This window comes from Callithrix jacchus, chromosome 14 (genome assembly GCF_049354715.1).
Source record: "Callithrix jacchus isolate 240 chromosome 14, calJac240_pri, whole genome shotgun sequence".
Lineage (NCBI taxonomy): Eukaryota > Metazoa > Chordata > Mammalia > Primates > Cebidae > Callithrix > Callithrix jacchus.
Genome location: NC_133515.1, coordinates 104,158,338 through 104,280,233, shown reverse-complemented (window position 1 = coordinate 104,280,233; position 121,896 = coordinate 104,158,338). Strand labels below are relative to the sequence as shown.

Sequence of the window (121,896 nt, the reverse complement as noted above, 5' to 3'; positions counted from 1 at the left end):
CGGCGGGGCTGCGGCGGCCGCAGCTGGACGGCGGCGTGGTCCCAAGTGCGGAGCCCTTTCCCGGCTCAGCGGTCCACGCATCCGGGTCGCGACAGCGCAGTCGTGCGGCTGGAGACGCGCCGCAGAAGCCCCCAGGGACCCGGCCCGCGCGAGTAGTGGACTGGGGACCCTGCGCGGCCCTTCCGCGCCCTTCCGCCCGGCGCCCTCACCTGCTCCCCGGTCCGGGGCCGCCGGCTGGAGCGAGGCGAGAGGCGGGCGGCCCGTATGCAAATGTCCGGCGGGGCGGGAGCCGCCTCCCGCGCCCAGGATAAAAGGCGGGGCGGGACGCGGGGCGGCAAAGCCGCTGCCTCTCGGGAGCTGGCGGTTCGCTCTGGACCCGCACCCGCCGCCCGCAGCCCCGACCGCTCCGCCCGCGCCCCGCCGGCTCCCGGTAAGGACGCGCAGTGGAATGGGGACCCGAGGCGGGAGCGGGGTGGGGACACAGGCACCAGGCCAGGCGACCGCCGTCCTTCGGTCCCGCTGCGCCCCTGCCCGAGCTTTCCCACTGGGAACGTGGGCAGCGGGCACCTCCCCGCGCTCCCCCGCGTCCGAGCAGGTGCATCTCCGCAGGTGCTGCGCGGGACCCGTTCGTCCCCGGGCCGTGGGCGGTCAAGGCGGAAAGGAGCTGCATTGGGTCTGCGCCGGGTTAGGAGAGAATAAAATACCCTCGGATTGGAGTGGCACCGAGAGTCCGAAAGGAGGAGATGCCACGAGGGTTCCCTGGCTCCTCAGAGCGTATCCTGCTTTCCCCCAGCTATCCCGAGACGCGGCGGGGAGGTAGCGGGAAGCGGGGACCCGGTCGAGGGGTAAGGTGCGGGTGTGGACACCTGTGAAGGAGCAGCGCGAATCGAATCCACCGAAGAGGCCGCAGAGGCGGCCGCGAAACCACTGGCCAGGCCAGGCAAGGGACCCAGCTCTGCTGAGCGGGCACCTCGCCCGCCAAAAGTGGAAAAAAAGGCTTCAGTAGCTCCTTTCACCCTCTATAATTTTTTTTCCTTACTTAAAAAAAAAAAAAATCACAAGAATGCTTCTGAAGTCTATTTTTAAAGCTAATACCAATCACAGGGTTAGTCAGTTAAGACCTGGGGTTGGACCTGGTAGCCTGTTGTGAAAATCCCTCATCCCACGCCTTTTCCCACCCAACCTGCATCCCAGAAAATGCAGTGTGGAAAGAAGACAAAAATTACCCCCAGAAGGTGTCCGTCCTCCCGTTTCGTGGTGCCTGACGGGTTGTTCACCGAGGTTGGGAGACAGAAAGGAACCTCTCCCTCCTCTGCTCCTGGAAACCAGCCAGAACCACCGCAGGGGCCAAGGAGCTTTGGCGTTTCAGGAACACCTGAGGGCTCCCAGGTGGAGATAAGCACTTTGCTTTTGCAAATGGATGTCCTGGGAGCTCTGAGATCCTGGAAAGGATGAATTCGAGGGCAGGGAGTGGTGAGGCAGGGATATCTGACACATCTCTCCTCCTGTTTCTGTTTGTGTATGTTTGTGCTGGTTCTGGGCAGTCACTGGATAAGAGAAGACTGGAAGCATGTCGGAGTTTTGGTTAATTTCTGCCCCTGGCGATAGGGAAAATTTGCAAGCTCTGGAGAGGATGAATACTGTAACCTCCAAGTCCCACCTGTCTTATAACACCAAATTCGCTATTCCTGACTTCAAGGTAAAATTCCTGGGGAGGAGGAAAAAAGGGATGGATTGGTCAGGGGGAGAGGGGAGAGGGAACCAGAGGTTGCTACTTGGGGAGGCCAAGGAGAAAGTAACAAGGCAAAGGCAGGGACTCTGAGGACAAGCTGAGATTTGAGGATGGACAGGGAGGTGATGGGCTCTGTGGGACATCATGCCATAGTCCAAAATTAATTATGGTACCTATGCAGATACAGCCACAGGAAGGAATGAACAGGGGACCAGGTTGTGGGTAGTGGTGTCTAATGCTTCAAAAAGTGGAAAGCATGTGAAATGCACACCCAGGTTCTCTCTATTCCTCTGGCTCCTCCTGGTTTGTCTGCAGCATCTCAGAAGACCAACCGTATGCTTTAGATATGCAGGCTTGGGGGACTTCAGCCCTGACTGTGCTCTTTACCTGGGGGCAGAGGAGGAAATCTAGGATCTCTTTGGTCCTGCAGGAAAGAAAGGGAGGGGATTTGGAGGCAGAAGGAGTTTGGGTTATGCCCAGGCATCTGAGGGCTCTTGGAGTGGAGGGCAAAGTTCAGATGAAACCAACGTTAAAGAAGAGTGAGACGCGCAATTCTTTTCATTTTCTTTTTGGAGACAGAATTCACTCTTATCGCCCAGGCTGGGGCGCAGTGGCACAATCTCAGCTCACTGCAACCTCTGCCTCCCGGGTTCAAGCAATTCTCCTGTCTCAGCCTCCTGAGTAGCTGGAATTACAGGCGTGCACCACCATGCCCGGCTATGTAATTCCAGGTGTGGAATTATTTTTGTATGATTAGTAAAGACAGAGTTTTGCCATGTTGGCCAGTCTGGTCTTGAACTCCGCACCTCAGGTGATCCACCCGCCTTGGCCTCCCAAAGTGCTGGGATTATTGACATGAGCCACCATGCCTGGCCGAAATGTGTAATTCTTTTTATTTTTTGAGACAGAGTTTTGCTTTTGTTGCCCAGGCTGGAGTGAAATGGCACAATCTCAGCTCACTGCTGCAACCTCTGCCTCCCAGGTTCAAGTGATTCACCTGCCTCAGCCTCCCAAGTAGCTGGGATTACAGGTGCCTGCCACCATGCCTGGCTAATTTCTGTATTTTTAGTAGAGACGTGCTTTCACTATGTTGCCCAGGCTGGTCTCGAACTCCTGATCTTGTGATCCACCCAACTTGGCCTTCCAAAGTCTTGGGATTACAGGCATGAGCCACTATGCCCAGCCACGCAATTCTTTTATTTCAAGAAGAGTGGAGTTTTCGTGGTGCTTCCTGAGGCTGTAGGTTTCCAGGGGGAAGACACTACAGCTTTCTCCCAGACCACATGGCACAGGTGCTGGTGAGATGGCACTGACTGCCCAGCATCTGCTCTTGTAGAAAACTGCCATATACTCCCCTTTCAAACCTGACTTTGCCCCTCTGCCAAAACGGCTACACCAACAGCTACCAGGGTTGTGATGCACCCCATTGCTAACATTTGTTAAGCAAGGTGCTGGAGCCTAGGTACTTTAAATGCATCACCTGGAAGCTTTTTTTTTTTTTTGAGACGGAGTTTTGCTCTTGTTACCCAGGCTGGAGTGCAATGGCGTGATCTCGGCTCACTGCAACCTCCGCCTCCTGGGTTCAGGCAATTCTGCCTCAGCCTCCTGAGTAGCTGGGATTACAGGCACACACCACCATGCCCAGCTAATTTTTTGTATTTTTAGTAGAGATGGGGTTTCAACATGTTGACCAAGATGGTCTTGATCTCTTGACCTCATGATCCACCCGCCTGGGCCTCCCAAAGTGCTGGGATTACAGGCATGAGCCACCGCGCCCGGCCTTACCACCTGGAAGCTTTACCTCTCCCGCTGACTCGGGACAGGCTGGGAGAGGCTAAGTGATTACCAGGGTTATCGGGCTGGTAAGTGGCAGCAGTGAGTTCTGAACCCATATCTTGCTGCCCTCCTAAGCCTGCCTTGTCCAGCAACACACACTGTACGGGTTAGTAAATTCTGCAGCCACTCATTGGTACTGGGAGGCACTGTGCTGGACTCTGGAAGGTAAAAAGATAAAAAAAGAAGACACAGCCCTTGCAGAAGTTGCTTAAAATTAATTGAAAAGAAGCAACTTCACTTGGTAGAGATACTCAGGATTCATCTTTTTTTTTTTTGAGACGAAGTTTTGCTCTGTCACCCAGGCTGGAATGCAGGGGTGCGATTTAGGCTCACTGCAATCTCCGCCTTCTGGGTTCAAGTGATTCTCATGCCTCAGCCTCCCAAGTAGCTGGGATTATGGGCGCATGCCACCACACCTGGCTAGTTTTTGTATTTTTAGTAGAGACGCAGTTTCAGCAGGCTGGTCTCAAACTCTCAGCCTCCCAAAGTGTTGGGATTATAGGTGTGAGCCATTGTACCCGGCCACCTGTTAGTTTTCTTAATTTTTTTTCCTTGAAACTCTGCCAAGTCTCAGAACCTAATTACTTTTTAACATCTAGTTGATGGTATCTCATGATAGCAACTCTTTCCTTTCTGATTCTGTGAAAAGACCTTCAAATACAATTGTGGACATTGTAGTAATTTCTACGCTAAGAAACAGATCATGGCCGGGCGCTGTGGCTTACACCTATAATCCCAGCAATTTGGGAGGCTGAAGCGGGCGGATCACTTGAGGTTGGGAGTTCGAGACCAGCCTGACCGACAAGGAGAAACTTTGTCTCTACTAAAAATACAAAAAATTGGGCCGGGCGCGGTGGCTCACGCCTATAATCCTAGCACTTTGGGAGGCCGAGGTGGGTGGCTCACCTGAGGTCAGGAGTTCAAGACCAGCCTGGCCATCATGGTGAAACCCCATCTTTTAAAAACAAACAAACAAAATAAATAAATAAATAAATATAAAAAATTAGCTGAGCATAGTGGTACTTGCCTGTAATCCCAGCTACTCAGGAGGCTGAGGCAGGAGAATTGCTTGAATCCAGGAGACAGAGGTTGCAGGGAGCAAAGATCGAGCCATTGCACTCCAGCCGAGGCAACAAGAGCAAAACTCTGTCTCAAAAAAAAGGACCTTGGTGCCTTCTTCCCCAGCAAGATCATACCCCCCCACGGCACCTCCATCCCCGCTTTGTTTCCCAGGCTGGAGTGCAGTGGTGCCATCTCAGTTTATCGCAACCTCCACCTCCTGAGTTTAAATGATTGTCCTGCCTCAGACTCCTGAGTAGCTGGAATTATGGGCACATGCCACCATGCCCAGCTAATTTTTGTATTTTTAGTAGAGATAGGGTTTTGCCATGTTGGCCAGGCTGGTCTGGAACTCCTGACCTCAGGTGATCCACACAACTCAGCCTCAAGATCATGGTTAATAACAGCAAAGAACAGAGCAAAAGACTGGTGGGACTGTCTTGGAGCAGAAAAGCTTTTAGGAATGAGAACTTCTTTAACTTGCTTTCTGGTATATCCCTTCCTTGGCTGTAATGACTAATAACATGACGGACTAGTAGGCTGCCATTCTAAGAGGAAAATGAGCTGAGGTCAGACGGTAGCATCATAGTCACTCCTTCCTATGGCAGAAATATGACAGTTTATCCTGTGGGTCAAAAATAAATGAATACACCCCCAAATCCACTGGTTTCTATTGAGTTCTTTCTATTTTCCAGTTTGGCCATTGACCAAGGGTGACTAGTTCAAGATGAAGTGACAAGAGTCCCTGCTCTGTTGTTGAGATGGCATCATGCTTTGCCAGAATCCTGTGAGCCTCTGACGTTTTTATGATCTGTCTAGGTGGGGACCTTGGATTCCCTGGTTGGCCTCTCTGATGAGTTGGGGAAACTCGACACCTTTGCTGAAAGGTAAAATATTCCTTATTTACTGCATACAAATGAGAACTTGACATGGTTGTCAGAGGACACAGTGTTCTTGCTTTGGCTGAACTGGAGTATGCACTTGTTGGGACCTGGTTCCAGAGGTCAGCAGGAAAGACTGATCAGTCCGCCTGCGGGTGCTGGGTCTGCAGGAGACCACCCGGTCCTCCCGGTGTTTTGTATGCTGGAGGCAGCGCTTGTGAAGGGGCTGCCCCCGACCTGAAGATCATGCACAGGTGCCGAGACACCTGCAAAACTCATTGGTGTAGTTTCCCACCAAGCCTTTTTAAGTTTGTTTATTTTTTAGTAATAAATGCTCATAGTAAAAAATATCAAGTACAAAAAGAGGCCTGATGCAGTGGCTCACACCTATAATCCTAGCTACTCTAGAGGTGAAGTCAGAAGACTCACTTGAGCCCAGGGGTTTAAGACCTGCCTGAACAATATAGAAAGACCCCATTTCTTTCTTTCTTTCTTTTTTTTTTTGAGACAGAGTCTCGCTCTGTCACCCAGGCTGGAGTGTGGTGGCCTGATCTTGGCTCACTGCAACTTCTGCCTCCTGGGTTCAAGTGATTCTCTTGCCTCAGCCTCCTGAGTTGCTGGAGCTACAGGCACTCGCCACCACATCCGGCTAAATTTTGTATTTTCAGTAAAGACAGAGTTTCACCAGGTTCTCCAGGCTGGTCTTGAACTCCTGACCTCAGGTGGTCCACCCGCCTCGACCTCCTAAAGAGCTGAGATTACAGGTGTGAGCCACCGTACTTAGCTGAGAGACCCCATTTCTAAGAAAAAAAAAAAAGTCCCTCTTTTAAGGCAATTCTACTGTAACTTTCTAGGTGAGCCTTCCAGAGATAGTCAATACATGCACAAATAACTATGTCTTAAAATTAAGATTCATTTATTGTTTTTTTGCAGACAGTGTCTGGCTCTGTTACGCAGGCTGGAGTGCAGCCTTCAACTCCTGGGCTCAAGCGATCCTCCCACCTCAGTCTCCCAATCAGCGGAGACTATAGGCACACAACACCATGCCCAGCTAATTTTTGTATTGTTTTGGTAAAGACAGGGTCTCACTATGTTTTCCAGGCTGGCAAACTCCTGGCCTCAAGCGATCCCCCTGCCTCGGCCTCCCAAAATGTTGGGATTACAGGTGCGAGCCACCACATTCAGCCTTAAAATTAATTGTGTATGAATGTAACGTGTTCTGCATCTAGCATGTAGTTTAATAACATATCTTAGAGACAGTTTTATATCAGCACATAACTGCATGTTCGTTCCTTTAAGGGCTGTGTTACTGTGAATAGATGTACCCTCATTTATTTCAATAGACTGGCAGATTGCTTGACTCCAGGAGTTCAAGAGCAGCCCGGGCAACATAACAAAACCCCATCTCTACAGAAATACAAACATTAGCTGGGCATGGTGGTATGTGCCTGTAGTGCCAGCTAAGCAGGAGGCTGAGGTGGGAGAATCACCTGAGCCTGGGAGTTTGAGGCTTCAGTGAGCTGAGATCATGCCATTGCATTCTAGCCTGGGTGAAAGTGACACCCTGTTTCAAAAAAAAAAAAGTATATGAGGATATTGTGGAGTCTTTTTTTTTTTTTTTTTTGAGACGGAGTTTTGCTCTTGTTACCCAGGCTGGAGTGCAATGGTGCAATCTCGGCTCACCACAATCTCCACCTCCTGGGTTCGATCAATTCTCCTGCCTCAGCCTCCTGAGTAGCTGGGATTACAGGCACGCGCCACCATGCCCAGCTAATTTCTTGTATTTTTAGTAGAGACAGGATTTCACCATGTTGACCAGGATGGTCTTGATCTCTTGACCTTGTGATCCACCCGCCTCGGCCTCCCAAAGTGCTGGGATTACAGGCGTGAGCCACTGCGCCCTGCCTGAGTCTTAAAATTATATATCTTTGTTTAAATTATTATAAATCAGGGCTGGGCATGGTGGCTCATACGTATAATCCCAGCACTTTGGGAAGTTGAGGCGGGCAGATCACGAGGTCAAGAGATCAAGACCATCCTGGCCAACATGGTGAAACCCTGTCTCTACTAAAAATACAAAAAAATGAGCTGAGTGTGGTGGCAGGCACCTGTAATCCCAGCTAGTCAGGAGGCTGAGGCACAAGAATCACTTGAACCCGGGAGGCGGAGATTGCAGTGAGCTGAGATTGCGCCACGGCACTCCAGCCTGGGACAGAGTGAGACTCCATCTCAAAAAAATAAATAAATAAATAAATAAAAGAAAAGAAAATAAATTATTACAAATCTGGTATATAATCATTGGAAAACATTTATTTATTTTTGTTTTTGTTTGAGATGGAGTCTCACTCTGTTACCCAGGCTGGAGTGCAATAGCACGATCTCGGCTGACTACAACTCTGCCTCCCAGGTTCAAGCAATTCTCCTGCCTCAGCCTCCAGAGTAGCTGGGATTACAGGTGCATGCCAACATGCCCAGCTAATTTTTGTACTTTTAGTAGAGACGGTGTTTCACCATGTTGGCCAGGCTGAACTCCTGCCCTCAAGTGATTCATTGGAAAACATTTTTAGATCATAGAATAACATGAAAAAGAAAATATAAATCACCCATAATTATGTCATCCATGATAAAATAACTATTATATTGTGTTTACAGTGCATACATCGAATTTTCTGAACACATAAATATGATTTCTGCATAATGTCATAGGAGTAAGATCAGTCTGGGCTTGGTGTCCTATGCTTGTAATTCCAGCACTTTGGGAGGCCAAGGCAGGAGGGGCTTCAGCCCAAGAGTCTGGGCAACACAGTGAGACGCTGTCTCTACAAAAAGTAAAACAATACTAGGTGGGTGTGGTGGTACATCTGTGATCCCAGCTACTCTGGAGGCTGAGGTGGGAGGATTGCTTGAGCCCAGGAGGTTGAGGCTGCACTGAACTGTGATTGTGCCATTGCCCTCTAGCCTGGGTGACAGATGGAGACCCTGGCTGTGGGGTATTATAAGAAAGCATTCCCCAAGGGCTGGGTGGTGGCCTCCTGGGCCGCAGTGCTGGGATTCAGTGCTCTGCCTGCTTCCTTCAAGGGGTTTAGGGGTTTCCTTTCTTTTCTTCTCCTAACACTTAAAATTTGTGAAACTCATGTTTTTAGGGCCTGTGGACTTGCTCTTTTCTTCTTAGTGGAATGGCCATATGGTTGCTACTGCCTTGTTTGATGAATTGTGTAGAAAATGCATAATTAGGAGTTGTAGTGAACATACTTTGAAGATTTCTTTTTTCTTTTTTTTTGAGATGGAGTCTCTGTTGCCCCAGCTGGAATACAGTGGCATGATCTTGGCTCACTGCAACCTCCACTTCCTGGGTTCAAGTGATTCTCCTGCCTCAGCCTTCCGAGTAGCTGGGATTACAGGCATGTGCCACCAGGCCTGGCTAATTTTTGTATTTTTAGTAGAGACAGGGTTTCACCATGTTGGCCAGGCTGCTCTCAAGTGATCTGCCAGCCTCAGCCTCCCAGAGTCTTGGGATTACAGGCATGAGCCAATGTGCCCAGACACTTTGAGGATTTCTAATCTGCAGATTAGTGCCATGGGCTAGAAATCCAGTTGTCTGTGTTCTGTTACTCTTTAACTTCTGATTACCTAAGAATAATAGGGTGCCTTTGTTAGTGACATTTTACTCTGTAGGGGGTGCTAGGCTGACTTTGGGGGTGCTAGGCTGACTTACAGGCAGTCCTAGTCACCAAGGAGTTTGCTGTTCAGTATTTTTTTTTTTTTTGAAACAAGATAATATATAGATGTAAACCATTTTTTTTTCTTGAGATAAGGTCTTGCTCTGTTGCCCAGGCTGGAGTGCAATAGCACCATCTAGACTCACTGCAACCTCCACCTCTCAGGCTCAAGTGATCCTCCTGCCTCAACCTCTCAAGTAGCTGGGACCACAGGTGTGCAACACCATGCACAGCTAATCTTTAAATTTTTTGTAGAGACAAGGTCTTACTACATCTCCCAGGCTGGTCTCGACCTCCTGGGCTCAAGCAGTCTTTCCGCCTTGGCCTCCCAAAGTGCTGGAATTACAAGCATGAGCCACCACACCTAGCCACCATTCACAGCCCTTGAGAAAGAAAAGTAACCTTTGGCTGTTTCATTCATAAAATGGGACGAAGGAAAGTAAAATTCATGCTAAGTCGAGTGTTCATCTCAGGGCCTGTGCTATGAAAAGTTACAGCCAGGAAAAAGTGACTTGATCTGGAAATGTCAGCTCCCTTCTTAGGCTTCCCCACACCACAGGGAGGTATGACTGGCCTCGTACAACTTACAGCCTAGCGGAGAAGACACGTTTTAATAGTCACACCACAGAATCAAATAATCCTGGGCCGGGCGCGGTGGCTCAAGCCTGTAATCCCGGCACTTTGGGAGGCCGAGGTGGGTGGATCACGAGGTTGAGAAATCGAGACCAACCTGGTCAACATGGTGAAACCCCGTCTCCACTAAAAATACAAAAAATTAGCTGGGCATGGTGGTGCATGCCTGTAATCCCAGCTACTCAGGAGGCTGAGGCAGGAGAATTGCCTGAACCCAGGAGGCGGAGGTTGTGGTGAGCCGAGATCGCACCATTGCACTCCAGCCTGGGTAACAAGAGCAAAATTCTGTCTCAAAAAAAAGTCACATCACAGAATCAAATAATCCTAAGCCTAAGAAAGGCCTGCAACAGATACCATCGAGAACAGCCCACTGCCCTAGGCTGGTGAATGTCTTAGGTTTCCCTGGACAGCAGTGACACACTACAGCAGGAGACTTGTCAGGTGCAGGAAGGTTGGCTCAGGACATGTGAATTGGGCCAGGTGAGGTGGTCATGCCCGTAATCCCAGCACTTTGGGAGGCTGAGATGGGTGGATTGCCTGAGCCCAGGAGTTTAAGACCAGCCTCGGCAACATGGTGAAGCCCCATCTCTACAAAAAATACAAAATTTAGCCGGGCTTGATGGTGCATACCTGTAGTCCCAGCACTTGGGACGTTGAGGTGGGAAGATTGCTTGAGCCCAGGAGGTCGAGGCTGCAGTGAGCCAAGATCACAAAACTGCACTTCAGCCTGGGCAACAGAGTGAGCCTGTCTCAAGAAGAAAAGAAAAAAAAGTGTGAATAGTTCCCTGCCTGCTGCAGAAATAATGGCAATTCTAGAGTTTTCTTTGCTACCAACTTTCTGCAAGTCTAGTGCAAGTCTTTTAACCTCTTATTCACTGAAACCCCTCTGGCTCTGAAATTCTGTGGTCCTGGATTATTATTGTTTCCACTGTAGCTTCTTTCTTTCTTTTCTTCCTTCCTTCCTTCCTTCCTTCCTTCCTTCCTTCCTTCCTTCCTTCCTTCCTTCCTTCCTTCCTTCCTTTCTTCCTTCCTTTCTTCTTTGTTTCTCTCTTCTCTCTTTCTCTCCTTCCTTCCTTCCTTCCTTCCTTCCCCCTCCCCCCCTCCCTCTCTCCCTCCCTCTCTCCCTCCCTCCCTCTCTCTGTTGCCCAGGCTGGAGTATAGTGGCACCATCTCTGCTTACTGCAACCTCTGCCTCCTGGGTTCAAGCAATTCTTCTGTCTCAGCCTTGCAAGTAGCTAAAATTACAGGCATCTGCCACCAAGCCCAGCTAATTTTTGTTTGTTTGTTTGTTTTTAAGTAGAGATGGGGTTTTGCCATGTTGGCTAGGTTGATCTTGAACTCCTGACCTCATGCGATCCACCAGCCTCGGCCTCCCAAAGTGCTGGGATTAGAGGTATGAGCCACCATGCCTGACCCCACTTTAGTTTCTTTTCGGCTGTTTGCTCTACTTCCCCAGTAAGTATTTTTAGTGTTTTGTTCTGTACTTGCTTGTTGCACAATTGCTTTTAATGGTAACGTAGCGTATGTTTAAGAAAGAGGCTGGGCCCAGTGGCTCACGCTCATAATCTCAGCACTTTGGGATGCCGAGGCAGGCAGATCACCTAAGGTTGGGAGTTCAAAACCAGCCTGACCAACATGGAGAAACCCCGTCTCTACTAAAAATACAAAATTAGCTGGGCGTGGAGGTGCATGCCTGTAATCCCAGCTACTCAGGAGGCTGAGGCAAGAGAATCACTTGAACCCAGGAGGCAGAGGTTGCGGTGAACCGAGATCGTGCCACTGTACTCCAGCCTGGGCAACAAGATCAAAACTGTCTCAAAAACAAACAAACAAAAAAGAAATGAAAATGTGTGAACAAGCAAGATTGTGGCTGTAATTGTGAAACAGATAGAACCTGTGCAAATTTAAGTGTTTTCTAAACAATAAGGATTGGGTGTGGCAAGAATGAAAAATCACTGTGCATTGTTTTAGTCTTCTTTGCGGGCATATATTCTTAAGAGCCTTCCTATAAGCGGAAGAAGGAAAATGGTGTGGTCTGAGCACATCACAATTCTTATGCTTAGCTTTTTTCTAGTCCAGGGGTCAGGATGTCCTGTCGTGGGAACTGGTACTAGAGCTTGGGGTAAAAGAATGGGATACACGTACTAATGCATCTGGAGAATGGCATCAGTTCTTTGAAATGTCCTCTCTGATTCTAGAGTGTTATTAGGTAAATAAATGCTAGCCGGATCTGTAACCTGGGTAGCGTAAACCTGTCAGCACTGCTTCTGCCCAGGAGAACAGAGAAGGCACAAGCGTTCTCAGGGTGTATTGTTTCCATATCCTTTTATTATTTATTTACTCAGGGCTCTAGAGTGTTTTTCCATGTAGCTAGAAGGCAGCTTTTGCTTACGAGAGCTTTTTTTAAAAAAATTCATTCCGTCATGCTGCCTTTGTTAATTTATTCTGTATTTGCCCTGTCATTCATGAACATTTGAGAAACCAAATGCTATTATCTTTAAAAAAAAAAAAAAAAAGTCTTTCTCCCCTGTTTTAAAAAAATGTTTGAGTCCTTCACAGCCTGTTTTGCGGTATTGATTGAAAGAGTGCATTTCCCAGGCATGGGGCCTCAGCGGGCCCTCCTGGGTGCTGTGGTGCTTGGTGACTGCCACTTGCCCCTGAGTGCTTCCCCTGTCTGTGGAATAGCTGCTGGCTTTTTCTTTACCCACATGGTTCCATGAAGCTGACCGAGGGTTGGCTGATCAAAGATTGCATATCTGAATGTGGATTCTGCTTAGTGATACATGTGAATCAGTTCTTGTAAGGGCATACTAAAGAGAAGCAAACTCGAATTTTAAAAAGCAAATAGGCTTTTCTTCTCTGTGAGTGCAAGAATATCAGATTGACGGGATCTGTGTGGCATTTCATGGGATTCAGTGAATAGACCGCTTATTAAAATGTGCATGTCTCTGTGTGCCATGTGCATAGTGAGTTGCTTTAAGCTGCTAGGCAGCCCTTCTGTGGGTGTCTCCTGGCCTCCCACTTTCCGTGGCGGTTGTTCCAAGCCTCTTCCACCCCTCCTCCAGCCCCTGCTGACCTCTCTTCCTGCTCCCCAGCAACCAGAGACTCTTCCCCACCTCCTCCCACACTCCCTGCCATCATGCCTGCAGATTTGCCCTCTCCTAACACAGCCGGTGCTCCCCTCCTTCATGGCACTTGCCACAGTGGATTTTGACATTTTCTTGTGGGATTATTTGGTAATGTTTTTCTTCTTATCTTTTGCTTACGATTAGATCCCTAGCGCCTATAACATCAGAGGCTCTTGGTGACTGACTGATGAGTGAGTGGAGGGAAGCATCCTGGGCTCTAAGAGCTGGGCAGCCCGTTAGAGATCTCATCTAACCCCTAGTGTTCCAAATGAGGAAACAGGCCCAGAGAGAAGCTCCTAGAAAGTCAAAGGTGGGTGGGGGTAGCAGAGGAGGGAATAGACTCCAGATCCACCAACTTGCCGTTAATGGTCTGCCTGTCAGAACATATCTGCTGGGGGGCACTCCATGCCCTGGGCTTTCCATGATGCTTCCAGCTCTGGGAGTCATCAGCAGAACTAACCAGAAAAGGGCTTTTTTTCCTCTTCCTTTCCACCCTCCTCTCAGATGGTACCATCAATCATCGTTACTTATGAAAACACTTAATAGTATTTATAAATCCAGACATTGAAAGATGGCTTGCTGAGCCAGGGTAAAATGGCAAGACCTCGTCTCTACAAATAATAAAAAATATTAGCAAGGCGTGGTCGGGTACATCTGTACTTCCCACTACTCAGGAGGCTGCGGTGGGAGGATACCCTGAGCCCAAGTGTTCGAGGCTGCAGTGAGCCGTGATCGAGCCACATCACTCCCGTCTGGGTGACAGAGTGAGACCCTGTTTGAAAACAAGAAATAGATTTATTTTTTTTTGGCTAGATAAAATATCAAAGTTAATTTAACCTGTTTTTACTTTTTAAAGTGGTGACTAGACCTTTTTTTGAGATGGAATCTTGCTGTGTCACCCAGGCTGGAGTGCAGTGGCAGGATCTCAGCAGACCGCAACCTCTGCCTCCTGGATTCAAACAATTCTCCTGCCTCAGCCTCCCAAGTAGCTGGGATTACAGGCATGCACCACCAGGCCCAACTAACTTTTGTATTTTTAGTAGAAATGAGGTTTCACCATGTTGACCAGGCTGGTCTCAAACTCCTGACCTCATGTAATCCGTCCTCCTCAGCCTCCCAAAGTGCTGGGATTACAGGTGTGAGCCACTGCACCTGGCCCTAGACATTTTTCAGTTACCCATGTGGCTTGAACTATATTTCTATTACACAATTTTGGGCTAGAGCTCTAGAGAATGATTCTCAAACTTGGACATGTGAACAAATCTCCTGGTAATCTTTTTTTTTTCTTTTTCTGAGAAAGGATTTTGTGCTGTCACCCATGCTGGAGTCAGTGGCATGATCACAGCTCACCGCAGCCTCAGACTCCTGGGTTCAAGCCATTCTCCTGCTTCAGCTTCCTGAGTGGTTGAGACTGCAGGAGTGCGCCCCTATGCCTGGCTAATTGTTTTTTCCTTTTTCTTTTGTAGAGATGGGTCTCCCAGTGTTGCCCAGGCTGATCTCAAACTCCTGGGCTCAAATGATCCCCCCAACCATGGCATCCCAAAGTGCTAGGATTATAGGCATGAGCCATGGTGCCAGGATCTCCTGGAGACCTTGAGAAAATGCAGATTCTGACTCAGTGGAGCTGGGATGGAGCCAGGATTCTGCATTGCTTGCAAGCTCCCCAGTGACTGGTGTTGCTGGCCTAAAGATCGTACTTTGCATACAAGTCTCAAACTCCCGATCTCAGGTGATCTACCTGCTCTGGCCTCCCAAAGTGCTGGGATTACAGCCCTGCCAAGAGAAACAACTTTTAAATACATTGATCAATTTTATAATTTTTCTGATTTCTAATAGTTTAACTTCTACATTTATCTTATTTTCCTTCCTGTTTATTTGGGTTTATTTTCTTGCTCTTTTCTATAAAACATGCTAAGTCACATGCTTGGTTCACTTATTATCTTTTTCGTTTAGTTCTGAATGCTAACAGCAGTGAGCCGAGATCACTCCACTGCACTCCAGCCTGGGCGACGGAGTAAGACTGTCTCAAAAGAAAAAAAAAAAGCAAAAAGAAGAAAACGAATTAGGTGCTATTTTGAACTTCGGAAATTTGAAATTTTCTTTATGACCTAATCTATTGCTTATTTTTCCAAGTGTTTCATGGGTATCTGAAATAGGAGTATTCTTTTGCTTTCATTGTACAGCATTGATATATGTCTTCTGCACTATCAATGAGTGGCACATTTGCTATTCCTAGTTTTTATACTTCATCTACTTTGCTGCCCTTACGGGATGCAGAAAGGTCTATGACTGTTTGTTTGTTTGTGTTTTGGAGACAGAGTCTCACCCTGTCACTCAGGCTGCAAGCGGTGGTGCAATCTTGGCCCACTGCAACCTTCACCTCCTGGGTTGAAGTGATTCTCCTGCTTCAGACTTCTGAGTAGCTGGGGCTACAGGCACATGCCACCAGGCCTGGCTAATTTTTTGCATTTTTAGTAGAGATGGGGTTTCGCCACATTGGCCAGACTGGTCTGGAATTCCTGACCTCAAGTGATCCTGCCTCGGCCTCCCAAAATGCTGAGATTACAGGCGTGAGCTGTGCGCCCGGCCATCGATGACAGTTCTAACTCCTCAAGGGCTGCCCTTGTTACTCTCTAGTGCTTCCGTGTGTAGTATATTGCCTTGAGTTCCACACTGCCTGATGGTTTGTCACATCTCTATTTTGGTAACTGACACCAATTGATAGATGAGAATATTGTTTGAAGAGTGAAATCATTTGTGTTAGATCCTGTAGCTGCCTAGTGTCGGGCCTTCACCTGGTCATCCTGACCCCCTGTCCTGCCCTGCCCTTGCTCTGTCATAGGTCCCTCACAGGTGGCAGTAGCTCTGCTTTGTGTCCCCCCCATGCCTCCCCCTCCAGCTAGCTTCCTTGATGTTCAGTTTAGGCCCAGCTGGGCTAGTCTCCATTATCTGCCAGGCTTCCCCCAGCTCCCAACAGCTCTTATCAAAGCAGAAGTCCAGCCAGCAGGGCAGGAAGGAATGTTGGCTGGCCACTTTAGGTACAACGTGCGGGAAGAAGGGCCGGCTGGAGGCAATGTTGTGAAATACCCAAATCGTTCTTTGGAGGTGACATTTAATGTAAGGCATTTCTATCTTGGACCCTGCCCCAGTCCTTCAGGGACCCGCGGCTCTGCTGTCCCCAGATCTCAGCACAGCCTTTTTTATTTAACACCATGTCGGTGCTCATCGCAAGCCCGGTAAGTGGCAGCCATTTGGACGTTCTCTACTGCCATGAGCTTCAGGGGCAACCTTCCATGGTCCCTTTTGGATGTTTTTTTACACTGGCTTCAGGTCCAAAGTTGGCATCCTTCTCAACAGACAGCTCCCATTCGTGCAGCCTTCTGCCTCGGGTTCTTTCCCATCTCAGTCAGAGGATCCAGCGACCCAAGCACCTGGTGCTCAGGCAGACGGTCTGGGCACCACCTCCCTGTCCAACCCTCCACAGGAGACACCAGTAAGGATGGAATCCCATGGGCTCCACCTCCGAAATCTGTCCTGTATCCACCTACTTCCCAGCATCCAAGCCACCTTCATTGCATTCCTCTGGTTTTGCAGCAGACTCAGTTGTCTCCCTGCTTCCCTTTCATTCACTCACCCCACAGCAGCCCTCTGAGTGATCTTTTAAAAGCACCACATTGGGATAACCTGAGGTTGGGAGTTTGAGACCAGCCTGACCAACATGGAGAAATCCTGTCTCTACTAAAAATACAAAAAATTAGCTGGGTGTGGTGGCGCGTGCCTGTAATCCAAGCTACTAGGGAGGCAGAGGCCCAAGAATCGTTTGAATCCTGGAGGCAGAGGTTGCAGCGAGTGGCGATCGTGCCAAGGTGCTAAAGCCTGAGCAACAAGAGTGAAACTGCGTCTCGAAACAAACTAACAAGATAAATAAAGCACCACATCACGAGGCTCTCCTGCATGAAGCCCTCCTCGGCTTTCCTGTGCCTTCGATGTAAAATTCGTACTTGCCCCCTTCGCTTCCAGACCCTAGCTGTTCAGGGCAGGGTACTGCTCTCCAGCCTCCCTGGCTCCATCCTGCCTTGGTCCTCTGCCTAGAAGGCCCCTACCTACCCCAGCCTGGCAGGGCAGGCTCCTTCTTGTTGTCCCGATCCCAGAAGACTGCCCACCCAGAAGATTTCTCCACACTGCCAGCCAGCCCTGTCCCTCGAGGTGAATTGGTTAAACCCAGGAGGCCGAGGTTCCAGTGAGCTGAGATGGCGCCACTGCGCTCCAGCAAAAAAGAAGTAGCGTGCCCAGAAGTGGAATCACTGGCGTAATGGATGTAGACATGTTGAAAGCTGTTTGTACATACTAACGTGTTTTCCAGTGAGGTTACAAGAAGTTTCCTTTTATCACACCCCTTCTATTAAGTGCCTTTAAGAAACTTCGCTCATGTACTTGGCAAGATGATGTGTGATTGTTTTAATGGGCATTTCTTGGACTTCCAGTGAGAGTCAACATATTTTTAAGAGCTTATCAGCCATTGTGCTCCTGTTTGTGTAATTGGCCTGTTTCCAGCCTTGGCTCCTGTGTCCCCTGGGCTGGGCTGCAGGTTGCACAACCCCAGGGGAAGCCCTTCGCACTGTGTGTGCGGTGCTGGAACTCTGCTCTGCCAGCACGGGACCTGCAATTGTTGGCTGGGTGCTCCGTGGATTGACTTTTTGGCAAAGTCTCTAGAACTTCAGTGTGTAATGTTTTTTTCTATCCCACATGCTTGGGGGCGGGGTCGCCCAGTGATTCCTAAAAGACTGTAGACCTCAGGGGACTTCGGCAACACTCCTCTGGGAGCTGAGTTCAGGTCCTCATTGCCTGTTCCTTCAAGGGCCAGACTTTTTTATGTTTTGAGATGCAGTCTCTGGAGTCTTACTCCATTGCCCAGTCTGGAGTGCAGTGGCACTATCTCAGCTCACTTCAGCCTCCTCCGTCTGATTTCAAGAGATTCTCCTGCTTCAGCTTCTCAAGTAGCTGGGATTATAGATGTGCACCACCATGCCTGGCTAATTTTTCTATTTTTAGTAGAGACGGCGTTTCTCCATGTTTGCCAGGCTGGTCTTGAACTCCCGACCTCAGGTGATCTGTCCGCCTCTGCCTCTCAAACTGCTGGGATTATAGGCATAAGCACTGCACCCAGCTGAGGCTGGCTTTTTGAAGAGGGTGGAGCATTACTATCTGGGCCGCATGTGGGTGAATGTAGCTCTATAGTGCCAGCTTGGCCAATGAGAATTCTGTTTGTTTTTTTTACGACCCCTACCCCCTCTTTTTTTTTTTTTTTGGGAGACGGAGTTTCACTCTTTCACTCTTGTTACCCAGGCTAGAGTGCAATGGCACAATCTCGGCCCACTACAACCTCTGCCTCCTGGGTTCAAGCAATTCTCCCACCTCAGCTTCCCAAGTAGCTGGGACTACAGGCATGCGCCACCAGAGAATTCTGTTCCCAGTGATATGAGTAACTGCTGGGTGGCTTCTACAAACTATATGTGGATGGGAGTCCCTCTAAAGACCTAAAGATCAGCTCATTATTTAAACTTCTGAGGAGCCAAGTTAGAATTTAAAGCATGGTGTGTCTGTGGCCAGAGTCCCCAGAGGGACTCTGGGGAGCCTCCTCGTAAGCCTCACTGGACCTTTGTTTTTGTGAAAAGAAAGTCACTTCGTTGCTGTGGAGTCACATTTTCCTTGTGACTTTGCTGCGGGGCATGTGGACTTCATTGTCTCTTGGTAGAGGAGGAAGCAGAGAGACAGAGGATGGGGTAAGGTACTCAGGGGCTCAGTCACCAGGGGAGACAGGAACAGGCTCGCCCTGGAAGCTTCTGGGCCTCCCCTCTCAGGTGTGTCGCCCCACTGTGTGGCTGCAGGAGTGAGGCTGGGCCTGGTAGCCCCTCTCATTGAGGCACCCTGGCAGTGACTGGGCACTGGTAGGCCTGGGGTTTGGGGTTATCCAGGGTGGGCATACTAACACCTGCTTTCACAGATAGAGACTGGCTTTAGGGGCAGGCTGGGGGGTCAGGACCAGCTGACTTTGTGGCCACCAGTGAAGTGACCTGGGGCAATCTTCTGGGCCTCTGTGCACTCCGTTCCTTCAGTGTTCCCTCAGTTCTAGGGGCCTTGGCTTTGTGTGTGGAGGATTCAATATAAATCCTTAGAGCTTTTGTGAGGATGGAGAGAAGCTCTCAGTTGCAAGGGATTATTATTTTTGCTTGAGAATCCTGGAAACTCATCCAACCCTGCCCTGTAACCTGGTTGCATTCCTCCCAGGCATCTGGGTAATTTCTTTCTTCCGTTTTTGAGATGGAGCCTCATTCTGTTGCTCAGGCTGGAGTACAGTGGCACGATCTTGGCTCTCTGCAACCTCTGCCTCCTGGGCTCAAGCGGTTCTCCTGCCTCAGCCTCCCAAGTAGCTAGGATTACAGGCACGTACCACCACGCCCAGCTAATTTTTGTATTTTTAGTAGAGACGGGGTTTCTCCATGTTGACCAGGATGGTCTCGATCTCCTGACCTCAGGTGATCTGCCCGCCTCGGCCTCCCAAAGTGCTGGGATTACAGGCATGAGCCACTGTGCTGGCTTTTCTGGGTAACTTCTGACAACCAAACGACTCTATCCTGTGTTTGCCAAAATTTTCCAGAAAATCCAGGGAGGTGGAAAGCCTTCTGTTTGTGTTTCATAGACCGGCCCTCAGGGTCCTCGGAACCTATATCCACTCCTCAGAGAGAGCTGAAGGTGGGAGGCCCAACAACCCTTCTTCCTACAAAGAAGGGAGTGGCCTATGTAGTTTGCCAGGCAGAAGCCCTGGAGAAACTGTGTCTGTTTTTTTTTTTTTTTTTTTTTTTGAGATAGTCTAGCTCTGTTACCAGGCTGGAGTACAGTGGCGCAATCTCGGCTCGCTGCAATCTCCAACTCCCTGGTTCAAGCGATTCACCTGCCTCAGCCTCCCTAGTAGCTGCGACTACAGGTGCACGCCACGATGCCCAGCTAATTTTTGTATCTTTAGTAGAGACGGGGTTTCACCATGTTGGCCAGGATGGTCTCGATCTCCTACCTTGTGATCTGCCCTCCTCGGCCTTCCAGAGTGCTGGGATTACAGGCATGAGCCACCGCTCCTAGCGAGACACTGTGTCTTAAGGCCACTTAAGCATCTCCTCTACTCAGGCCCTGCGATCTGTGGCTTCAAATATTCACCTCCGATTCCAGCCCTCCTTCTGGGGTGCAAGCTTCTAGTCACCTGCTGGCTGCCCCTCTCCCCACGCCCCTGGCCTGGAAGAGTCCTGGGGGCCTGCATGGCAGGAATGTCCTGGCTGTTGGTGCAGGAGAGAGGAGACAGATCTCATCCGCCTCCCTCCCTGTTGGGATCTAAGCTCTTCAGCCATCCTGTACCCCAGGACCATGCTACACCCCTGAACACCTTGGGTTTAGAACCAGCAGCGCTAAGAGGTGCCCCATAGTGTCTGTGGAGAGGAAGGGCATGCTCATTACAGACCTGCCAGAGGCAGACTTGTGAAGCTCCTGGGTGCCTCTTCTCGCCTGACCCCCACCACAGCTTGCCTGTGTCTGCAGGCTGCCTGCCCAGCACCCGGAAGCCTCCACTCCCTACCTGCCCTGCCTCACTCCTAGGCAATGCCCCCCCCCCTCCCACCCACCTTACCCAGTTTCTCCCCTTGGACTTCCCCAGATGCCCTTGTCTTATCCTTGATTTACTCATTGCTTTGTCTATTTGAATGACCATGACTGAGTTTTTGTTTTTGAAACAGGGTCTCATTCTGTTGCTCAGGCTGGAGTGCAGTGATGCAGTCATACCCTCCTGAGTTGCTGGGACTACAGGCACACCCACCCATGGCTAATTTTTGGTTTTTTTTTGGAGACGAAGTCTCGTTCTGTCACCAGGCTGGAGTGCAGTGGTATGATCTTGGCTCACTGCAACCTCCACCTTCTGGGTTCAAGGGATTCTCCTGCCTCAGCCTCCTGGGTAGCTGGGACTACAGGCACGTGCCACCATGCCCAGCTAATTTTTGTATTTTTAGTAGAGACGGGGTTTCACTATGTTGGCCAGGATTGTCTCCATCTCTTGACCTCATGATCCGCCCGCCTTGGCCTCCCAAGGTGCTGGGATTGCAGGTGTGAGCCACCACGTCTGGCCAATTTTTCTTTAGATACAGGGTCTCACTATATTGCTCAAGCTGATCTGGAACTCCTGGGCTCAAGTGATCCTCCTGTCTTGGCCTCCAAAGTTCTGAGATTACAGGTGTGAGCCACCACACCTGATCTCATTGTTTTTTAGAGACTTCTTGTGCTCCGTTATATCAGACGGGCCCCCTGTTGATGAACATTGAAATGGCTTCTGCCTTTTGTAATTGCAAACCATTCTGCCACAAAATATGGTCTTTGTAGCACATGAGCCAATATAGCAAAAGAACACATTTCTAGAAGTTCAGTGGCTCACATCTGTAATCCCAGCACTCTGGGAGGCCAAGGTGGAAGCATGGCTTGAGCCCAGGAGTTGGAAACTAGCTTAGGCACCATAGGGACACCCTGTCTGTACATATCATCATCATCATCATCATAAATTAGGCTGGGCGCAGTGGCCTACACCTGTAACCCCAGCACTTTGGGAGGCCGAGGCAGGTGGATCACTTGAGGTCAGGAGCTCAACACCAGCCTGCCCAATATGGTGAAACCCGTCTCTACTAAAAATACAAATATTAGCTGGGCATGGTGATGTGTGCCTGTAATCCAAGCTCCTCAGGAATCTAAGGCAGGAGAATAGCTGGAGCCCAGGAGGTGGAGGTTGCAGTGAGCCAAGATTGCACCACTGCACTTTACCTGAGAGACAGAGCACGATTCCATCTGAAAAAAAAAAAAAAAAAAAAAAAAAAAAAAAAAAAAATTAGCCAGCATGGTGTGCCTGTAGTGTAGTCTCAGCTACCTGGGAGGCTAAGGTGGGAGGATCCCTTGAGCACAGGAGTGTGAGGCTGCAGTGAGCCTGTAACAGCACTGTACTGCAGCCTGGGTGATACCTTAGCTCAAAAAAAAAGAATATAGCTTTTTCAGAATTTGTCTAGGAGATTTTCTAGTTTTCACCAGAACCAACCCTTGCCTCCACATGTTAAATACTCTAAAATCACTCTCTAGTAAGGCCGTAGCAGTCAATGCCACGTATCAACAGGGCATGGATGTTCTTGTTTCCCCAAGGACTGCCCGCGCTGTATTATGAGTTTCCTTAACACCCTGAACTAACCGGTGTAAATGATATTCCCGTGCAAGTGAGGTTGAGCTTTCTTTCTCACGCTTATGGGCTCTTTGTCGATGTTCTGTAAACACATAGATGAGCATTTGAGCAGGAATCCTCACCTTTAATGCTGCAGATGTTTAACTTGGGGAAATTCTAGTATGTGACACTTGAACTACATAAATGGGTCTCACTGTTACAATAATTGTCACCATGCTTGATTTTTAAGAATATGTGTCTATTACATATTTAAAATGTATTTTCTTTTCTTTCTTTCTTTCATTTTTTTTTGAGATCAAGTCTTGCTCTGTTGCCCAGGCTGGAGTGCAGTGGCGCTATCTCGGCTCACTGCAACCTCCGCTTCCCAGATTCAAGTGATCCTCCTGCCTCAGCCTCCGGAGTAGCTGGGATTACAAGTGGCTGCCACCATGCCTAGCTAATTTTTTTTTTTTTTTTTTTTTTTGTATTTTTAGTAGAGACAGGGTTTCACCATGGTGGTCAAGCTGGTCTCGAACTCCTAACCTTGTGATCCTCCCACCTTGGCCTCCCAAAGTGCTAGGATTACAGGCTTGAGCTACCACACCTGGCCTAAAATGTATTTTCGTCATTTATTACCAGGGTTTTTTTTTTTTTTTTTTTTTTCCCCTGAGACGAAGTTTCATTCTTGTTGCCCTGGCTGGAGTACAATGGCACAATCTCGGCTCATGGCAACTTCCACCTCCCGGTTTCAAGCGATTCTCCTGCCTTAGCTTCCCAAGCACCTGGGCGACTGCCACCACGCCTGGCTAGAGTTTTCGTATTTTTAGGCAAGACAGGATTTCACCATGTTGGCCAGGTTGGTCTTGAACTCCTGACCTCAGGTGATCCACCTCGCCCTCCCAAAGTGCAGGAATTTCAGGCGTGGGTTACCGCGCCCAGCCGACCATTTTTGAGTGTGCAGCTCAGTGGCATTAAGTGTGTTCACACTGCTGCACAGCCATGGCGACCCTCCACCCACAGGACTGTTTCCATCTTGCAGAACTGAAACTGTATTCATTAGACAATGACACCTCATTTCCTCCTCCCCCAGGCCCTGGCAACTACCTATCTACTTTCCATCTGTATGAATTCGACTATTTTCGGCACCACCTGTGAGTGAAATCATATAGTATTTGACCTTTTCTGCTGGCTTGTTTTACTTCACATAATGACTTCAATGTCTTATAGCATGTGTCAAAATTTCCTTCCTTTTTTTTTTTTTTTTTGTTTTTTTGTTTGAGGAGTCTTGCTCTGTAGCCCAGGCTGGAGTGCAGAGACACGGTCTCAGCTCACTACATCCTCCACCTCCTGGGTCCCTGTTCAAGCAGTTCTCTTACCTCAGCCTCCCAAGTAGCTGGGATTACAGGCACAGGCCACCATGTCCAGCTAATTTTTGTATTTTTTAGCAGAGACAGGGTTTCACCATGTTAGGCAGTTTGGTCTTGAACTCCTGAAATCATGATCCACCCGCCTCGGCCTCCCAAAGTGCTGGGATTACAGGTGTGAGCCACTGCACCTGGCCAGAATTTCCTTCCTTTTAAGGCTGAATAGTACTGCACTGTATGGACACACCACGTTCTATGTATCCACTCAGCCACTGATGGATGCTTGGGTTGCTCCCATCTTTTGGCTATATGTTTTTTGTTTTTGAGACAAAGTTTCATTCTGTTGCCCAGGCTGGAGTGCAGTGGCATGATCTTGGCAACCTCTATCTTCCGGGTTTAAGTGATTCTCCTGCCTCAGCCTCCCAAGTAGCTGGAACTACAGGCGTGCGCCACCATGCCCAGCTAATTTTTGTATTAGTAGAGATGGGGTTTCACCATGTTGGCCAGGCTGGTCTGCATCTCTGGACCTCTTAATCCACCCACCTCTTCCTCCCAAAGTGTTGGGATTACAGGTGTAAGCCACGGAGTGTGGCCTTAGCTATTGTTTTCTTTTTTTTTTTGAGATTAAGCCTCACTGTCACCAGGCTGGAGTGCAGTGGCACAATCTCGGCTCACTGCAACCTCTGCTTCCCAGGTCCAAGGGATTCTCCTGCCTCAGCCTCCTGAGTAGCTGGGATCACAGGTGTGTGCCACCATGCCAGGCTAATTTTTTGTATATTTAGTAGAGACAGGGTTTCACTGTGTTAGCTAGGATGGTCTCGATCTCCTGACCTTGTGATCCACCGACCTTGGCCTCCCAAAGTGCTGGAATTATAGGCGTGAGACCGTGCCCGGCCAGCCTTGGATATTGTTAATAATGCTGTTAAGTTTATTTATTTTTATTAGTTATTTATTATGATTTCCTATTTTATTTTCAGTTTCTTTTATTTCCTTTTTTTTCTTCTTTTTTTTTTTTGAGATAAGAGTCTCCCTCTGTCACTCATGCGGGAGTGCAGTGATCTCTGCTCACTGCAACCTCTGCCTCCCAGGTTCAAGTGATTGTCCTGCCTTGGCCTCCTAAGTAGCTGGGATTACAGGCACCTGCCAGCACGCCCAGCTAATTTTTGTATTTTTGGTAGAGACAGGGTTTCGCCATGTTGGCCAGGCTGGTCTGGAACTCCTGACCTCAAGTGATCTGCTGGTCCTGGCCTCCCAAAGTGCTGGGGTTTCAGGTGTGAGCTCTGAACCCAACAGTAGTTTCTTTTAGTTTCTATTTGCAAAACTGGTATGTTTTTAACGAATCCAAACACAGCATTACATAAATGTATGGAAACTGCAGGTCTCCATTCTTGTATCCATGAAGATGATAACTGGGTTAAGATTGGTGTCTTTTCTTTTAGAGTTCTTACTTAGGTATATGCTGCCATAACTTTTTAAGTGGGGTTATATGTTTTACATGCATAAATGTTTTATATTGACCCAATTTCAAATTTCCAGAAAATGTGAATGACAATGAAATAATTATCATACGCTTTGACCACATCTGCTTTCTCTCTGTTTCTGCCTCTTCTCTTTTTCTGAACTCTGACAGTAGGTTGCAGACATGATGTTCCTTTACCTCTAAAACCTTGAGGATGTATTTCCTAAAAACAAGGACATCCTCTTACATAACCTGAGGATGATGATCAGAATCAGGAATGAAATACTGTTCCTCGGTCTATGGATTTTACTCGGATGTCATTACTTGTCTCAATAGTGTGCTTTCTAAGCTGGGGACAGTGGCACATGACTGTAGTCTCAGCTATTCAGAAGGGTGAGGTGTGAGGATAACTTGAGACCAGGAGTTTCAGACCATTCTGGGCCACATAGCAAGACACAATCTCTTTAAAAAAAAGTATACTTTCTACCAAAATAAAATGTCATATTTTTTCAGAAAAAATAAAAATTGAGCTGGCTTCCTGTCTCCTGTAATGAATTGTCATGTCCCTTTAGCCTTATTTAAATTGGAACATTTATTTAGACTTTTTGACTTTTTCCTTTTTCTTTTTTTTAGACAAAGTTTCACTCTGTCACCCAGGCTGGAGTGCAGTGGCATGAATTCTGCTCACTGCAACCTCTGCTTCCTAGGCTTAAGCAATTCTCCTTCCTCAGTCTCCTGAGTAGCTGGAACTATAGGCACACCCCACCATGCCCAGCTTATTTCTGTATTTTTAGTAGAGACAGGTTTTTACCATGTTGGTCAGGGTGGTCTTGAGCTCCTGACCTCAGGTGATCCACCTGCGTTGGCTTCCCAAAGTGTTGGGATTAAAGGCATGAGTCACTGCGCCCAGCCTTTTTGGCTTTCATGGCTCTGAGTTTTTGAAGTGTATAATTCAGTTATTTTGTAAAATGCCCCTATATTTGAACTTGTGTACTGTTTCCTCGTGGCTAGACTGAGGCTCGAACCTGTGGCCAAATGCTGCAGAAGTGACGCTGTTCTCCTCAGTGCGTCTCAGGAGGAACATGGCATTGGTCTTTTCCATGTGTATGATGCTAACTGTGGTCACTTGACTAAGGCATTGTCTGCTTAAAAAAACGATTTTTTTTTAACAAGGTAAAAGATACATACAGTGAAAGGTACACATCTTAAGTGAACAGGCTGGTGAGTTTTGACAAATATCATTCATCAGTGATGATGATGGCAGCATTGTCCCATTGATGTCCCAATGATGTTGACCAGGATCAAACATCCCAATCAAGGTCTTTATATATTGTTTACAATTGCTTTTCTCATTAAAAGTATAGTTTGTCCATCTTTTATGGGTTAATATAAATTTTTCTCTGGTATTTTACATAAAGCTGTGTGAGCCACTGCGCCTAGCCTTTTCCTACAGAAATTGCTCTCTTAGAAACTTATTTTTTCTTTTTAAAAATTTCTTTACTTTTTAACAAAGTTCAGCACTTTGGGAGCCTGAGGCGGGTGGATCACCTAAGGTCAGAGTTTACTTTGGACTAGCATGGGAGAGCAAATCTCCATGGGCCTTGGAGTAGTGTAGGTTTATGATCAATTTCTGCTTCGACACTAGCTTACTGTGTAGGGTAACCTTTAGCTCCGTGTTAATTTTTTTCATCTCTAAAATGGGCATGTCACCTAGCTCAAAACATCGTCTCAAGAATACAGTCTTCAAAACACCTAAAATTTTACATATATCAATAAAATGAAAAGTTTTAAAAGAGGCTAGGTATGGTGGCTTATACCTGTAATCCCAGCACTTTGAGAGGCCGAGGCAGGAGAATCACTTGAGGCCAGGAGTTCAAGACCAGCTTGGGCAACATAGCAAGACCTGGGCCCTACAAAAAAAAAAAAAATTTGTTTTAAATGAACAAGCCAGTAAAAAACTGGGAAAATATATGAACGTGCTAGTCACAGAAGAGAATAGCCTTTTATAGAGTCAAACATGAGAAAGGACGTCTAGCCTCACTGACGATCAAAGAAATGCAAATCAAAGCAACAATGCGATATAATTTTTCAGATATCAGATTGGCAGAGAGTAAGAAGACTCATAATACCTACGTTGGCAAGGGTTTAGGGAAGCAGGCAGTCTCACACACTGGGGCGTGACATTGACTTTGTATATGTGCAGGGTAGTTTAGCCTTGCTTGTTAAAACTATAAATGTTCATACTCTTTATTCCAGAAGTTGCTTTCTTAGAAACTTAATTTTTCTTTTTATATTTATTTTTCTTTTTAAAAATTTATTAACAACCCGGGCGCGGTGGCTCACGCCTGTAATCCCAGCACTTTGGGAGGCCGAGATGGGTGGATCACGAGGTCAAGAAATCAAGACCATCCTGGTCAACACGGTGAAACCCCGTCTCTACTAAAAATACAAAAATTAGCTGGGCATGGTGGCGCATCCCAGCTACTCAGGAGGCTGAGGCAGGAGAATTGCCTGAACCCAGGAGGCGGAGGTTTCGGTGAGCCGAGATCGCGCCATTGCACTCCAGCCTGGGTAACGAGAGCAAAACTCCGCCTCAGAAAAAAAAAAAAAAAATTATTAACGAAGTTTAGCTTTCTGATTCAGGCAACTTATTTTTTATACATACCTGTACGAGCGGGCAAAAACGTATGTATTGTAATACCATATCAAAGTGGCAACCACTCAAATGTCCACTAGTAGAGAATTTGTTATGATACAGACATGAAATGTAATACTATGCAGAAAATGAAAGGAATGAGGAAGCATTCTTTTTATGTGAAAAGGTGTTCACAGGCCAGGTGCAGTGGCTCATGCCTGTAATCCTAGCACTTTGGGAGGCCAAGGCAGGTAGATTGCTTGCAGTCAGGGTTTTGAGACCAGGCTGGGAAACCCTGTCTCTATGCAAAATACAAAAATTAGTGGGGCATGGTGGTGGGTGCCTGTAGTCCAGCTACTCAGGAGGCTGAGGTGGGAGGATCGCTTGAACCTGGAAGGTGGAGGTTGCAGTGAGCCGAGATAGCACCACTGCACTCCAGCCTGGGCAACAGAGTGAGACTCTGTCTCAGAAACAAAAAACCAAGCAAAGCAAACGAAACTTCACAGAGGCTAGGACAAGGAGCACTAGACACTCATTAGCAACATGATGAGTGAGTTCTCTTTTCCGATCTGTTAGGACGAAGCAAGTAGGGGTTGCCAGAATTCATTGATTCATTCAACAGACATTGCTGAGCAGCTGCTGTGAGTCAGGCACTGTGGTAGGTGCTGGATTTATGTAAACAGATAACTACTCACAATATTATAGGGGATGCTGTGATAGGAGACAGCAACTTCCATATGTCGTGGTAAGGATAAAAGAGGGATCATTGGCAGCATTGAAACAGGAGCTCCGAAAGACCAGGGACTTTTTTTTCTCCATAACATTTTGGAACAGTGCTTGGCACATAATAGTTGTTTGATGTATGAAATTTGCTAAATGAATGAACAAATGAATCTGTGGAGTCAGAGTCCCAACAGAAGGTGTACTTGTCTTAGGATAATTTGAGGAGGGAGACAGAGTTATGTGTGGGCTGTAGGAGAATCACAGGGACCAGGCAGGATCCCAGGCTGGTGGAGAGGCATAGACACAACCCCTAGGCTGGCAGGGAGGAGAGGACTGAGGTCACTGGAACTGGGAGGGGACCAGACTCTCCCTCCCTCTGATTTCCTGCCAAATCTGCACAGGACAGATTTGGCAGGACAGAGAACCCCAAACAGTCCACCCAGGTTGCCTAGAGCATACCTCAAGATGTCTTTCGCAGACTCCCGATACCTTACAATGGTATTGGGCACCAAACTCCATGAAGAACCCTGTGAGATAAAGAGTATCATCCCCATTTTACAGCTGAAAACTAAAAAATTAAAAACATTTTATAGACGAAACAGAAGAGTTAGGTAACCTACCCAAAGTTATGGCCAGTAAGATGCTATTAACCACTGTGCTAAGAAATGCCATCATACTGTTGGAAATTGAAGTCCAGGATGGGCCACAGTGATGGTAAAGATAGCAGTGTGTCCTGGTGGCTGAGAGCCCCGCTTTAGGAGTCCACATACAGACTGGATTGTTGGAAGGGGTGGGGCAAATTACTTCTCTGGGCCTCAGTTTCTCCATCTGTACAAAGAGATAATACCCAACTTTTGGGAATTTTTGTGAGGATTAAATGAGACAACAATTATAGAATGTTTGATACTTCATCGACTCCATTAAATAATAAGTGATATCAAAAGAAGACCTTAACTCTGGCTGGCTCGGTGCAGTGGCTCAGGCCTGTAATCCCAGCACTTTGGGAGGTTGAGGCCTGAGGATCACTTGAGCCCAGGAGTTCAAGAGCAGCCTGGGCAATATAGTGAGACCTCATCTCTACAAAAAAAAATTTTTAAATAAAGTGGAGGATCGCTTGAGTCCAGGAGGTTGAAGCTTCAATGAGCCACAGTCATACCACTGTATTCCCATCCTACCTGGGTGACAGAGTGAGATCCTGCCTAAAAAAAAAAAGACCTGGCCAGATGCAGCCTGTAATCCCAGAACTTTGGGAGGCCAAGGTGGGTGGATCATGAGGTCAGGAGATTGAGACCATCCTGGATGACACAGTGAAACCTCATCTCTACTAAAAATACAAAAAATTAGCTGGGTGTGGTGCCATGCACCTGTAGTCCCAGCTACTCAGGAGGCTGAGGGAGGAGAATCACTTGAACCCAGGAGGCAGAGGTTGCAGTGAGCTGAGACTGCACCACTGTACACCAGCCTGGAGACAGAGGGAGACTTCATCTCAAAAAGAAAAAAAAAAAAAAAAAAGACTTTAACTCACATAAACCATGCAAATATTAAACCTTTGGAAATATGCCAGAATACAAAGTGTTTCCTCTTGGGTTGGGGAGTCTGGTTGTTCAATTTTTGTTCACTGCTTGTATTTTTCCATTTTTGATCAGGACCACATGACTTTGGGAGTCAGGAAAGCCAGGTGATACCTCTCTCTCTTCCTCGTTTGCTTTTATCAGGGCCTCCTGTGTCCCTGCCTCTGGGCTCTGGTCCGAGTGGCCAGTGTGTGCAGCAGTGGCAGACCTTGTACTCCATGTAGGATTCAGTGACTTGAGGCCACCCTTCCTGCAAACACCACCTCCCTCCTGAGGGTGGGGAGAATGTGGAGAGACAGCCTGAGGCAACGATTTGCATCCCCGTAACTTTCAGACTTTGATCCTAGCTTGACTTGTTTTCCAATTGGAGTTCTAATTGCTCAGCCTCCTGGAGCAGACTCTCCTTGCTATGAGATGATAGGTTGTGTCAATATTAATAATCGTCCTGCAAAATGAGTACCATCCACATTTTATAGGTAAGAGAACTGAGGCTCAAAGAAATTACATCGATTTGGCTAAAATTGGCACGGTGCAGTGACTCACACCTGTAATCCTAGCACGAGGCAGATGGATCACTTGAGGTCAGGAGTTTGAGACCAGCTTGGTTAGCATGGCGAAATCCTGTCTCTACTAAAGATATAAAAATTAGGCATGGTGGTGCACATCTGTAATCCCAGGTACGTGGGAGGCTGAGAAAAGAGAATCACTTGAATCCAGGAGGCAGAGGTTGCAGTGACTCGAGACTGCGCCACTACACTCCAGCCTGGGTGACAGAGCAAGACACTGTCTCCAAAAAAAACAAAAAAACGGCTAAAATTCTACATTTGGTAATTGGCAGAGCTGTGGCCAATTTGAGCCCTTTGCCTTCAAAGGCTGTTCTTTCTGAAGGTTTCGGTATGTTTTTCAGAGAAAAAAGTTTTAATTTTCTAATAATATAAACAATGCCAGATTACAATTGGAAAATATGTAAAGTAGGAGAAACACGTCCACGAAGCCATAGCCAGTGCCCCTGCTTCCTGTAGGATTGTGTGCTTAGTTTTTTCCAACATTATAGTACACGACTTGTTCCATAGTGTTAGTTCTGTGAAGCTTTATATTCAGCGGGTGCCTAACCATCCTCAGCGGATGCACCATCATTTACTTAAACAATTCCCTATTGTCAAGCCTTCCAGCTGCCTCTGGTTCTTTATTGTCAGCAGCGAGCTGCGAAGAACATGGTTTTATTCAGAAAGCTTTTCTGTCTGTCCTGTTTCCTTAAGATAGTTTCCCAGAAGTGGAATTACTGGTTCAAAGGCTATTAGCATTTTAGCCCTCTTCCTACATCTTGCCAAAGTATTCCCCCAAAGGGTGTCACCGTCTACTTTTCCTGCCAGCAGCTCGTGACAGTATTTTGAGGACAGCTTCCTATTCTAACTGGTTCTTTTTCTTCTCTCTGCAAAGCCTCATAAGGAGAATGGCTCAGAGTGTGGTGGAAGTCATGGAGGACTCGAAGGGGAAGGCACAGGAACACCTCCTGGCAAACGGAGGTAGGTGGGGCAGCCCTCTGATGTGGAGTGCGATCTCCTGGCTCTGTCCAAAACAGAGTCGCCTTGGTTGTGGCCACACAGTAATCACTGAGTTGACCCAGGCCTCAGTGGATGCTCTCGGTTGACACATTGGGCAGAGCTCTGCACTCACTTTTTTTTCTTTGACAGAGTCTTGCTCTGTCGCCCAGGCTGGAGTGCAGTGGCGCAATCTTAGCTCACTGCAACCTCTGCCTCCTGGGTTCAAGCCATTCTCCTGCCTCAGCCTCTCGAGTAGCTGGGACTGCAGCCGCACACTGTCCTGCCTGGCTCATTTTTTGTATTTTAGTAGAGACAGTGTCTCACTGTGTTTCCCAGGCTGGTCTCAAACTCCTGAGCTCAGGCAACGCGCCTGCCTCAGCCTCTCAAAGTGCTAGGATTACAGGCGTGAGCCACCGCACCTGGGCGGTAAAAATTATTATTTTCTGAGACATGGTCTTGCCCAGGCTGGAGTGCAGTGATATGATCATAGCTCACTGCACCCTCAACCTCCCAGGCTCAAGGGGTCCTCCCACCTCAGCCTCTCACTCACCACCACTCCTGGCTAATATTTTTTATTTTTTGTAGAGACAGCATCTTGCTATGTTACCCAGGCTGGTCTTGAACTCCTGGGCTCAAGGAATCCTCCTTCCTTGGCTTCCCAATGTGCTGGGATTCCAGGTGTGAGCCACTGTTCCTGGCTGGTGCACCACTTTAGCTCATCTGCATGGCTAGGTTTGGGAGCTGCGCCCCTTCATCAGTTACTGGCTCTGCAGTCCTGCCTCTACTGTAGCCTGCTGCTGAACTCCTCAGTGCGTTGGAGATGTACACGAGGTCCAGGGAGCTCAGCCGGGCTCCTACTGTTTGCCCTCCACCCTCTCCAGAGTCACCACTCTCCCACCTGGATAGTTCTGCCCTCCTCTCCTCACCTCCTCTGATTTACCCCTTTCCCCAAAGGAGGTGTAAAAAATGCCTTCCTGTACTGAGGAAGGCCTCCAGCCAGTCTTCAGCTGCCATCAGGTCAATAAGAACAGAAGCTGTACCCTGAAGGCTCCCTGCATGGAGTCACGCTGAGAATGTGGGCCTCCCCTGAGCTGATAGGACCAGCCTTTAGATTCCAATGATGTTTTGGCCCATTAACTGTGTGTGTACTATTTCAGTGCATTTAAAATGTGCAAGACAAAACCTTTGAGACTTTGGAAACTTTAGAATGAAATGTTGCCTGGGCGAGGTGGCTCTAGCACTTTAGGAGGCCAGGATGAGCAGATCACAAGATCAGGAGATTGAGACCATCCTGGCCAACATGGTGAAACCCCGTCTCTATTAAAAATACAAAAATTAACTGGGTGTGGTGGTGCATGCCTGTAGTCCCAGTTACTCAGGAGGCTGAGGCAGGAGAATTGCTTGAACCAGGGAGTCGGAGGTTGCAGTGAGCTGAGATCATGCCATTGTACTCCAGCCTGGTGAGAGTGTGAGACTCCATCTCAAAAAAAGAAAAAAAAAGGGAATGAAATGTTTGAATATCTGTAGAGATAATTATACTTAACGTGATTCTATGCATATATATATTGAAAATAAGAATATAGATAATACTGGGCCAGTGTGGTGGCTCATGCCTGTAATCCCAGCCCTTTGGGGAACTGAGGGGGATGGATCACCTGAGGTCAGAAGTTCAAGACCAGCCTGGCCAACATGGTGAAACCCCATCTCTACTAAAAACACAAAAGAAAATTAGCTGGGTGTAGTGGTGCACACCTGTAATTTCAGTTACTTGGGAGGCTGAGGCAGGAGAATTGCTTGAACTCAGGAGGCAGAGGTGGCAGGGAGCCGAGATTGCACCATTGTACTCCAGCCTTGGTGACAGAGTGACACTCTGTCTCAAACAAACAAAAAACAACAATAGATAATACCATATTTTGACTGTACCTTTTCCATGTTTAGAAATATTTAAGTATGCAAATACTGACCATGTGTCACAGTGCCGCAGGATTCAGCACATGCACATGCACTGCAGGTGTGCAGCCCAGGAGCAGTAGCTTCTGCCAGATAGCCTCGGTGTGTAGGAGGCCGGACCACCTAGGTTTTTGTAAGTGCCCTCTATGATGTTCACACAATGACAAAAGTCTCCTAATGACACATTTCTTAGAATGTATCCCTGTCATGAAGCAGGGCATGACTGTATATACTGCATATTTATAACAGCATTTATATCATTTGTTATAAATGATATATTCATATATCACTTGAAAATGATATCATTTCAAATATCATATATATTTGAAAAATATGAATATTAACATATATTCATATTTTTCCCTCCTGAAAACATGAGGAGACTTTTTTTTGTTTTCAAGATGGGGTTTCACTCTTGTTGCCCAGGCTGGAGTGCAATGGTGCGATCTCAGCTCACTGCAACCTCCACCTCCTGGGTACAAGAGAGTCTCCTGCCTCAGCCTCCCAAGTAGCTGGAATTACAGGCGTCCAGCACCACGCCCAGCTAATTTTTTGTATTTTTAGTAGAGACAGGGTTTCACCATGTTGTTCAGGCTGTTCTCAAACCCCTGACCTCAGGGGATCCACCCACCTCAGCCTCCCAGGGTGCTGGGATTACAGGTGTGAGCCACTGTGGCCGGCCGAGGAGACTTTTTATTTGGCTGTTTAAGTTGACAAATGGAAATGTTCCTACCCTCTTGGCTTTGTGTGTCTATGTGGTTTAATAACTCCACCTTATTATATTGCAGGCTTGAAAGAAAAAATGAAATGTTTAAAGAGTAGGTTATCCATTGTTTGCTGTGTCTGTGCTTGGTGTGACGCCTGCATGTCCCGGGGAGGTGGAATCTCGTCTGGCTGTAGGGGTACAGTGATCAGGTTACGACGATTTCTCAAGTAAGAACCTCGTAACTTGGTCAATATATCCACATGACACAGAGAGCCACCGTCTCATCCCCTCCCCTCTGTCCTGCTACCCCTGCCCCTCCTGAGCAGGCTGCATGCCACCTGGAAGCTGGGAATGCTTTGACTTTGCGGAGGTCCAGGTGAGCTCCCGTCTCTCTCTGTGTGTGGTCTGCTGCTCGTTTTGATGCCGATGCGTTGTCCCAACTGCCTGCTCTTTGAGGCTGTCTGTCTTGTGGACACTGGGAGCTTACATTCCAGGCGTCGGTTTGTGTGGCCTTGATTGGGGTTCAGACACACAAGGAGCCTCCCAGGGCGGTCCCGGTGCTCAAACAGGTCTTTCCTTGTGTGAATGGTAGAGGGAGCCATTTGCTTTGGATTTTCTCCAGCCCACTCAAACTGGTGGAATTAAAAATAGTAAATCATGAGGCCGGGCGCTGTGGCTCACGCCTGTAATCCTACCACTTTGGGAGGCCAAGGCAGGAGGATCACCTGAGGTCAGGAGTTTGAGACCATCCTGGCCAGCATGGTGAAACCCTGCCTCTTAAAAAAAAAAAAAAAAAAGGAAAATAGCAAATCATTCCAAATGCCTTCCCAAATGCAGTCTGTCTGTCACACTGAGATTTTTTGCTGATGCTAAGAAAAAATCTCCTTGTCAAGTTAACCAAATGGGTCTGATTTCCCAGGAGGCCATTTCTAGGGCCGGGACTGAAAGGCTGACTTCAGGTAGAGAGCTACTTTTCTACACGAACAACAGAGAAACTTAAGCTTACATGAAAATAGTGATCAAAATGCTTCTATTTTATGCAAAATTAATGTACCTTAAGTTAGGTGTAATTGTTATGCAGTATCCATCCCCAATCCTGATGGTGCTGGCAGTGGCCTCTCTTCTCAGGAAGAGAAGATTCAGCTTGGTTTATTGAATGGGCTTTATGACCTCTGTGCTTCCTGTGAGTCGGGTCTCAACTTCCCAAGACTACAGCTGGTAAAGCACATTCTGAAGCCTGGAGGCTGTAGAGGGGCTGAGGTGGGAGGATTGCCTGGGGTCAGGAGTTCAAGGCTGTAGTGCACTGTGGTCGTGCCTGTGAATAGCCACCCCACTCCAACCTGGACAACATAGCAAGACCTCGTCTCTTAAAAAAAATAATAAAGGCCAGGCATGGTGGCTCACACCTGTAATCCCAACACTTTGGGAGGCCGAGGCTGGCGGATCATAAGGTCAGGAGTTCAAGACCAGCCTGGCTAATGTGGTGAAATCCCATCTCTACTAAAAATACAAAATTAGCCAGGCATGGTGGTGCACACTTGTAATCCCAACTACTAAGGAGGCTGAGGCAGAAGAATCACTTAAACTCGGGAGGCAGAGGTTGCAGTGAGCCAAGATCACACCACCACACTCCAGCCTGGGCAACAAGAGTGAAACTCCATCTAAAAAAATAAGACAAAACAAAACAAAACAATAAAACAATACAGCATGCACTCTGAACCAGGCCAGAGAGACCTTTTAAACCGAGTTTGACTTGGGCTTTCCCAATATTACCCGAATGAGGAAATCTCTCTCTTCTGCAGGGCACCCGTGTGAGCGAGAGGCATGCACGGTTGCATTTTAATCCTGTCTCCTCCAGGGCTGTTTAGGGCACCACTGCCAGCAGCCGGTCAGACCTGGTCCACAAGTCACTTCTGGATTTTCCTTTCTCATCTGTAAATGGACTGAATGGCTTCACAGGCTCTTGGCTTCACCTGGGCACCTGTTGTTTCTGCTTGTCCCTTGCCTCTAGCTGAGCTGGGAGCAGGGAAGGACACAGACAGCTTCAATTGTAGCCAGGCTGGTAAACACACCTTGCGCGGCCTGGGCCCTGGAATGCCCCCAGAAGACAGAAACCCTCAAGGCTTGTCTGGCTGGCTGGGTGATGGGCGGCAGCCTGGGTGGTCACAGTCCCTCATACTGCTGCCTGCTGGGCAGGCCTCATTTTGGTTCTCAGACAAGATCACTATTGCTCAAGAGCTGTCAGCCTGTGGGCAGCATATTTCGATGTGGGGTGAGCCTACCTGGGTCATGGTTTGACCTCATGGGTCCTCAGCTCAGGTCCCCATCACCCCCTCTGAGGTCCAGGCTTGAGTGACTGCAGCCCAGGCAGGGGAGGCCAGGCCTGTGTGTTCCAAGCAGCAGAGACAGGCTGTGATCCTGTGAGTTCAGAAGGCCGGAGGGGCTGCGTTCACGCCTGTAATCCCAGCACTTCGGGTGTGTCAGCCTCATTCTGCCAAGGAGAGGTCTCAATCTGTCAACTAGAGACATTTAGTCAAAAGAGACTCCTATATTATTTCACAATAACTCTGGGTCACTTTGCTCAGAGAGGTTAAGGAGCTTAGCTTATCAGGTCGCACAGCCAGCAAAAATCAGAACTGGCATTTAAAAATGGGCCTTACTGGTTCGGAAGCCCTCGTTCCTACCACTGGCTCCCAAATACCTCTCAGCAAGTTTTCCTTGGCTTGTGGGAAATCAGAAAAATAAAGACAACCAGTATTTTTTTTCTTTTTCCAAAACTATATAAATCTTATTTTAAAAAGCAATATTTGGGCTGGGTACAGTGGCTCACGCCTATAATCCCAGCACTTTGGGAGGCCAAGGCGGGTGGGTCATGAGGTCAAGAGATTGAGACCATCCTGGTGAACATGGTGAAACCCCATCTCTACTAAAAATACAAAAATTAGCTGGGCATGGTGGCTCACGCCTGTAGTCCAGCACTTTGGGAGGCGGGCAGATCACCTGAGGTAAGCAGTTAGAGACTGCCTGGCCAACATGGTGAAATCCCGCCTCTGCTAAAAATACAAAAATTATCCAGGTGTGCTAATGTGTGCCTGTAATTCCAGCTACACAGGAGGCCAAGGCAGGAGAATCTCTTGAATCCAGGAGGCAGAGGTTGCAGTGAGCCGAGATCGTGCCACTGCACTCCAGTCTGGGCAACAGAACGAGATCCATCTCAAAAAAAAAAAAAAAGGAGGCCAGAGGGATGGCAGAGGACTGTCCTCAGACTCCATTCTTTTTAAAGGCAACGTGTGTGGACAGGGAAGGGCTTGGAGGCCTTGGGCAAGGTTCAGTGTACACAGCTGGGGCTGGTGTTCAGGACATGAGAATTGATGAGGAGGAGGCAGTCACAGTCATGCTCTCAGAGGCTTCTGGCGGCCCCAGCAGAGAGACATTGTCTCAGACTCCCCTGAGCATCTGTCTGTACCAAGCATGTGCTGGGCATGTGGAGGTGATACACAGCCTTTGCCTTCTGGAAGCCACAGCCTTGCTGGGGACAGACCCACAGTGCCACATGTGCCATGATGGAAACAGAGACTGCGCTGCAGGAAGAGGGATCAGTCTTGGAGGAGTTGCAGGGCAGAGGTGTTTCAGGTGGAAAGGGGGACCTCAGCCCTTGGGTCTGAATGCCATGAAGACCTTGGACTTGGTGCAAATGGCCAGAGACAAGAGCTTGATCTGAAATGTATGTTTTCCAAGCCATGGAGACAGTGCGAGCTGACACCACAGCCGTGGTTGCCAGGAGGAAGCTGTCAATGTTGTGAGCAAGTTTGTGGAGCACTTGCTCTTGCAGGGCACTGCAACAGGTTCTGGGGACACAGAGACCAGTTAGTCACAGCCTCTGCCCTCGGGGAGCCCGAGACAGCACAGGGAGAGGAATTCAGGCCAGCAGGGACAGGGGCAGTCGGGTTGCCTATGGAAAGGCTTGTCCTGCGTGCTGAAGGACAGGTACTCCTCTCCCTGAAAGAAGAGTAGGGAGCTGTGTGGGACTCACAGGGTGGCAGAGGGGGTGGGGTAGGAGGCGGAGGGAAGAGTTGGATGGGACAGCACACACGGCCCTGCTGTCTCCCATCCTGGGCTGCTGCTTGGTGCCTTGAGGCCGGTTCCTGGCTCATGGGATGGGTCTGGGCCCGTGGTGGGAGGTGAGCTTGCCTATGCCTGCGCAGTGGGGTCCCAGAGGTGAGTTTCACTGCCGTTCCTGCCACAGGAAGAGTCCCCCTCCATCCTCCTGGGTACCCTCTGACCACTCCCTTCTCTGATGGGCCTGACTCCTTGCTACAGGGTCATTCCCCACTGTGTGTGGCTATACCTAAGCCTTTACTAATACCCGACCGATGCCAGTGTCTGAGTCAGCCTGGGCAGCTTCCCTCACAGACATTCATTTTCTTATGGTTCTAGAGACTGGAAGTCCGAGATCAGACATGCTGGCTTCTCCTGAGGACTCTGCCTGGCTTATAGACGGCCACCTTCTTACTGTGTCGTCCCATGGCCTTTCCTGGTACATGCATGAGGAGAGAGCAAGGCCCCAACTCTGTCCCTTCTTTGTGTGTATGTGCGCACGCACACATGCAACATGGCTATTCACCTGGGTGTAGGTGGGCTGAGGCTGAAAAGGGCGTCAGCCTCTGCTGTCCCTTCTTATACAGGCTTGAACCCCCTGGATCAGGGCCCCACCCTTAGTGCCTCAGAGGTACTCTTGTCAACAGGCCAGGACTTGCCTCCAACACCAGCATCCTATCTCTGTGAAACAAAATTCTCCCAAGGACCTCGTCCAAGTCCCTGTGGTCTAGAAGGTGTCAGCGTGTGGTTCCTGGACAGGTTCCAGCTGCAGCATGGCTGTGCCCACTTAGTGGACCCAGCAGGGAAGGGAGCTGTGGCCCTGGCATGGGCCAAGCAGGGCGTTAGGTGCTTCGTGCATTGCCTCACTTCATCCTGGAGCTTCCACAGCTTGCTCTGTGCCCGCGTTTCCTCATCTGTAAAATGGAGATCATCACAGGGTTTTAATGGGGTTAAGAATAAATTAAATTGGATAATTCATGTGCCTTGGGCCAAGGTCAGTAGCAGTGAACGCCGGCTTCTCTGATGGTCATCGTTGTCCTGTTATCTGCTGGCCTTTCCTACCTCATGTGCTGGCATTTCTTCCCCAGCCCGGTTTCTTCCTCTGAGTCCCATTTCATTCCCATCTGCGTCTTGGGGACCTGTCCACCCACATGTCAAACTCAAGCCTGCCCCAGGCAGAACTTGCCTCCTCTCCTCGGTCCATCCCTCCAGCCTCCACGGCTGCCTGGCTTAGTGCACTTCCCTCCTCCAACCCAGCCACCCAACGGGAAAGCTGGAGTCACCTGGCCTGCGCTGTTGCCTTGCACCCTGTCCAGTGGGTCCTCCCCATCCTCCTCTCCCCTCCTCTCTCTGCCTCTTGGCATCACCCTCTCCCTCCCATGTTCCCGCTGGCTTCTCCCCTGGAGGCTTATTTGGTGACTTCCTGGGCATCACAGTCTGAGTTAGAGAGATCTCAGTCCACTCCCGTGCTAGGGGCTGAGTGGGAAGGATCTAGGGCTGTTCTTGGCACAGGGCGAAGTGCAGACATGACGCTTGGTGACTGGTCCTGGCCCTTTCTGTTCAGTGTCTGTCTACCCTCCCTATTCCCTGACTCAGTGCCCCAAGCATGGTGGGCTACCAGCCCTCCTCACCTGATACCCAATGCCCTCTGTCACTGGCCACACAGCCACCTCCTCTTCTCCTTAGTTCCTGTGTGAATACTGTGTCTGTGTCCCAGTGAAGGGACACAGTCCTCCCCGGAGGAGCCAGCGCTACCTCTTTGTCCTCCCTTAGCACTCCAGGTGCTTGTCCCCAGGTCCCCAGCTCTCTGCAGTATGTCTGCCTAGGGGGTCTCTCTGTGCACTGTGGCTCTTGGACCTTGGGCAGGGGGTGGCATCTGGTGTGTGTCTGCAGTAGGATGATGGGTATGGAGTGAGCATGACAGTCCCCTTTGGTGTACCAATACAGACCCGGAAGTGCAGGTGCACGGGGAGCCTGGTCTGGGATGTCTGCCATAGGAAGAGCCGTTTGCCGGGGGTGTGGGAATTCCAGGGGCCACTGCGGCACTGCAGCTTCCACGGAATTTTCTGCTCTCCCACAGACCCTGCGTATTAAAAGGTCAGGTCCTGGGGTGGCTGGCCAAGGTAGCTCTCTCTCTGTCTCTTTTTTTTTTTTTTTTGAGACGGAGTTTCACTCTTGTTACCCAGGCTGGAGTGCAATGGCGCGATCTCGGCTCACCGCAACCTCCGCCTCCTGGGTTCAGGCAATTCTCCTGCCTCAGCCTCCTGAGTAGCTGGGATTACAGGCATGTGCCACCATGCCCAGCTAATTTTTTGTATTTTTAGTAGAGATGAGATTTCACCATGTTGACCAGGATGGTCTCAATCTCTTGGCCTCATAATCTACCCACCTCGGTCTCCCAAAGTGCTGGGATTACAGGCGTGAGCCACCGCGCCCGGCTGTTCTCTTTTTTTTTTTTGAGACAGAGTCTCGCTCTGTGACCCAGGCTGGAGTACAGTGGTATGACCTTGGCTCACTGCAACCTCTGCCTTCTGGGTTCAAGCAATTCTTCTGCCTCAGCCTCCTGAGTAGCTGGAACTACAGGTGCACACCGCCACACTTGACTAATTTTTGTGTTTTTGGTAGAGACAGGGTTTCACCATGTTGGCCAGGCTGGTCTCAAACTCATGACCTTGTGATCTGCCCACCTGCGCCTCCTAAAGTGCTGGGATTACAGGTGTGAGCCACCACCACACTCGGCCACCAAGTAGCTCTCTTGAAGTGTGTGGAGAACTAATCTGAAGGGATCAGGCACTCCAAGGTGTGCACCCCGCGGTGTCTCAGGCAGGGAGATGGATTCCCTCCTAACTTGCCCAACGCCTAGGGATTGAGACAGCTGACGTTTATTCAGTGTTGCTTCTTTCTGATTTCAATTCTGGGGCCCTCTCTCCTCCACCCAACACCTGGTTAGAAGGAGCCAGAGACATCCTGAAGGCAGTGGGTTTTGAGGAAAGAAAAAAGGAAACCTGTTCACCAGAGGCTTTTATATAAATGACATACACTGAAGAACGCACCTTCCTGCCGGCTACTGCAAACCACAGTCACGAAGTCCAGTATTCTGCTCATGTGTAAAATGCCTTTTTTGAACTGGACAGCAAAGGTTGAAACTGTCTAGAGCTTGGGCTCAGGAGGCAGGAGACGCTTGTCTTGCTTCAGGGGCACCTGGGACACGTCACGGGCCGCACAGCGTTTCAGGGCTTGGCCCACTGCTCTCCAGCATGCCTTTGGGAACCTCAAAACAGCACAGTGACCCGGCAGAGAAGTGTGGTCCAGGCCACTGGAGAAGGTGAACACTTAGCTGGTGCCCTCTCAGAAGATCGGCCGACTTGGCTTCCTCCTCTCAGGAGGGCAACTCTCCCAAACAGCCTGTCTCTGGGGTACCCACTGCCAGAAGGAGAATCGGGCACAGAAGGGCAGCTGGCACAGTCCTCTCAGTTGCTGGTGTGTTTTTCAGTGGTTTAGGGCGGCAGTTCTGGCTGACAGCTCCCACGGACTCATAGCTCCCTGCTCCCATGGGCAAACGTTGGCTTTCCCAGAGGCCTGTGCCTGCCCACTGGCTTTGCCCTTGATGGCTGCCTTTGTGTCTGAGGTGATGCTTTTCTCGGGATTCTGAAGTCTCGATCGTGGCTGCAGAGCCCAGACTCATGTGTTAAAATGTGTTTGTATTCTTCCAGTTGACTTAACCACCTTTGTGACCCACTTTGAATGGGACATGGCCAAATATCCTGCCAAGCAGCCACTCGTGAGCGTGGTGGACACCATAGCCAAGGTGAGGAGGGGATGCTCCAGGGGACATCTTGACCGGTGAGTCAGGCGGGCAAGAGCGTGGGGTCTGAGCCTGGACAGGGTCCCCAACCACAGCCTCAGCCAGCCCTGACTGGGTCTCTGGGTTTCTGAGGTGTGGCCTCCTTCCATGCATTGGTCAGGTTTGGAGTTTCAGGGCAGCCCTAGACAGGAAGGAGTCAGTCCCCTGACCTCCCCTTGAGGGCCCAGCACCCAATCACTTGCTGCTCTACTTTTTTTTCCCCAAAGTTACTGATTTTGGCCAGGTACAGTGGCTCACGCCTGTAATCCCAGCACTTTGTGAGGCTGAGGCAGGTGGATCGTGAGGTCGGGAGTTCGAGACCAGCCTGTCCAATATGGTGAAACCCCTCTCTACTAATAAAACAAAAATTAGCCGGGCATGGTGGTGCATGCCTGTAGTCCCAGCTACTCAGGAGGCTGAGGCAGGAGAATTGCTTGAACCTGGGAGGCGGAGGTTGCAGTGAGCCAAGATTGTGCCATTGCACTCCAGCCTGGGTAACAGCTCAAAAACAAAACAACAGCAAACAACAATAACCACGAACAGTTACTGATGGCGACTGCTCGATGAGGGCAGCTCCCCTCCTCTCCTCCCAGCAACCAGACACCTCTACCTCCCAGGGGATTGTTCACCTGCAAAGCTATTTGCTTTAGGTGGAGAGTTCAGCACGGGAGCCCTCACCTCTTGAGACCTTGCACCAGCTACTTGCTGGGAGCTTCCCTAATTAGAGGCACTTGTGACAATGGAGAGGCAGGAAGTGTCCCAAGAGTCTGCTGTCCTGCCCAGCAATGGCCTCCATGCCACTTGATAAAATAAACCTCAAGTCCCAGGTGATGCTGTGGGCATCTGGAGCCTGGTGACTTCCCTGTATCATCACTGAGGGTGAGGGTGAGGGTGATGAGGACCGTGAGATGGAGGCTGATGGTTTCTGATGGCCTGGCCCTCCCTTCTGCCACAAAACACTGAGCCCCTAATATGTCCTTTCTCTAGTTGGCCCCCATGGCTGTGGGAGAGTCTTGGCCTGGGCTAAGAACAAAGGTGCCCTGTTCTGTGACTGTGGCCAAGGGTCAGAGTGGAGCTGGGCCTCTGGGACCAATCCTCTGGCAGCTCCTGCAGGTTTCCTGGAAAGTAGGGTGGAGCCAGAAAGCTTGGGAATCTGGGTGGCACTGCTTACGTCAAGGAGACGCAGGCCCCTCCTGGGATGATTGGGCAGTGATTGGGGAAGGCCCTTCAAGGAGGGGCTGCTCAGAGCACCTGTGCCAGGCTTGCCTTTCAGAGGGCACTGTGCACACCCACCAAGGAACTGGAAGCACGTGGTGGCTGGTGGGGCTGGCCCTTCCTTGCCCCGCCCCGTGCCAGTTTGGGATTCTCTGAATCCCAGGGATGACAGACCCTGGGGAAGGCCCCCAGAGCACATGGAGGGAGCAGAGGGGCTGTAGGGAGACCTAGCTTCTCCAGTCCAGGGCACCCCAAAAGCACCTTTGGCAGGCAGGAAGGAGGGTGCTGGTTTGGTGGCATTCTAGATGGCCAGAGACCTTGCTGGGCTCTCTTACTTTCTACCTCTTGCCTTGTGGTGGACACCGCTTTCCTCTGAGTGGAGAAGAGGAAGCTGAAGGGTCGAGTAAGCGCTCCAGGGCCAACCCATTAGGCCAGGCTCGGGATGCAGGTCTTGGCGACCAGAGCCTGCGGGCTGTGCTGTGTGCATGGAAGCCCTGGACTGGCCCCACTGCAGGGAAGCAGCTCCTGGCAGCAGCAGGGCCTGAGGCTCTGGAGTGTGGGCTCCCACAGTCCTTCCTACTCCAGAAACACAGTGTGACACCCCCGCCCCAGCCTTGTTCTGCCAATGAGAGGTCTCAATCTGCCAACTAGAGACATTTAGTCAAAGGAAACTCCTATGTATCTCACAATAATTCTGGGTCACTTTTCAGAGAGGTCTAGGAGCTTATATCAGGTCACACAGCAAGCAAAAGTCAGAACTGGCATTTAAATGTGAGTCTTGCTGGTTCGAAAGCCCTCGTTCCTACCACTGTTCTGCTGGCTCCCTATTACTGCTTGGCAAGTTTTTATTTGCTTGTGGTGAAATCAGAAAAGTAAAGACAAGAAGTTTTTTTTGCTTTTGTTTTTCAAAAAATATATAAATCATATTTGAAAAACCAGTACCAGTGGGTTGTACCTGTGTCAGTGTCCTGGTTATGACAGTGCGCTGCGATTGTGAGATGCAGAATAGCGTAGTTGTGTAGGGCAGCGTAGTATGGAAGTAGAGCTGTGCAGTGCAAAATGGCACTAATGTAGTGTAGTTGCATGATGCAGTATACTTGTCTCGTGCAGAATAGTTTAATACAGTCCTCCAGTTGTACAATACAGTTGCATGTAGTTGCACAGGGCAGAACAGTTGTATAGTGAGACGTCGTCACTGTGGGAAACTGCATGAAGGGGACTTAAGATCTCTGTGTACTATTTTTGTAACATCCTGTGAATCTATAATCGTTTCAAAATTAAACATTTAAAAAAATTATAAAACGATGAAATTATTTTCTTTTTTTTTCGAGATGGAGTTTCGCTCTTGTTACCCAGGCTGGAGTGCAATGGCGCGATCTCGGCTCACCGCAACCTCCGCCTCCTGGGTTCAGGCAATTCTTCTGCCTCAGCCTCCTGAGTAGCTGGGATTACAGGCACACGCCACCATGCCCAGCTAATTTTTGCATTTTTAGTAGAGACAGGGTTTCACCATGTTGACCAGGATGGTCTCAATCTCTTGACCTCATGATCCACCTGCCTCAGCCTCCCAAAGTGCTGGGATTACAGGTGTGAGCCACTGCGCCCGGCCTCAAAACGATGAATTTTATTAAAAAAATTAAACATGGCAAAATGTAAAGATAAAAGCATTTAGATGCCCAGGCTGGAGTGCAGCAGCATGATCTCAGCTCACTGCAGCCTCTGCCTCCTGGGTTCAAGCAATTCTCCCGCCTCAGCCTCCCGAGTAGCTGGGATTACAGGTGTCTGCCACCACGCCTGGCTAATTTTTGTATTTGTAGTACAGACGGTGTTTCACTGTGTTGGCTAGGCTGGTCTCAAACTCCTGACCTCAGGTGATCTGCCTGCCTCAACTTCCCAAAGTGCTGGGATTACAGGCATGAGCCACCGCGCCTGACCTATGATTTTAATTTAATCATTTAACCGTTTTAATTATCATATTTAATTATTTTATCTTTAAAATTATTTTATGGTTTTATCTTTAAAATTATAAAATCATCAGAGCTGTGATCATCACCCCCATTCCCTATATTCTCCCAAAAGGTAACCAGTGTTTAAAAGTTTAAAATGGATTCTCCCATGTATAAATGTGTGTATTTAGACTAAAGCTGTTGGCATTCTAGGGAGCACCTGTTTTCTTCATCTGCTGATTCTGGAGATTCTCCAGCAGCAGCTGTGTGCTGGCCTGGAGCATTTGTTGCTGGCCATGGTGTAAATGTTCCTGCTGTGGCTGGTTGCCCAAGCTGGTGGAGTGTCACGCGTGGGGCTGAGGGAGGGAATGGGAAGGAGCCTCGAACAGCTGGCTTTCAGCACCGGCACTATCCCCACTGTGGGACAGATGGGGAACGTGAGCCAGTTGGCCAGAAAGCAGGAGAGCGCAGCTTGAGCCCAGGCCTGTCTTATTTCTGCCCACCATACCTCCCTGCCCCTGCCAACCCATTCAAGGGAGATCAGCACAGTCAAGCTAGGAGACATGGGCATCTGTGAGGGCCAGGCCATGCCGGGTCCCCCGGAAGCAAGGAGGGGAGTCAGCCTGAGCTGGCCTCCAGCAGAGCCTGAGAGGGTGGGTGTGGGCGTGGGATGCCTGACCATTAAGGATGGGCTTGAAATCAGGAAAGGGTGGGCTCATTGAGTCATCCTAGTGAAGCCATCACGGCTTGGCGCCTGGGTGCCACATGGGGCCTCCCTGGAAGGGCCAAATGCTGGTAAACAGAAGCCATCCCAGCAAATGGGCATGGCAGTTGTTTTTCTTGAGCACACCATGAGCTGTTGTGGCCATCTCAGAAAGTTCAGCCAAGGCTAGAGGTCACTAGGAGCTTTTGCTTTCCCAAACAGCAACTGGCGCAGATCGAGACGGACCTGAAGTCTCGAACAGCAGCCTACAACACTCTGAAGACAAACCTGGAGAACCTGGAGAAGAAATCCATGTGCGTATCTGCCAGCCTCTACATGTGACTAGGGCGGGTCCTGGCGGGGACTTAGCGCTTGCCCGTCCTGTCACTGGGCCACCTGCGGAGGCTATGCCCATGTATGACAGTGAGGCAGACAGGTGAAGGTGCTTACCTCTGCAAGAGCTGCGTTCTGGGAGAGGAGGAATGGGCCAGGCGAAGGTGATCGCACCTCACTCATGTGCCCAGGGAAGAGTATGGGCGATGCTGCTCACCACCTGCATGCTTCCCTCTCCTGGCTCCTCCAGGGTGCCTGGGATGTTGCCCCCAGTCCTCCCCTGTGGAGGCTGCACAGAGGGCCCACTGGGGGTGACAGGGGACTGGGATGTCACAGCACAGCCCTTTGCAAAAGGCAGGGAGTTACTGGGCTCTGTGGCCCAGAGCAGAGCAGACTCAGGGACTCAAGTGCCTTCTCCACCCATCTGAAGGGCAACTGTGTGGGAGAGGGAGTGGGCTCAGCAGACAGAACAGTCACCAGGATGGTGGCAGTGCCACAGAAAAGTATAAGCTCAGTGACATGGTGGCAGGGACCGTTGGGAGGTAGTGAGTGTCCTGTTGGAGGTATGTAAGAGAAGCCAGGTAGCTAGGTGCAGTGGCTTTCGCCTGTAATCTCAGCAGTTTGGGAGGCTGAGGCGGGTGGATCACCTGAAGTAAAGAGTTTGAGACCAGCCTGGCCAAAATGGTGAAGCCCCATCTCTACTAAAAATACAAAAAGTAACTGGGTGTGGTGGAGGGCACCCATAATCCCAGCTATTTGGGAGGCTGAGGCATGAGAATCACTGGAACTCGGGAGACAGAGGTTGCAGTGAGCCAAGATCATCACTGCATTCCAGCCTGGGCAACAGAGTGAGATTCTCTCTCAAAAAAAAGACACACACACACACACACGCACGCACTCACACACGCAGGCACACACTGGGTGAGCTCCTCCTGGGGAGGCTGTTCCTGAACAGGGTGGGGGTGGCATGGAGGAGCAGCCCAGTCCCCCAGACTTTGGATCTGATGCTGTTGGCGGTTCTCTAAGGACCCTGGTCGATTGCAGAGTTTTTAATTTGATGCCTACACTTGGACCCTAACTCCAGAGGAGGGAAGTGGACAGGGAGCCCGAACCAGCTGCCCTCCCTCTGAGGCTCACCACTGTAAGCAAAGAGAATTCACCTGGGAGGTACCCCACTTCCACATTCCGCTTCTCAGGTCACTGGGCCAGCTGTCTTTTTGTGAAAAAAGAAAATGGTACATAGTGGAAAGAAAGTTAGAAACCACAGATGAAGGACTCACTTTAATAGAAGCCCTTGCTGTTGGATGCCTGGCTTCGTGTCAGAAGTGAGTGGGCATGAGCTCCAAAGGATGGGACAGAGACTGGTGCCAGGGCAGAGAGCCCTAAACGGGGATGGGTCATACGTCTGTCCTGGCTTGGAGCCTGCGGGCCATGGGGCTGTCACCCCATGGTGGGCTGTTTGGGACTTGAGCAGACATCTGGTCCAGCCTCTTCACTCAGCTGGTGAGGTTCCTTCATCCGCTGATCATTCATTGATTCACTGTGACTTTGATTGACTGAGCGCATATGCCAAGTATAGGAGGGCGGCATGCGAAGAAGGATGAAAGTCACTCCCTCCTCTGCGCTCTTTTCTTCTTTCGTTGTACATGTATCAAGTGTGCACCGTGCCCTCAGGCCGGATGCTAGACGCTAAAGATACAATGCAGAATACAATACAATTTCTGCACTTGCAGGGCTCACTGTTACTCATTCAACAAACACACGTGGAAAGTTGGGTTTATGTTTGGGGTTCAGAGGTCAGCCAGGGAGACGGGTGGGACAGTGTGAGGGTAGTGTGTTCGGTGCTAGCACGCTAGGAACCTCTGGGCTTTATCCATGGCCACGGAGCTGTTCAGTGATGTTCAGGCAGGGGACAGCAAAGAAGGCACGTGGGCTCCCGAGGAGGGTATTTACCGTTGCCTTTAAAGCTTTGGCAATGGCTCAACGCCAGAGAGCGATTTCCAGAGAAGCGCTGTGGCCGCATCACGGCCCCTGTGTGGACGCCCCATATGGCCTGGGTAGCTTGATCTTGGCCCATTTACTGATCCGATAGCTTTGATCCATGTGCTAATAATACCATGCTCTCCACTCAGCCCAGATCCACTGGGCATGTAAGAAGCTATTTCAGGTGAGTGTCTCCGGGCTGCTGGCCTGGGAGGCGTGTAATGTGACACAGAGCTCTATCGTGATGGTTCACACAGCTCTGAGAGCTGCCCATTGTGTTGACACTTGAGTAGCTTTAGCTGCCTGCCACCCGAGGCCCCCCTCCTGTAGCAGCTGTGGCAGGCACTGGGGCAGGGCAGGTCACTGAGGTGTTGGATTCAGCAGCCCCTGGGCGACGGGTGATAGCACCTAATGCCCTGCCAGCCTCCCTGTCCCTAGAGGGAAGGAGGCAGCAGCTGTGGGCCCAGCACAGAGTTTGGGGCACTGGGCACTGGGGTTGCGGGGAACAATCATTTCTGAGAATTGCTGTGTTCTCCTAGGCCCCAGCAACCCCAGGGCCCACAGCCCCTGAGAACTGCCTCTGGCCCCAGCACCTGGGTGTGGGTGTCTGTGGGGGTCACCATATCCCTTTCTGCTCACACCTTTCACGCCCTTTGTTCCACCTGCCTTTTAGGGGGAACCTCTTCACCCGGACACTGAGCGATATTGTGAACAAAGAGGACTTCGTGCTGGATTCTGAGTATCTCGTCACGCTTCTGGTCATTGTCCCCAAGTGAGTGCTGCTGGGAGAATGAGTGTCTCAGCCTGTGCTGGCGATCGCAGAAGGGAACTTACTGCCCCTGCCCAGTGGAGAGGAAGGTGGCCCGTTGGTGTCTCTGGTGATTCCCATTGTCCTGAGGCTGGAGAGGTCGCTTAGCTTGTCCAAGGTCACACGGAGCCCAGATTAGATGGTTATTAGTGAGCGCCAACTGTAACCACAGCTCTTCACAAAGGGACTTCTGTGGGTACCCTGGGGAGGCTGGGCAGGGATTCCCCATGGGCACAGCAGGGCCTCCGGAGATTAGGGCTCCCTCTGACCCCAGCCCTGCTCACCTTCAGGGCCTCAGGAAAAGGGGTGTGCAGCTTCCTGAGCACTTGGGACTCCCAAGAGCTTTTTCAGCCAAAAATCACAGAACCATTCTGTGTTCTTGCAGACCAAACTACTCACAATGGCAAAAAACCTACGAATCTCTCTCAGACATGGTGGTCCCTCGATCGACCAAGTAAGTGAGACCACAGCTTGGCCCCAGGTCCCCTGGGGGGCATGTGGGTGCTTCAGGGCAGCCAGCCACCAAACATGGCCCAAGGGTATGAGCCCCCGAGCCCTCCACACCTGGGCCCTCTCCTGTCCCTTGGCCTAGAATTCTGTTAGGGTCACACACATTGTCACATGCTAGAGTCCTTCCTCTTTCAAAACTCCACTTCCCTGCCTCTGCCCTGGGAAGGCTGCCCTGGCACCGCCTGGCCTAGCATCTTCTCTGTGCTGTTGCTCTCTGCTGCATTATGGCTGCATTCTCAGCTCAGCATCATTTCTTCCCTGGTGGAGGGGGAAGCCAGCCCTGGCCTGAGTGGCTGCCCAGTGAACAGCCACAGCGGGAGGTGGGAGGGAAAGCAGACTTAGCATGTGTCCTGCAGGGGCCAGAGCAGGAGTGGCCAGTGGGCCCTGTTAGAGTGACAGGAGAGCAGGTTACAAACTGTGTCCATCATGGGACACTGCCCGGCGAGGAAGGAAGGGTGCTGGGCTCTGGGCATCAGCAGGGAGGAAGCGGAGAGACAGCTGCAGAGGAGCAGAGGGTCTGAAATGGATATGACTCAGTACACACGGGTGTGAAGGGAATTGCAGGGATAGGCCATGGGGAGGAAGGCCACACTCAGGATGGTGGTGGCTCAGGATGGAGTGAGTGGCACATAGTGGGATAGGGGGACGTGAGCTTTCACCTGCTGGACCTTTGGTTTTTGGGTGGCTGATCCAAAGGAATGTGTTTTCCTTTTTTTGAGATGGAGTCTCGCTCTGTTGCCCAGGGTGGAGTGCAGTGGTGTGATCTCAGCTCACTGCAGTCTCCACCTCCCGGGTTTATTTTTATTTATTTATTTTTTTTGTTTCCATTATCAAATCGGTGGTATGGCAGCCTCCTGTGTTTAAGCAATTCTCCTACCTCGGCCTCCTGAGTAGCTGGGATTATAGGCATGCACTATCATGGTTGGCTAATTTTTGTATTTTTGGTAGAGATGGGGTTTTACCCTGTTGGTCAGGCTGGTCTCGAACTCCTGACCTCAGGTGGTCCGCCTGCCTCAGCCTCCCAAAGTATTGGGATTACAGATGTGAGCCACCGCACCCAGCCTGGTACTTGTTTTCCTCTATACCTTTTTGTATGGCTGAGATGGTTTGTAATTTGAAGAGATTTTAGAACATGCATCAGGCAGCCAGCCTGTTCATCTGATTTCCCACACACACAACTCCTGCTGTAAGGTCTCTGCCCTGGGGCCCCTGCTGGGGAGGGGCTCTCCCAGGGCTATGAGACGGCAATCGGGATCTAAATTGAAGGTTGCAAGGAACAGGATAGTCACAGCCCGAGGTCACAGGGAAGGTAGGGAAGAGGAGCAAGGCTCCGGAGCAGAGGAGCCAGCCCTGGAAGCTGGCAGAAGCAGTCACTGCTCTTAAATGCCAAGCACCGGGATCCTTGCCAGGACCGGCTGCCTTGGTCCATGGCCTGGCCTCCCAGACCAGAGCCTCAGGCCCTTCGTTGTCACAGGGCACCTGAGAGCCTGCACAGATAACTCTGGAAATACCTGGAGCCTGGGGGCAGCCCCTGTGGATGCGGCTCAGAGAAAGGAAGGGGGACCCCGTGAGATCCTGCCTGGGCCTGAGGGCTCCCACTTCCCATCTTCTGGCCAATAGAACTCAGAGAGCTTAGACCCCTGGCCCCAAGAATTCCCAAGTTGCTAGAGGCAGTGGCCCCAGTGGACCTATGTTGAGATGTGCTTGGGAAGCTGTGTCCCATTAGGACTTTGTGACATTGGAAGTGAAATGGACCTTGTAAGATGGTTTCCACCACCCTGTTTCACTATAACCACAGCACATCAGAGCCAGGGACACCCCGTGCCAGCTGCAGTGACAGAGCCCCAGGAGGGCTTGGTTGCTCAGGCATTTGATGAGTGGGAGCCAAAGCCCAGGCCTCTGCACCCCCTGGACCCCAAGGCCCTCTGAGGCCTTAGCCTGGAGGAGTGTGGAAGGGACAGGAAGGAGGGGCAGCCAGCCAGAGGTTACGAAATCACAGGGTGTGCCCTGGGTTTCCCAGCCGTCAGCTGATGCCAGGAGCCCCAAGTACAGGCCACCAGGCCTGGGGGCCCCTGAGCCCTGCTCCCACACAGGGCCAGGCGGAGTCCAGCCAGCAGATGCTTCTCTCCAACAGACTCATTACTGAGGACAAGGAGGGCGGCCTTTTCACTGTGACTCTGTTTCGAAAAGTGATTGAAGATTTCAAAAGCAAAGCCAGAGAAAACAAGTAAGGGTTCTCCAGATTTGCTCCATCTCCCGTTGCAGGGGTCGGGGGTTCTCTGCCCCTCTGGAAAGCGTCTGAGTGAAAGCCCATGGTTTGCTTGCTTTAAGGTTCACTGTTCGTGAATTTTACTATGATGAGAAAGAAATTAAAAGGGAAAGGGAGGAGATGGCCCGATTGCTGTCTGATAAGAAGCAACAGTATGTGAGTATGTGATTGAGTGGCCCCTCCCCCGCCAGTGGCCTGGGGATAGAAGAGTCCTTCCAAGTCTCCTGCTCTCCCTCTCACTGTCCCCAGTCCCCTGGGCTCACACTGTGGGGACCCACTATCTGTTCTCATGGGATGCCTGAGGGGGTCCTGGAGGGGAGGGGCAGTGCTCACACAAAGGATCCCAGGCGGTGGAGCTGGGGGTCCACCTGAGCCACATGTTCCACATACGTTCTCACCGTCCTGAGCACTGCCCTGCCAGGGAAGGGTTGCTGGCTCCACAGAATGGATGAGAAACTGAGGCTGAGAGGCAACTGGCTAGAGGACCTTGCCCAGCCTTCCTGGGACTGAGCAAGGCACGGGGGCTCCAAGCGGGTGCATCTGTGCGCAGGGTGGGCAGCGCCGGGCCTTGGAGATTGCAGTGCGAGGTTTCCAGGGCGCCGCTGGCCCCTGTATTTACTTCCCGTGTTCTTAGCACGGAGTGGGTGCTTATCTGGAGACTTCCGACCACAGCCACTGAGAAGCCCTTCATGTAGGAGGACAGCTTAGCTCTCCAGGGAGCAAAACCAGATGCTTGATTTGAAATGTGAGCAGGAGAGCCTTGGGAGGGTCACTCCAGGGCCCTGTGAGGAGGGCGCCTTCCACACTCAGGTCCTCCCGCTGCCGTGCTGGGCTAAGCCAGGCAACTTGGAAGAAGCCTGTCTGGGTGGGATGCTTTTGGGCCCCTTCTTTCCCATGCCCACCAGAGAGGTTTCTGTGGAGCACCTTCCAAGCTAGCCTCCAGAGACGGGCGGGAGGAAGGAGTAGAACATCCTTGAGGTCTTTGGGGGAAAGTTGCTGTGAGCGCAGCGCTGTGAGGACCTCCGTAGGAAGGAGCACTGGCCGTGGCAGGCTGGGAGTGCTCCGATGCCTGCATCACCAAGTGTGTGCTCCAGGCTCTTGGGGACTTGGCCTGCCAGCGACCTTCTCGCGCAGGGACTGCAGATAAGCAGCCACCCCTCATGAGTGAGCCCAGCCATGGAGCCCCCATAGTGGGGTTCTTGGACCTCCCCTTAGGAAGGAGACAACAGCTGATAATATAAAAGTTCATATAGGGATTTTTCACTCCTGTCCCAGAAATAGAAGCACAGGATGCTCACACGTGTGTGCGTGCGTGTATGTGTGTGCATGTGTGTGCCTGTGCGCGTGCATGTGTGTGGACATGTGTGTGCATAGCAAGTGAGACACGCCTCAGAACCAGAGGCTCTGGGCTGTGGCTGAGCCTGTGGGGAGGGTGTCCCTTCTTGAGGATGAGGGGCCAAGCTGGAGCTGGGGACCTTTGGGTGCTCCTGTTCTCAGAGCAGGGCCCACAGACCCAGATACCAGGCAGGAGAGATTTTCCCCAGTCAAAGCTGAGCTCCACAGTGTTTTCTTCCTTAGCCTCAGCTCACCTGAAACCCTCATAACCTGGGCGTGCCCGGGCCGTTCTCTCTAGTTGGGCTTTTTCCCAGTTCACTTCAGACCTGGCCCCACCCCCCTGCACAGTTTATCTGGATGGGGGCTAGACCATGGCAGCCTCCACAATGGGAGGCCCTGCTGGGTGGGGGACAGGTGGCGAAGTAGGGCCTTTGGCACCCTCCTGGGCACTGGCCCAGGCCTGCCAGACCCCTGGGGAACAGGGTGACACAGCCTGCCACCTGCCACGTGGGGCTCAGGTTGCCAGCTGGCGTAATTTTCCATGGCCTAGCCTTCACCCACACTGCCCTGGGGGCCCTGCCAGGGTCTCTGTGGGTGGGAGGTGGAGGCACTCTCAGCTTGGGTCAGCCCCACTGGCCTCCTAAGAATCTGGCCCCCTCTGGCCTATCTGGAAGTTCATGACCAAGAGTCTGGCATCCTTTTTGTCACTTGTTAACCAGAGGGACAGTGCAGGCCCTGGGTTTGAGTGTATTTTGAGAGCAGAGTGGGATTTCCCAGTGTTTCCCACCTGTTTGCAGAGACAGAATGGGAATGGGTGAGTGTCTTAACTGCACGCCCAACTCATCTCCTACACTCTACGCACCGAGGGGTCCCCCAAATGTCAGGAGGGCATCTGTGGTGGGTATGGTGGAGACTCCTTGACAGAGTACAGACAGCGTTTCCACTGACGCCTCCTAGCGCCATCCTGGTCAGCCGGCAGTGGGGGTCCTGGTCGAGCCCAAGCACAGGGACTGACCCCTCTGCCAGAGATTGGCTCCCTGCTTGGAATCCAGAACTGAAAGACGTTAACGCTGCCCCTCCCTCCGCCTTTGCCACTCCGGGAGCCCGGTGGGCACCTGCCACATCTCTAGTCCAGCCCAGAGCGAGTCCCGAGGGTGGGCCTGAATTCCTGAGCTTGTTCTCGTGTGCCTTTCAGGTGATGAGAATGATTTATTTGTTTGTGATGAATGTTTTGCTGAAAGATTAATAAATCATTTCTGTGCCTTTAGCAAACTTCCTGTGTTGCTCTTAAAAAGGGATCATCCACCTTCCCGGACCACAAGGTTAAGGTAACCCCGCTAGGTAACCCCGATAGGCCCGCTGCGGGGCAGAGCGACAGAGAGAGAGAGAGTGAGGGCGAGGGTGAGGTAAGCAACGCCCCGGGAAGCCGGGGGTCCCTGGCTTGCGCCTCCTCGCCAGCTCAGGCACCTTCTGAGAAAATGAATCTTTGCATTTTCTGTTCTCTCACATGGCTTTCGAGGTCTTAAATTTGAGGAGCCCAGAATCATGCCTTCCTCCTAATCCGCCAGCAGTGAAGGGTGCTTGTCTGCCAGGGCGCCTCTCCCTGGGCCCCTGGCTGGAGGTGGCTGGAGCTGGGACGGGCAGGACCTGGTGGTGGTTGGCCGCTCAGCTCTCCTCCCTCGGCTGCCCTGGCTGGACCCACCCCTGACTTTGTGGGCACTTGCAGTGTCAGGCAGGGGCTCAGAGCTCTTGCTCCTAGACTCTGAGCTCCCGGGAGGACCTGCCACACCAGCATCAGTGGCCGCTGATGTAGCCACATGACGTGGGGCTGTGAGGTGCCCCTGGAGTCAGCTGCTGTGGATGGTCCCAGGATCCTGGGGCCAGAGCCTTCAGGAAGGTGGGCTCCCTGGCTGTGCAGTGTCAGGCGGAGCCCCTGGCCGCCTGCTGAACATCCTGAGGTCAGGGGCTGCCCAGCTTCCTGTGCTGTGGTCTGTGGTGTCCCCGTGCATGTGCCGGTGGCTGGCTCGCTGAGCTTCCCCGGCTCCAGGCGCCCTGGACCTCATGGTCCTGAGCCTGACCCAGGGCTGGTCCGCCTGACTCTGCTTCTGCCTGCTCCTGGGCACTTCTTCTCCACCCGGGGGCGCTCTGTCAAAACCCAAGTTCTTTGTTGACTGCGTTGGGCGGGGCGGCCAGGAGGGCTCACCTGTCTCTACCGTCTCTGCAGGGCCCCCTGCTGCGCTGGCTCAAGGTGAACTTCAGCGAAGCCTTCATTGCCTGGATCCACATCAAGGCCCTGAGAGTGTTCGTGGAGTCCGTGCTCAGGTGCGTGGCAGCGATGCCCTGGAAGGCATGTCCTGAGGGTGGGCAGGGCCTGGGGGAGCTATCGGGGCACCCCAGCTCCTGCCTTCTCTCCACCCTCCCACCCTCTTCTTTCTGTGCCCGTGGCTTTTGGCAGCATGCTAAATTCCAAGTCAAATATACCCTCCCCTCAGCCCTGCGTCCCCTGCTGTCTGGTCCCTCCATTGCTGCCACACTGGGGGCGAGTGTCATCCGGGTTCTCCCTGGCTGCCCCACTGGCATGCCCTTGTGGACCCTCTGGCTGGCTTCTGTCCCCACCCTCGTGATGCCTGCAGGGGCCCAGTGGCTCTGGAAGGGGTTTTCGGGCTGCCTCTGTCCTCAGCCTGGAAAGCCCACCCGTCAAAGCAGCCCAGAGAGAAAACCAAACCAACAACAACAAAGCTAATGTTACCTAATATATTGAAAGTTTCACTTTTGTTGGCCAGGCTACAGCGCAATGGCACGATCTCAGCTCACGGCAACCTCCACCTTTCAGGTTCAAGTGATTCTCCTGCCTCAGCCTCCCTAGCAGATGTGATTACAGGCATGTGCCACCACGCCCGGCTAATTTTGTATTTTTAGTAGAGATGGGGTTTCTCCATGTTGGTCAGGCTGGTCTCGAACTCCTCACCTCAGGTGATCCCCCTCCCCCCCGCCCCCTTCGGCCTCCCAAAGTGCTGGGATTACAGGCATGAGCCACTGTGCTTGGCCTATTTTTTTAAATATTAGGCAGGCTGGGTGCAGTGGCTCACCCATATAATCCCAGTACTTTGGGAGGCCAAGGTCAGAAGTTCAAGACCAGCCTGGCCAGCATGGTGAACCCCGTAAATTAGCTGGTCTGGTGGTACAGGCCTGTAGTACTGGCTACTTGGGAGGCTGAGGTGGGAGGATCACTTGAGCTTAGGAGGCAGAGTTTGCAGTGAGCCAAGATCGCACCACTGCACTCCAGCCTGGGCAACGAGAGTGAAACTCCAGCTCAAAAAACAAAAAAAATTACTTCCCTGTGGGCAATCTGGCAACTCTAGGTAAGCAGAGGGAATAAAAACTCCTATAATCTTACCACCAGGAGAGAACACTGCTGAAGTGCAAGTCGGTGTCCCTCTAGGTGTAGGGTTTGTTGGTTTTTATGTACAGATGCACATAATTCTTACAGATTTTTATGACAGTGGAATCAGCCAGGAAATGCCTTTGCAGCCCGCTTTCTTGCCGTGTGACTGCCTCCCCTGTTACGGAGTGTTGCGCATCGCCTGCTGCTCTGACCTGCAGCCTCCTGGGCTCCTCCGGCCCCCAGGACCCTCTGTCTGACCTCCCGGACCCCTTCCTCGCCTGCACCGAAGAGCTCCTCACCCTTCCCTGCTGTCCCCTACTCTCCCTCGTTTTCCTGCCCATGTTTCCTGGTCTCCAGGTCCTGCCATTCATCTGCCATAGGCCTTACCTGGGTATCCGTCTCATCTCCCCTCCTGCACAGCTTCCTTTGCTTCCCTGTTTTCTGCCAGTGGCCTCCTCTTCTTTCCCCTCATCAGACCCCAAACTTCAGGGTCAGTTTGGAGTCCCCTGCCGCTGCACCCGACAGGCCTGGTCCACTCCGCCTCTCTTCCACTGGTCCAGCCTCACCAGCCTGGCTGTTGCCATAAGCCTCCTGTTAGTTCTTGGCATGGGGCGGGCATTAAGGAGAATGAGGGGGACCAGCAGCCACTCCTATGGTCTTATTTTTTTGAGAAGGACTCTTGCTCTGTCCTCCAGGCTGGAGTGCAGTGGCACAATCTCGGCTCACTGCAACCTCCGCTTCCCGGGTTCAAGCAATTCTCCTGCCTCAGCCTTCCCTAGTAGCTGGGATTATAGGTGCGCACCACCACACCTGGCTAATTTTTCCATTTTTAGTAGTGACAGCGTTTCACCATGGTGGCCAGGCTGGTCTCAAACTCAGGTGATCCAGCCTGCCTTGGCCCCACAAAGTGCTGGGATAACAGGGGTGAGCCACCATGCTTGGCATGGGGCTCTGTTCTGGGCAGAACGGAGAAGGCATTATTAGCAGCAAGGGTGCCAGAGATGGGACAGGGCTGGGAGGGTCAGAAGAGCCCAGAGGCTGAGGAAGGGTCAGGGGCTAGAGAGCATGTCTGTTAGGGACCTAGGAGCACAACAGAGGCAGGCCTCTCCCTCAAGCCAGGCTGCTGAGGGAGGAGCGCTTTAAAAGGACAGTCCTCCTTCTGGGTGACAGATAACCTCCAGGGCAATTTGGTAATGACACTGGTGGAACCACGAGGTTGCAAGACAACAAAGCAGGGCAGGAAAGGGGAGCATCTGCATCCAGGCAGCAGAGTGAGGGCTAGAACTCCATCCCTTAGAATGCCGGGGCTTGGGGCCTGGGACTGGCTACTATCTGCCCTCTGGGAAAGCATTCTGGTCATCCCCCAGGGAAGGTGGAATTATTTGGTGAAGCCAAGGATGTTGTGCTTGTTTACAGCACTGGGAGTTGGGTCAGGGAGTGCAGGAGGGAAGGCGACAGGGTAAGGGGCTCTCCACTAAGTGCTGTAGCCTCTCTGCTCATTTCCCCTGGGTGACACCAGAGCTCTGAGGACCAGAGACGCACTAAAGAAATGAGGGTGACCAACTGGGCCGTTCCCCTTGCTTGTTATCTACCCAGGTGCCACAGTCCTCCCTGGTAACACCTCCAGCCTCTGTGGCACTTGGCTCTTGGGAGGTAAAGGTGGTACCACCAGGTCGGTCTTGTGCCTGGTGGGTGAGAGTGGATGTGTGTGTGCTTCCCAGCAGCCTCTTTGTGCATTCAGGCTTCCCTCACCTTTCTGAGGCCCAACGGGAAAGCCCAGGATTTCAAAACTCATGTTACCAAATGAGGATCAGGAAGGTTGGGAACCAGGGGATAATTTACGGACACTGAAAATAAAAGCTTATGGCTGGGTGCGGTGGTTCACGCCTGTAATCCCAGCACTTTGAGTGGCTGAGGTGGGTGGATCACTTAAGATCAGGAGTTTGAGATCAGCCTGACATGGAGAAACCCCACCTCTACTAAAAATACAAAAATTAGCCCGGTGTGGTGGTGGCAGGTGCTGTAATCCCAGCTACTCGGGAGGCTGAGGCAGAATTGGTTGAACCCCAGACGCAGAGGCTGCAGTGAGCCGAGATCACGTCATTGCACTAGGTCTTTCGCTTAAGTTTGACTTTACGAAGCTGTGTTGGTTGAAGCTTTTCAGCCTTGGAATGTACGTCGTCTCGTCAGATTCCTTCTATGCGCGTTTGCATTTGTAGTAGTAACTGACACATGTTGTCTATCTGGAAAGGTATGGGCTACCAGTGAACTTCCAGGCAGTGCTCCTGCAGCCACAAAAGAAGTCATCCGCCAAACGTTTACGGGAGGTTCTAAACTCTGTCTTCCGACACCTGGATGAAGTAGCTGCTACAAGTATACTGGATGTAGGTATCTAGAAATGGTGGCTTTTTTTTTTTTTTTGAGACAGAGTTTGGCTTTTGTGGCCCAGGCTGGAGTGCAGTAGCGTGATCTTGATTCACTGCAACCTCTGCCTCCCAGGTTCAAGTGATTCTTCTGCCTCAGCCTCCTGAGTAGCTAGGATTATAGGCATGCACCACCATGCCTGGCTAAGTTTTTGTATTTTTAGTAGAGACAGGGTTTCACCATGTTGGTCAGGCTGGTCTCGAACTCCTGATCTCATGATCTGCCCGCCTTGGCCTCCCAAAGTGCTGGGACTACAGGCGTGAGCCACCATGCCTGGCCTGAAACAGCATTTCTGTATTAAGGTCAGTGTCTTATTGTAGAAAGGGAGATACTTTCAAAACACTGGTATCTGGCCAGGCACAGTTGCTCATGCCTGTAATTCCAGCACTTCACTTTCGGAGGCCAAGGTGGGTGGATCACCTGAGGTCGGGCGTTCAAGATCAGCCTGACCAACATGGAGAAACTGTCTCTACTAAGAATACAAAATTAGCCAGGTGTGCTGGCACATGCCTGTAATCCCAGCTACTCGGGAGGCCGAGGCAGGAGAATCGCTTGAACCTGGGAGGCAGAGGTTGCAGTGAGCTGAGGTAGCCCCACTGCACTCTAGCCTGGGTAATGAGTGAAACTTTGTCTCAAGCCCCTACCCCCTGCCTGCAAAAAAACTGGTATCTGCCCATAGTCCCAGCACTTTGGGAGGCAGGAGGATCACTTGAGGTCAACGGTTTGGGACCAGCCTAGCCAACATGGTGAGACCCTATCTCTACTAAAAAAAATTAGTAGTATCATATGCCTGTAATCCAAGCTACTTGGAGTCTGAGGTAGGAAAACTGCTTGAACCCAGGAGATGTAGGTTGCAGTGAGCTGAGATCATGCCACGGCATTCCAACCTGGAGAGACTCTGTCTCAAGGGAAAAAAACGGTAGTTGCCAGCCTGTTACGAACATCTACATGTCATACACCCCTTGCACAGCAAGGGCTGGGCTGGAGCGGGTGGGCCACAGCTATGCAGAGCAGAATACAGTCAGTGCCTGGAGAACTTCCTCAAAAATCAAACGGTAAGACAGGAAACTAGTTTATGCACCTAGAACACTGCCATGTCTTCTTTTCTAGGCATCTGTGGAGATCCCGGGACTGCAACTCAGTAATCAAGACTATTTTCCTTATGTCTACTTCCATATCGACCTTAGTCTTCTTGACTAGAAAGGCCAGCTGGCACCTGTCTCATGTTCGTGCAGACTGTTACAGCCACCTCTTTCCTTTAGCCAGAGAATGCCTCACATGTCTTATAGAACTAAGATTTTTTTCAGAGAAATTGCTCACAAAAGTTAGTGACAGTTGTATTTATTTTTTTTTTAAGTTACAATAAAATGCTCTCAAGTCCTTTGAATGTTCTAACAAATTCAAAATTTCATTTTTCTGAATGTTTTACATAAATGATATACCTATAAATTGGTAACCTGCTGCTGTATTTCACGTCTTAATGGCTATTTTAAGGTTCATAACAACATAGAAAGCCTTGAACTGTATAACCAGCTAGATTCCCTAGTAATGATAATCACTAGAGATGGCCCAAAGACAGAACAGTGGGCAGGAAATTGCAGTTCTCACTGGGCCCAGGTTCCACGCTGTGGTAGGCATCGATGGCACCATCTGAACCAAAGGTCTTGTTTTTTGTTTAAAAAAGTTGATGGGGAGGAAAGACATCAGTGTATCACTTCAAAATAGTAATTTACTGCTAACCATCTCTTAATTTAGCCTATGGATACTAATTTCATACATTTATTGGCATTGTCCAAAATATTTTATTCTTTAATGGAAAAAGCCATTAATAATCAAATGAAGGAATCACATTAAAAAACCTACACATAAGAAACAGCCTCCAAGAACATTCAAGCAGCAGTCAGAGAGAGGAAAAATGTTTCGACAGCCGAGTACTCTTCAAAATATTGTGTGACAGAATACGATACAATTCACCGGCTATAACAATTCATAGAATTTTTCAATGTTTTCTTGGGATGCAAAAGTTCACTGTTGCAGTGTTTTCAAATGACCAATCAAGTACTACTTCTTGGTTTAAAAGGCCACTGGTAGAGTCATCTGATTGTAGAGAATGTTCCTTCACTGCTGGAAAAAAACCGCTGGCTCCCAAGAAAAGAAAATGGTCTGAAGCCTCTGCTGAGGCTCTCACAACTCATCTTTCCCTAAGTCATCGAGCTCCACATCACTGAGGTCAATGTCATCCTCCACGGGAAGCTGGGAGACAGAAATCCATGGTTAGATCTGCAGAAGGGGACACCCTGGAAGGCCAACATCTCATTTTACAGAAGAGCAACTCTCTAGACCTACTCCTCTTACAAACCAGGTTCTCCTCCGGCTGGCTCCTGCCTTGACCTTCGTACCTATGATTATGTGGATAGAAAAGCTAAGAACTTGGATAAAACATTGCAACAGCATCACTCACCACTTTAACACTGAAAGCCATTGAACTTGTACTTTTGAGGAGGGTGGGACACAACAGTACAGAAATAAGTGCTAGTTTCAAAGCTATAATTTTGCATTTTTCTAAGATAAAGTAAATGAATTCCAGGTTAAATGGTTGCTTTGAGGGTAATAACCGGGAAAGCAACCTTACTGCTGAAATGTATCTTGGCTGTCTGTCAAGAATATCAAATGCCATGCAGCACTTAAACTTGTGATAAGGAAGATGAAGGGTCCTCAGAGAAGAACCTCTTAAAAGGCCCACGGGTACACCAAAGGGGAGGTCTGATGGAAAGGACTTGACTCCAGGTGCAGAGATGCACAGGCTCGAGAGTAAACCAGGGCTGCTGCCCGCACAGCCTCTCTCCCACGCACTCACCTCGCCATCCCTGCCATCCCAAGGCTCTTTCTCAACGATGCTAGGGAAAGCCCCGCCTCCTACAGGTGCCGTGGAGCCACGCCCAAAAGAGAGCTCCCTTAGGGAAAAATAACCAGAATACACACACATTTACAATGGACTGCTGGTGCAGAACAAACATTTAAAAATAACAGCCTGCCTACTCTGTTTATGTAGAGGCATTTCTTGCCTCTTGCACAGCTTGAGAACAACATCTTTTGAATCATGGACAACATTACAGCCAGATTAAACATCCCGACTAAGCCCTCTGCATCAGATAAAGTCAGTTGCTACCAACAAGTTTTTAAAAACAGCAGAGTAAGGCTGGGAGCGGTGGCTCACGCCAGTAATCCCAGCACTTTGGGAGGCCGAGGTGGGTGAATCACGAGGTCGAGAGATCGAGACCATCCTGGCCAACATGGTGAAACCCAGTCTCTACTAAAAATACAAAAATTAGCTGGGCGCGGTGGTATGCACCTGTAGTCCCAGCTATTTGGGAGGTTGAGGCAGGAGAGTTGCCTGAACCCAGGAGGCAGAGGTTGCAGTGAGCCGAGATTGTAGCACTGCACTCCAGTCTGCTGACAGAGACTCCATCTCAAAAATAAATAAAAAGCGTATTTGCTGAAAAATGAATTAAGTACATAAATAATTATCAAAGTTGATCTAGAACATGTGCTGCCTGTGAGTTTCTTCTAAGACTGCTGTGAACCTGTACAGAGTGAGTGCGTCAGCAGTGAGACGATGGTTCCAGCGGGCTGGGAGGGAGCAGTTTGCGTATGTGCGTTAACATCAGTAATTGAAAACACCAGAGCTGGTATAATGTGGCTGTTGGGAAACCAAAGCTAGAAATACTGTAGGCACAAATATTTAGAGTGCACCAAACAACTCAGAATAATGGAGCTAGACTAACAATCTAACGTGCTGGCACCAGTGGGCTAAAATAAGCAAGCCTAGTATTAGAAAAAAATATTAGATATATTTAATAATTCTGATTTCATGATTTAATAAATCACTACTCTGTGACAATCAGAAACTTAAGCAGTCCACAAACTTCTTTTTCCCTTCTGAGACCAAGTTGTGCTCCGTTGCCCAAGGTGGAGTGCCAGTGGCGTCACTTCAACCTCCTGGGTTCAAGTGATTCTTGTGCCTCAGCCTCTCTAGTAGCCGGGATTGCAGGCACACGCCACCACCCCTGGCTTATTTTTTATATTTTTAGTAGGGATGAGGTTTTACCATGTTGGCCAGGCTGGTCTCAAACTCCTGGCCTCAAGTGATCCGCTTGCCTCAGCCTCCCAAAGTGTTGGAATTACAGGCATGAGCCACTGTGCCCGACCCCACAAACTTCTTTATGAAAACACCCCCATAATCATATTAACGAACTATGAGAGAAAGCTGAGAGGGAAGGAGCCAGGGTCTGTCCCCAGGCACGAGCTAAAGAAGCTGACCTCACAGGAGTTCTTCCCACTTCACTACCGGAGGCAGAGCTGTGACTGAGGTGCCTGACTCTGGAGCCCCAGTCTCTACACAGCGCGTGCGCGCGCGCACGCACGCACACACACACACACACACACACACACACACTCTTCTGCATCAATTGGAAGACTGGCAGCAAGAACACTGCACACTTTCACACACTATTCTTCGTATCCATTATTCATCATAAGCCCCTGAACTGCCTTTTGTGTGCTGAATATCTCTTTTTATACAGCAACTAAGAAATGAACACAGACGACAGCAAAAATGGCAAAGAAAACCTCATTAGGTCAATGCCTTGTAATGCCTAAAAGATGATGAGGTAAGCTGAACAGTAGAGCAGGATGGAGAGCCCTGTACACTGGTTTTAGAGTCTGAGAACCTATCATGTTTGCACTGCTGCAGTAACTTAAGTACACCCATTTTCAAATAAATAACTACATTCCAAAAACAAGTGTCCTGAAATGAAAACCACATTCATGCCTTTAGCCCATGAGACCTTTATGAGAATAAGAAAGAGCCCACGGACAGATGTACGGAAGGGCACACAGAGTGGCCTGAGGGCAGAAATGCATTCTCCTCATCCAGCAAGCAGAGTATTCCATGGAAAAAGAATGAACAGGGAGATAATTTAAAAACTCTAATTCATAAACAATTCTCTGGAATTAGTCTGCATTTGAAATTCCATTTATTCCATTTATTATATTTATATATACCTGGTTTCAAATAAAAATCCATGACAGAACCAAAGAGATGAAACAAACAACGTAAGAAAACAAATTACCTGAGAAATTCATTAATGCCTTGCTCACTGAAGGAGCCTTTTAGCAGCGCAAATTTCATCTTGCGTGCATTGATGGCGGCCATGGCAGGGTACCCAAACCCTCCAATCCCCAGTGCGGTCTCAAGTTCAGACTGGGCTCCAGCTTCTGTCCACAGCCACCTAGAAAACCAGACTGGTGTTTAGGGCAAATATGTCTTTTAAATTGCTTACAATCCAACTAGAAGAACTTAGAGAACAAAAGATCATGCTTCAGATATTTCATGGAATGAGAAATAAATAAAAAACAAAAAGTGAGTTTCTACATGGATTTTCCCTTTTTACCTAAAATGCCACCAATATCATTTGGGTTATTAATCATGCTCCTGTGTTCTGCAGGCATCTAATAAACATTTGCTGAACTAATGGAGGAGGAGCAAGGTCACGGAGAGAGGGACAGCAGGGGGCGCTAAGTATGTGGGGAAAGCAATAGATACTGAAGAAGCAAAAAGATAAATAGGAAGGAGAAAGACTGTTTTGAAAATGTGCCTAGATCCAGTCCTTGCTCAGGTAAGGAAACATGCTTCTATTTCATCTTTCTCATCCAGCCTTCAAGCTCATATTGGAATTCAGCTGCACTACTCATTGTGTGTGTGCTTGCTAATTGGGGACCCCAATCACCATTGAAAACAGGATTCCTATGAGAAAAATGCACTGTGCTGGCAGCCCTGCATCCTTCTTTTCCTCCCAGTGATATTTTCATATCCTGAATAAATACATATAGCAGAGCAGGCTGGGTACGGTGGCTCATACCTGTAATCCCAGGACTTTGGGAGGTGGAGGCAGGTGAATCACTAGAGGTCAGGAGTTTTGAGACCAGCCTAGCCAACATGGTGACATCCAATGTCTACTAAAAATACAAAAATGAGCTGGGTGTGGTGGCGGGGGCCTGTAATCCCAGCTACTTGGGAGGCTGAGGCAGGAGAATTAATTGAACCCAGGAGGTGGAGGCTGTAGTAAGCTGAGACTGCACCACTGCATTCCAGCCTGGGCAACAGAGTGAGACTCCGTGTCAAAAAACCAACCAACCAACCAACCAACCAACCAACCAACCAACACCACAGAGCAGAGGAAACACAGCCTACAGCAACACAAGCGAATCACTCTCAGGAAGCTCCATTCCCTGTTCAGATGACCCTGAGAAAATAAGCTCCGTAACTTACCCCCACATTTTCTTTTTGTATTTGTCTGCCAACTTCAGAAGAACTTCCAGATAAGAATTTCTACCTGCAGCTCCTAATTTAAACAAAGGTTTTTAAAGGTAAAGATAAAGGAGTCCATAAAATTAACCTATTTAGGAAGTATTCTGAGAGCCTTTAGCATAGAACAGCTAAGGGGAAATCGTTTCTGTCTGTCTTACCAGTATCAAGGATATGGGGCAGCACAGCCACAACACACAGCTGGTGCTCCTCACACGTCCTCTTGGCAATGTCCTCGTTGATAATCTGTGGGACCCAGAAGACAAGGGATGGTCAGGAGTCTGCATGATACAACACCCAAAGGCAAGCTGGCAAACAAGAACTTCACAGTTGCTTTCATGAAAAAGACAGATTTCTCCCATGACTACTTCCTTGTATGGGAATACCCAGAGGCACGTTCTGTAAGAGGAGATTTCTGATTCTTAAGCCTGCGGAACCTGTGGTGGTGGTGAGGGAATAGCACACATACATGTCTCTGAAATCACAATGCCTGGACACAGCCTGGCTCTGCCACTTACTTGTTTAAATAAATTACACTTACATGTATTATATGTTTATACAAACTTGAGGCCCTGTGCCTCGATTTCCCCATATGTAAAATGGAGATAAAAACACTACCTCTCAGTGTTCATGTGAGAATTAAAATTTAAAAACCTACGTAAGAACACCAGAACAGTGCCGGTAACATGATGAGGTACTCAGTAAATGTGCGATTTTGAGAATGATAAGCAAGAGTGATTGAACACACTTAAGAAGCTTGTATTTCTGTTCATGGTATAATTATTCTAATGCTAAAAGTTATGAAAAGCAATATATCAGATTTTTTTCCCCATTTCTAAGTATATACACCACTTTAAAGAGTATTTTTAACAAGAAGGAAAGGGCAGAACATGGACAGTGTCACGACTGCTTTAACCTTCTTCACTAGCAGCTGAAAAGCTTCCTGCACTACAAGCAGTTGAAGCGGTTTACCTCAAGCAGCTCAGGAGGTGGGGCGTTATCAGAAAACAAATCAAGGGCCCGGGACACTATGTCAGATCTTGTCCGCCCACCGTCATAATCCACAGGAGACTCGCCTTTCTGAAATATCTTGATTGTAGGAAATCCTCTAATCTATTAAAAAAAAAAATCAGAGGACAAAATCCAATTAACATTTAACACAAAATAACAACCTTTACGGTTTCTAAAACCTCCTTACAGGTAATTCTTTTTAGGTGGAGTCTCACTCTGTGGGAGACCCCAGCTGGAGTGCAGTGGCATGATCTCAGCTCACTGCAACCTTTGCCTCCTGGGTTCAAGTGAGTCCCCTACCTCAGCCTCCCGAGCAGCTGGGACTACAGGCGCATACCACCACATCCGGCTAATATCTATATTTTGTTGGCCAGGCTGGTCTTAAACTCCCGCCTCCACCTCCCAAAGTGCTGAGATTACAGGCATGAGCCACCACTCCTGGCCTTTATAATTTAATGTAACAAAACTGTTCCCCAGACTGCATGGATTTCAAAGGAATGACTCACAGAAGTCAATGATCAATCAGGGAGATTTAACAGTCTGACTGTGAAGTTTAGCCCAATCATATTCAAGCCCTGGCATATAATTAACACAAAGTATCTATTCTAGAACAAATGGAGCACTTACAACAGCCATATGAGCAACCTGAATAAGCCTGAGCAAGCTGAAACCTCATTTTAAGTACATAGTAGAAGCAGTGTGACATTAAGGGAAAGAAATCGACAGTCCTGAGTTTCAGACTGTTAGTTATGACAACAGAGTGACTTTAACTTTTCATTCACGAAATGGCTTAAACATCTCCCTTCCTATCTCATAGGGACGCCTGGAGTACTGGAAGAAGTAAAGAAATACCACGTATTTCACAATGAAATGAGCCTTATAAATATACTCACCCCATACCGGGAGGCTAGAACCTGATTGACTGTAGCGTCCACAGCTGCCAGTTTCACTTTTCCTTTTGTTTGCTCTTTTACTTCTGAAGCTGCAGCAGCCCACTCTGGCTCTAGGCTATAGAAAAATACTGGTTTTGTTTTTTTGAGACACAGTCCCTCTCTGTTGCCCAGGCTGGAGTGGAGTGGTGCAATCATGGCTCCCTGCAGCCTCAACCTCCTGGGCTCAAGAGATCTTCCCATCTCAGCCTCCCAAGTAGCTGGGACTACAGGTGTGTGCCACCATCCACTGTTAATTGTTATATTTTTTAGTAGGGATAGGATTTCCCCATGTTGCCCAGGCTGGTCTCGAACTCCTGGCCTCAAGTGATTCACCTCACCAGGACAAATACTTGCATTTAAACTTGCAGCCCCAACTTTTTTTTTTTTTTTTTTTTGGAGACAAAGTCTCATTCTGTCATCCAGGATGGAGTGCAGTGGTGTGATCTCAGCTCACTATAGCCTCTGCCTCCCGCACTCAAGAGATTCTTGTAAATCTCCTAAGTAGCTGGGACTACAGGGGCACATCACCACACCCTGCTAATTTTTTTTGTATTTTTAGTAGAGACAGGGCTTTGCTATGTTGCCCAGGCTGGTCTCAAACTCCTGGCCTCAAATGATCCACTTGCTTTGGCCTCCCAAAAGTGCTAAGATTACAGGTGTGAGCCACAACGCCCAGCCTATACTTTTAACTGATCTGTGCATTTCTGCCCAATCCCCAGTTATGTCACACCTAGAGAACATTTTGTGTGTAGCTTTACCAAAAATCCAATGCTACCCTTCATATGCACTTCCCATCCGTAAGCCTGGACATGAGCCAGTCCCTTAATCTTTGGCAATACGAGAGCAGAAGCTCTTGGCACTAATGTCAAGTTTAATACTCACTTAGAGTCAGAGTTTTTCTGAAAGAGATCTTAGTGATGATCTATTATCTAGTTCAGCTCTTTCAAAATAAGCTACCAAGTGCACTGTGAACACTGTGACTGAACAGACTACTTAGCAGAAGTCACTTACTTTTTACAGTGTCCACACCAAGGAGCATAGAACTCAACCATCCAAACATCTTCGCTGTCAAGAACGTTCTGGTCAAAGCTGTCGTCAGTCAGCTCAATCACATCCTTCTTACTTGAACTATCACCTCTGCCCTGGCATTTATGACATTAAACATCAAACAACAATTTGGCCAAGAAGAACACTTTGCTAATTTTAAATAACAACCTGCTTTTACATCTTAACTAAGTTTCAGAGCTTTTCTTTAGTGAATAAAATAGTGAAAATGGTTGTATTCAAATTGGGTACATTCCTCAGCATTATTATTTTTGCTTGGTAAATACTCTTTTACTTTCAAATAATTACCAATACATTCAGTACAACATTTAACCTGTACCTGAATTCTGTCACCAGCTATTTTTAGAGAAACCTCAACATGGCTCAAAGAACCCCTTAACAGCACTGTTCTAATCAGACTCAAGCACAGCTGCTGCTTCATCCCAGGATGTTATGTTACATCTTTTCATAAAGTCCCTACCAGTCAACAAAGCTAAAAATAACTTTTTTTTTTTGAGACAGAGTCTTGCTCTGTCGCCCATGCTGGAGTGCAGTGACATGATCTCAGCTTACTGCAACCTCCGCCTCCAGGGTTCAAGCAATTCTCCTGACTCATCCTCCCAAGCAGCTGGGACAACAGGTGCGTGCCACCATGCCTGCATAGTTTGTTTTTTTTTTTTTTTTTTTTTTTTAGTAGAGACGGTGTTTCACCATATTGGCCAGGCTGATCTCCTGAGCCCGTGATCCACCCACCTCAGCCTCCCAAAGTGCTGGGATTACAGGGGTGAGCCACTGGGCCCGGCCTAACAATAACATTTAATCCTTTTCTTTTTTTGAGAATGTTCTTCAGTACTAAATCTAAAAACCAGTCAGCATTGCTTTCTGTTGCCAGGCAGGATGCAGGGGGCCAGGCAACTATGCTCATTAAATGTTAAACTATTTTTTTTTCTTTTTTCTTTTAAAAACAAGGTTTCACCATGTTGGTCAGGCTGGTCTTGAACTCCTGACCTCAGGTGATCCGCCCCCGCCTTGGCCTCCAAAGTGCTTGGATTACAGGTGTGAGCCACCAGGCCCGGCCTAAACTAGCTCTTTATATGGGTTCAGAGCTAGTACATTTACTTTAGGTGAAAGTTTAACTAGTTTAACTTTTGCCTAAAAGTAAATGCCCATTTAATATTTATATATCTTCAATTTTGCACAAGAATATCAGTGTTAAGCTTCACATACAATAGCATCTACAACACCAATCTGCTCATCTCTCTCTCTTCTTCCCTATCCATTTGTGTAGAATTTTCCATGGATTTTGGGCTGATTGCCACAGATACAGGCCAAGAGGTGACCCAAATTTCAACACGGTTCATCAAAGTCTACCTAAAGGAGAACCCATCCATCCCTCCCTACTTTGGACCTACAAGTGCCATGCGATGCCAGCACCTGGCTCCTGGGCCTGGAGCTCTTTCTCCCTGAAGTTCTGTTTTAGCCCAGGGCCCAGGAAGCCTATCTGGGGGCCTGGTACTTGGACTGCAGGTGTGGCAAGATGACCGGGGACTGACTGGCCGTGGCAACAGCAATTCTGAGGAGGCCAAATGAGCAGGCTGGATGGCTGGTTCCCCATGGGATCAGTGGATCCAATCCTCTATTGTTTTTTAATTGAAAGTTCACCACTTTAACATATTTTTAAAAACAGCAAAAAACAACTATTTGTTTTTGCAAGGAATCTACACTCTGGCTTCAAAATTATGACACAATAAAAACTGACATTTTATGGTCTTACTTGTTTTCCAGAACTGTATCCTCCGCTCCGTCCCCCAAGGCGATCCTTCACAAGCTGGCGCAGGGCGCTGAGCGCAGCATCTACAATGGCTTCACCAGTTCTGCCACCTACAGGAGAGAGGAGGTAGGTGGTCCTCAGCCAGGCCTTCCTCAAGTGCCCCATCTGGCCCATCCCAACTGACTGTGTCTTTACTTCACTGTCAGCCTCACCAGGTGTTACACAGTTCTAACAACACGTGTATCTCTCACAAAACACACTTTCTCCCCAGTATGCATTTTGCACTAGACTTAACACTTGAAAAACCAATTCCTCTTCTTTTTTGAGACAGTGTCGCTCTGTTGCCCAGGCTGGGTATGAGCTCAGCTCACTGCAACCTCCACCTCTTGGGTTCAAGTGATTTCCAACTAATTTTTGTATTTTTAGTAGAGATGGGGTTTCATCGTGTTGGCCAGGCTAGTCACAAACTCCTGACCTCAAGTGATCTGCTTGCCTCGACCTCCCAAAGTGCTAGGATTACAGGCATGAGCCACTGTGCCCAGCCTGATTCCTCTTCTTAGGTTTTATGTTGTTAGTGTTAATAAAAACTCCCTGCTCAAATACCATCTCCTAATGAAAATTACTCACAAATGTTAACTGCACATGTACATGGATGAGTAAGAAGCTTAATATCTAGCTGGGAAAGTAGGGAATTTCCTAAATACCAAAATAACTATTTCTATGAGACACTGGATAGAAAAGATGGAGAAAGTAGGTATGAAGTGTCTTTGAAGCCAAGTGACTGGAAACCATTCCAGGCCTCTTTTTTTCTATCTTGCTTGAAACACTGTTAAGCTGAACTTAATCCTAATATAAGTAACAAATCTGCATGAAAACTCAGAGAGGCAAGATGACAATAGTCTTTGGAAGTTCACCAAAAACTTATTTGCTCAAGAGAGTCAGGGGCTATTGACTAACACAAAAGTGCTGAATAACACATATCATGTGCTGTCTTTAGAGTTTAAAGGCAAAACTTCAATAGAATCTCTTTAGAAAGTTTCATCCTTCGGCCGGGTGTGGTGGCTCACACCTGTGATCCCAGTACTTTGGGAGGGCGAAGCAGGTAGAACACTTGAGGTCAAGAGTTCGAGACCATCCTGGCCAACATGGCAAAACCCTGTCTCTACTAAAAATACAAAAAATTAGCTGGGCAGGCCTATAGTCCCAGCTACTCGGGAGGCTGAAGCAGGAGAATCACCTGAACCCAGGAGACTTGGAGGCTGCAGTGAGCTGAGATCACACCACTGCACTCCAGCCTGAGCAACAGAACAAGACTCTGACCAAAAAAATTAATAAATAAAAATAAAATCTTTTTTTTTAGAGTTTTCTCAAACTCCTGTACTCAAGTGATCCTCCTGCCTTGGCCTCCCAAAGTACTGGGATTAGAGATGTAAGGTACAGCCAGGAAGATAAACTTCTGAGAACACATCAGACCTAACATAAAAAAACAAAACTCTCAGCATCTATTCAGATAATCTTGCGCTGCATCATGGGTTGAGCCTACCAAGTATGTCATTTGATAACAGAGAAGGGCAAGGCCTCAACATGAAACAGCCTCTGCTCCTTATCTATGTGGGTTACCTCCAACATCTGAACTAGTACCCCTTCTTCCCCCGTCTTTACCTGGACATATGCCAAATCACAAAGTATACTAGGAAATAAGGGAGGGTTTTCTCACTCTAGGCTAGTGGTTGTCAAACTCTTTACGTGAAGGGCCAGGTGTAAACTTTACAGCATTTTGGGCCATACTGTCTATTGCAACTACTCAGTTCTCTGCGCCACTGCAGAAGCAGCCAGAGACAATATGTAGACAAACAAGTAGGGCTGTGTTCCAATAAACTGATTTATAACAGCAGCAGCAGAGTGAATGCACTAAATATGCACATTTTCACGAGTCAGGAAAACTGTAACAAATTACTCAAGGGCAGAAAAGCAGGTGTTTACTCAAGAAAGAAAAAGGTCCTTCCCTAGAACTTTGGAGCTGGAGCACCTAGCAGAGACAACGTGCCCAAGGCCACTCCTCGTCTTCTTACCCGCCGGCCAGCCTCGAGACTTGCCAACAATTTTTACCAAGAATTTGTCTCATGAGCTTTATGTGTACTATTTCAATTAAGCTTCTGGTACCCTAAAATAGGCTTGCACATCCCCATTTTACACAGAAGCAAGAGACTAAGTACTGTTTAGTTACTGACGCTGGAGTGGGGAGAAGCCAGCAGCCAGGCAGCCAAGTAGGGCTGCTTTCCCAGTTCACACATGACAGATTCTGTACCCCTCACCCCTGCCTTCCCTGCCTTCTATTAGCTGGACCCAGGCAAGTCACCAAGGACAGACAACTCTATTTTACTATGATGCTGATTCTCCCACCCAACTCATGAGACGGTACTGCTCACATAAAGCAAAACCTAAGTTTTGTGATTCATGTTTCATATAACAAAATCTTCAGTGAAAAACTTTACCAAATTAGCCACAATTTCAGCTTCAAACACATTATGCCTGATACTTTTACTAGTACCAGGGATCTGGCCCAATCCAGTGACTCTGATTATCTTAAATATAATAATCTATTTGTGGTATCTTAAATTAAATAACAGGACAATTCTCTAAGAGTGTGATGCCTGTGATCCCAGACCAGGGAGGCTAAAGTAGGAGGATCGACTGAGCCTAGGAGTTGGAGTCCAGGCTGGGCAACATAGCCAGACTCTGTCTCTTAAAAAAAAAAGAAAAGCAAAAAGAAAGAATAGTGTGGGTGAAAAAAAAACATTTAGTCTCAGGAGTTTGAACCTGAATTCTATCTTTAGTTGCCTCAGTGACTTACAGCAGATACTCACAATGTACTTATCTACAAAACACAGTTTGTGGTATCCATTTATTAGTAACAGTTTAGGAGACTAAGACTTTTTTTTTTTTTGAGACGGAGTTTCACTCTTGTTACCCAGGCTGGAGTGCAATGGCACGATCTCGGCTCACCGCAACCTCCACCTTCTGGGTTCAGGCAATTCTCCTACCTCAGCCTCCTGAGTAGCTGGGACTATAGGCACGCACCACCATGCCTAGCTAATTTTTTCTATTTTTAGTAGAGATGGGGTTTCACCATGTTGACCAGGATGGTCTCGATCTCTTGACCTCGTGATCCACCCGCCTCGGCCTCCCAAAGTGCTGGGATTACAGGCGTGAGCCACCACGCCCGGCGAGACTAAGACTCTTAAATGACAGTCTCCTTTTTCATGGTGATATGCTGGACCCTTCTCCTACGTAAAGGGAAGACAGATTAGAGCAAGAACATACATATAGATCTTTATTAAATACAAGTGACTGTAATGAGAAAGACAAGAGGGTAGCACAGAAACGTTATTCTATCATTGCTAACGTAGCACTGACCTAAGCATATAAATGATAACACAAACTATATAACATACATTTAATCTTCAGAATGACTCGGAGGGTGAAGGAATCACTGTATATAGCATTTATAGATAATTGAGTACAATGAGGTTGAGAATGGTGCAGGTTGGTAGAGCAGGTTCTCAATCTGTTGAAGAACACCAGGTTCTTGTCTACCAGGGGAAGGCAGCAGCTAGGAAAAGTCCTTACCTTGGTAATCTTCTGGTCTGTTTTTGTTGGATCCAAAAATCTTAATTGTAGGAAATCCCTGAACACCATACTGACCGCCTAGGGACTGATGTTTATCTGCATCAACTGCACCAACTTTCACAACATCCTGTGGAAATGTAAAGAAAATAACAATTTTTCTTTCAACTAGAGCAGATTCCACAAGAACTCATTATCTGCTTCATACAGACTCAGAAAAAGATAATAAAGCACAGGGTGCAGTTTGCAGTGAGTCAATAAGGGCTTTAGCCTTGAACCCCAGAAGAGAATCTTAAATGCAGTGATGGGGGAAATCAAAGTCAGCCCACAGAGGGAACTCTGCAGCTCACAGAACAGGCAGGGCTGAGAGTAACTGTCATTTATCTGGGAAACAGAATGAACAAAAACAGGCAATGTAAGCATTTAAATGTGTATTATCCCCTTATTCTCAGCATGATTTTGATAACAGAACCAGTATTTTGAACTCTGATATGCAAACTAGCTTTCCATTGAACATTAAACCAATTGCATACTTATTACTTTAAACATACACAGGTGAATGTGGACATCTTAGAAAATTATCTTAAAAAAAATTTTAAGGCTTTTGCTTAAAAACTTACTTTTAATGCAGTAGCCGCTTTCTTCCATTCTGGTGTTAATCTTTGACAGTGGCCACACCTTTCAGGGGAGGACAACACAAAAGCAACAGTTAAAGCCTTTGCTTCTCAATTCAAAAATTTAATTAAAAAAAAAAAAAAATCCATCAATGGTCTATTGAGTGATACGCCTGCAAAGAGGACAAGCACAAATAAAACAGGATCAAGGCCAGGCCTGGTGGCTCACGCCTGTCCTCCCAGCACTTTGGAAGGAGGATCACTTGAGGTCAGGAGTTTGAGACCAGCTGGCTAACATGGCGAAACCCCATCTCTACGAAAACCACAAAAATCAGGTGGGTGTGGTGGTGCCGGTAATCCCAGCTACTGGAGAGGCTGAGGAACGAGAATTGCGTGAACCTAGGAGGTGGAGGTTGCAGTGACTCGAGATCACATCACTACACTCCAGCCTGGGCAACAGAGCAAGACTCTGTCTCAAAAAAATTAAAGAAATAAAAGAAAATAAATAAATTAGATCAGCAACCTGGATGAGCTCACCATTTTATTACTTACAACAATCACATTTCATATCACCCCAATAAAAAAAGCTTCCAGCTGGGCACAGTGGCTCACACCTATAATCCCAGCACTTTGGGAGGCCAAGGCAACTGGATCACTTGAGCTCAGGAATTTGAGACCAACCTGGCCAACATGGTGAAACCCCATCTCTACCAAAAATACAAAAAATTAGCTGGGTGTGGTGGCACAGGCCTGTAATCCTAGCTATTGGGGAGGCTGAGGCAGGAGAATCACTTGACGTAGGTACACAGAGGTTGCAGTGAGCTGAGATTGTGCCACTACACTCTAGCCTGAGCAACACAGCAAGACTCTGTCAAAAAACAAAGCAAAACAAAAAAAAAACTTCCAAATTACTGTTCAATTAAATCATATTTAAACTCCATAATTTATAACTCTCCACCTAAACAAGCCCTTTAGAAGCTATCTGGTCCAATGTGCTTCACTTTGTGGAGATGTAAGCCTATGCAAAATGCAGATTCTTGGGCCCCACAAATCCAAACTTCATAGAGGAAGAAGAGCATTTTCTTTTTCTTTTTCTTTTTCTTCCCAGGAAAGAAGTGCATTTTCTTAAGTTCTACTCGTGATTCTTAAACCTACTGAGGTTTGACAGTCCCTAATCTAGTCCAACTTTTTAATGTTACAGACAAGGTATCTGGCCTAGAACTCCTATGCCTGTATCTCAATACCCTCTGGGCCCCACAAATTGCTTCTGGACTTAGAAACACACACATAAACCCATGTCAGTGAGCCTAACAAGCCGAAATGCATAACGTGACACCAGGAGATGGTGATGTGAGTGATGAGGTGGGGGGAGACAGGGAAAGTGGAAGAGTGGGGAGGGAGGAGAGAAGAAAACACCAGGAAAAAACAACGTTAACCTTGTAGGTACTATTAATGTGAAATACAACAAAGAAAAGCGCTTCTGAAACATGCGCGTAAACCTGTTAACCCTTACCACTCACTGAGGCTGTAGGTAGCTGTACAGTTCATTTTTATTGCCGTGTAACATTCTCTGTATGCAGACTCCATAGTTTTTTTATCCATTGGTGATTTGATGCATTTTTTAAAAACAATGTAATTTCTCTTCTAATTAGGTCTCTAAGGACCAAATGCACAAATGCTAGGTGCAAGGACCATAATGAAAACATTTTATAGATTTCATTTAATCAGCATGAAGCTGAAGGCATGCCTTTCTTGTTATTTCATTTTATAAATGACAGAATTGATGCTGAGAAGAAATTTACCCAATATCACATAGCCATTCAGCGTCAGAGCTGCCTGACAAGTTTTTGATTCCAAATACTACAATCATACAGGTAAATGTTTTAATAACTATGTAACTGAGAATTAGGGCCTAAAGGCAATCCCAATATTTGAAGTGAGGATCTTTCAGGGGAATGTTCTGAAATGCTACTTCTATGTATTTATATACAGAATGTTTTGTTGTTTATGTGAGATACTCAGAAAACCCAAAGACAAATTTGTACAGGGTTTGTGCCTCTTTAATTTCAGTTTATCTAAGAAAAGAGGACTAAATCCAGAGACTGTCAGAGTTCATCCTCTCTTTTATTAGATCTGCACATACATCACAATGCCACATATGGCATTCCCTCTACCCAGGGGTTCTGTATCTGGGGTCCAGACTCCCAAAAGGCTGGTGGATAAAAATTTAGGGGATCCCTTTTGGGGGGGAAAAGAATAAACAAATCTGAAGCCAAGATGGTATTTTAGGAAAAATTTAGGGGGGAGGTCTATGAATTTGGATGAAAAAAAGTCTTTTCACTAATCTATAATTGAAATTTAGAATTTCTTTACAAATGTAAGCAACACTCCAGAGTCCATTATTGTGACTTACCATGAATAAAAATAACAGCTGTTTTCATTATTATCCTATAGTTACTGCAGGAATCTTCAAACATCATTTATGCCCACCACTACTCAGAATTATTGCAGCTGTCAAGTCTGCTGCTGGATCTTGGTACTGGTTTAGCATCCCTAATCTAAAAACCCACAATCTGAAACATTCTAAAATCCACAACTTTTTGAGCGCCAACATGACACTCACAGGAAACGTACAATGGAGCATTTTAGATTTTGTATTCTCAGATTAGGGATGCTCTACAGCTAAGTATTATGCAAATCTTCCAAAATCTGAAAAAATCTGAAATCAGAAACACTTCTGGTCCCAAGCACTTTGGGTAAGAGACGTTAAACCTATACTCACTGTCCTTGTACTACATTAACCATAAAATTTAAATATTTCAACAATCATATTTCCATACTTTAGGTTTTCTTTGTGAACCTATAGGCTTTATTTAAACATGTAAAGCTTTGATTTTTCTTAAAGGAGAGCTTTTTTTTTTTTTCTGTTTTGCGACAAGCTCTCTCACTGTGGCCCAGGATGGAGTGCAGTGGCACATCATAGCTCTCTGCAGCCTCTACCTCCCAGGCTCAGATAATCTTCCCACTTCAGCCTACTGAGTAGCTGGGACCACAAGTGCATGCCACCACGCCTGGGTAATTTCTTTGTCTCTTTTCTTTTCCTTTTTGTAGAGATGGGGTCTCGCCACATTGCCCAGACTGGTCTTGAACCCTGGAGTTCAAGCAATTCACTCTCCTTTGTCTCCTAAAGTGCTGAAATTATAAGTGTGAGCCATCATCCATGACCATAAAACTTTTATTATAAGAATCCTAGGCCTTCGCCAAGGTGCCGAAGGAGTCCAAGTGCAAAAGGAAGTTACAGAGCACCTGTCTGACCCGGTGCATGGCTCATACCTGCAATCCCAGCACTTTGGGAGGCTGAGGCAGGCGAATCACTTGAGCCCCGGCGTTAGAGACCAGCCTGGACAATCTGGTGAAATTCCATCTCCATAAAAAATATAAAAATTAGCCAGGCATTCTGTAGTGTGAACAGAGGGGGAAAAAAAAAAAAAGAAAATTAAAGAAATTAGCTGTGTGTGTGGTGGTAAATGCCTGTAGTACCAGCGCTTGGGAGGCTGAAGTGGGAAGATCACCTGAGTCTGAGAAATCAGGGTTGCAGTGAGCCGTGATCGCGCCGCTGCACTCCAGCCTGGGAGAAAGTGAGACCCTATCTCTCAAAAAAAAGTATTTGCTCTAATCAGACATTATTTCATCCAGACACCACAAAGTAAAACTCTGCCAGTGTAATAATAATTATTAACTACTGGATCTAGAGTCTGCCTTCTCAATTATGCTGTCTTGCAGAGTTTTAGAATGAGGTATTTTCTCTTGTATAGTAGCTCTCAGAAACAAGGTAAATTACCTATGCCATATGTGATAAGCTTGTAAAAACCACATACAGAGGCATTTAACAATATAACAGTTTGTACAATTACTATTTATACAGTTGCTAATCTAATTGAGCTAATCCATACAGAATTAGCATTTGGATAGAGCACACAAAAACCAGAGCCTTTAAAAACAGTAAAGGTCACTCGCAATGTGGCAGCATCCACCTTGAAAATACAGCATTTTTACCTCCATTTGCTATACTGAGCATTAAGTAAAATGGTCCATAAGGACTGGTGTGTAGTTTCTAAAACTCAGTTCAAAGAAAAAAGTTAAAGTGAGAAAGGAAAAACTTTCATCAGGCATACCCTAAAAGGTACCCATCAGGCAGGTTCTAAGAATTTGACCGTAAGGACTGCATCTAATATCCCTCACGTAAGCCTACAAAGCTGTTCACATGTAAAAGGACTCTTCTAGATCTCAGATCACCGTGCAGTTCTTCCCAGACACAGCTGGCTGGGTTTGGCTCTCCTCTCAGGATACTTGCAGCTGGTTTACAGCACAGACAGCGTCATGTACATCTCACACAGTTTCCACCCTTCTATTTTTTTTCATTAAATGCTTTAAGCACATAAATAATCAATGCAATGTTGTATTTTTGACTGTATATAATTTTGTGTCGTTAGTGTCAACAGTGATGACATTTTTACCTCACAAGGGTTTTTCCAGCATTGAATGTCAGGCAAGGAAAGAAATTTTGAATTAAACCGGATTTTCTAACTACATTATTTCAGGAAATAATTCTCTTCAAGAAAGAGAATGAAGTTAATCATTGGCCCCTCCCTTACCTTTGCTCAAGATTCCTTCCTCATAAAATCAGGTTTTCCTTCCACATGCACCACCTCATCGACAGACAGATCTTCTTTAACAATAGACTAGACACTTTGCATTTCCTATTTCCCTCTTCCCTACTTCTTTTAACAAACGGTAAGCTCAATGAGATGACTTAATACAATCAGATTTTTATATAGCATTTTCTCCAATTTCAGAAAGTACAGTAAATAATCTACAACTACTTTATAATACTTACCATGGAGCATAGAATTCTACAAGCCACAAACTATCACTCTGAATAACTTCTCGGTTGAAATTTGATGGAGTTAATTCGATCACATCATCACTAGAGGAATACAGACCATTCACTGCCAGAAATAAGGCAGAGCTCACCAGACCTGAAGTGACAACAAAAGGACACCATTAACAGCATGGTTCATACTTTGACTGGAAATGGGGAACCAGAGTCCTCTTCAACTGAGCAGGGCCCTTCACACAGGAGGATAGCCGAGCCCTGGCCCCTCTGCTGTCCCTGCTGCAGTTGGAGCCCCTGGAACGTCACTCCCACTGGTGCAGCACTGAGCAAGAAAGAAACAGACAGTCCCCACTCCCATTCCTTGGGCTGCACTGGAAAAAGACTGTGTGTAGCATTATTCTTAGTGGCTTTCATGTATCAACACCTTTGTTCTTTACAACCACTCCATGAGGCAGTACTATTAGCGTTTTATGGGTGTGGACACTGAAAACTTGGGAGGTCACTTCTGCCTGTGTAACCCTGAGCAATCCACAGTGATCACTCCTCATGCTATTCAGTTGCAACATTAGCACATTATCTTTTTTTTTTTTTTTTTGAAATGGAGTTTCGCTCTTGTTACCCAGCCTGGAGTGCAATGGCGTGATCTCGGCTCACCGCAACCTCCGCCTCCTGGGTTCAGGCAATTCTCCTACCTCAGCCTCCTGAGTAGCTGGGATTACAGACACACGCCACCATGCCCAGCTAATTTTCTGTATTTTTAGTAGAGACGAGGTTTCATCATGTTGACCAGGATGATCTTGATCTCTTTTTTTTTATTTTGAGACGGAGTTTCGCTCTTGTTACCCAGGCTGGAGTGCAATGGCACAATCTCGGCTCACCGCAACCTCCGCCCCCTGAGTTCAGGCAATTCTCCTGCCTCAGCCTCCCGAGTAGCTGGGATTACAGGCATGCGCCACCGTGCCCAGCTAATTTTTTTTTTGTAATTTTTAGTAGAGACGGGGTTTCACCATGTTTGACCAGGATGGTCTCAATCTGTTGACCTCGTGATCCACCCGCCTCGGCCTCCCAAAGTGCTGGGATTACAGGCTTGAGCCACCGTGCCCAGCCACATTATCTTTATTAAAATGCCTTTTTCAAGGGAAAAACAATTATTTGTCTCTTCACTAGATTGTGACTCTTTCAAGAACAATGGTTATTTTCATAGTTTTATTTCTCCTAATACATTATCAGAATATTAGGAGATATCAGAATAATAGCACATTATCAGAAAAAATTTTCACGTGAACAACCTTAAAAGAAAGGATGCAGGCTGGGGCACAGTGGCTCATGCCTAATCCCAGCACTTCGGAAGGCCGAGGCGGGTGGATCAGGAGTTCAAGAGTTCAAGACCAGCCTGGCCAAGATGGTGAAACCCTGTCTCTACTAAAAATATAAAAAAAAAAAAATTAGCTGGGCACAGTGGCAGGTGCCTGTAATCCCAGCTACTTGGGAGAGAATCCCTTGAACCTGGGGGTGGAGGTTGCAGTGAGCCAAGACTGTGCCACTACACTCCAGCCTGGGCAGCAGAGTGAGACTCCATGTCAAAAAATAAAAAAAAAAGAATAAAAAGGAAGGATAAGTGTCGACCATATTGAGGACCACACAGTTCTGCCACATTGTGGATCAAGAGCATTTTCTTGGCAATTCTGGAAACTTAAATGCAATTTATAACAATAATATAGAAAAACAAATTCTGAACGTACTAGTATCTTAAGAACCCAAAAGTTCTTTGAAATGGCAATACTATCAAAAATTTACCTTTTAAATAACTTATGTATACAGTCACATCCACAAGGTCAAGGAGAGAACATATATATAAGGACAGTCTCATAGATTATAATGGAGCTGAAAAAAATCCCATCACCTTGTGATGTCCTGATAACTCCGACCCTGCGTATAGACCTAGGCTAATGTGTGTGTTTGTGTTCTAGTTTTTTACAAAAAGCTTAAAAAGTAAAACAAACAAACTTTAAAAACTGAAAAAAACCTTACAGAATAAGGATATAAAGAAAACACTGGCCAGGCGCTACGGCTCATGCTTATAATCCCAGCACTTTGGGAGGCCAAGGCAGGCAGATCGCTTGAGCTCAGGAATTAAAGACCAATCTGGGCAACATAGTGAGACTCCCTCTCTACAAAAAAATACAAAAATTAGCCAGGCATTGTGGAACATGCCTGTAGTCCCAGCTACTCAAGAGGCTGACGTGGGAGGATCACTAAGCCCAGGGAGGTCAAGGCTATAGCTGCAGTGGGTTATGATGCACCACTGCCCTCTAGCCTCATACGGTGAGACCCTGTCTCAAAAAAATGAAAGAAAATATTTTTGTACTGCTGTAGAATGTGTTTTAAGCTAAGTGTTTTTATGAGAGTAAAAAAATTAAAAAAAAAAAAATTCAGTTTAGAAAGTAAAATGTTGACCACATGTCATGACTCACACCTATAATCCCAACACTTTGGGAGGCCAAGGTGGGAGGACTGCTTGAGGTCAAGAGTTCAAAACCAGGCTGGCCAACATAGCAAGACTACATCTCCAAAAAAAAAAAGTAACAATAATAAAAGGAAAATGTTACAGCAAATCAAGGTTAATTTATTATTCAAGAAATAAATTTTTTAGAGCAACTCTCAGTCACACAAGCTCTATTCATGGCAAATGTCCTACACAGGTGTACCATTTTAAAACTTTTACATCATATTTTTACTGCACCTTTTCTATGTTTAGATACACAAAGGCATACCACATTTTGTTACAACTGCATACAGTATTCAGTACAGTAACATGCTGAACAGATTTGTAACCTAAGAGAAAGAATCTATAGCACATAGCCCAGGTATACAGGAAGTTATACCATCTAGGTTTGTATTAAGTACACACTGATGTTTTTCACAATGAAGAAATCATCTAATATGACAATAGAAATTAAAGAAATTTCTATCTATTCCTGTCTTTTCAGCATCTCTGAAGTTGATCATATTTCAGAATGTATCTCTAATGTTAAGCAACACGTGACTATATACAAAAATTTGCTAATTATCTCTAGACAAAGCTAAATAATGGAATATCCTCAGATTGTTCTTGACTTCAACAGGAATGTTTTCCTATTTGCATCATGCTGGCTTTGGGGTTGAAACAGATACATTTTTTTGAGATAGGCTCTTGCTCTGTCACCCGGACTGGAGTGCAGTGGTGCAAGCATGGCCTCCTATTGCAGTCTTGACCTCCTGGGCTCAAGCAATCTTTCCACCTCAGCACCCCCAGCCCCCAGGTAGCTGGAACTGCAGGTGCATGCCTAGCTAACTTTTAAACTTTTTGTAGAGACAGGGTCTCCCTATACTGCCCAGGCTGGACTCAAAATGCTGGGCTCAGGTGATCCTCTGCCTCTGCCTCCCAAAGTGCTGGGATCACAGGTGTGAGCGACCACACCAGGTCAAAATGTTACAATGTTAAAGAAATTTCTATCTATTCCTGTCTTTTCAGCATCTCTGAAGTTGATCACATTATTTCTTCCTTTTAATTTGTTGATATAGCAAATTACAAGTGAGACAGGCGTGTGTTCTCAAGTAGTGTGTGTACATGCCATCTTAGCCACATTTTCATATGCTTACTTTGTAAACAGAATTTGGAAGATTTCGAATGGACCTTTTTGGAATAACTAAATGGTTCATTTCTTCTGGAAGGAGCGTATGCCACTGTTCATTGTTTTACTGCTAAATCCTCCATCATATAGCACTTACAATTTTCAAATCACTTTCAAATACGTTAGATCACTTAATTTTTCACGGCATTACTAACTAGAAAGTAGGAATCACCCCCATTTTGTAAATAAAGGCCTAAATCAATGGCCCATCTATGGTCATACATACAAGGGGCAGGACAGCTCTCCATTTCCAAGCTTTACCTATTACACCATGCTGTCTTTTTAGTGCTCAAAATGAAGCGGTTCTGTATGCTATAGGCATGAATGAACACTTAATGGTATTCAAGACTTACACTGCATTTGTATCATAGATATGGACAATATTTTAAGAACCTAATTGTGAACTTTACTAATAGTGAAGCCACTAAAGGGTTATCATGCAGAGGAAAGATTAGATTTGTGCTTTCTAGGAGGAGTATTCCAGCTGCCATGCGGAAGGTGGATTGGGAGAATTATCGAGAGTGGTGTCACAGAAACCAAGATACACGTGGGAGGGGCCTCACTAACAAATGCTACTGGGAGATAAAGTAGCAAAGACTGAAAACCATCTATTGGATTTAGTGACAAAGAAATCACTTGGAGCCCTGGCAATTGTGGTGGAGTGAAAATAAGAAGCATCTAGTCTGCACAAGATTGGAGAGAATACAGGTAACTCTTTAAGCAGGTTTCATTACAGAGACCAGAGGCAGGCAAATGTAGAAAACAAGGAAGGCTTCTCTTTAACGATAGGAGTGATCTAGGAGGGGAAGACTTATGCAGAATGCGAGAGGCCAAAGATAAAATAAATCAAATATTCGAATAAAATGCCTGGGGTCATGGGAACCCAGTCAGTGATGGAGCAGCCTTTGATAGGACGACCTCCTTTTCCATTTCAGGAGGTGGGAAAGGATGCCTGTGATTGGAGGCCAGGCCAACCAAAGTGGGGCTGCTCCCTCAATAACAGTGTTGTCCAGCAAGATCGCCACCAGCTACATCTGGCTACCCCAAAATGAGATGTGTTGGTAAAAAGCACAATGAATTCTGAAGACTTAACAGAGGGAAAAATGTAATCTCTTTATCATTTTTCTTTTTTTTGAGACAGAGTCTTGCTGAGTTGCCCAGGCTGGAGTGTAGTGGCGTGCAATCTTGGCTCACCATAACCATCATCTCCTGGGTTCAAGTGATTCTCCTGTCTCAGCCTCCTGAGTAGCTGGGATTACAGGCACCCACCATCATGCCCATAATTTTCGTATTTTAGTAGAGATGGGGTTTCACCATGTTGGCCATGCTGCTGTTAAACCCCTGACCTCAGGTGATCCACCCACCTCAGCCTCCCAAAGCGCTAGGATTACAGGCATGAGTCACCGCGGCTGGCCTCAGTATTATTTTTCATTTTGAAAATACATGTTGAAATGATCTTAGATATACTGAGTAAATACATTAATTTCACCTGTTTCTTTTGGCCATTTTAAATGTAGCTGCTAAAAAATTTTAAATTACATACACGTTTGCATTATATTTCTATTGGATAGTGCTGCTCACTAATCTTTTAATTGCTGAAGAAAAGGTGAAGTAAGAGTTTGACATGTTTGACAAAACAAGTAAGTCAAAAACATAAGCACTGACAGTCAGAACTCTGAATAAGCTTGAAAGTAAGACTGAGGCTGAGTGTGGCGGCTCAGGCCTACAATCCCAGCACTTTGGGAGGCCAAGGCAGGTGGATAACCTGAGCACTGGAGTGTGAGACCAGCCTGGGCAACATGGCAAAACTCCATCTCTTGTAGAGAAAAAAAATACAAAATGCAAAAATTAGCTGGGTGTGGTAAGGTGCACCTGTAGCTGCAGCCACTCAGGAGGCTGATGTGGAACCCTGTCTCAAAAAACAAAAAAGGGGACAGTCCTCTATAGACATCTACTATTTCAAAAAAAAATTTTATTTTGTAAAATTGATATGAATTTGGTACTAGTTCAATACATTGAGCCTATTGTGAAATGTTTAAAAATGAAAAAGCAGGCCCGGCGCCATGGCTCAAGCCGGTAATCCCAACACTCTGGGAGGCTGAGGTGGGTGGATCATGGGGTCAGGAGTTCAAGACCAGCCTGGTCAAAATGGTGAAACCTTGTCTCTAAAAAAAAACACACAAAAAAAATTAGCTGGGCGTGGTGACGGGCACCTGTAATCTCAGCCACTTGGGAGGCCGAGGCACAGAACTACCTGAACCTGGTAGGCAGAGGTTGCAATGAGCCAAGATTGCACTACTGCACTCCAGCCTAAGTGAGAGAGCAAGACTCTGCCACCAAGGAAAAAAAAAAAGGAAAAGCAAAAGAATAAGTTACAGATTTTTCTACTAAGAATTTTTTTTTTTTTGAGATGGAGTCTTGCTCTTTCGCCAGGCTGGAGTGCAGTGGCACAATCTCGGCTCACTGCAACCTCCGTCTCCTGGGTTCAAGCCATTCCCCTGCCTCAGCCTCCTGAGTAGCTGGGACTACAGGTGCGTGCCACCACGCCCGGCTAATTTTTTTTGTATTTTAGTACAGACAGGGTTTCACCACGGCCAGGATGGTCTCAATCTCCTGACCTAGTGATTCGCTCACCTTGGCCTCCCAAAGTGCTAGGATTACAGGCGTGAGCCACCGAGGCCAGCCCTCTACTTAAGAATTTTCAAACTATTCCAATGTAATAATTTTTAATGGCTGAACCATTTAGTCAATCCACTACTGACTGACTTTTTCACTAACAGCCCAGCACGGAAAATTCTTGTACTTTCCTCCGCCTCTCAAATTAGTATGACTGTTTCTGCAAGATAGATTCTTAGAAGAGAGATTGGGGAGTATGGCCAACATTCTCAGATACCTGTCCAACTACACTCCAGAAACTGGGGTCTTTTTTTTTTGGCAAGACAAAACAACAACACCCGCGTGACTCTGCCAGGCATTGTTCTAAACATTTTGCAGATGTTAACTCACTTAAGAACCCTATGTGGTATGTGTTATGATGCCCATTTCATGGACCAGGAAACTTTACAGGGAAAGGATAACTTGCCTAAGATCATATAGACCCGAATTTCTAACAGAAGGGCTGGAGAATGCAGTGGTATAATCCCACAGAGCATCATCAGGTAGACTGGGGCAGAATTAGGTACCATCACTTCTCTTTGCCAATCAAGGACAGCAATAAAATCAGTCCTCTCCTCTTCATGCTGTTACAAGTGGGCTGCAGTCATCTGAAAGGACCAGGGTTTTTCTCCTTAGGAACGTGCTTCCCACACTCATTATTGACAGTATCATCGTAGACTTGGGTTATTTTTCTTTTTTCTAGTTGTGGTGATGCACCTTCGTTTGTCTTTAAATTTTGCCTAGTTCATTCTCATAAGAGCCTCCGCTGCTTGTACACGGCTACCCAATGAAAACGTTATGATTAAGATTTGAGACTAAAATTCCTAAAAAGGCAATGTGACCTAGCAGGGTTAGAAGGAAACCAAACGTACTACTGAGAAAGAACAGACAAAAGATGTAGACATCCTGACTGCATAAAAGTAGCCAACAACTACCTCCAACCTCCAAGAACACAAAAAACCCTGGGCTCACTTAAGATGACAAAGTAGGTCAATGCTGACCAATGATGCTGTTTCTAAAATTCACATCACCATTCCACTCAGTGATAATGAGCACCAATGGGAAACTGGACCATCCGAGCGAGTGTCTAGAATCTATGTGAGCAGATGGCTCTGCCATCTGTGGTTTTCCATTCCTCCACGGCAGTTAAGGATGTTATAAATTCACATCAGTAACATCTCCGTCCCACATCTGCTAGGAGGAGTCTACGGTCCCAGAGCAGTCATCTAGAAACCGAGAGGTTTCCCAAAAAGGCTGCCATTTATTAAAATGAGTTAATTGATAGACTCACAGACTCTTTCAGGGTCTAGTATGAATTCACTCATAAGAAACTAAACAGACTCAAATATTTTCCCCGCATCTACTCTCTCCACAGTAATATGGCAAATATTTACATCTTTTTAAACATGTGCTAGCTGGGTGAGGTGACTTACACTTGTAACCCCGGGATTTTGGGAGGTGGAAGAGGGAGGATCACTTGAGGCCAGGAGTCTGAGACCAGCCTGGGCAACATAGTGAGGCTTTGATTCTATAAAAAAATTTAAAAATTAGTCAGGTGTGGTGGCGTGTGCCTGGATCCCTTGAGACCAGGTATTCCAGGCTGCAGTGATCAATGATGGAAACAATGCACTCCAGCCTGGGCAATACAGCAAGACCTTGTGTCAAAAAACAAGCGAAAAGACATATATGTACTAACTCACTAATCCTCAGGACAACCCTACGGGAGTACTATTACCAATCTCTAAAATGGTGAGCACTGTTGAAAAGGCATTGGCACAGAATCGTTAAGTAACTCGCTCCGAGTCACACAGCCAGTCAATAGGGGGCAGGTGGTTTGAGGCCAGAGCCGAGGTAAAGGACTCTCAGAGCCAAGGCTGTGATCAGGGCGAGCCCAGGAAGGACAAGCCCCTCGGCCTCGCCAACCGTAGTCTCTGAAGCATTTACAGAATTTCTAAGAGCCCGGCTTCCAGTTCTTTAGTAAGGAGTCTGATCACCTGTGAAGCGCCCCTGCGTCTTAAGCCCGGTTTCTGGAGGGCACTGTTCCCTTTCTAAGGCAACTATGGGTCTTTATTTCAACACTGAGATCTAACATTTCAGTTTTTAAAAGTAGGCGCTGCAAAAAACAGGTAGCAGAAACGAGCTGCAGTGCGGGGCGCCCGCCACCCTCCGTCCCCACGCAGGAGTTCGAGAAGACGCCTAGAACAGGGTCCCCTGCGGTTAGCCCGGAATACCGACCCCCTTCCCGGGATCCGGCCGGGGCTGGGCTCCGCAATTCTCCCGCCCGGCTCCGGACTCAGCGCCCGACTCTAGCGCACTAGGCTCCCGCTTCCGGCTCACCGCCCCGCGAGGCTGCGGAAGCCCCTCCCCACGGGCGCCCTCGTCTCCGCGCACCGGCGTCCTCGTGGAGCCCGAACACCTCCGCCAGGGCAAACTCGCAGCTCCTTTGGACGCCGAGGCCCACGTCTCTCGCCCGCCAGGCCCGCTTCCGGCCTCCTCCAGGCGGCGGCCCGCCGGGGAACGGCCTGGAGATTGGAAATCTTTCAGGCCGAACCCGGCTCTCCGGCCTCCCGCCGCAGGCCCGCACCTACCGAGCCCAAGAAGAGCCATGCCGAGCGCCGGGCTACGCGCAGTCCTTCCGCCGCCGCCGCTTCAGCCTCGCCGCGTGCCGCGCGCCGCGCCCCCGCGCCCACGTCCCGCCCCAGGACGGTCCGGTAGTCCGCCGGGCGGCCGCGCGGGGGCGGGCCGGAAGGCGCTTGCCACGCCGTGGCTGCGGCTCATTGGTCCTGGCGGACTTCGCTCACTCTCATAGCCAATGGGAGGAGGCCGGGTAGAGGTTACCGGTTTGTTTTTTTTTTTTCACGGAGGCGGTGGCTAGCAGCGGAAGGCGGGGCCTGCTGGGGGCGGGGCTGGCAGCCTGGGTTCGAGCCCCCTAAGCTGCGCTAGGGCTTGTCCCGTTGCCGCTCTGAGGGGAGTCCAGTACTGGGCGTTTTTACCTCAGTTCCTTATTCTGCCCCCCTCCCCCCGCCCTCCCTTGCCTTTGAGCGCTCCCTGCCCTCTTTATCCCAGGGGAGGGTGACTCGGCCTCAGGGCATCCACGGTCCTGGTAGCTGACGGGGGAATTCCTCTTGTGCCCACTAATGTTCCGTGGACACACATTTGCTCCGCACGCGCGGTCTGCAACGTAATTCGACAAGTTTGTATTTTGTTGAATTACTTTCAAAGTTTTTCTGTCCAGGGCACGTGGCTCTGCAGAGCCTTCTCCTTCTCTGGAGAACCCCAGGGACTTAAGCGGCATCCTTGCTGACAGGGTCCCCACTTTTTTCTCGGGGGCGAGGGGGCTGGCAGTGCGCTCACATGGGCGTGTGCTTTGTAAAATATGCAAAAGTGAAAGAAAAGCAATTGGCCAGGCGCTGTGGCTCACGCCTGTAATCCCAACACTTCGGGAGGCCGAGGCAGGCGAATCACAAGGTCAAGAGATTGAGACCATCCTGGCCAACAAGGTGAAATCCCGTCTTTAATAAAATACAAAAATTAGTTGGGCGTAGTGTCGCACGCCTGTAGTCCCAGCTACTCGGGAGGCTGAGGCAGGAGAATCGCTTGAACGTGGGAGGCAGAGGTTGCAGTGAACCAAGATCGTGCCACTGCTCTCCAGCCTGGGGACAGAGGGAGACTCCATCTCAAAAAAAAAAAAAATACACACACACACACACACACACACACACACACACACACACACATACATATGTATATGGGGGCAGGCTGGCCAGCAGTGGCACAATAGGTCCCACGGTTGGTTTGAACTCGGCTGCAGTGAGCCTCCCGCCTCCGCCTCCCAAAGTGCTGGGATCACAAGCAAGGGCCACCATGCCCAGCAAAAGTAAAATCTTTTTTTTTTTGAGGCGAAGTTTTGCTCTTGTTTTTTTGGAGATGGAGTCTCTTTTTTTTTTTTTCTGCTTTGACATAAGTCATCATACTAGTGTGGAGATGGAGTCTCGCTCTGTCGCCCAGACTGGAGTGCAATGACGTGATCTCAGCTAACTGCAATATCCGCCTTCTGGGTTCAAGTGATTCTCCTACCTTAGCTTACCAAGTAGCTGGGATTACAGGTGCCCACCACCACTTTCAACTAATTTTTCAATTTTTGGTAGAGACAGGGTTTCGCCGTGTTGGCCAGGCTGGTCTTGAACTGCCGACCTCAGGTGATCCTCCCGCCTTGGCCTCCCAAAGTGCGGAGATTACAGGTGTGAGCCACTGTGCTGGCCTCCTAAACCATAATTTCTATTCTTGTGACTAATGTTAGCCTAGTTCCCAGGCAGAAGGAGACCAGCTTCAGGAAAGGGGTGTTACCGTCTTTGTTTAAACTATAAACTACAAATTAAATTTCTTCCAAAGATAGTTCACCCTATGCTCAGGGATGAATGAGGACAGCGTGGAGGTTAGAAGCTAGATGAAATCAGTTAAGTTAGATCTCTTTCACTGTCTCAGTCATAATTTTGGAAAGGTGGGTTCAAAGCAGCACAGGCCGGCCCCTGCTGTCACAGACCTCACAAAACACAAATAAACGAATGAATAAATAATTACAAACTATGCTCATTACAGTAGCAGGCAGAATAATGGGCCCCTGAAGATGTCTATGTCCTAACCCCAGAATCAGGGAATGTGTTACATTACTTGGCCAAAGGGAATTCAGTTGGCAGATGAAATTAAGAATTGCTGGTCAGCTGACCTTAATTTAGGGAGATTTTCCTAGATTATCTGGATGGGCTCTGGCATCACAGGAGTCCTTAAAAGTGAAAGAGGAAGGACGGGGTGCTGTGGTTCATGCCTGTAATCCCAGCACACTGGGAGGCTGAGATGGGCAGATCACGAGGTCAGGAGTTTGAGACCAGCCTGGCCAATATAGTGAAACCCCGTGTCTACTAAAAATACAAAAATTAGCCAGGCGTAATGGCATGCACCTGTAGTCTCGCTACTTGAGAGGCTGAGGCAGAAGAATCACTTGAACCCGAGAGGTGAAGTTTGCAGTGAGCCGAGATCATACCACTGCACTCCAGCTTGGGTGACAGAGTGAGACCCCATCTAAAAAAAAAAAAAGCAGACGAGGAAGAGGAAGGCAAGAGGCAAGAACAGAGATAGTAGCATGAGGAGGACTCCACCAGGTGCTACTGGCTTTGACCATGAGGCAAGGTGGGACCTTGGAGGCAAGGAATGTGGGTGACTCTAGAAGCCAGAAAAGCAGAGCAAACAGATTCTCCCCTAGAGCTTCCAGAAGGAATACAGCCCTGCTGATGCCCTGATTGTTGCATGATAAAGCCCACATTGGACCGCTAGCCTACAGACCATAAGGTAATAAATGTGCCTGGTTTGAAGCCTCTAAGGCAGTGGTAATTTCTTGCAACAGCCACAAGAAACAAATACAATTGCCAAGAAAGAGAAAAAACAAGGGGGTGCAGTAAAAACGGTAGGGATGAGGGAGAGATGACAGCTTTAAGCAGCGTGGTCAGGGAGGCCTTTGAAGATCTAAAACTCCGACAGAGCCAAAAGGAGGGAAAGGGAAAGTTGACCGGTTTTCATGGAGATTTAAGAAGTGATTGACGGTAACAGTTTAGCATCACGCTTGATGCATAGAAAGCATTCAAAATGTAATAACTGTGGTTGTGAGATCTGCACACAGTTTTAGAAAAAATATAGCACCTGAGAGAAAAAGCCTCGCACCTTCCCGCCTCCAGGCCTTTGCTCCTGCTTCGTCCCGGGTCTGGGGCACCTTTCTCCTTGGTTCCTGCCTAGTGGAATCCTGCACTGGTGTGGAGGGCGATAAGGTCAGGGGTATTCCAGTTCCTTCCTCAAGGGCTTTAATTTCATTCTGAGCAAATTCACTGAACATGAGAATGTCTCCCGAGGTGTTTATTCCAGTCCACCCTACCTGCCTCCCTCTTCTCTCCTCTCGAGGTGAAAGGGGTGTCATAGGAATCTGGGGTGGAGGGCAAGGGGAGGCCAGTGGCATCACGGAGTCACCCAGCTTTGGGGGCTGGAAATTATAAGAAAATAGAAGGAAAAGGAACCTTCTGGTTTACTCCTTAACACCCCCACCCCACATTAAAAAAACTCTGAGGAGGCCGGGCACAGTGGCTCATGCCTGTTTGAGACCAGCCTGGGTAATATAGTGAGACTCCATCTCTACCAAAAAAATTAAAAAGAAGGAAAAACAATTAAAAATAGACAGGTGGCTCATGCCTGTAATCCCAGCACTTTGGGAGGCCGAGGCGGGTGGATCACGAGGTCAAAACATCGAGACCATCCTGGTCAACATGGTGAAACCCCATCTCTACTAAAAATACAAAAATTAGCTGGGCATGGTGGCGCGTGCCTGTAATCCCAGCTACTCGGGAGGCTGAGGCAGGAGAATTGCCTGAACCCAGGAGGCGGAGGTTGCGAAGAGCCGAGATCGCGCCATTGCACTCTAGCCTGGGTAACAAGAGTGAAACTCTCTCTCAAAAAAAAAAAAAAAAAAAAGAAAAATAGACAGGTGTATAGTGGCGCATACCTGCAGTCCTAGCCACTTGGGAGGCTGAGGCAGGAGGATCACTTGAGCACAGGAATTCAAGGCTGCAGTGAGCCGTGATCATGTCACTACACTCTAGCCTGGGCAACAGAGCAAGACCCTGTCTCCAAGAAATACAAATAAATAAATAATAAAAATATATTAAAATGTGGAGAGAAGCACACGCAGACGTTACCATATATTATTTATCATCATCATCATTTTTCACTGTATGAAGTGAGGTGGGAATTCCAGTTACTAATTCTGTTCATTATCCTGGAAACAAAATCAGTGTTCCTGGACTGTTCTTTCCAGCTCCTGAAATCATCAGGCTCATTCTTTTCCAGTTGGTGATCAGGGGTCTGCAGGAGGAATCGTCTGTTGTACTTCATAAAATATGATCGTTGTCCCTTCTGTCTCTTCCAGGGCCAGCGGCCTGGAGCTGCGTTTGATGGGCCCAGCTTGCAGCCATGGCCAACAGGACTTGCTGAAATGGTCTCAGATCCTACTCACCCAGCCTCGCCCACTCTGTGCTTAGGTACTGAGCACCCAAAGAACATCCTGAGTATGTGCCCCCAGCTCTAGAAGTCAACGAACTTTGGTTATGTAAAGTGTTTTCATCTTTTTTTTTTTTTTTTTTTTGAGACAGGGTCTCACTCTTGTCGCCCAGGCTGGAGTGCAGTGGTGCAATCTCGGCTCACTACAACCTCCGCCTCCCGGGTTCAAGCAATTCTCCTGCCTGAGCCTCCTGGGTAGCTGGAATTACAGGTGCCTGCCACCATGCCCAGCTAATTTTTATATTTTTGGTAGAGATGGGGTTTCACCATGTTGGCCAGGCTGGTCTCGAATTCCTGACCTCAGGTGATCCGCCTGCCTCGGCCTCCCAAAGTGCTGGGATTCCAGGTGTGAGCCCCTGTGCCTGGCCCTTCCAGTCTTTGTTCTTGTGTCAATATGTATATGGATCATATTTCATGTATGGGCTTATTTTTTTTAAACATAGCGTTTTATTGAACGTTTCCCATCTTAACATAAACTTCAATAACTTGACTTTGTTATTATTCTGAATGTCTTACTCATGAATAACTGTCATTCCTTTAACTAGTCCCTTTGCCAGACATTTCACTTCCCTTCCTTCTTTTCTTGTAATATTGCACTGACCACTGTACTTGTCATTTGTATTTGGTTACAAGCAAAATCTGGCTCAAGCAAGCTTAAATAGAAGAAGGCTTGTGTGTTAAGGACAGGGGCTGTCTCACAGAGCCCAGGGCAGGGGTCTAGCCTGTCTCCAGGCAAAGACCAGAACTAAGCCGTGAAAGGCACTGGGCACTGGGCTGTGAGCTCATTGTTGCTCGTTCCTCCATCTCTTAGCACATCTGCTCCATTCTTTCTTCTTCCACATCGGGGGTGACCATTGTTTCAGGTCCCTAGCGCTGCCATACAAAGTGCCATGTAGTGAAAACTACAGAAATGTATTGTCTCACAGTTCTGGAGGCTGGAAGTCTGGAATCAAGGGACTGGCCAGGCCATACTCCCTCTGAAAGCCCGGGTGCTCTCTCCTTGTCCCTCTCATATTTTGGTGGGTCTTCTGGCAGTCTTTGTCTTTCCACGACTTGTGGCTCGCATGCCTGAGCTCTGCCTCAGCCATCAAAGGGCATTCTCCCTGTGTGGCTCTCTCTTCCTCTTTGTATAAAGATACCAGACCTATTGGATTAGGGTCTGCCCTACTCCTGTGGGACTACTTCTTAATTACATCTGCAAGAAGCCTGTTTTTAAGTCAGGTCACCTTCTGAGGTACCGGGGGTTAGGAGTTCAACATATCTTTTTGGGGACACAATTCAACCCACTTAAGGGACAAGCTGAGAATGAACACAAATTATTTATTTTTTTTATTTTTTGAGATGGGCTCTAACTCTGTCACCCAGACTGGAGTGCAACAGCACAGTCACGGCTCACTGCAGCCTCGACCTTCTCGGCTTAAGAGGTCCTCCAACCCAAGCCTCCCGAGTAGCTGGCACTATAGGCACAAGCCACCATGCCTGGCTAATTTTGTATTTTTTGTAAAGATGGGGTTTCCCCATCTTGCTCAGGCTGCTCACAAACTCCTCAGCTCAAGCGATCCTCCTGCCTCAGCCTCCCACAGTGCTGGGATTATAGGTATACCACTGTGCCTAGCCTATGAATACAAATTTGTAAGCCAGATTCCAACTTCAGGGGACAGACTCTTGACAGCTGTGGATCATATGTCCAGTCCTGTCAGCCATGCCCATGGGATGGGGCCATGCTGTGGTCCTCCAGACCAGAAAAGAAAAGCAGCATTCAGAAGAGAGGCCACCGCCTCACCACAGACATCCCGAGAAATAGATTTTCTTTAATTGCATCTCCTATTTCTTGAGCTTCATTCCAAGGGAGTCATGAGCTGATGTGATTTGACTTGTCCTCACCCAAATCTTAACCTGAATTGTATCTCTCAGAATTCCCATGTGTTGTGGGAGGGACCCAGAAGGAGGTAATTAAATCATGAGGGCTGGTCTTTCCCATGCTATTCTCGTGGTAGTAAGTCTCACAATATCTGATGAGTTTATAAGGGGTTTCTGCTTTCACTTCTCTCTCATTTTTCTCTTTCTGCTGTCAAGTGAGATGTGCCTTTTGCCTCATGCCATGATTCTACGGCTTCCCAGTCATGTGGAACTGTAAGACCAATTAAACCTCTCTTCCCAGTATGGAGTATGTCTTAATCAGCAGCATGAAAACAAACTAATAGGCTGGGCATGGTGGCTCACACCTGTAATCCCAGCACTTTAGGAGGCTGAGGTGGGTGGATCACCTGAGGTCAGGAGTTCGAGACCAACCTGACCAATATGGTGAAACCCCATCTCTACTAAAAATACAAAAATTAGCCAGGCCTGGTGACTCATGCCTGTAGTCCCAGCTACTGGGGAGGTTGAGACAGGAGAATGGCTTGAACTTGGGAGGCAGAGGTTGCAGTGAGCCAAGATCATGCCACTGCACTCCAGCCCGGGTGACAGAACAAGACTCCATCTCAAAAAAGAAAGAGAGAGAGAGAGAGAGAAAGAAAGAAAGGAAGGAAGAAAGAAAGAAAGAAGAGAAGAGAAGAGAAGAGAAGAGAAGAGAAGAGAAGAGAAGAGAAGAGAAGGAAAAAAGAAAGAGAGAGAGAAAGAAAAGAAAAGAATACAGACTAACAGTAAATTGGTACCAATACAAGGGGGCGCTGCAGAAAAGTTACCTGAAAATGTGGAAGCGACTTTGGAACTGGGTAACAGGCAGAGGTTGAAACAGTTTGGAGGACTCAGAAGACAGGAAAACATGGGAAAGTTTGGAATTCCTAGAGACTTGTTGAATGGCTTTGCCCAAAATGCTGATAGCAATATGGACAATAAGGTCCAGGCTGAGGTGGTCTCCGATGGAGATGAGAAGCTTGCTGGGAACTGGAGTAAAGGTGACTATTGTTATGTTTTAGCAAGGAGACTGGCAGCATTTTGCCCCTACCCTAGAGATTTGTGAAACTTTGAACTTGAGGAAAATGATTTGGGGTATCTGGCAGAAGAGATTTCTAAGCAGCAAAGCATTCAAGAGGTGACTTGGGTGAATGTTAAAGACATTCAGTTTTATAAGGGAAGCAGAGCATAAAAGTCTGGAAAATGTGCGGCCTGACTATGCGAGAGAAAAGGAAAACCCATTTTCTGGGGAGAAATTCAAGCCAGCTGCAGAAATTTGCATAAATAGCAAGGAACCTAATGTTAATCCCCAAGACCAGAGGGAAAATGTCTCCAGGCCACATCAGAGATTTCCTGGTAGCGCCTCCCATCACAGGCCTGGAGGTCCAGGAGGAAAAAGTGGTTTTGTGGACAGGGCCCAGGGTACCCATGCTGTGTGCAGCCTAGAGACTTGGTTCCCTGTGTCGCAGCTGCTTCAGCTGAGGCTGAAAGGGGCCAACACACAGCTCATGTTGTGGCTTCGGAGGGTGGAAGCCCCAAGCCTTGGCAGCTTCCACGTGGTATTGAGCCTGCCAGGTTTGGGGACCTCCACCTAGATTTTAGAAGTTGTATGGAAATGCCTGGATGCACCAGCAAAAGTTTGCTGCAGGGGTGGGGTCATCCTAGAGAACCTCTGCTAGGGCAGTGTGGGAGGGGAAATGTGGGGTCAGAGCCCCCACACGGAGTCCCTACTGGGGCACCACCTAGTGGAGCTGTGAGAAGAGGGCCACCTTCCTCCAGACCTCAGAAAGGTAGAGCCACCAATAGCCTATACCACTTTCCAGAAAAGTGGCACTCAATGCCAGCCCACGAAAGCAGCCAGGAGGGACGCTCTACCCTGCCAAGCCACAGAGGCAGAACTGCTCAAGGCCATGGGAACCACCTCTTGCATCAGCATGACCTGGATGTGAGACCTGGACTCAAAGAAAATCATTTTGGAGCCTTAAAATTTGACCACCCTGCTGGATTTTGGACTTGCATGGGGCCTGTAGCCTCTTTGTTTTGGCCAATTTCTCCCACTTGGAATGGCTGCGTTTATCCAATACCTGTACCCCCACTGTATCTAGGAAGTAACTAGCTTGCTTTTGATTGAGGTTCAAGCAATTCTCATGCCTCAACCTCCTGAGTAGCCAGGTCTACAGGTGCTCACCACCATGCCCGGCTAATTTTCTGTATTTTGTTTTAGTAGAGATGGGATTTCACCATGTTGCCCAGGCTGGTCTTGAACTCATGAGCTCAGGTGAACCACCCACCTTGGCCTCTCAAAGTGCTGGGGTTAGAGGCATGAGCCACTGTGCCTGGCCTAATTTAACACTGATACAATACTTCATCTAATTGATTTTGTCTAATAACCCATTAATGTCCTTTTTAAAAAACAAGAAAACAAACACCATTTTCCTCTCTTTTTTACAGGCTCCAGTCTAGAGTCAGGTGTTGGACTAAACTTCAGCCTCTATTCGTTTGAAACATGTTGAGGGCCTTTTTGTGCTTTTTTTTTTTTTTTTTTTGGCATCGACACTTCGGAAGTACACAATCCCAGCTCCCCACTTTTAAAAATACGACATTCTCATTTAGGTTTTTCTGAAATTTTCTTGCAATTGGACTCAAGTCATCCAATGTGACTGGGATTTTTTCTTGGTACAGTCTTCCTGATTTCCGCAGTTAGTTTGCTTCCCAAAATCAGAGGGTGAGCTTCTACTTCATAGACTCCGGTTGTAGCAGAATTGAAGAAGGTCTCAGGGGACATGAATTCAACCTTCTGTTTTGTTGGGGGCAGAGGGTGGAGGCAACAGGCAAGGGAGAGATGTCATGTGACGTGCCCAAGACCCACACTGGGCCAAGAATGTGCTTGGCCCAGTATAGGCTTTCAAGGAATGTCCTCGTTCAACTTAGTTAAGGACATATCAAAAGCCAGAACCCAAGTTCCTCGATGCCCACATTCAAGCTCTTTCCCCAAGACTTCTTCGACTGTTCAAATCCTTCACACTTGCAATTCTTTCCTGACGCACAAACACACCCACAGCAGCTCCAGCCCACTGGGATCACTGTCCCTTTTTCTTCCACTTAGGAAGCTCATGAGTTTTCATGAGTGAAAGTGATGTTATTAAAGGGCTAACTTTAGGCCGGGGTGGTGGCTCATGCCTATAATCCTTCGGGAGTTGGGAGGTGGGCGGATCACCTGAGGTCGGGAGTTCCAGACTAGCCTGACTAACATGGAGAAACCCCGTCTCTACTAAAAATACAGCTACTTGGGAGGCTGAGGCAGGAGAATCACTTGAACCTGGGAGGCGGAGGTTGCAGTGAGCTGAGATCGCCCCATTGCACTCCAGCCTGGGCAAGAAGAGCAAAACTCCATCTCAAAAAAAATTAATAAAAAGCTAACTTTGATTACTGTCTGATTTAGATAAAAGAGTAAGTGGTTTGCAGACACGAGTACTTTATGTTACTAGCAACAAGTCACTTGCCCCACTCAGCAGCTGGTGGGACACTGTCACCACACGGCAGGTGGAGCTATGGCTGCAAACCTCCTCTGTCTAACTCTTAAGGGACTCTCAGGTGTCTATTCTGAGTTCTAGTCACCCAGGCCATCTTTCTGGATTGGCACAAAGAACTGTCCCCAAGCACCAGAGTTGAGAGTGATTGTTGCTTTAGGGCAAGTGACCAAAATCAAAGTTGCAGATTCCGGAAATTCCTTCATAGTCACAGAACTGCAGCCAGGTACTCGCTGCCTGCTACACTTCACTGCACAGCTCCCCCAGTGGGCACCCCAGGCCTTGCCAGTGGGATGGGAGTGGAGGTGATAATCCCAAATCCTTAGCAGGGTCCTCTTTCCTCTTCCACCAGGCAGAATTGTTGGACTTGGGGCACTCCAACTTCTACCATGCAGACCCCCATAGTGCCCTTGGGGACACTCGAGCAGTGACAGGGAAGGTCTACCATGCAGACCCCCACTGTGTCCTTGGGGACACTCAAGCAGTGACAGGGAAGGAACCGAAGTCTAGAATGACCGGGAAGATCAGTGCCACCCTCCAACCTGGGTGGCTCACTCCATAGCTGTTACTTTAGAGAGAAGACTCTACAGTTTTAAGCCATTGTATTTTGAAATAACTTATCACAGCAGTTTAGCTTGATTTTAACTAACACAGGGCTTAACGTTCTCAGGGTGAAGAATCTGGGCTAATGTACCCATAGAAGGAACTGGGCAGACCCAACAGGGAACATGTACCTCTTCCTGGAGGTGCTCAGGAGACACACAGTGCTTCTCTCTGGACTTTCTCATTCATTCTGAAGCTTGGGTCACAGGTAGAGTCTTATTCTCAGTGGGAATAGGCAGATGAAGCCTTTAAAAAATACTGATAAAATGCACATAACATAGGCTGGGCGTGTTGGCTCATACCTGTAATCCCAGCACTTTGGGAGGCCGAGGCAGGTGGATCACCTGAGATAGGGAGTTCAAGACTAGCCTGGCCAACATGGAGAAACATCATCTCTACTAAAAATACACAATTAGTGAGGTATGGTTGTACATGCTTGTAATCCTAGCTCCTTGGGAGGCTGAGGCAGGAGAATGGCTTGAACCTGGGAGGCAGAGGTTGTGGCGAGCCAAGATTGCGCCATTGCACTCTAGCCTGGGCAACAAAAGCAAAACCCCATCTAAGAAAGAGGGAGAGGGAGGGGGAGGGGGAGGGGGAGGGGGAGGGAGAAAAGGAAGGAAGGGAGAAAAGGAAGGAAGAAAAAAGCATGTAACATAAAATAAAATTTACCACTTGAATCTTTTTTTTTTTTTTTAGACAGGGTCTCACTCTGTCACCCAGGCTGGAGTGCAGTAGTGTGATCATGGCTTACTGCAGCCTGGACCTCCCAGTGTCAAGTGATCTTACCACCTCAGCCTCCCAAGCAGCTGGACTACAGATGCAAGCCACAATATGCCTGACTAATTTTGTATTTTTTGTTGTTGTTGTTGAGAGAGGGTTTCGCCATGTTGCCCAGGCTGGTCTCAAACTCCTGGCCTCAAGCGATTAACCCACCTCAGACTCCCAAAGTGTTGGGATTACAGGTCTGAGCCACTTTGCCCAGCTCACTTTAACCATTTTGTTTTTTGAGACGAAGTTTACTTTTGTCTCCCAGGCTGGAGTGCAATGGCCCAATCCCAACTCACTACAACCTCCGCCTCCTGGGTTCGAGTGATTCTCCTGCCTCAGCCTCCCGAGTATCTGGGATTACAGGCATATGCCACCATGCCTGGCTAACTTTGCATATTTTTTTAGTAGAGATGGGAGTTCACCGTGTTGGTCACGCTGGTCTCAAACTCCTGACCTCAGGTGATCCACCCGCCTTGGCCTCCCAAAGTGCTGGGATTACAGGCATGAGCCACTGTGCCCAGACTTTAACCATTTTTAAGCATACAGTTCAGTGGTGTTAAATGCATTCACATTGTGCAATCTTCATTTCCCGAGCTTTATATTACCCCACACTGAAACTCTGTCCCATTAAATGCCAACTCCCCACTTCCCCTCCACCTGGCCCCTGGCAATTGCCATTCTACTTTCTGTCTCTATAAATTTCACTATTCTAGACATCTCACGTAAGTAGAGTCCTACAGTACTGTCCTTTTGTGCGTGATTAATTTTACTTAGCGTAACGTCTTCAAGGTTCATTCACATTGTAGCATGTGTCAATTTCCTTCCCTCTTAAAGCTGAGTCATGTTCCATTGTATGAACAGACCTCACTGTGTTTATTCATCATCTGTTGGTGGACACTTGGGTTGTTCCCACCTTTTGGCTATTGTGAACAGATGGCGGCTCCTGCTCTGGGGGTTTCCTCTACTTACCGGGTGCATTAGCTGGGGAGGTTGTTGGACACCTTATGGGACTTTTCCTTGATAGGGAGTAGGCAGGAGAAGACACTGAGGCTGAAAGTGAGAGAGAGAAGAGATGACTGAGGCGGGAAAGGGGAAACTATTATTGAATGCTCACCATATGCCAGGCTTCACATATTTACATATGTGAACCTGTTCAAACTGCTTTTGTTAATCAACAAAAAGTTACAGTGCTGAAAAATCCTATTCCTGAAAAAGCACAGACTGTCATAAACTGTGCTATTTGATATAAATAGAGTAAGAACGGAATATCCTTCTTTTGTCTGAAGGACCTGAGTCATTTTAACACTGAGAAGCAGCCTTGATTTCCAACCCAGGGCTTTCTGGACGCAGCATTGCACATTTATCTTAACTCCATCATTTCCAAGGAAAGAGGAACGAACCTCCATCCACTTCACAGCCCAGATCTGACCATAATTCCTTTATACACAGTCGTGTTTTGCTTTGAGTCTACGAAAACAGTGCTTTATTTAAATCTCACCTACATCCTTCCCTTCTCCAATACCCTATGGTAATCCTGTGGGCTTGCTTGGTTAGAGTTGCCCCGTGGGTCCTCTGAGGCGCCCTCTCTTGTTGCAGTGATCTGAGAAGCCTCCCTTTGCTGGCCCGCAGGTTCGCCCTGGTGGTCTCTATTAGATGGGCACCATGTGTCGTGTTTCATTTAATCCTCTCGGCAGCCCTGGTGGTCTCTATTAGATGGACCATGTGTCGTGTGTCATTTAATCCTCTCGGCAGCCCTGGTGGTCTCTATTAGATGGGCACCATGTGTCGTGTTTCATTTAATCCTCTCGGCAGCCCTGGTGGTCTCTATTAGATGGACCATGTGTCGTGTGTCATTTAATCCTCTCGGCAGCCCTGGTGGTCTCTATTAGATGGACCATGTGTCGTGTTTCATTTAATCCTCTCGGCAGCCCTGGTGGTCTCTATTAGATGGGGCACCATGTGTCGTGTTTCATTTAATCCTCTCGGCAGCCCTGGTGGTCTCTATTAGATGGGCACCATGTGTCGTGTTTCATTTAATCCTCTCGGCAGCCCTGGTGGTCTCTATTAGATGGACCATGTGTCGTGTGTCATTTAATCCTCTCGGCAGCCCTGGTGGTCTCTATTAGATGGGGGCACCATGTGTCGTGTGTCATTTAATCCTCTCGGCAGCCCTGGTGGTCTCTATTAGATGGACCATGTGTCGTGTTTCATTTAATCCTCTCGGCAGCCCTGGTGGTCTCTATTAGATGGGGGCACCATGTGTCGTGTTTCATTTAATCCTCTCGGCAGCCCTGGTGGTCTCTATTAGATGGGCACCATGTGTCGTGTTTCATTTAATCCTCTCGGCAGCCCTGGTGGTCTCTATTAGATGGACCATGTGTCGTGTGTCATTTAATCCTCTCGGCAGCCCTGGTGGTCTCTATTAGATGGGGGCACCATGTGTCGTGTGTCATTTAATCCTCTCGGCAGCCCTGGTGGTCTCTATTAGATGGGGGCACCGTGTGTCGTGTTTCATTTAATCCTCTCGGCAGCCCTGGTGGTCTCTATTAGATGGGGCACCATGTGTCGTGTTTCATTTAATCCTCTCGGCAGCCCTGGTGGTCTCTATTAGATGGGGCATGTGTCGTGTTTCATTTAATCCTCTCGGCAGCCCTGGTGGTCTCTATTAGATGGGGGCACCATGTGTCGTGTGTCATTTAATCCTCTCGGCAGCCCTGGTGGTCTCTATTAGATGGGGCACCATGTGTCGTGTTTCATTTAATCCTCTCGGCAGCCCTGGTGGTCTCTATTAGATGGGGGCACCATGTGTCGTGTGTCATTTAATCCTCTCGGCAGCCCTGGTGGTCTCTATTAGATGGGGCATGTGTCGTGTGTCATTTAATCCTCTCGGCAGCCCTGGTGGTCTCTATTAGATGGGGCATGTGTCGTGTGTCATTTAATCCTCTCGGCAGCCCTGGTGCTCTCTATTAGATGGACCATGTGTCGTGTTTCATTTAATCCTCTCGGCAGCCCTGGTGGTCTCTATTAGATGGACCATGTGTCGTGTTTCATTTAATCCTCTCGGCAGCCCTGGTGGTCTCTATTAGATGGACCATGTGTCGTGTGTCATTTAATCCTCTCGGCAGCCCTGGTGGTCTCTATTAGATGGGGCATGTGTCGTGTTTCATTTAATCCTCTCGGCAGCCCTGGTGGTCTCTATTAGATGGGGGCACCATGTGTCGTGTGTCATTTAATCCTCTCGGCAGCCCTGGTGGTCTCTATTAGATGGGGCACCATGTGTCGTGTTTCATTTAATCCTCTCGGCAGCCCTGGTGGTCTCTATTAGATGGGGGCACCATGTGTCGTGTGTCATTTAATCCTCTCGGCAGCCCTGGTGGTCTCTATTAGATGGGGGCACCATGTGTCGTGTTTCATTTAATCCTCTCGGCAGCCCTGGTGGTCTCTATTAGATGGACCATGTGTCGTGTTTCATTTAATCCTCTCGGCAGCCCTGGTGGTCTCTATTAGATGGGGGCATGTGTCGTGTTTCATTTAATCCTCTCGGCAGCCCTGGTGGTCTCTATTAGATGGGGCACCATGTGTCGTGTTTCATTTAATCCTCTCGGCAGCCCTGGTGGTCTCTATTAGATGGGGGCACCATGTGTCGTGTGTCATTTAATCCTCTCGGCAGCCCTGGTGGTCTCTATTAGATGGACCATGTGTCGTGTTTCATTTAATCCTCTCGGCAGCCCTGGTGGTCTCTATTAGATGGACCATGTGTCGTGTGTCATTTAATCCTCTCGGCAGCCCTGGTGGTCTCTATTAGATGGGGCACCATGTGTCGTGTGTCATTTAATCCTCTCGGCAGTCCTGGTGGTCTCTATTAGATGGGGCATGTGTCGTGTGTCATTTAATCCTCTCGGCAGCCCTGGTGGTCTCTATTAGATGGGGCACCATGTGTCGTGTGTCATTTAATCCTCTCGGCAGTCCTGGTGGTCTCTATTAGATGGGGCATGTGTCGTGTGTCATTTAATCCTCTCGGCAGCCCTGGTGGTCTCTATTAGATGGGGCACCATGTGTCGTGTGTCATTTAATCCTCTCGGCAGTCCTGGTGGTCTCTATTAGATGGGGCATGTGTCGTGTGTCATTTAATCCTCTCGGCAGCCCTGGTGGTCTCTATTAGATGGGGCACCATGTGTCGTGTGTCATTTAATCCTCTCGGCAGCCCTGGTGGTCTCTATTAGATGGACCATGTGTCGTGTTTCATTTAATCCTCTCGGCAGCCCTGGTGGTCTCTATTAGATGGGGCATGTGTCGTGTGTCATTTAATCCTCTCGGCAGCCCTGGTGGTCTCTATTATATGGACCATGTGTCGTGTTTCATTTAATCCTCTCGGCAGCCCTGGTGGTCTCTATTAGATGGACCATGTGTCGTGTTTCATTTAATCCTCTCGGCAGCCCTGGTGGTCTCTATTAGATGGGGCACCATGTGTCGTGTGTCATTTAATCCTCTCGGCAGCCCTGGTGGTCTCTATTAGATGGGGCACCATGTGTCGTGTTTCATTTAATCCTCTCGGCAGCCCTGGTGGTCTCTATTAGATGGACCATGTGTCGTGTTTCATTTAATCCTCTCGGCAGCCCTGGTGGTCTCTATTAGATGGGGCACCATGTGTCGTGTGTCATTTAATCCTCTCGGCAGCCCTGGTGGTCTCTATTAGATGGACCATGTGTCGTGTTTCATTTAATCCTCTCGGCAGCCCTGGTGGTCTCTATTAGATGGGGGCACCATGTGTCGTGTTTCATTTAATCCTCTCGGCAGCCCTGGTGGTCTCTATTAGATGGACCATGTGTCGTGTTTCATTTAATCCTCTCGGCAGCCCTGGTGGTCTCTATTAGATGGGGCATGTGTCGTGTTTCATTTAATCCTCTCGGCAGCCCTGGTGGTCTCTATTAGATGGACCATGTGTCGTGTTTCATTTAATCCTCTCGGCAGCCCTGGTGGTCTCTATTAGATGGGGGCACCATGTGTCGTGTTTCATTTAATCCTCTCGGCAGCCCTGGTGGTCTCTATTAGATGGACCATGTGTCGTGTTTCATTTAATCCTCTCGGCAGCCCTGGTGGTCTCTATTAGATGGACCATGTGTCGTGTTTCATTTAATCCTCTCGGCAGCCCTGGTGGTCTCTATTAGATGGGGGCACCATGTGTCGTGTTTCATTTAATCCTCTCGGCAGCCCTGGTGGTCTCTATTAGATGGACCATGTGTCGTGTTTCATTTAATCCTCTCGGCAGCCCTGGTGGTCTCTATTAGATGGGGCATGTGTCGTGTTTCATTTAATCCTCTCGGCAGCCCTGGTGGTCTCTATTAGATGGACCATGTGTCGTGTGTCATTTAATCCTCTCGGCAGCCCTGGTGGTCTCTATTAGATGGACCATGTGTCGTGTTTCATTTAATCCTCTCGGCAGCCCTGGTGGTCTCTATTAGATGGGGCACCATGTGTCGTGTGTCATTTAATCCTCTCGGCAGCCCTGGTGGTCTCTATTACATGGGGCATGTGTCGTGTGTCATTTAATCCTCTCGGCAGCCCTGGTGGTCTCTATTAGATGGGGCACCATGTGTCGTGTGTCATTTAATCCTCTCGGCAGTCCTGGTGGTCTCTATTAGATGGGGGCACCATGTGTCGTGTGTCATTTAATCCTCTCGGCAGCCCTGGTGGTCTCTATTAGATGGGGCACCATGTGTCGTGTGTCATTTAATCCTCTCGGCAGCCCTGGTGGTCTCTATTAGATGGGGCACCATGTGTCGTGTTTCATTTAATCCTCTCGGCAGCCCTGGTGGTCTCTATTAGATGGGGCATGTGTCGTGTTTCATTTAATCCTCTCGGCAGCCCTGGTGGTCTCTATTAGATGGACCATGTGTCGTGTGTCATTTAATCCTCTCGGCAGCCCTGGTGGTCTCTATTAGATGGGGCACCATGTGTCGTGTGTCATTTAATCCTCTCGGCAGCCCTGGTGGTCTCTATTAGATGGACCATGTGTCGTGTTTCATTTAATCCTCTCGGCAGCCCTGGTGGTCTCTATTAGATGGGGCATGTGTCGTGTGTCATTTAATCCTCTCGGCAGCCCTGGTGGTCTCTATTAGATGGGGCATGTGTCGTGTTTCATTTAATCCTCTCGGCAGCCCTGGTGGTCTCTATTAGATGGGGCATGTGTCGTGTGTCATTTAATCCTCTCGGCAGCCCTGGTGGTCTCTATTAGATGGGGCACCACGTGTCGTGTGTCATTTAATCCTCTCGGCAGTCCTGGTGGTCTCTATTAGATGGGGGCACCATGTGTCGTGTGTCATTTAATCCTCTCGGCAGCCCTGGTGGTCTCTATTAGATGGGGCACCATGTGTCGTGTTTCATTTAATCCTCTCGGCAGCCCTGGTGGTCTCTATTAGATGGGGCATGTGTCGTGTTTCATTTAATCCTCTCGGCAGCCCTGGTGGTCTCTATTAGATGGACCATGTGTCGTGTGTCATTTAATCCTCTCGGCAGCCCTGGTGGTCTCTATTAGATGGGGCACCATGTGTCGTGTGTCATTTAATCCTCTCGGCAGCCCTGGTGGTCTCTATTAGATGGGGCATGTGTCGTGTTTCATTTAATCCTCTCGGCAGCCCTGGTGGTCTCTATTAGATGGACCATGTGTCGTGTGTCATTTAATCCTCTCGGCAGCCCTGGTGGTCTCTATTAGATGGGGGCACCATGTGTCGTGTGTCATTTAATCCTCTCGGCAGCCCTGGTGGTCTCTATTAGATGGACCATGTGTCGTGTTTCATTTAATCCTCTCGGCAGCCCTGGTGGTCTCTATTAGATGGGGGCATGTGTCGTGTGTCATTTAATCCTCTCGGCAGCCCTGGTGGTCTCTATTAGATGGGGGCACCATGTGTCGTGTGTCATTTAATCCTCTCGGCAGCCCTGGTGGTCTCTATTAGATGGACCATGTGTCGTGTGTCATTTAATCCTCTCGGCAGCCCTGGTGGTCTCTATTAGATGGGGGCACCATGTGTCGTGTGTCATTTAATCCTCTCGGCAGCCCTGGTGGTCTCTATTAGATGGACCATGTGTCGTGTTTCATTTAATCCTCTCGGCAGCCCTGGTGGTCTCTATTAGATGGACCATGTGTCGTGTTTCATTTAATCCTCTCGGCAGCCCTGGTGGTCTCTATTAGATGGGGCACCATGTGTCGTGTGTCATTTAATCCTCTCGGCAGCCCTGGTGGTCTCTATTAGATGGACCATGTGTCGTGTTTCATTTAATCCTCTCGGCAGCCCTGGTGGTCTCTATTAGATGGGGCACCATGTGTCGTGTTTCATTTAATCCTCTCGGCAGCCCTGGTGGTCTCTATTAGATGGGGCATGTGTCGTGTTTCATTTAATCCTCTCGGCAGCCCTGGTGGTCTCTATTAGATGGGGCATGTGTCGTGTGTCATTTAATCCTCTCGGCAGCCCTGGTGGTCTCTATTAGATGGGGCACCATGTGTCGTGTGTCATTTAATCCTCTCGGCAGTCCTGGTGGTCTCTATTAGATGGGGGCACCATGTGTCGTGTGTCATTTAATCCTCTCGGCAGCCCTGGTTGTCTCTATTAGATGGGGCACCATGTGTCGTGTTTCATTTAATCCTCTCGGCAGCCCTGGTGGTCTCTATTAGATGGGGCATGTGTCGTGTTTCATTTAATCCTCTCGGCAGCCCTGGTGGTCTCTATTAGATGGACCATGTGTCGTGTGTCATTTAATCCTCTCGGCAGCCCTGGTGGTCTCTATTAGATGGGGCACCATGTGTCGTGTGTCATTTAATACTCTCGGCAGCCCTGGTGGTCTCTATTAGATGGGGCATGTGTCGTGTTTCATTTAATCCTCTCGGCAGCCCTGGTGGTCTCTATTAGATGGACCATGTGTCGTGTGTCATTTAATCCTCTCGGCAGCCCTGGTGGTCTCTATTAGATGGGGGCACCATGTGTCGTGTTTCATTTAATCCTCTCGGCAGCCCTGGTGGTCTCTATTAGATGGGGCATGTGTCGTGTGTCATTTAATCCTCTCGGCAGTCCTGGTGGTCTCTATTAGATGGGGCATGTGTCGTGTGTCATTTAATCCTCTCGGCAGCCCTGGTGGTCTCTATTAGATGGGGCATGTGTCGTGTTTCATTTAATCCTCTCGGCAGCCCTGGTGGTCTCTATTAGATGGGGCATGTGTCGTGTGTCATTTAATCCTCTCGGCAGCCCTGGTGGTCTCTATTAGATGGGGCATGTGTCGTGTGTCATTTAATCCTCTCGGCAGCCCTGGTGGTCTCTATTAGATGGGGCATGTGTCGTGTTTCATTTAATCCTCTCGGCAGCCCTGGTGGTCTCTATTAGATGGGGGCACCATGTGTCGTGTTTCATTTAATCCTCTCGGCAGCCCTGCAGTTAGATGTGACTAGTCACTTTACCGAGGGAGACGCTGAAGTCCGGAGGTGCTCTTGGCATGGTGAAGTGGCCTCGTTGCCTGGGGTAATACCTGTGTTTCATGTCTCATGGTCATGGATTAAAGACATGGATCCACAAAGAGTGAGGTTAAGAGCAGAAGTTTAATAGGTGAAAGAGACAGAATAGCTCTCTGTTACAGAGAGGGGTCCTGGAAAAGTAGGTTGTTGATCTGTGGTTAAGTATAGGGTGTTTTATAGATGAGTTGGTGGGAAGGTGGTGTCTGATGTACAGAGGGCATGAAAAATTGGTTAGGACCAGGTATGCCACTTGTATAGAGCATCAATTTCTGGCAACCCCCAGCCCAGGATTTTATTACATAGGTGGATTTTCAGTTGGAGTTGTGTCACGTGGCCCATTTCTTTTATACTGTGTACGTGTTAACAGAGAAGGGGAAGATGGCGCTTCCATGGTGGACACGTCCAGCCCCCAGGTAGCCCCTTCTCTATAGATGTCATTGTTGCCATCCCCCGTGTAAGTTTCTAGCTTGTTTATCTATGCCTGTAGTTTGATTTTTCTGGCTATTCTTTGTTAGGAAATAAAATAATTTCTTGGGCTGTTTTTTGTTAGAAGGGAAGTTCTGTCGAGGACTGTTTTGTCTTCACTATCTGTCTAAATAATTGCTTTCTGTCTCCTTTATCAATGGCACCACTGGGGTGGCCCGAAGCCAGGGAGCTGGGCTGGCTCGCTCACATGGCTGGAAGTTGGTGCTGATGTTGGCTGGGTCCTCAGCTGGGGCTGGTGGTCAGCACACCTGCAGAGCTTCTCCTGGAGGTCTCTTCTCGTGGATACAGGGGTGTCTTTTCTCCTCTGGAAGCTGTGTTCCGAGAGTGAACATCCTAAGGGTCAGGAACAGGAAGCTCCCAGTTCAAGGCCTGGGTCTGGAGACTGACCCTGGTTGAGCAGGTCTTTGGGCCCAGGATGAAGGGGGAGGGGATGTAGACTCTACCTCCCAGTGAGATGCTGGCCACAGGATTTTCAGGTCGTGTTTTAAAACAGCAGCCTTCAGAGATTTGGAATGCCCTCTTCTCACTTTTCTGTTGTTGAAATATTGTCCATCCTTTATAGCCCAGCTGAAATCTATCTCCTTCCTTCTCCCTCTCTTGCCTCTCAGTTGAAATTAATCATGGGCTCAGCTCTTCTGAAGCTCACCCTTGTCTGTTGCTTCCAGTCTCTACCGTTGCACGGTAAGCCAGTGGAGGGCAAGATTCAGCTAATCAATTTTGCCTGTTTGTAGGGACTGACAGAGTGCCCCTGACATAGACAACAGGCACCCTGCATATGAATGTTAAAAAATGAATAGTTGCTGTGAAGCCAAGGGGTAGAGGGATGAGAAACAGGGGTCGGGGGACAGCAGTCCCTGATTTCCCCAGGAGGCCTCCGGCTGTGTGGTTGGGTGTTGCTTTCTGTTCAGCAGTATTTGGATGTATGCTGAGCAAACATCTAGAAAGAGGAAGTACTGTTGGAGAACTCAGCAATTCAGCACTTCTCCCTCTACAGGGTTGTAAGTGTTTCTGTGGCTTTAAAGATTCTAGCCAAGGACAATAATAAATTATTATTGGGATTTTCTGAGACAGGGTCTCATTCTGTCGTGCAGACTGGAGTGCAGTGATGCGATCATGGCTGCAGCCTTGACTTCCTAGGCTTAAGTGATCCCTGTGCCTCAGGCTCCCCAGTAATTGTGATCATAGGCACATGCCACTATGCCCAGCTAAATGTTTTATTATCTGTAGAGACAGAACCTCACGATGTTAACCCGGCTGGTCTTGAACTCCTGGGCTCAAGTGATCCACCTCAGCCTCCCAAAATTCTGGGATTACAGGCTTGAGCCACCACACCCAGCCTTACATAAACAATTATTTTTATTTTTATTTTTTTGAGACAGAGTCTGTTGCCCAGGCTGGAGTGCAGTGATGTGATCATGGCTCACTGCAGCCTCAACCTCCTGGGCTCAAGTGATCCTCACACCTCAGCCTCCCAAGTAGGGACTACAAGTGTGCACTACCATGCCCAGCTAATTTTTTAATTTTTTGTAGAAATGGGGTTTCACCATGTTACCGAGGCTTGTCTTGAACTCTTGGGCTCAGCCTACCTCAGCCTCCTAGAGAATTGGGATTATAGGCCTGAGCCACTGCACCTGGCCATTAATGATTTTTAATGTAGTACAGCAAACCCGGATAAGTGGGCACGTGCTCCGTCCTGGGACTCATTGATAAGGAGGCACTCAGGAGAGTGATAATATCTCCGCCCCCTATGCCATCTAACAAGTCAAATAGGTAGCTTGGGATGGATGCAGTAGCATTTGGATATATGTTCTGGCCTGGCTTTACTAAACAATTTGCAAGGCTTCTAGGCAAAGCTAAAAGCAAAGCATATGGTGGCCACTACAAAAGTGAGGTCTGAGCCTTTGCTATGAATGTTGCCTCTCTAGCCTGTCTGGGAAGATGAGCTGTGAGCACAGCTTCCTGCGGACAAGACGAGGCCTCCGCTTTGTGAATCCCCCCCAATGCCTGGTCTCCAGCCGCATCTTTGATGTAGGCCACGGTCAGTTTTTCAGCACTGTCTCCCCATGGCTGGTCTGGGGCCGATCGGAGAGTATTCCAGTGCCTTGGGGTGGTTTGTGTTAATCCACTGGGTAGGATTGGATAGGTAGCGGTGGATAATTTGCTATGACTCCTTTCTCCAGAAGTAGAGGTGGCCAGGACAAATCACCTTGCTTATTTTCTTCTTGTGTTTCAGAGGTTAAAGCTCGAATGCCAAAGAATCCAAGGGACAAATCCCAAGGGTGCAGTCTAATTGGCGGCAGCCGAGTTCTCCTGCCATGGAATCATTCTCTCTCTTCTCCATCCACGCTGGCACTTGCTGCTTGGAATATAGCAGCTGCTTCCCAATTCTTTGTCAGACCTCTAGCCTCTCACTGCCGCTAATTCACAGGCTGCCAGGAGGTTACTCCTAAAACTTCCTTCAGTTCTTGTTACAGCTTATGTGAACTTCAGAATAAAGTGGAAGAGGGTTAGGGAGAAGGAAAGAAATCTCCATTCGGTGCCAGCAAACACTCTGACATCTGTATCAATGATACCACCCAATCCCGTTGCTTAAGCCCCAAACCTCACTGGGTTCTCTTTCCATCACCACCTCCCAACATCCTCTAGCAATAATAATTCCAGTACCAAAACATATTCAAATCTGCTGACATTTTCCCCTCTTTCTCACAATTAACTCCATCTTAGTTCCAAATGGCTGTGGGACTTTTGCTGTAGCCCCTTAGGTCACCAGTGTTGGTTCCACACTGTAGCAGATGCTATGGTGTGTAGCCCAGACCCCACTTCACAAGGGGACACTCATGCCTCCAGCCATGGGGAGTGTTGACTGCTGTTGCTTCATGGCTGTGTCCTTCCATTGCCTAAAAAATGCTGCCGTGCCCAAGGTTATGCCCCCTTCCTGGAGGCAGCTTACATCCCATGATTGATTGATTTGGGGATACAAAGGATGGCCCTCCTTGTCTCAGTTTGGGACAACCCTGAAGGCCCTTCCCAGCTTTAAGCTCCCTGTGGGGTCCACTGAGGCCCTTGTAAGCACCCGCATCACGATTCAGCTTCACGATGTAGCTTTTCCTGCCTGGTCTCATTTTTGCCACTTCCTCGTTGGTGTCATTGCCAAGAGCACTCTCCAGTAAACTCTTGTGCTGCCCCCCCTCAGCTGTGTAGCAACCCTGAGTGGCTTCTAGCAGCGACATCCAGCCAGCAGAATTCCATCCCCTTGCCACAGTTATTGGCCAGGAAGAGGTTTGTCACCACAATAGCCACTAAGCCAAGTGGCCAGTGGCATTCACATGGACACAGTGATTGTTCCAGGGTAAGCATGTGACATATATTAAACCAATCAGAGTGAAGCTCTGGACTTTGGTCAGCGGCTGGGAGAAGAGTTGCATTTGCTTGTGTAGAAGCATGGAGCCCTGTTTTCCCTGCAAACCACCCGGCAAGACGAGGAAAACTCACATGAGGATGAAGCTGAAGGGGGCAGAGCTGAAACAGTCATGGAGAAATGGAGCCAATCCCTGATCAGTGTCTGAAGACTGCCGTTCAGCTGGACTTTCCAGTTATTGGAATATGAACTCATTTTTATTGTTTGAGCAAATTTGATTTGGGTTTCTATTTTCGCTATTTTCACTCTCCGTATCTGTGGCGGTTAATACTGAGTGTCAGCATGATTGGATTGAAGGATGCAAAGTTTTGATCCTGGGTGTGCCTGTGAGGGTGTTGCCTAAGGAGAGTCACAGTGGAGTCAGTGGATGGGAAAAGGCAGACCCGCCCTTCATCTGGGTGGGCACCATCTAATCAGCTGCCAGTGTAGCTAGAATATAGAACAAGTAGAAAAGCGTGAAAAGGCTAGACTGGCTGAGCCTCCCAGCCTTCATCTTTCTCCCAGAATCCACCAGGCTGGATTCTTCCTGCCCTCGAACATTGGACGCCAAGTTCTTCCGTTTGGGGACTCAGACTGTCTCTTCTTGCTCTTCAGCTTGCAGATGGCCTATTGTGGGACCTTGTGATTGTGTGACTTAATAAACTCCCCTTTACATATATATCTATCTATCTCCTATTAGTTCTGTCCCTCTAGAGTACCCTGACTAATACGGTATCTTAAAATTCTTTTTTTCACAAAGTAGAGTCTTATGGATTCTTGAAAAAGTTTAAATTAGTTCATACTCCTCTCCCCTACTTAAAACTCTCCAATGGGCTACAGAAGAAAAATAGACAATTTGGAATTCATCAAATTAAAACCTTCTGTGCTTCAAAGGGCACTATCATGAAAGTGACAACCCACAGCGTGGGATAAAACATCTGCAATGATGTCTCTGGTAATGAACTTGTATCTAGAATGTCTAAGGAATGATTACAACTCAATAATAAAAAGACAAAAGATCCAATTTAAACATGAGCAAAGGATCCGAGTAGACATTTCTCCAAGGAAGACATACAAATGGCCAATAAGTACATGAAAAGATGCTCAACGTCATCAGTTATCAGAGAAATGTCCATCAAAACCACAATGAGAAATAACTTCATACCCACTAGCAAGGCTAGAATCGAAGGCAGAGGATAACGAGTGTTGGTGAAGATGAAGAGACACTGGAACCCTCCTGCACCGGCCGTTGGGAATGTGAAATGGCTCGACCGCTTTGGAGAACAGTCTGTTAGCTCCTCAGACCATACAACAGTTACCATGTGATCCAGAAATTCCACTCCTAGGCATCTACCCAGGAAAAATGAAAACACATGTCCATACAAAACACGTACAGGAATGTTTTGGCAGCATTATTCATCATAATCAAAAGGCTGAAATAAATGTTCATCGGGCTGGGCGCGGTGGCTCACGCCTGTAATCCCAGCACTTTGGGAGGCCGAGGCGGGTAGATCACGAGGTCAAGAGATTGAGACCATCCAGGTCAACATGGTGAAACCCCGTCTCTACTAAAAATACAAAAAATTAGCTGGACACAGTGGTGCGTGCCTGTAATCCCAGCTACTCGGGAGGCTGAGGCAGGAGAATTGCCTGAGCCCAGGAGACGGGGAGGTTGCGATGAGCCGAGATTGCGCCATTGCACTCCAGCCTGGGTAACAAGAGCGAAACTCCGTCTCAAAAAAAAATAAAAAATAAATGTTCATCCCATGACGAATGGATAAACAACATATGTCATGTCTATGCAATGGAAATATTATTCAGCCATTGAGAGGAATGAAGCACAGTGGCATGCCCTGATAGGGACTGGCTGTGATGACATATGCTGAGTGGAAGAAGCCAGACACCAGAAAACCACATACGTGTTTACTTTCATATCCAAGTTGGGAACAAGGAAATCTATAGAAACAGAAAGTAGGTTTGTGCCTGTCTAGGGCTGGGAGTTGGGAGGGGTGTTTGCGTATATCTGTAAATTTACTAAAAACCATCAAATAATAACTTTTTTTTTTCAAGACAGGATTTTGCTCTTGTCACCCAGGCTGGAGTACAATGGCGTGATCTTGGCTCACTGCAACCTCCGCCTCCCAGGTTCAAGTGATTCTCTTGCCTCAGCCTCCTGGGTAGCTGGAATTAAAGGTGTGCGCCACCACACCTGGCTAATTTTTGCATTTTTAGTAGAGACGGGGTTTTGCCATGTTGGCCAGGCTGGTCTCGAATCCCTGACCTCAGATGATCTGTTTGCCTCAGCCTCCCAAAGTGCTGGGATTATAGGTGTGAGCTGCCATGCCTGGAAGAATTATATGCTTAATTGGTTGAATCGTATGGTGTGTAGATTATATCTCAATAAAGCCGTTAAACAAAGAAACAGAACCGTCCCAGTGGCTTCTCACAAGACAGAAGAAAAATTTGCCCTCCTGAGCAGACTTTTAAGATCCTGCCTTTGACGTCACCTCAAAACCTCCTCCCTCCCTCTTTGCCTCCTTCCATGGCGGTATTCTTCCAGCTCCTCAGACAGAACAGGCTGGTTCCTGCCTCGGGACCTCGGCATGACCTGCTGGCCTGTCGCTGCAGCCTCAGGTTATGTAGCACCTCCTCAGGCTCTTCTCAGACCAGGCCATCTAAAGTGGGAGTGTCCCCCCAATGAGCAGTCCATCAAACTCAGTGTTTAGTTTTTCCACAGAACTGATCATAATTTATAAATATCTGATTTATTTATTTATTTTTGAGCTGGAGTCTCACTCGGTTGCCCAAGCACGATCTCAGTTAACTGCAATCTCTGTCTCCTGGGTTCAGGGGATTTCCTGCTTCAGCCTCTTGAGTAGCTGGGACTACAGTTATTTACCATGCCTGGCTAATTTTTGTATTTTTAGTAGAGATGGGATTTCAGTATGTTGGCCAGGCAGGTCTCAAAGTTCTGACCTCAGGTAATCCACCCTCCTCGGCCTCCCAAAGTGCTGGGATTACAGTTATGAGCCACTGCATCCGGCCTTATTTACATGTTTATTTGTTTATCATCTGTCGTCACTAGAATGAAGACTCCATGAGGGAAAGAGGAAAATCGTCCTTTGTGCTGGCGAAATCTGTCTACAACAGTGTCAGGCACATATTGATAAAGTTGAGTGATTAAAAATTTAATGAAAGTATAGGTTTTGATAAGAAACATAAGGGCCTGGTGCTGTGGCTCACACCTGTAATCCCAGCACTTAGGGAGGCTGAGGTGAGCAGATCACTTGAGGCCAGGAGTTCAAGGCCAGCCTGGCCAACATGGTGAAACCCTGTCTCTACTAAAAATACAGAAATTAGTGGGGTATGGAGGCACACGCCTATAATCCCAGCTACTCGGGAGGCTGAGGCAGAATTGCTTGGATCTGGGAGGGCGGAGGTTGCAATGAGCCAAGATCGAGCCACTGCACTCCAGCCTGGGTGACAGTGTAAGACTCAGTCTCAAAAAAAAAAAAAAAAAAAGTGGCTCACTCCTGTAATCCCAGCACTTTGGGGGGCCAAGGCAGGTGGATCATGAGGTCAGGAGATCGAGACCATCCTGGCTAACACGATAAAACCCCATCTCTACTAAAAATACAAAGAATTAGCTGGTGTGGTGGCGAGCACCTGTAGACTCACCTACTAGGGAGGCTGAAGCAGGAGAATTACTTGAACCCCAGAGGCAGAGGTTGCAGTGAGCTGAGATCATGCCACTGCACTCCAGCCTGGGCGACAGAGCAAGACTTTCTCTCAAAAAAAAAAAAAAAGAAAAAAAGAAAAAAACCACAAAACTTTTTTTCTTGCAATTCTTTGGAAGTAGAGTAAAAAAACAATGTGGTTTAATTTTTTTATTTTAATTTTTTAATGCAATGTAATAAAATTAATAGACTTTATTGTTTAGAGCAGTTTTAGGTGCACGACAAAATTGAGGAGGACAGTGATTCCCCATAAAATCCCTCCCGCTGCCACACACACAGCCTCCCCTGCCCAGCATCCCACCCCACAGCCGCAGGGCTGTCACATGACCGGGCATTGGCACCTCCTTATCCCCCAGAGCCCACAGTTACACTTACAGGGCTCACGCTTGGTGTTGTGTGTTCTGTGGGTATGGACAGAGGGATGGTGACATGCGTCCACCCTTCTAGTAGCAGACACAGTAGTTTCACTGTCCTGAAAGTCCTCTGTGCTCCCACTGTTCATCCCAACCTACCCCTAATTTGCTTTATTTGTATATCATTTTTTCTGGGTTCAGGTAATTCTCCTGCCTCAGCCTCCGGAATTTTTTGTATTTTAGGTAGAGACGGGATTTCACCATGTTGACGAGGATGGTCTCGATCTCTTGACCTCGTGATCCACCCGCCTCGGCCTCCCAAAGTGCTGGGATTATAGGCGTGAGCCACCGCACCCGGCCTGTATATCATTTTTTCAATTAAAATGTATCAGAAATTCACTGGGCAGGGAAGAGTTTCAGAGGGTGAGGAAGAGAAAGAAAAAATGCCACTGCACTGTGGCATTTCCCCTTTAAGAAGTGCAGAGGTCAAGGGCATGGACACAGGCTGAAGCACCTGGTTCCAGCAGGGCAGGCGCCCCCTCCGCCCAGGCCGATGACCCTGAGACCAGAGGAGTGCGAGGGTCTGTCTCCTACCCTCCCTGCACCACAAGGGCCCAGGGCGCTCTTCTGCCCATGCAGACAGCTGCTGGGACGAGGGGGCAGCACAATGCCAGGCTCCTGCTAGCCTGTGCCAGGCAGGTGACACCTGGCATGGCTCAGCCTTGCTGTCTCAGTTTCCCCTACCAGCCCTCTTTGGATCACGTCTGATTCTTCTGAGGACAGGGACTGGGAATAAAACACCTCTGAGAATGTGGGGCACAAATGTGTGACACTAGGAAACTCCTGCTTTGGAGGGGCACAAAGCAAAATGAGCCCTGGCTCTGGCCCCGTGGGGGCTGCGGAGCGATTCTGCAGCACTGGGTCACAAGCACATGGATGTGTCCAGAAATTCCCAGGGGCACGCAGGGAGCCTCGGATGCACGAGCCATAAAGCAGAGCTTCCTCCTTGCCTAAGGTGCCTGCTTCATTCTCTCCTGGATGCTGGTGTGGTCTGGGGACAGCTGATGTATCATCGCGTTCACAGTGTTATCCCCCAACCCCGTCTTCAGTGACCCAGGCCACCCTCTCTCCTGGGGTGGTCTCCAGGCAGTTTCCAGGGTGGCATTGGCAGGTCTTTGTACCCTTCTCATTCCCCAAAAGAGAATCCGTTTTCCCGGTGTTGTGGAAAGTGGGATATCTGGCAAGAGCTTTTGGAGAGGCTCTGGGCTGGGACAAGGGTTTGTGTTCTGCCCACCCCCTCAGCTGCTTGTTCCCCTGACGTCTCTCTTCTGGCCACTCATACCCAGAACCCTGGCTCATGGACACCTCCCGCACCCAGGCAGCTCCCAGCACTGCTGGCTCCTTCAGCCTCACAGCCCTGTCCCGTTGTCTCTAGGTTGAGCAGGGGGGCTCTGCCTGCCTCTCCAGGCTCTCCTCCTCCTTCCATTGCCTGCTGTTGCCAGTAATTTGGCCAAAAGCCATAGTAACCAAGGGTGTCGACTGTATGCTCTCCAAACAAAAGCTCCTGTCCTTCCCAGGAACTGCCCTGTTAGAGGGCCCGGGGCGGGGCTGATTAGAAACCATTGTTCTGCCTTTCACTCAATCATTCCCCAAATCCTGCCAAATTTGAAACCTAAGTGGCGTTTTCTCTTCTCCTGCCACACAAATCCTAGTTTAGGTTCCAGAATCTCTGGCCTGGGCTATTGCAACAGCCTCTTTTTTAAAGAAATTATTTTTATTTTTTGTGGGTACATAGTAGGTTTACATATTGACAGGATACATATTCAATTTTGAATCTCATTTGGAGGTGAGCTCCGAAGTCCAGCCCTGGATTCCTCTGACGATGAGAAGTTGGGTTAAACAGTCCCTCTGACCTGAAAACGGCACAAATCAAATCTGAGCAGCTCTGTGGCTGCACTGATGTCCACAGGCCTTCAGGGAGGCGGCAGGGCTGGTCCTCTGTGCTCCTGCCATGCCCAGGTGCTTCGAGCTTCAAGCATCTTGCCCGGAAGCCTTAGCTCTCTGACTGTCTTTGCCTAGGATGCCTCTCTCTCTCCCTCCATGGCTGACACTCATCCCTTAAGCCATGCCAGCCCTTCTAGGAGCTTCTTCACCCAAGGCCCCAGGGAGGTGAAGGGGCTGCTCCTGTTCCACGCCGCCTCCCTGCCCCTAAGTGTAGACAGGGTGGGTGTCTGTGTCTGTCCCTCCAGTGTCTGTGCACTGCTTGAAGACAGGGGCCAGGACTGGGTGGTGTCCCAGCTCCTAGCACGGCCTGGGAAAATGAATGAATGAATGTTGGAATGAGTGAACACATCCGTGAATGAAGTGCTGGGACCTTGGTGCCTGTCAGTTCTCCGTTTGTTTTGGTGGGATGCTTGTGTTTGCACTGCTAGAACTTGGTGACTTTGCAAGCCTGCCCAGTTCTGGCAAGAGGGTCAAGGTTCTCTTGGGCACCTCTTCCTGGAGACACGGCTGTGGGGCGGGAGTGCGTCCACAGGGACACAGGGTGGCGCCCAGAGCCTTTGCTGGAGCGGCAGGACCTTTCCTCTCTGGCAGCCCGGGGAGCGCAGCCAAGGGTCCAAAGAGACTTCCAAGTTGTTTTCTGGAGCTCACTCTCTAAAACACAAAATCCAAAACCCAGTCCTTGGGGGCAGAGCAGTTTTTAAGAAGATACCTAGGTCTTCAGATAAAGCGAAAAATTAGTTCAAGGAACTATGCAGAATGTGGCCTCAGACTTAGAACTGAGCTGCCCCTCCAGGCCCTTGGGTCTCCCATGCATGGGTATGGCTGTGCCCCTGGACACATGGGGACTCCACCTGTACAGACCGGACTGGAGTTGAGGTCTGCCTGGTGCCCCCTGCCGGCTGGTGGCTCGGGAGGCACACAGGACACTGCTGTGATCTCCTCTGGGTGCGTGACCACATCAGTTCTTCAGAAATTCACTTCCCACTTAGCCTCTCCATCTCCCTCCTAGGGAGAAACCAACTCCTTCCTGCACCGGCCCAGCCCCTCACTATCCCTGAGCCACAGGCATTGGGGGGTCGATGGGGAGGGCCCTTGGGGAGTGCAGCGAACCCCACTCTGCCTCCAGCCACTGGTGAGACTTCCTTTGTCTCTTTCTGGGATTTCTTGACTGCAGTGGGTTTGAGTTGGCCTCACCCTTGGCACCTGGAGCTGCAGATGAGTCCGCTGTGATAGGACAGGTGTTGATGAGCTCTGTGACCACTCGCCAACACCTACTTAGCCTTCCCTGGACTCTGTGGCCAGGGCTGCGGTGCCACCCTCCTTCCGGGCTCATGTGTGTTATAGTCTATGGCATCCTCTTCACTCGGAAAAGCAGGCCCGTTTCTGAGGGTGGCCCCACCTGGCAAAGCTGCTCAGCTCACTAAGAATCAGCAATGTTGGTCGAATTCCTTCTCAGGCTCCTTCTGTCTGTGAGCCTCTTCCGGCAAGGTGGCTGGAGCCCTCCCTTGTAGCTGAAAAGACTGCATTTCACCTGGAAGCCCCACACCCTGGGGCAGGGGCGGGTCATCAGTGAGACCTCTGGGTAGCCTAAATGGGAGGCATTGCCAGCTGCTGATTCAGTGCAATAAGCAGGCTTGGATCCCACTACGATGTCCTCCCTCACCTCGGAGCCCTGCCTGGCAGACACAGGTAATCCGCTCACTGGACAGTGTTGGTCTTCGTTGAATACTAGTTAATTGATACCAACGTCTCTTTCATAACGTGACTGTGTGTCTGACAGATTCTAGGACCTGACAGGATGCAGTTTCCAAGCTGGACCCAGCTCCTGGCCATTGTCCTCCTCCTTCCCCCAGCCACCTTCCTGGCCCTCTGCTGTCCTGCCCTGGGCAGCCAGTCATGGGGTGTGAATGTTCCCTCCTTACTCTTCCTCTCCCATCAAACCTCACTCTCCTCATGGCCAAGCTCTCTGCTCTGCACTGGAGGTGGGGGTGGGGGTAAGCCAGGGTCCCCTGGAGCTATGATGGCACCACTGCACTCCAGCCTGGGCAACAGAGCAAGACCCTGTCTCAAAAAAAAAAAAAAAAAAAGAAAAGATGGAAAAGAATTCATTTCCACGGATATTTACTGAACACCTACAATATTCCAGGCACAATTTGAGGTGGTGGGAATATGGGGTGAGCGAAACAGACAACAGCCCCGCCATCAATGGTGAAATGGAACACACCCACCCAGCATCCTAACCCCAGGCACGTACTCGCCCCACGGGTGTATGAATTCACCAAAACGCAGGCATGAGAATGCTCACAGCAGCAGGACGGGCCAGACCCCAAGCTGCATACTGCCCAAATGCCCATCAGCAGTGGAAGGATAAATTGTGTTCTGCTTACACACACAGTGGAGTGCAGTGCAGCAATGAGAATGAGCAAACTGCGCTGCAGACATCCTCACCATCTACGTCTCACAAACACCACCTCGTGGGAGTCTATTCATTCCAGTGTGAAGCGCCAGGCCAGGAGACCCAACCTTGCAGCGGCCACTCTCGGTAGAGTAGTGACGGGACGTGGCCGCAAGGGGGCGCTCCGCCCTTGCTCTGCGCAGGCTGCTGGGGTGGTCGTGTGGGATTTGAGCTGCGCGCTCAGGACGCTTTTCTCTACACGTGCTGTACTTCCATACGTTATTTACACTAAAAACTTGGGGCTGTGGTGGAGCTTGCAAAACCTCCTCTGTTACCGAGGGCGCCCAGGCTCAGGCCCCTGGGCTGGCTGAATCCTGCAGTCAGCCTCTCCCGCCTCGGTCTTCCTTCCAGGAGGTCGGGTCCAGGGCAGAAGAGGCATCTCCCTAGGGGAGGGCAGCTGGCCTGGACGGTCAGGCTGTGGCTTGTCACAGGAACAGGGACAGGAGGTGGTGAGGATCACCTGGGTCCCAGGGACATTCGGGGGACGCAGGAAAGGCAAGGTGGAATCCAGCGCTGGTCTCAGCGCCCCCCGCAACTCCCTCCCCGGCCACTGAGACCCACAGAAGCCTGGAGGCTCCTCAGCCCTCTGGGGTCACTCTCCTTAAAAGGCCAAGTGAGGGTGGGATAGGGTGGGGGGAGCTCACAGATGATATTGGGGCACGGAGAAAGGCCAGGAGTCCCCATTCCCCAGAGGCAGAGCAGTCAGAAAGCATCCTGTCACTGGCCTGGGCAGGCGTCCACCAGGGCCCGGGCTGTGTGTCAGGGAGAGCGAGGCTGCCGCCCCGCCGCACCCTGTTTTGAGGCCAGCTCCGCAGAAGGGGCCCGTGTCTGTGTGGCCTCCAGGCTCGCTCCAGCAGCGCTGGCTCCTGCCCTCGGCAGGCCCAGGATCCGGGGTCTTTTCCCTGCCTTGACCCTCTCCTCTCCCTTCTTCTAGCTCCGGCAATTGTTACTCACCCTTTCCTGTTTGGAATTTCCTCATCAGCGGGCCTGGGAGGCAGGTGTCTCAGGCCCCCCCTTTGCTGCCCTGTCTCTGAGATTGGTGTGCCCCCACCCCCACTGGGGGATTTCGGTCGGTCACCATGGGGGTGGGCGTAGTAAGCCTCGCAGCCAAGGGGAGAGGTCCCTGGAACCTCAATTCTGTGACTTCTGCAGGTACAGGGGGCTGGGCCGTTTTCTCAGAACATGTTTGAGTCCCTTCTCAGAAGTTTCCCGAATGCCAGCGTGGCTGGCACGGGCCTGCAAGCCCCTGAGAATAGAGACACATCCCTCTTCCACCAGTGAGCAGATTGGAACCCCCAGAGTCAGGGCCTGCATTGCAGGGCATGTGGCCGGGGAACAGCAGCCTTCTGCAGGGAGATTTACGAAGTGGATGTGGAAATCGACGCCGGAAAGTTAAATGACGTCCCTAGGGCTGGAGGCCACCGAGTGTCTGGAAGTGGGGCTCGG

At 48.6% G+C, this 121,896-nt stretch overlaps 2 protein-coding genes, 1 long non-coding RNA gene and 1 other non-coding gene across 22 annotated transcripts; 3 read left to right on the top strand and 1 right to left on the bottom strand.

Annotated features, from left to right (window-relative positions):
* Nucleotides 1–336: 336 nt before the first annotated feature.
* Nucleotides 337–62,532, top strand: ATP6V1C2 (ATPase H+ transporting V1 subunit C2). Of its 19 annotated transcripts, XM_035273236.3 has the most exons (16): nt 337–430; nt 1,545–1,699; nt 5,447–5,514; nt 31,416–31,501; nt 34,258–34,287; nt 41,987–42,081; nt 46,204–46,295; nt 47,511–47,639; nt 48,971–49,069; nt 49,491–49,559; nt 51,750–51,842; nt 51,947–52,040; nt 54,488–54,625; nt 55,444–55,541; nt 58,856–58,988; nt 60,139–62,532. In XM_035273236.3, exons 2-16 carry the CDS (start codon nt 1,571–1,573, stop codon nt 60,226–60,228), a joined length of 1,443 nt encoding a protein of 480 aa, XP_035129127.3. In that variant the 5' UTR covers nt 337–430; nt 1,545–1,570; the 3' UTR covers nt 60,229–62,532. The 19 variants fall into 19 exon arrangements, 18 of the variants coding, with proteins under 18 accessions (XP_035129127.3, XP_008979379.1, XP_035129130.3 ...); XM_008981131.5 differs by lacking the exon at nt 47,511–47,639; XM_035273239.3 differs by lacking the exon at nt 54,488–54,625.
* On the top strand, nt 22,046–22,105 carry LOC118147590 (U7 small nuclear RNA). The gene has a single exon (XR_004734034.1). It is a non-coding gene; the product is annotated as a U7 small nuclear RNA (small nuclear RNA).
* On the bottom strand, nt 60,354–88,315 carry PDIA6 (protein disulfide isomerase family A member 6). Its single transcript, XM_002758030.7, has 13 exons — nt 88,209–88,315; nt 79,292–79,433; nt 74,401–74,458; nt 73,784–73,910; nt 70,157–70,263; nt 68,350–68,480; nt 67,300–67,414; nt 66,368–66,508; nt 65,557–65,641; nt 65,360–65,432; nt 64,161–64,319; nt 61,886–61,982; nt 60,354–61,281 (listed from the first exon to the last, which is right to left on the bottom strand). Exons 1-13 carry the CDS (start codon nt 88,225–88,227, stop codon nt 61,213–61,215), a joined length of 1,323 nt encoding a protein of 440 aa, XP_002758076.1. The 5' UTR covers nt 88,228–88,315; the 3' UTR covers nt 60,354–61,212.
* Nucleotides 88,316–88,506: 191 nt separating this feature from the next.
* Nucleotides 88,507–113,889, top strand: LOC118147405 (uncharacterized). The gene is made up of 4 exons (XR_004733777.3): nt 88,507–89,120; nt 92,588–92,699; nt 98,818–98,958; nt 110,738–113,889. It is a non-coding gene; the product is annotated as an uncharacterized LOC118147405 (long non-coding RNA).
* Nucleotides 113,890–121,896: the final 8,007 nt, after the last annotated feature.

Bases quoted from the DNA above. Each gene is read 5' to 3' on its own strand.
- ATP6V1C2 (XM_035273234.3), top strand. From the start codon at position 1,571: ATGTCGGAGTTTTGGTTAATTTCTGCCCCTGGCGATAGGGAAAATTTG. The intron at 46,296-47,510 runs GTGCGTATCTGC...TCCGCTTCTCAG, and splicing joins AACCTGGAGAAGAAATCCAT to GTCACTGGGCCAGCTGTCTT. The intron at 49,560-51,749 runs GTAAGTGAGACC...TCTCTCCAACAG, and splicing joins GTGGTCCCTCGATCGACCAA to ACTCATTACTGAGGACAAGG.
- PDIA6 (XM_002758030.7), bottom strand. The intron at 74,459-79,291 runs GTAAGTATTATA...CTCCCCTGAAAG, and splicing joins GTAGAATTCTATGCTCCATG to GTGTGGCCACTGTCAAAGAT. The intron at 66,509-67,299 runs GTGAGTATATTT...TTTTTTTAATAG, and splicing joins TTCTAGCCTCCCGGTATGGG to ATTAGAGGATTTCCTACAAT.